The sequence below is a fragment of the Periplaneta americana genome, chromosome 13, assembly GCF_040183065.1.
Source record: "Periplaneta americana isolate PAMFEO1 chromosome 13, P.americana_PAMFEO1_priV1, whole genome shotgun sequence".
Taxonomy (NCBI): Eukaryota; Metazoa; Arthropoda; class Insecta; order Blattodea; family Blattidae; genus Periplaneta; species Periplaneta americana.
The window spans coordinates 153,844,176-153,988,354 of NC_091129.1; positions in this window are offsets into that span (position 1 = coordinate 153,844,176).

Sequence of the window (144,179 nt, forward strand, 5' to 3'; positions counted from 1 at the left end):
AATAATTGAATAAACAAATAAATATACAAATAACAAACAAATATACTCAGCATATGTATAAATAAATAAACAGAGAAACAAACGACTAAGCAAATAAACAAAAAACAAACGAACAAGTAAACAAATACATACATAAAGTTTCAAGGAAGAAAAAAAACAATAAAGTAACCGAACAAAAGGAAGTCCTGAAGGGAAATGGAATGAAGAACAGAAAATTGGAGGAGTTAAAGACAAAAAGAAAGACAGAAAGAAGGATAAAAGAGCAAGGGGAGATGAACAAAGATTTATTTATTTATTTATTTATTTATTTATTTATTTTAGTAGGTTATTTTACGACGCTTTACCAACAGCTTAGGTTATTTAGCGTCTGAATGAGATGAAGGTGATAATGCCGGTGAAATGAGTCCGGGGTCCAGCACCGAAAGTTACCCAGCATTTGCTCACCTTGGGTTGAGGGAAACCCCCGGAAAAACGTCAACCAGGTAATTTGCCCCGACCGGGAATTGAACCCGGGCCAACTGGTTTCGCGGCCAGACGCGCTGACCGTTACTCCACAGGTGTGGACATGAACAAAGGAAGGAGGATAAAGAAATAAAGATGGAATTCAAGTAATAAGGAGAATACAAAGATGAGAAACCTCTGCACGAAACACACTCCAACCTTTAGACTGCTGCGAAGCTGAAATGCAGAAGCGATCCCTGAAGGAGCTGTGATTGAGAGTACAGCACCTGGGGGAACCTCATCTCGTAAGAATCCCTCACCAATCAAACCGAACAGTTCGATGTTTGATGGGTTTGGCAGCTGAAGCAAAAGGGGTTTGGGTGCCTTATTAATGGGCCGATGTTTACTTTGTGCTCGCAGGAGGGCATTAAACGCTCAAACCATAATGGTGAGGAGCTAATACCCCAAATTCTTTTCTTTAAAGAAAAAAATCTCTATAGTTTCGGTAGGTTACCTAAGATCGTGACGCCTCCAGGAAGTGGAAATTGATCCAGAAGTGAAGTGGAAGGGCACACGTGTAATTATTAGCGATCCTTATTACTACGCACAAAAAACGTGGCCTCTCTTCACATACAGTCCTTCTTGTTCGATGTGCAACAGTGCAGCAGTGCACTTGACTGTGAGGAACGGTGTTCGATGCTCAGCAACCACAGCAAAGAGAAGTTGACGAATGTCAAATATTTATAATCCATGTTGAATCTTTCGTACACTACTTTTAACACTTGAATATAAATAATTGATTAAATGGCGATCTTACTCGTGTTAATTATGTAAGCATGTGCGCCTTACAGCTGTTTCGGTGCTACTTGACACCATCCTCAGAGCCTTCTGTGTCTCGGCCCCATCTCTACTTCGCTGCCTGTTGTGTGGGTGCGTTCGTGTGATGAAGAATTGTGTCAAATAGTGTGTGTGTTTTGAAATTGATCTGTGTGTTGAGAATTTGATCAGGGTGTGTTTTAGTATATGTCTGTATATTTCATATTGTTCTAGTGTGTCGAGTTTTTGGTTTTTGGGTTGTATGTGTAGGATTTCCATGTCTGTATTTATGTTATTGTATGTGTGGTTAGTATTAGTTATATTCCAAACTCGATACAAAGAACACATTAAAGCAATAACTAGAGGACACAATACATCTACCCAAAAAAAATTTTAATATCAGGAATTTAAAAAATAGCGTTAGGAATTTAATTTTTAAAGAATATATATTGATTTAATATGTATATGAACTTGTATGACTTAAATTGTTGAAATTGAAATTGTATTTTTAAATTTAATTTATTCCTGTAGTTTTTTTTTCTTGACCCAGTTTGTGTCAAAAAATTATCTTTGTGTTTATCTTTGTGTTTAGACATCTCCTTGAGCACGAGTTTTTTACTCCTTCAGGGAAGAACTAAGATTGTATTTCTGTCAATGTTATTTTATTAACAATAAACAACAACAACAATAAACTAGAACAATACGAAACATACAGGCACACTAAAACACACCCTAATCAAATTCTCAACAGACAGATCAATTTCAGAACACACACACTATTTGACACAACTCTTCATCACACGAATGCACCCACACAACAGGCAGCGAAGTTGAGATGGCGCCGAGATACAGAAGGCTCTGAGGATGGTGTCAACTAGCACCGAAACAGCTGTAAACGCACATGCTTACATAATTAGCACGAGTAAGATCGCCATTTAATCAATTATTTAAATATTTATACATTGTCATAGGGCTCATTTTCATTCCAGCAACGTTCCTAATAGACGGACAAATAGTTTGACACATAAACTGCACACATGGTGTCTAGAACTACTTTCTCAGTATCAGGATTATCAAGAGTTTTACATTTCCTTCAATAGTACCGAAATCTATCCTTATCAACATTATATTTCTCAGTTGCATAGTGATCAATACTCCGGATGCAGTGGTAGGTGATCCCTGAGACAACCTACCTCCGAAAAATTGTTTTTAATACTTGAAGTCTAAAAAATACATCAAATTTAGCCTATATCAATGTATTATTAATTTAATAGACTACATAAAAATGAGACATATTGCAGGTCCTATAAACACAAAGCCAAACCAATACGTTTGTTTGAACCCAAGTGTTTAACGAGCACTGCTTTCAATCATAATAACAATATCGGCCCTAGAATTTACAAATGGCAACCCTATATCTTTATACTTAAATATGAGAAAGCATTTAATTGTTTATACATTTCATTAATTTGTTTTCGCATCTTTTGTTTTCTATCGTGGCCTGGAAACCTGTATTTTTATTATTATAGTTGATTGTAGGATGAAAACACGGCTTATTTTGTGTAATTTCCTAAATTTAATCAATAAGAATGATTTATTTTCTCTCTTGAAGGGTATACACGTTTTGTAGGCTTTATTCCCTTCAGCTGTAATCAACGATAACAATCCAGGTTGCCAGGCGACGATAGAAAACAAAAGATAAGAAAACAAATGAATGAGGTGTATAAACAATTTAATGCTCTTTCATATCTATACTAATAATAAATCTGTAGCCGAAATTTTTCTGGTAATTTTCGATTTTCCAAAAATAATTTGTCCTAACATATATAATTAATCACCCTGAAACCGAAAATCGCTTTTTTGACATTTTTGTTTGTATGTCTGTCTGTCTGTCTGTATGTTTGTTACCTTTTCACGCGATAATGGCTGAACGGATTTCGATGAAAATTGGAATATAAATTAAGTTCGTTGTAACTTAGATTTTAGGCTATATGGCATTCAAAATACATTATTTAAAAGCGGGGTTATAAGGGGGCCTGAATTAAATAAATCGAAATATCTCGCTTATTATTGATTTTTGTGAAAAATGTTACATAACGAAAGTTTCTTTAACAATAATTTGCGATAAGTTTTATTCCTTGAAAAATGTTGATAGGACTGATATTTAATGAGATAAATTATTTTAAAATTAAAATAACTGCCGTCTAAGGCCGTGTAATGAATTAAAAAACAAATGGCTTCGTCTATAAGGGGCCTTGGACAGCAACAATCGAAAGCTATGAAAGATAGCCTACAGATAATGTTTCTGTGTTTGTAAGAAGTAATATCGGAAGCTAAATTAACCGATTTGTATAATTAATTATTAATTCACCATTGGAAAGTGTAGTTTCTCTAGATGGACATAATTCTGTAATCTTATTACAGTAACTTCTGAGTGAATCGAGGACAGGTAAAATTAAAATAGCTTCTTATGCACAGAAAACTTGATAGGCTATTCCTAAAATAATTTTTATGACCAAATGAGTGGTCTCTGGATCAAAATTATCGCATTTTAATTATGCAAATACAATTTAAATGAAGTAACATAATAAACGATTTATCCTTATATCAAACACGAATGTTCCCTGGATCAAATGTCCTATTTTAATTATGTAATTACTTTATATTTATTTCTAACGGGTGCAGCGGAGCGCACGGGTACGGCTAGTTTAAGTATAAAAATATAGGAGTGCCATTTGAAATTTCAAAGTGGGGAGGTTGGAGGGTGGAAGGTGAAATCAAATTTGCAATTAAACCTGGTTTCAGACTTCCCCCTCAATGTCTAAATTGACGTGTTTTTGTTTAAATTGAATTCAATTTAAATAATTGGTTATTTAGACTGAGAAGTTTTGAAATGAAAACCCTGTATATGCAAATACGTAAGCTTATTTGTATCGAAGCTGCATATTTTCATAAAAATTTAGTAATTAAATGTTATGTATAGACTATTTAAGATGATTGGCGCCTAGTTGATCTTGCACATACAGAATAAACCATAAGTGATGTTATTAGTTTCGAGAGGTTATTCTTTGAGATATTTCAAACAAAAACGTTTAATATAATTTTGTTCATTTTTACTTCCTTTTGAGTTAAAAATTACTTTATATGAAACATTTCATAACCTGTTTTGGGAAAGCCATTGATTTAATTCCCAATATGCTCAGTCAATTTAAGACAGCAGCGTATTATGACAGTAAATGACTGAAAGAATTTTAGTTTTGTCTTTAAATGTCAATAAATTTGATCCGAACTTTTCGTTCTACAAAAGCAATTGTACAATGTTACATTTGTTCGGATCAAATTTCTGCACATTTAAAGGACAAAACTAAAATTCTTTCAATCACTTATTATCATAACACACTGCAATTATGTGACCTCCAAATTTCTCAGACCTGACACCACTTGATTTCTTTCTCTGGGGTTTCGTGAAGAATGATGTGTATAATCTCAGAGCAAAGATGTTCTCAACGTTTCATAAAGTTCCCCTGAGATGTTAGACCACACGTGGGAGAAATTATAGTCGCGACGCTGTTATTTCCGGCGTAACTCCGCCTCTTTGCTTACGTCTTAGTAAGTGAAGACTCTATAAATTCTAGGTAGGTAGTATCGTTCGCCATTTTTGTTCTTTCGTTGCCGAGCTACCATACGAGGAATCTATTTGCCACACCGTTAAACATTATCATGTCGTAGCTCCTATGATAATAAATCAAACGCACTGTAATTCAGCAAATAATTGAGTGGCAAATAACGTCCTCGTGTGCTTTCTGCGAACGCCAACGAAAGAGCCAAAATGGCGGGCGATTATATTAAGTATTTATCGAGCCTTAAGATATGAATAACATCTTCATAAACGAATCACAAGACGCACACGTTTAAATGTAGCCGACCTGCAACGCGATTGGCTGCCGGAAATTAGAGCAACGGGACTATAGCCTCAAGATATGAACTGTATCGTGCTCGTAATGGTGGGAACGTTGAGGTCTAATTTGGATAAAACTCCCATTCTTCTAGACTGCATGTTCAAATTACTTAACAATAAATAGCAACAAATCTCATTTTATTGCGTTTTTATTTTATGTCTTTCGAAACGGATCACTCTGTATTTTTAAAGTTCATTATTTTTCTCCATTTCTTAAGTATGTTTTTTTTTTTATAATTATAGGTCACAATTACGGCTGACATCATTATTTAAATCTTTCTTTTTTGTTATTAAGTTTACCCTAGTTTACAGTACATAAATAAACAGCCTACTTTACTAACAAATAAGTTCATCTTAAGTAGTAAACAACTTTGTTCATCTTATTTATGTAGAGGTTGGCACCCTTATGGTGAGATATGAAGATCGAGGGCTAGGACATACAGTAATCCTTGAACACTAAGAAGTCTATTACTCCCAGAGTAATAAGAAAACTGAATTGCAATGAAACGCGTAAATTGTGTAATAAGAAAGCATGTGTCACCTTCGTGTCGAGATATTTTAGTACGAAATTCAACGTTGATTGAATGCAGATAAAGTGACTCCGTTGCCATGACAATAAAATTATAATAAATTCACAAGGAAGAGACAGTAGCGCCAGCATGGAAGATCATAAACTGTTCAATCAAAATATATAAGGTAGGTGTCCCTGATATGGCCATGGTAAGGTTTGAGAATTTTTCTAGCCGCCATTTTGAAAAAATTGGAAACCACTTTTTTCTTACTCGTTCTCAGTCTAATGGACTTTCTTAAAACAATTTACTTTCCCCATAAAATAGCTTTAATTGTCCAAAAAGTCCCAAATTCCAAAAGTCTACCTAGTGGCCATATCAGGAACATGTGCGCATGATATGGCCACTCTTGTTCCATGTTGTACAAATCGTGATTGTTTTCAGTTTGATAGCGCAGTTGTGCTAAAATTAAATAATTTTGGTGTAAAATGAATAAACATGACAATTTTTTTTCATAATTCAAAAGTATGGTCAAAACAGGTTTTTCCATTAAAAAAGTACGTTGTTTTTCTTGAAATACAAATTTTTTGCGTAATCCTAGCTATAAGGTATGTAAATTTGTCAGGTGGAAAAATAAAAGTGAAATGAACTTGATATGGCCATGGTACATTTGATATGGCCATATCAGGAGCAGGCAAGCTTTCACGAAAATCGTTTGATTATGAACAACTCGTAAAAGATACGCCATCAACTACAACACCAATCAACAGAACATTAAAAACTGAATGGAGTACGATGGTTTTCATGAAACAAGTCTTTGAAAAACATGCATAAAATAAAGGAGACTTACCAGAGAAAAATAAGAAGAGGCCACATGAAAACCGCAAAACAGGCAACTGACGCCATATTGCTCAACCTGACTGGATGGAAAACGATCAAGTGACGTACCAGGATGCCCTTTCATTGGATGCTGATGCAATTTAGGATTGTTTGGTTAAATAACTCACAATACGGGGGTGGCCATATCAGGAACATGGCCATAACAGAAGCACCCACCTTACGAGAAATCATTTGGCTGGTATGTTTTTATTGAAACTTAATTGATTCGTGAAATTTATTACTCATGATCATCTTTACTGTAAGTCGCTGGAGATATTTATCACCCATTTCACAGGTGAGCAAACCATAAGTACCCAAGAATTAAAACCTACAGCAAAGCAAGAGGAATACGTGAGATTCTATAAAACCTGGACTTGTATGTAACAATTGAAATCTATAGTAATAATAAATCTGTAGCCGAAATTTTTCTGGTAATTTTCGATTTTCCAAAAATAATTGGTCCTAACATATAATTAACCACCCTGAAACCGAAAATCGCTTTTTTGGAATTTTTGGTTATATGTCTGTCTGTCTGTCTGTATGTTTGTTATCTGTTCACGCGATAATGGCTGAACCGATTTCGATGAAAATTGGAATATAAATTAAGTTCGTTCTAACTTAGATTTTAGGCTATATGGCATTCAAAATACTTTATTTAAAAGGGGGGTTATAAGGGGGACTGAATTAAATAAATCGAAATATCTCGCTTATTATTGATTTTTATGAAATATGTTACATAACAAACGTTTCTTTAAAAATGATTTCTGATAAGTTTTATTCTTTGAAAAATTTTGATAGGACTGATATTTAATGAGATAAATGAGTTTTAAAATTAAAATAACTGTCATCTAAGGCGGTGTATTAAAATAAAAAACAAATGACTTCGTCTATAAGGGGCCTTGGACGCAAAAATCGAAAGCTATGAAACATAGCCTACAGACAATGTTTCTGTGTTTGTATGAAGTAATATCAGAAGCTAAATTAACCGATTTGTATAATTAATTATTATTTCATCATTGGAAAGTGTAGTTTCTCTGGATGGACATAATGCTATAATGTTATTACAGTAACTTGTGAGTGAATTGAGGACAGGTAAGATTAAAATAGCTTCTTATGCACAGAAAACTTGATAGGTTATTCTGTATATTCATTTCCTGTATTTCTTATAATAATGTTTATGAACATATTCATTTTTATCTCAGAGAATTAACGAACAACGAGAGTGTATTGATTTAGTATTCAGTAATAGTACGTTAGCTTAGCAATCCATTATTTTATAATTCAAATTTTAACTATGCTCAATTGAATCGTGTTAAAATACATAAAATACATATGCAATAAATGCAATGCAAAAAAATTGGGTAATGAGCCAAGCAGATTATGTTGCCCTGTTGTAAAAGTTGTTCCTCCTGAGATTCAAGAGCTCCCACAACAAATTAAAAACTTTCTAATTCGAGTACATCCGTTATCAACACACTTTTTCATAATATAATATAATATAAACATAATAATAAATCTGTAGCCAAAATTTTTCTGTTAATTTTCGCTTTTCCAAAAATAATTGGTAATAACAATTAAGAAACATGTTAAAGGAATTGTCATTGCACCAAATGAGTGTCTCTGGATCAAAATGATCGCATTTTAATATTTTAAATACAATTTAAATTAAGTAACATATTAAACGATTTATCCTTCTATCAAACACGAATGTTCCCTGGATCAAATGTCCTATTTTAATTATGTAATTACTTTATATTTACTTCTAACGGGTGCAGCGGAGCGCACGGGTACGGCTAATTCAAAATAAAAGAATAGCCCAAGTTTAGAAAACCAAATTTTTCAGGAGAAGATTTTATTTGAAGTATTCATTTATGGGTTTCAATTTATTAATAAGTTTTAGGTTATAACAATACCACCGCTTGCTTGAACACATCTAGTGACTGCTTATACAGCCTGCTCATAAGATCATTCTAACAATGTTTTTATGAAATGCTAGGTAGCAGCACCAAATATACTATGTTCACTCGTATGTCTGCTCAAAACTATGAAAAAACGTTGTTCTATCTACAGTGGAACTCCACAAATAGACACTGCAAAAATAGACGCTCACTCTCATATACTTCACGATACAAGGTAAGTCAACGCATCCTGTCCCGTGCTGCACAGGCTAACCAGTTGAACCAGTGCAGTAGTGTGCAGGTACTGGTACACGTTGGCAGCGAGGCAGGGAACAAAAAAAGTATGTACTTATGTTGAAGCAGAAGTTACAACTATTACAACGGTTTAAAATAAGGTGAATCAATCAGAGTCATCCCTCAAGAATTTGACATTTCGATCAGAACAGTGCATGGGATAAAACAAAATTCATCTAAATACGAGACATTCTGTAGTGATTATAAGAAGCTTTGTTATTATCATTTGATTGTAGGATGAAAGCTTATTTTGTGTAATTTCCTAAATTTAATCAATAGGGATTATTTATGTTCTCTTTTGAAGGGTATACACCATTTTAAGGGGAGAGGATGGTATTTTTGATGAAAAATGACTAAACTGAAAAAAAAAAATTCTTTAAAATACTCTGTGATATGTGTGGATCGCCATTTTTAAACTTCCTGCATTTTGGATTTTTAAATCACTCACCCACTTTTATTGTTGTTTCCGGTAAATTAAATTGAAACAAAAATTTTTCTTTAAAATGCCCTTTGATATGTGTGGAATGCATTGCATAAAATTTTGTGGGTATTTGTGCCCTTATCGGATGTTGAGACGTCATTTTTAAACTTCCCGCGCTATGAATTTTTAAATCACACGCCCGCTTTTATCGGTTTCCAGTAACTTCATTTTTTTTTTTTGCTACATTGCCAGACAAAATTAATATAATTTCTGAACTATTAAAGATACATGCAAGAAATTTAGGACACGCATTCTTTAGACTATTAGGAAACTTTTCTCTGTAACAGAATTTTGTTAATTGATTTCATTTTAAAAATAGGTCCGTTTGTTTGCAAGAAAGGAAATCAGAAAATTATTACTAAATTTTAATTGTTTATTTTACAAACGTAGGGACTAATATCAAAATTCTGTTACAGACAGTTTGTAGAACATACTTTTGCAAATGCATTGCAAAAACTGTTTGAATCTATCTTTAAAAACGGTTTAGATATATCGGTTTTAGTACAATCCTGCATTGGGTATATTTTTTTTCAAATTTGGGCCCCCAAATAATTTTTTTTTTCAAAATATTTTTATTTGGTTGACTTGCCACAGTTATGAGCTCTCTACATACAAAAAAATTAATAATTTACACCAAATAGGAAAAAAGTTTTAAAAAATACCATCCTCTCCCCTTAAAGTAATTTAATACACAAACACAACTATTACAAGAAATGCTCAATACGTTTTTGTAGCTTTATTCTCTTCAGCTCTAATCAACGATAACAAAAATCCATTGTCAGGCGACGATAGAAAAGAAAAGATGCGAAAACAAATGAATGTGGTGTAGGAAACAATTGAATGCTCTTTCATATTTAAGTATAAAGATATAGGGGTACCATTTGAAATTTCAAAGTGGGAGTGGCTGGGGGTGGGAGGTGAAATCTAAAATGCAAGTAAGTCTTGTTTAAGACTTCCCCCTCAATATCTAAATATACGTGTTTTTTTTTTTTGTTTAAATTGAATTCAATTTAAATAACTAGTTATTTAGAGTGAGAAATTTTAAAATGAAAGCCCTGTATGTAGATATGTTTAAAGAGTTTTTCCTCCAGAAGATTGTTTTATGTTTCAGATGTATCACGTATATATTATACGTAATCACGGATTTGTTTTGTTATATATTTTGCATATACTACGATATATTAATTAAAATTATATACGTTAATTATTTATGTTTCGTTCCGCACGCCACAAAAACATTGTACAGCCCTTATGTTTACCAATGTCCGCAGTACTCCGTAGAAAGACAGTGTACGTACCTCGTCTCGCACACAGACCATTGCTGTGTCTATGTGTGGAGTTCCACTGTATTTTGTACCAGTGTGACATATTTAATTGTGTTAGAAATAATAATCATCAGAAACTTGCGTCAGAAGCTCTTGTGGATAAATTCGTGAAACCTCTACTTAGTAATGTAGGGAAGTTCCATACAGAAAAAGTTTTTCTGTTTTCTTCTTCTCCTTAGAGCAAAGAATACAATGGATTAACGAAGAGGAAGGTTAGAGGAAGAAGAAGAAGAAGCAGAAGAAGGAAAAGCTATTAGAGTCGCGAACGAAGTAATATTTTAATCACATTTTACAAACATAAACCATAGGACCTATATCCACAATCGACTTCTCTGGTCGTTAGGAGCTGCCATCTAGCGACAATTTTTTCTATTCATGTTACATATTCCATCATTGAGTGAGCAGTCAGTATAAGCAGTCATCGAATGCATGGATGTGTTAGAGCAGGCGTTGAATAATACATAGTCAAACTGTATATAGCGTCAAAAAAAGACTCTGCTGCAAATACTGAATCGACGTTTACATTTTAAGATGGAAGGAGACGTGAAAGAAGAACAATTTGACTTCAGGAAAAGAAAAAGTACGAGGGATGCAATTGGACTGCTGCGAACAATCGAGCTCGCAGACTATTTCCTTATCCAACTGCTCTGAAGATGACCACAACACAGCGGTCGAAACGTCAGCCACCAACACCAAGACAACGCGGTAGAAGCCCCGAAGCTTACCCACAGAACATAGGCTAAGATTTGCTTATGATATGGCGTTCTTAGCAGAAGAGACAATGATACCAAGGGATATGCTGCTGGAGCTAAATGACAGCTGTGAGCAGTATGGGATGAAGATAAATGCAAACAAGACGAAGACCATAGTTATCGGAAGAAAAATAAAGAAGGCTAACGTGCGAATGCTAAATGAGGTAGTAGAATAAGTGCATAGTTTCAAATACAGGGAGTGTACTGTAAGCAGTAACATGAACTGCTGCTAGGAAGTCAAAAGAAGAAGCAATGACAAAGGAAGGTTTTAACATAAAAAGGAAAATCTTCTGCGGAGCTCTCGAAAAGAACTAAGGAAGAGACTAGCGAAGTGCTTTGTGTGAAGTGTGGTATTTTATGCCTCAGAAACATGGAGATTACGACGAAATGAAGAGAAGCGACTAGAAGCACTTGGAATGTGGATATGCAGAAGACTGGAACGTGTGAAGTGTACAGGCAGAATAAGAAATGAAGCTGTGCTAGAAGGAGTGGGTAAAGAAAGAATTATATTGAAACTGATCAGGAAGAGAAAAAAAATTGGCTGGGTCACTGGCTAAGAAGAGACTTCCTACTCAAGGATGTTCTGAAAGGAATGGTGAACGGAAGAAAAGTTCGGAGCAGAAGAACATATCCGGTTGAAAGACTACATTAAGATATAGGAGTCCTATGCGGAGATTGAAAGGAAGGCGGAAAAGAGGGGCAATTGGAACGAACGAACGAACGAACGAACGAACGAACGAAAGAACGAACGAACGAAAGAACGAACGAATGAACGAAAGAACGAACGAACGAATGAATGAACGAATGAATGAACGAACGAAAGAACGAACGAACGAACGAACGAATGAATGAACGAACGAAAGAACGAACGAACGGAAGAACGAACGAACGAAAGAACGAACGAAAGAACGAATGAACGAACGAATGAATGAACGAACGAACGAAAGAACGAACGAACGAACGAATGAATGAACGAACGAACGAACGAATGAATGAATGAACGAACGAAAGAACGAACGGAAGAACGAACGAACGAAAGAACGAACGAATGAACGAACGAAAGAACGAACGAACGAACGAACGAACGAACGAGCGAGCGAGCGAGCGAGCGAGCGAACGAACGAACGAACGAACGAACGAACGAACGAACGAACGAACGAACGAACGAATGAATGAATGAATGAATGAATGAATGAATGAATGAATGAATGAATGAATGAATGAATGAATGAATGAATGAATGAACGAACGAAAGAACGAACGAACGAACGAACGAAAGAACGAATGAACGAACGAACGAATGAATGAACGAACGAAAGAACGAACGAACGGAAGAACGAACGAAAGAACGAAAGAACGAACGAAAGAACGAAAGAACGAACGAACGAACGAAAGAACGAACGAACGAATGAATGAATGAACGAACGAAAGAACGAACGAACGAATGAAAGAATGAAGTACAAACAAAAATGATGATAAAATAACTTTCTTTCTTGAAGTCAGCAAAAGTAATGTTTTAACATTTTATGACCCGAACTGTACTTTCCAAAACCTTATGGCACAGTGGTATATGGTAAGATAATGAATCCCAGTGTATAATATAAACTATACCGGTTTATAACCTTTCCGTTGATTCCTGTCGGGATCAGATAACACATAAAACACACATACGTCGATAAAGGAGTACGATTGATGCCTTTCCATCACAGCTCGGCTGATGAAGTTGCTAATCGTTTCGGTGGCCATAAGATCTGCATCACTTCTTCGTACACAAGAAAACATGCGTCCATAGGGGACCGGGAAGATTGGTTTCAAGGTGATTTTGCATTTACGCATCTGTTGGCCCAGCCGTACAGATTCTACCAGAAGTTTAAAGACAACCCTTCAGCACACCTGTTCTTATATTTATGTGAAATCCCTTGATGTTTATAAAGGGACTAAATGCCTGTGAACAATGGAGTTTTTTTTTTTTTTTGCTGCAAACTCAATCTCTCTATCTTTCATATTGTGGATTGTATAACAGTTTTTCTGTTATGAAAACTTACTGAAAAATTATTTTACATCTTTTGTATGAAAGAAATTAATTACTCCAGAATGAATATATTTAATTGATTAACTAGCGGACTTACTCGTGTTAATTATGTAAGTCTGTGCGGCTTACAGCTGTTTCGGTGCTTCATCACACCATCTTCAGAGCCTACTAGATCTCGGCGTCATCTCGAACATCTCTGCCTGTTATGTGGGTGCGTTTGATTCTTGAACGGTGTTGAATAGTGGAGTCAAATAGTGTGTGTGTGTGTGTACTGAAATTGATCTGTATGTTGAGAATTTGATCAGGGTGTGTTTTAGTGTGTTTATATATTTCGTATTGTTAAGTGTGTTGAGTTTTTGGTTCTTGGGTTGTATGTGTAGGATTTCCATGTCCGCATATCGCCGAGATCTGAAGATGGTGTGATGATGCACCGAAACAGCTGTAAGCCACACAAACTCACATAAATAACACGAGTAAATCCACTAGTTAATCAATTACTTATATTCAAGTGTTAAAAGTAGTGTACGCAAGATTCAAAATGGAATATATTTAGATTAATAAATTTTGAGATAAAGTTAGATATCTCAAGTCATACTTCCACATCCCAATAATCTACCACTTTCACGTCAACACTCCTGAATTTCGACCCATTTTCACTTTTTTTTTTTCAAGGAAGAAATCTAATCTTTCCACACTTGTACCAATCTCCACAGTTGTTTACTAAAACGGAGGGAATAAACTGTTTGACTAGTATTAATAACTCTCAATGTTATTATGTAAGTGGCAGTAGTGGTCCCAAGTTAATTTGTTACGAATTTCAAACTCAAGAGAATTTTATATAATAACAATTTTTCTTAAAGAAAATAAAGAAAAAATCTGGATTTTTAATGCAGGAACTATAGTCGCGACGCTGTTATTCCCGGCGTGACTCCTCCTCTTTGCTTACGTCTTAGGAAGTGAAGGCTTATAAAGTTTAGGTAAGTAGTATCGTTCGCCATTTTTGTTCTTTCGTTGCCGAGCTACCATACCAGGAATCTATTTGGCACATCGTTAAACATTATCATGTCGTAGCTCCTATGATAATAAATCAAACGCGCTGTAATTCAGCAAATGATTGAGCGGCAAATAACGTCTTCATGTGCTTTCTGCGAACGCCAACAAAAGAGCCAAAATGGCGGGCGATTATATTAAGTATTTATCGAGCCTTAAGAAATGAATAACGTCTTCCTCAGCGAATCACAAGACGCACACGTTTAAATGTAGCCGATCTTCAACGTGATTGGCTGCCGGAAATTAGAGCGACGGGACTATACCCATAGGTGTTACAATTTGTTTAAAGAAAAAGAAATATTTGCACAAGAAGCCTTTCAGATATTCCTAACTCTATCCAAAAATTCATTGCCCTAAGTACATGCGTTCTGGAGTAATTAATTTTTCTCCTACAAAAAATGTAATTTTTCAATACGTTTTCATAGCAGAAAAATTGCTATATAATCCACTGTTTGAAAGATAGAGAAGTTCAGTTTAAAGTAAAAAAAACTTCATTTTTTTCACAATATAAGTAGTCTATAAGGACAGGAGTGAAACATCACTTTTGAAGGGATGTCCTTAAACTTTTGGTACAAACTGTAGATCTATTAGCGGATGACTTCGCATAAAATTAACCGGATTTCGTTTCAACAAAGATTCTTTAACATTTATATGTCACCGCAGTAATAAACATTACTTTTAAAGCTCTTCGGTATCATTTCTCATTAAAAATACACGTAATTTCTTGTTCTTGTCACCAGATGCAGCTCTAAAATTTTGTCAGAATTAAAAGGAAACGGTTAATGATCTCAAATCGATGTCTCCGCTGTATAAATATAAACACTAACGTAAATATAAATGTTAATGCGAATACTTATGATTATTATTATTATGCGAGTATTCAACAATGGAGTGCAAAATCTGTTGAATTTGAAATGCTTAATCACGATCACAATATCTTATCACTGCAACATTATCATCGGCAATATCACAAGAGTTATCTTCTTGTTCATAATTCGCGGGTGTGTAGCACGAGTGAAGTATTGTCCAAAGAGATGAGATCTCGCGTGACATTTGAATAATACTATTTCGTGAATAAATAAATAAATAAATAAATAAATAAATAAATAAATAAATAAAATATTAAAAGGAATAGATAAATAAATAAATAAATTAATTAATAAGTAAGTAAATAAATAAAAATAAATAAATAAATAAGTAAATAAATAAATTAGAACGAACAAGCAAACAAAGAAATAAATAAACAAACGAATAAATAAATATTAAAAGGAATAAATAAATAAATAAAATAAATATTAAAAGGAATAAACAAATAAATAATTAAATAAATAAATAAACAAATATTAAAAGGAATAAATAAGTAAATATAAATATATAAGTAAATAAATAAAATAAATAAAAATGAATGAATAAATAAATAAATAAATAAATAATTAATTAAATAACAACAAACAATCAAACAAATAAATATATAAACAAACAAATAAATAAATATTGAAAGGAATAAATAAATAAATAAATAAATAAATAAATAAATATTGAAAGGAATAAATAATAAATAAATATAAATAAAGAAGTAAATAAAATAAATAAATAAGTAAATAAAAAGGAATAAATAAATAAATACATATATAAATAAATAAAAAATTAATAATTTTATTTAATTTTTTTTTGTAAACACTGAAACTGAAAGTAATGAAATTTCTAAATAAACACGAATATTAGTGTAATACTCGTATTACAAAAGTTGTTTCTGTTGTTGTTAATTAATTAACTAAAATAAAATAAATAAAAAGGAATAAATAAATAAATACATATATAAATAAATAAAAGATTAATAATTTTATTTTATTTTTATTTTTTGTAAACACTGAAACGGAAAGTCATGAAATTTCTAAATAAACACGAATATTAGTGTAATACTCGTATTACAGAAGTTGTTTCTGTTGTTGTTAATTAATTAACTAAAATAAAATAAATAAAAAGGAATAAATAAATACTAAATACATAAACAAATAAATAAATAAACAAATAAATAAATAACATCTGAACACAACGTCTGACAAGGTATTGATCAAATGCGCATCAGGTGAGGAAAGATTCTTTCAAAAAGATTGCAATCGATAGTTGGTTTTGATTGGTTGAAACTCAATAAATTCTTATACTCGATTGGTACATTGGTACATTACCAAAATTGTCACTTTAAATTGAGACGTTTAGTTGTAAAATCAGATACATCACTAAAACATAATTTTTCAGTATGAAGGAGAAACGTTTGCAAGGAACCAAGGATTTGCAACCAATACTATTTTTCATCATACAAATCCATGTGATGTATCTGGCTTTGGAGCATAACAGTGCTATAGCAGTTGTAGAATCATATGAAGATATGAAATATAACATTAACTCGTTTTCGAAAAAAAAAAAAAAAGTAATCAATTATTATAGACTACATTTTGTCGTTACTACTTGGTTACTGGTTTCTCCTATGTAGGAAATTCAGAAGACCATGGCTGTATACGAATAACCAACAAAACAAAAAATAATAATGAGTAAATGAAATAAAGTGATGATTTACAATCAACTTTCAGACTTATACGTTGAAATAAATTATGAAATTCAAGAAACATGAGGCAGTCAAGAAATTGTTTTTATTTTCCGGAAGACTAATAATAAAGGGACTATTATAATGAGCGTCACACAGATCTCGTATTTAGGCCTAGTTCGTGATGGTTGATGATGATGATGATGATGATGATGATGATGGTGATGGTGAGTTTGTGCTTGAAATTAAGCGAGACAGTCTTTATGTTGACTGATTTTCCTGAAATATTAAGGCTGCTGTCTATTTTCTGAATAACAGATCTTACGAGCGGAACAAGCGGCATCTCTCTTTTGTTTTTCTCCTAAGCGCAACCGTCGGTAAATGACGTAGCGGTGATGCCCATTTGTTTCACGGCTGTATACACAAGTGTATAGATCGAGAAGATAAGGATCGTATTAGTCTTTGCATTGACCGTTAGCAGGGAAAGGTGAAAGAAAGAATGGAGGCAATTTGTGATGGATAGCAGTTAGAGCAGGTACCTGCGATCCTATTTTGTTACCATAAATACATATTGCATAAGCAACGTCATGAAAAACTCTTCGGAAGCATCATAATCCGCTGCGTGTAAAGAAAAAAAAAAAAAAGCAAGATTCATATGATCTCTGTAATTATTGTAACATTTAGATTTTTAAGGAATTGGTTCTTATTTTTAAGAATTGTGAATGTGATTAAGATAAAATAAATTTAATGCAATTTATGTGTTTTATTAATAATCATTATTTTTCCTCTATTTCCGTTTTTAAATTGAGGCAAAACTATCTTGTTAATCTCACGCAAAAGATTCTCAGCCATTGAACCAGTTATTTACGCAAGAATGACCAAAGAGAATCGAATTACACTGATAGCCCAGCGAATAGGGATTATAAAGAATGGACACTTCGCGTCGGTACCTTTGATGTAGCCGGACTGATTTCAATGACTTTCAAGCCAGTTAAAGCGTGAGATTCTGCTTTCTCCCTAGAGTTGGCGCTGACATCACACCAGCTAGCAGTCGACACAGCGGAAATATAACACATATAATTAATACATCTAGGTACATTATGTACCCAAATAAAATAAATTGGATCCATAAAATAATAAATCCGTCATTAACTGTAATGTCTAGACTCTAGAGTTCCTTTATAATGAGAGTTGAGACGTTGACCCCAACAACAAATAAAATATGTAATGATTTGATAGCGCTGAAAATGGAAAAACAAAACTCTTACGAGAAGTAAAACCATATACCTGTATTAAATATATACAAATATTAAACGAATTCGATACTTAATTTTATAATATATTATATTATTTTATAATATAATTTATTATATCTGAAATATACTGTAAAATATTATTATTACAACTAGTTTGTCATTGAGAAATAAGGAAAAGCTGTTAACTTGAATTTATTTGAAGCAAAGCGTTACTGGGTTATGCAATAAGGTAGGCGATGTTTGGATCCTGTGTCTTAACTCTGTTCTCAATTATTATCTTAGCGTATGCTCGATTACACTACCTCTAGCGCTTGAAAGTGGAACTATATGCTGGCGCACAGAGAAACAAAACACAGGAAAATTCGCTCAGTGTCCATTCTTTATAATCCCTATTAGCTGGATAGCCCAGTTAAAAGCATGCGGTTTAAAATAATAAGTGACAGTTTTTCCCTTCTACGTTCATTTGTTTTATTTGCATCGTCTCTGCTTCAGTGTATCAGCAATTCCTATCTCAGACTCCTCGCAATCTCAAGATACAAGAATAATTAATTGCAATAATTACACTACCTATTAATTATCATTAGTAAAAATTGTTTACAATAAAATTAAACATGTTCAAAATTCAAGACAAGTAATGATAAAAGAGTTCAAAAGAAAATGTTGCCATAGCCGCAAATGTTCAGTTGTTTTTATTCCAAGGAGCCTTTTATTCCTATAATCTCTGCTTCAACTGTTTTTCTGGATCTTATTATTATAATCTCAAATGTTTAGTTGTTCAGAATTATAGTTGTTCGCATTGGAATATCTTGCCGAATATAATATTATTGGTGTTAATAGTTATTTCTCAGGTAATTTAATTTCGCTTTTTAAACTCATGTTTGTTTTCATTTGATAATTATTTTGAGACCTCCGGTTAAGTTCAATTAAATTACCCAAAAACTATCAGCACTCGTTGTATTCGGCTATCTACACTACAGTCCATGAGGATTTACTTGTCTAGTCCCTTTTAGAAAGAGAAAGAATACTCACCATCTCTCTCTACCCTCATTTATGGTGACGGCGGTATGGTCGACACTCCTTCCAGCGACCAGGAGTTAGCAGCGGCGGCACTCTCTTCCTCTTCAAATTCTGACTCCTCTCCGCCAGAAAGTTCCTCGTCCGTGTCCGTGTCGTCCAAATTTATTACGAATCGATCGCTAATTTCGTCTACTAGTCCGTCCTTCTCCCAATAAAATTGTTCGACTTTTTCCACGTGTTCACAGGCCTTTCTCCAATTATCTTCCGTCACTTTTGCAAGAGCGCTCTCAAACAACAATTTCACATCTTTACTTTTGAACGAAATATTACGCTTCGCAACGTCATTTTTAACCTGCCCCCATATTAATTCGATCGCGTTTAAATCACAATGGTATGGTGGCTGTCTCACTACAGTATGGGAGTGCATTGTCGCAATTTGGTCGATTTCGTATGTTTTGAAATTATCTTTTTTAGTTTTTACAAGTTCATATAATACAGGTTTCGTGGATCGTAAATCAAATTCAATGTTATTGTTATGAAGCCAGGACTGCATTTCAGATTTCGGTGTTGATGAAATTGGTGCCTTATTGAGTTCTGTTGAATGATAGGGGGCATTGTCCATTACAATGATGCTATTGAGAGGAATGTTTGGTAATAATTGATTAATGAACCAGTTCTTAAATACAGTGCTGTCCATCTCCTCGTGGTAGTCTTTAGTTGATTTAGATTTGAAAGTTAGAAGCGCGTTTGGAATGAAACCTGTCGAACATCCGGCGTGTAAAATAATAAACCGTTGACCTTTTCCTATTGGGGTTTGAAGTGGGAAGTCAATTTCGTGATCATCGCTTTTCCAAACTTTGCTTTTCGTATGGTTCACATTAACCCAAGTTTCGTCTAGATAAACAACGGCGCGTCCAGTGGCGCGTAATTCTTTCATTTTTCTTAAGAATTTAAATCTCTTTAAAATAACATCTGACCTTTCCATTAAAAATTTTCTGCCTTGAGTATTTTTAACATACCTAAATTTCATTTTTTTAAGAATTTCTCTCAAACTCCATATGCTTCCAGTGAATAAGCTTTCCTTAATTAATGCGTCATTTATATCCTTCAAACTAGGCAAAAAATCAGTCCGATACAAAGAATAAATTACTCGTCTTATAGCGGCGGCAGAAAATGAGTCAATTGCAGTTTTCTGAGGGGTCCTGTTTGGGCGTTTCTTTCCTGGAGTTCGCAGAACACTTCCACTTTCTAGTGCCTCCCTTTGTTTTTTTAAAATCCTGCTAACACTACGAGACGATATACCTGTCGCTGCAGCAGTTCTTTCGATAACACTCGACACAGATATTGTTTGCTTTCCGCGTTTCAGTGCCTCATATTCTTCAGTAAAGAATTTGTGTACATTAATAACCATGTTCATACTGTCCGACTTCAAGGCTTTCCCGCGTTTTCCCATATTGCCTACCATGATTATTAAAAACAAGAGCACAACACACATTACAATGTTTAAGATAACAGGGAAACCATGCAATTCCGAAAACATTTTGTTTAAATTGTGAATTATTGTATATTATATTATATTATATTATATTATATTATATTATATTATATTATATTATATTAAATTGACACAACGAGACACACACTTACTTCACTATTCACTAAACACTACTGAATAAATGAACTCGAACAACGCCAAGACGCCACTGAGAGACCCACTAATTGGATTTGCAAAAGTGTGTTCTAGAAGGGCCAAGGGAGAAGGAGGGAAGGGAATTCCAAGAATTCTACAAAAGAAAACCTTTCCCCCCTTACATCTGTTGACAGTCGATAGACAAGGACCGCAGACAAGGATAGTAGAAATCACGCCAACTTAACCCTCATGCACTTTAATACCTAATAAAACTATAACCTAAATTTTTCTGGTAATTACCACTTTTACAAAAACAATAATTGGTTTATGTATAATGAACTGTCCTGAGATCTAAAACAGCAATTTTTAAATTTTTGTTTGTGTGTTCGTTTGAGATGGGCAGGGCATGTAGCACGTATGGGAGAATCCAGAAATGCAGAAGAGTTAGTTGGGAGACCGGAGGGAAAAAGACCTTAGGGTAGGCCGAAACATAGATGTGAGGATAATATATATATATATATATATATATATATATATATATATATAATTTGAACTGGTAATGGAAATTACGGGAAAACGGCTGAACGGATTTTAATAAATGACCCCTCATTTTGAAGCTTGGAACCCAAAAGTTTTCAGAAAAATAGTAGTTTTCAGTGAAATGTCAATTTTTCAACATAATTTTCCTATTTTCCAAAATCCATCTGTCATCAGTTTTTAGAACTAGCTAAACTAGCTAATTGCATTTCAGAATAAAACAAAACACACACTACAGTAAACAATATTACATGAAGGTCATGATCTGCAAGAATGCTGACATATTTAGAGCTCAAATTAAATTGGTTATTAAAAACTTAACTTAATAAAAATAATTTACAGGTTCGATTCTGTGGTGTATAATTTTCTGGGTACAGCTGTGTATTGGATATTAAAAACTACAAAACTTGAGGTGGTTTGATGGCATTACCATTAGAAATGAAATATTATTGTAGTTAATGCCATGATGCGACTATTTTTCATTAATTGTGCATATTAATGCTGTATTGATGATATGAAAGTGAAACATTTTGGGGTTATATAAGTAGATGTAGAGAATAACTTAAATTAGATTTTGATTTCTATATTTTACTGAGTGGCGGCTATAGAGTGTTAGTTGGGAGGCCGGAGGGAAAAAGACCTTTAGGGAGGCCGAGACGTAGATGGGAAGATAATATTTAAATGGATTTGAAGGAGGTGGGATACGATGATAGAGAATGGATTAATCTTGCTCAGGATAGAGACCGATGGCGAGCTTATGTGAGGGCGGCAATGAACCTCCGGGTTCCTTAAAAGCCAGTAAGTAAGTAAGTAAGTAAGTAAGTATGTAAGTGAGGCGGCTATATAGCATAGGGTATATAGTATATGTTATTGAAAGCTATAAAACGTAATGGCGGTGTGGTGTAGATATTTATATGCGTGGTTCTCTTCAGTATTGGCTCGAGACAGAGTAGCTATCTTTCATTATTATGGAAGCAAATAACTTTCAGAATGTCTGGTATTCTTCATTGAAAATAAATCTGAAAAATGTTTATTTGAACGTCTAATGAACTTCGTTTGCAGCATTTGCTGCACAAGCCACTAGTTAAAATAGATTTGAGGGAGGTGGGATGTGATGACAGAGGGTAGATTAATCTTTCACAGGATAGGGACCGACAATGTGAGGGCGGCAATGAACCTGCGGGTTCCTTAAAAGCCATTTGTAAGTAAGTAAGTAAATGAGTAAGTATTATTATTGTTGTTATTATTATTATTATTATCACCATCATCATCATTATTATTACCATCATCATCATCATCACCAACGTTTTCACCATCATCAATGGTACAGTAATTGTTTTAGAACAAACTCAAACGAAACGGGAGTTGCAGACGAATCACAGGGGTTGCAGTTCGTGCTAGTACAACTGTACAGTATCGGCTGATCGAGCAGGTTTTAGTGTTTGCTTTCAAAATTATTAAATTGGCGGTCCCTCTCTCGAAAAATAAACTAATTTACTCCAAAGTATAGGCAGCGAGAACACTATGGCTTGGTAGGGAAGGGTGGTCCGTACTCCCGCAGCTCCGATTCTTTTTTTTTTTTTTTTTTTAGCTCGCTACTCGATGTAATAAAGTTATTATCGGCGATCGGGAAGCGTTCAGCGAGGCGCCTGCGCGGTGAGGATTCCACCACTTTCAGTTGTTTACCTGTCGTAATTTATGACGTACACTCACGTCCACACATTCATAGTTCCTCTTATTTGCCCAGGGATTCATGTACAGCTGCCTTCAATCAACACTGCAGATGTTATTCCACGAAGAATTTTAGTTTATATAATAATAATAATAATAATAATAATAATAATAATAATAATAATAATAATAATAATAATAGTAATGATTTATTTTAGCTGGCAGAATTAAGGCCGTAAGGCCTTCTCTTCCACTCAACCAGCAAAAGAGTATATACATATGCATGAACATACAAAGAATTCAACAATTTGATTTAGATGAGAGTTACATGTATACAAGAGTTATTTACGAATTAAACAACAAAATACTATGAACTATTAATTAAACACTGAAATACAAACTATATAGCAGAATTAAGCTAAAATACATAGAATGTTAATATATTTCAAATAATGTTAGTTAATAGAAAAAGATTATTATGAGACAATTTTGAAAATACAGCACAATCAGGATGATGTCTAAAGAAAGAAGTAACAATGTAGTCAGTGATAGTTTAAATCAGTATGATTGGGGTGAAATGCTAATAAGGTTATCTTTTAAGCTGTTCTTAAAGGTGTTTATTGTCTTGCAGCCCCTAATACTTTGTGACAAGGAATTCCATTGACGCGAGGTGGATACTGTAAAAGATGATGAATAGCAAGATGTTCTGTGAAGAGGTATACTTAGCGTGCCACAGATAAGTGATCTGGTATTTACATCGTGGTTAGAGTATAGATAAGAGAAACGAGACGAAAGGTAATTTGGTGTTAAGGTGTGCAGAATTCGAAAGAGTAAAGACAAAGAGTGTAAAGTTCTGCGTTCTTTAAGTCGGAGCCACGAAAGACTTGCGAAGGACGATGATATGTGATCATATCGTCGGATGTTGCACACGTATCTGACGCACATATTCTGAGCTCGCTGTAACTTGACTGACAGTTCAGAACTTAGGTCACTTAACAAAACGTCACAATAATCGAAGTGCGGCATTACTAGGGTTTGTACTAGGGTAAGTTTTAGTTGCTGGGGCAAGAAGTTTCTCAAGCGACTCAAACAGTGAATGGAGGAACAGATTTTTTTTATCGTTTCTTTAACTTGAAAATTTCAACTTGGATTATTATAAAAAAAGAAGCCAAGATTTTTTACGACAGATGAATAAGGGATTAGCGTGTTGTTAAGGGTAGCAACTGAAAGACTGCTGTTATTAAGGGAGTTAACTAAACGCTTATGTCCAATAATTATAGCTTGAGTCTTACTTGGATTAAGTGCGAGTCCGAAATTGGCCGCCCAAGTGGAGACAGTGGCTAGGTCACAATTTAACTTGTCAATCGATTCATTGATCGTATTGGGTCTGGAATGTATGTAAAGTTGTAGGTCGTCGGCATAGAGGTGATATCGGCAATACTGTAAGTTCTTTGATACGTCATTAATGTAGATAGAGAAAAGTAGTGGGCCTAATACGGAACCCTGCGGCACTTGGGTTATTTTACGACGCTGAATCAACATCTCAGGTTATTTAGCGTCTGAATGAAATGGAGGTGTTAATGCCGGAGTCCAGCATCGAAAATTACCCAGCATTTGTTCGTATTGGGTTGAGGGAAAACCCCGGAGAAATACTCAACCAGGTAACTTGCCCCGGGCCACCTGATTTCGCGGTCAGACGCACTAACTGTTACTCCAAATGAAGTTACATGATGATGACGATAATGAGGGAGGAGGGAAATATGGGGAGGAGAGGAAGGAAGAGGAGGTAAGAAATATAATGACTTCTTTTTTTCTCTTTCATAGCTTAAAATTTTGTATTAATTCCTTCAAATTCCAAATTTTTGTGACAGTCTCTTCTTTGACCTTTCTTTCTTTTGGTTGCTGGCATGTATTGGTGGTGGGGGTGGTGTTATAGTAGTATAGTAGAACCTCTATTATCCGTGGAAATAAAGGGAGTGGCCCGAATACTACTGCTATATGGTGTTACAATCCAATTTAGGATCTTAGCCTCTCTTACGATTCCGTTCCACTCTCGTCTATCCTTAGCTTACAGTCTCCATCTTATGACATTCATTCTTCGTAACTCGTCCCCTACATCGTCCACCCATCTCTTCCTATCCTTCTTCTACCATCAGATTTGTCATCAAACAATTTTTATGACCTCTATCATCTTAGACTAATATAATAATTTTATCGTCTGAAAACACAACATTTATTGTTATTGAAAGTGGGATAATGGCCTAAGTTACTCCTTCAATTAATTATGATATCAGCATATTTTATTTCTGTTTAAAACTTCCACTGATTATATTTTCTAAAAGAAAATGAAATGAAATGTGTTGCTGTCTCATTTAAAGATTTCGTCTCTATGGAGACAAGTAATTGGAAGGTACTTCCTTGTTTAAACAAAAGACTCTAGGTACCGAGAATTGTAATAGGGTAAACTAGGGTCTGTTGGACAGTCGGGCATGTTGGACACTCCGTATTTTAACGTTTTACCACGCCACTTGTGGGCACCACATTCTGCTAGAAGTCAATGACGAAAGTAGCCCCACTCCTGGCTACTTCCGTCATTGATTTCTAGCTGAATGTGGTGCCCACAAGTGGCGTGGTAACACGTTAAAGTACAGAGTGTCCAACATGCCCGACTGTCCAACAGACCCTAGTTTACCCTATGCTATGGAATTAACCATGAATCTAGGACATTAATTACTTCGAGAGAAAAAACAAATTCCTGGACAAGTTTACTGTCTCTTTGATTGTCGTTTGTTTTTACAGTATATTCTTCGCTGTAATGAAATTTGCCATAAATTACACATCAAATAATAATGCGCTATTAAATATCACACCATGTCAACATTAGCATTTTATAAGAACAGGGAAATTATTTTTATCCATGACCATAACGAAAAACATGCCTTTACCAAATACTTTTGCGTTTGTAAAGTAGGCTTTTATTCAACATTACTTTATTTCACTAGTGAGATAAAGACTTTACCTCACAGTTTGAATTTTATCTCATAGTTCATTAGTATTTTCCTAGTACCCGGGTACACACGTATACTTTTCCTTTCAACTATTACTCAAGAAGTTAATATCTTAGTTACTAGATGTCACTACCTCTACTTCTTTATTACCATTTCTTAAATATACATACACTCAATCTCCTTCTCTATTCTCTATCTACTACGTCGTAATTTATGCGTTGTATCCATATCTAATACAAAATATATACTGTATGTACAGTTTTGTGTTCTAAAAATCAAACATTTTTGTTAAATGAAGTGATAATTCAGTGAAATTTACGAGTCTATGTAAAAAAGTATAAAATTAGTTTTTATACAAAATAACTACCAAATTTATTATTCTAGTGAAACTGTATTCACATTGATATGTATACTATAATAAAGTACAAAAAATTGAATAATTAAAGGAAGAAAATCTCATCTAAATAAGAGGACTCGGGGAAGGATGCAAGAAAACTTGTAGCATTATCGCGCTGAATGGCGATATCAATGCGGTGACGTAGATATTGACTGCTTCGAGGGTCCCCAGAAAGCTGCACTAAACTTCTGCCTATGGTGGAGATGAGAGCTTTGGCTTCACTACACCATGATCCAAACGTTTCAACCGCAAAAGGGACAAAAATATAATTATCTGCAAGATGTTTATATTTATGGTGTTTACTGACAGCGGCAGATCCTGGTGTCTTAGAGGTAGAAGACAGATGAGAAGGGGCCAGTGTATCCACACATGTGGAATCCCAAATTAAGGATTTGCCTACACGCCACGGGACTAGAGTCAGACTATCGGGTCTCTTGCCGTCTGAACGGCTGATCCCGGAAGGTTCTAAGATGGATGGAACCCCTGAGGATGTTAATGCTCTTTTAATGATGTCATTGAGCGATGAATAACGAGAGAGACGCCCCTTACTCATGACACAACTTAAGGCATGGTGGCCATAAGAATCTACAATATTGCCACAGATACATTTATGAATGTGACAGATTTTGCAACCGAGGAGTAAAGCCACGGAAACTTTAAAGGATCTGGGATCCATAAGAATACCGATGTTAGGGGAAGGAATTGCATGAAGCCAAGATCCTGAAACATTTTGTTTGAGAGCCAAAATACGAGCACGATCTGTATCTGAAGAAAAAGATGACTGAAGGGACTCCTTAACAAGAGAGATTAGTATTTCATCCCAATTCTTTTGAACCGCTGGAAAAGACGGAGGATCAGAGTTATTGGAAACCTCACCCCATCGAACTAAAGCCTCCTGCACAAAAGAGATCTGAACCGAATCACTGTAAGAGGGAAAAATAGATTTGATTCGATCCAAAACCCCGTGCGCAGAAGCTAAAAATGCCGGCGTACAAATATCACTCAATTTTCTAATACCTAACCCACCAAATATAACAGGTAGAGAACCTTGAATCCAACTGCAATCACTAAGAGAAATATTAAGTAAAATTTCTAAGTAATGACGTATCATATTGTCAGCTTGACAGAGGAAAGATGGAAACAAACATATAGAGGTACTCCGCAAAAAGTAATTAAATTTTGGAATCAATAAATAGTTATTAAGGAGAAAGTAAGATATGTAAGGATTAAGGGGGACTAACCTGTCAAGCAAAGTTTTCAAACGAAGTAATTTCTGCTCTGCAATATGTATTTTTTTTTTAATTTGTAATAATTTACCTTTTTGGGAGTTTTTGGGAGACGAGGGGACTTGAACCTGCGAAGTTGGGTTTATAGGATTTTAGGATTTTATAACTTTTATAACAATTTATAACAACACGCGTTAGTCAACTGAGCTAAACAGACACGGTGGTTATTTACGTTTTAATATTCCTTTTAAATTTATAGAAGTAAAATGTGAAATTATTTTAACCACATTAGTCCCGTGAACACTTCTAAATAATCCTTGAAACTTCAAAAAGATGAAAATACACGTTTAAAACAAAAAAAAATATATATTAAAATTATATAATTAATTATAATTTGTTATTTATCCAACGCCTTAGATACCATTCTTCACTAATCATGGCCTCCTAAATCATGACCTACCTAGTACACGTATCGATTCTAAAATCCATGCCATGATAAATGTGATTATATGAGGACTTATTTTCAACATATTTTCTTTTATAAAACAGAATTTTTCGTTATGGTCATGGATAAAATTACGTATGGTACTTGTGAGCGAGTGGACAGATTTAAGCACGAGGCGTCAGCCGAGTGGTTAAATTACACGAGCGCAATAAAGATGGCCTCATCTACGAGGAGACAAGAGGTGTTCTCAAGGTCTTTCTGGAGAATGTAATCCGTGACGCTGTAACATACATTTTTTGTCATCCTGCCTAAGGTTTTTCCGTGGTTTTCCTAAGGCGCTAAGACAAATGTCGGGATGAGCCCTAAAAGAAATGGGCCACGGACCTGCACTCATATCCCCATTAATCTCCCTAATTACTTTAAATTAATTGACAATTACATCTCTCCCCCTCTTCGTAATTGAGCCATCATATAGCCAAATGGCTGGTCTCTAAATTGAGACGATTCAACAAGGCTCATGACAACAATCACCTCCTACATAATAGCCAAATTGGCTAGTCTCTTATATATGAGACAACTCACCCTGCCTAAGGTATTCCGTGGTTTTCCTAAGGCGTAAGACAAATGTCGGGATGAGCCCTATAAGAAATGGGCCACGGACCTATATGCCCTTCCCCATATATATTCTCCTTTATTATAAACGTCGTATGCCCTAGTTAAGAACCTATAAATTGTCTATTAAATATACGAGGTCACTCAATTAGTCGCAATTTGAAAGGACAGGGACCTCTCAAATTGCAGATTTAGATTTCACGGCGCTTCTTCCGACGGCCTTCACATGCTTTGTCATCGAACAACAGATGACAGCGTCTCGCCATCCTAACGGCAAACACCAGCCATCTCCTCCTCGCCCCGTTCCGTGATCAATTGATCAAATCTCAGTCCCCCTCGCGTATGTGGTACCTAAGAGGTCACGTCCAATTTCGGCTTCCCCTTCAAAATTTTCTAGAGCTCCTTCAGGGGAGCAGCGTAACCCGGAGTGAGACTAGTGGCCAACTGGCTTGGAACTCACATAATTATTTTTGTACAGCCCCCAACCCCTTGCAGGGACTCGTTTTGCGTACCTTTTAAATTTGTCCTCCCAATTCTCTTTCGATTTTTCGAAAGATGCACTTACCTTACAAGTACCATAAATAACTATTAATGGCACATTTATTGTACTTATGAAAAAAAATTATGCTCAAAAATAATTTCTAATATGATTTCAATAGAATCATTTATTTCAGAATTGCAACTATTTATCTGCAAGAAATGAACATGCTTTTAGAAACACTCGTCCATGTATAGTGTTCTGTCAAGAGCAGTCTTTCACTGCAAATTAAATATTATGAAGAACGAGGACTTCACTATTTTGAGGCCAGATTTCGTCCTGTGATTTTTGCTTGTAAGCTGCTGTACCCCGGACGTAGCCGCTGGTTCCATATGATCCAATATATATAAAACAAGTTGTTTGCCCTAACGATTATAATCCAAGTGCGGAACTTTTCAAACAATAAAAGCTCCCTCTCTCCATTATGCATAATGGTAAACATACCCGTCATCAGTGCTCCACCCTCCAGAGACCGCCAGACATTGATACCCGGGGCAGGACCGCCCCATTGTGCGCTGCTGAATCCTATGCAATTAAGGCATTGTCCGCGACGCGATCACAACTAGTTTTCAATTATTCTGCACGCAGCAGGCCCTCAATAATGCAGTGAGTGATCAAGTGTAAACACAGCCTGCGAGGTTCAGAAGAGGAAGGGTGACCTCACGGAGCGCACCTTGGGGTTTGTTTCCGCTCCTTTCCAGAAGAGCCACAGTCCAAAAATGTTAAATTTGAGAAAAGTTAAAAGAACTGTTTTGTGTTGCTCATATTCATTAACCACCATCACACAGATGGTTAAATAACAAAACCAATATTTACAGGATACCGTCTAGCCGGCCCGGGTTCGATTCCCGGAGAGATCAGAAATTTTCATGCGAAATTTCTACAGGGACATCAGTTTATTTTTACTAACATTTTTAATATTAACCTGGTTATACCTTTGGATCAACGCCGTTTGCTACCCCCTTCCACAACTAGAGTTCGATGATACTGGCGTAATATACAAACAAATCACTTTACTAGGTATAGGAGGGAAGAAAAGTAGTTCATCCATTTACGTAAACTAGGAAATATTGCGCTTTTGAGTTTGATCATTTTCATTAGGTTTTTGTTTAGGGGAGAGTCGGGTAGTATCGGACATCGGGTAATATCGGACAGTGCGTTTCTTTCATCTACCACCATATGGTAATACCTTAATGATATGGTTACGTTTCTCTATGCGACATCACAGAAACGTAACCATGTCATTCAGGTACTATCATCGTGTGGTAGATGAAAGAAACTCACTGTCCGATATTACCCGATGTCCGATACTACCCGACTCTCCCCTAATCAAAATACAGTGCAGTATTAACAATGAGTGTTTTTACTCACGAAAGGAGCTGTCCATATGGACGTATTCATTATGCAGTGTATATTATACTGTTTCAGCACATTAGCGTACAATGTAGAGAATGAAGTTAAATTGAAAAATAATCATATTATGGATATTTAAACACATTTTTGAAAATGGTGGCCGTTCATTTCGATACAGGCTTCAGTTATTTTGTGCATATTATCGCACTATAGACTATTGCATCTAATTCCAATTACCAGTTTCGTCCTTCTTACTAGTAACTCAAGCTGAAATAATTTTGTACCTACTCTATATAAGAGTACCTTACGTATCGTAAATTCAATCTTCACTTCTGCCCGATCCGAAAAGATAAAATTACTCAGACATATTATCTATTGTCCGTCCAAGTGATTATGTCGTAGGGTCGTAGAAAGGGAAGAAATGACATGACAGTTAATTACTTAACGAGGCCTTTTATTCTAAGTTATTTTAAACAGTTGTATAATATTACGTAGACGTCCAATTCCTAACAGAAATTAATGTTCTCAGAAAAGAGCTAAGATGACAGCCCAGCCACTAGCTGGCGAATAAAAGCTGAGGCAAATGGACAACAGTACCTGTGCGAAAATGATTCAATATTGAAAGCTCTTTCGTCACTGGAAAACGCGAACATATTTTTGGAACGTACTGTTTACTATGACCGTAAGGCTACTATGACTGTATATGCGGTCTTGGATCTGTGTGGAGGACGGTTGAACTTCATTAGTAGAAGGGGTGGAAGTGAAGTACATTAAAATACTCAGGTAGAATAAAAATTGAAGTAAAAATAAAATGATGTCCCTGTACCTCGGGACTAGAAGAGGTGGCGGTGCACAACTTCTAATCACTAGATTGTGCACCAATATGCCTGGGTAGAGATGGAAACGATATATCGGTTTTTACGAAATACCAATATTTTCGTTTCGATATAGCGATATATCGATATCGAAATTTTGATTCAATATATCGTATAATATGTCGGTTTTCTCATAAATTTATCGATTTTTTGTGGAATTATTATCATTATCAATAACAACAAAATCCACACTAGACAACTCCGATAGTTCCCGAGAGATGGCGCTATCCCTATAATCATCACATTGTTGTTTGCAAAGTTGGAGTGTAACAATAACTTGCAATGGGAACTTACTATAGAAGGATTGTATCAAATCAACTGTGAAGTTTGTCAGAACTTGTAATATTCTAAGTACGACTTACTTACATTTAAAAGTAATTTCAAGTTCTGTTTACTTACATTTAAATACGATTATGTTAGATAGAAAAGAGCATTATATCTGTGTCCTGGATTGAATCCTATATAACATTAGAATAATTTAATCGTTTTCCAATATCATATACTCAACCATGTAGAGTTCACTTAACTCCTTCCCACTACATCATTTAAGCTCCCTTGCCTCCACCATAACTTTAATTTAGGTTAGGACCTACATAATATGGTATTGAAAATGTATTGCTTATTGTTACGATTTTACATATTTATGCTTTTAATTGTTATGATGTTAATTTCAATGGTAATAAGGAATATTGAAATGTAAGTAATTTTATTGTAACACAATACAATTTTGTTATTCTAAATTTAATTTGTAATTCAGTAAATATAAAATATTCTTTGTTTCTCTATGATAAATTATCTAGCTTTAATTATTCAGGTAATCTTTTCGTACATTGATTTTATTGTAATTGTAAATTTAATACTAATTGTAATATTATTTGTAATTGTAATTGTAAATTTAATACTAATTGTAATTTTATTGTTGATATTGTAGTTGGAATCTCCTGGTAGAGGGGCAGAGAAGGCCTGACGGCCTTATCTCTACCAGGTTAAATAAATAAATACTAAATACTAAATACTAAATGTATGCCTGAAAATGCAATTTGTTTACAGAAAGCGATATATTGATAATCGTTCGATATATCGATATATTTTCTGCGATATATATCGTTTATCGAAATTAGATTTGCAATATATTGCAATATCAATATATAGGTATTTAATTTATTTCCTCCATCACTATGCCTGGGTTAAATCCCAAATCTCTCCGCAGTGCATATGAAGATAAAGGATTTGCCACTGCTGATAGTGATTCGTCCATCGCGTCGGATGGGGACGTTAAATCTTGGTGCTATTCGACAGGAGTAGGCTACGTGCCGGCACCGGGTTTCCCCTTCTACCGTCCTCACCTTCCTCTCCTAGTAAGAGACATAACTCTTCATAAAGACACATCATGTGCAGGGTGGCCCGCCGAAGTGGTGCACAAATTGAAATGGGCCACAGTTCTGCCATCTATCGGGAATATGAGGAACCCTAATTACGCAAGTGAAGTGGATAAGCATTAGATACATCCATTTAGCCTACGGGCTATTCTCTAGGGTTAATTGATAATTAAAGACAGTTCTTTACTAATTGTCCTCTCAATAGTAGGTTTTGTTTTAATGGGTTATTATCATTATTATTATTATTATTATTATTATTATTATTATTGTTATTATTACTATTGTTATTATTATTATTATTATTATTATTATTATTGTTATTATTACTTACTTACTTACTGGCTTTTAAGAAACCCGGAGGTTCATTACCGCCCTCACATAAGCCCGCCATTGGTCCCTATCCTGAGCAAGATTAATCCATTCTCTATCATATCCCACCTCCCTCAAAACCATTTTAATATTATCTTCCCACCTACGTCTCGGCCTCCCAAAAGGTCTTTTTCCTTCCGGCCTCCCAACTAACACTCTATATGCATTTCTGGATTCGCCCATACGTGCTACATGTCCTGTCCGTCTCAAACGTCTGGATTTAATGTTCCTAATTATGTCAGGTGAAGAATACAATGCGTGCAGCTCTGCGTTGTGTAACTTTCTCCATTCTCCTGTAATTTCATCCCTCTTAGCTCCAAATATTTTCCTAAGCACATTATTCTCAAACACCCATAACCTACGTTCCTCTCTCAAAGTGAGAGTCCAAGTTTCACAACCATAAAGAACAACCGGTAATATAACTTTTTTTATAAATTCTAACTTCCAAATTTTTTGACAGCAGACTGGATGATAAAAGTTTCTCAACCGAATAATAACACGCATTTTCCATATATATTCTGTGTTTAATTTCCTCCCGAGTATCATTTATATTTGTTACTGTTGCTCCCAGACATTTGAACTTCTCCACCTCTTCAAAAGATAAATTTCCAATTTTTGTATTTCCATTTCGTACAATATTCTCGTCACGAGACATAATCATATACTTTGTCTTTTCGGGATTTACTTCCAAATCTATCTCTTTACTTGCTTCCAGTAAAATTCCCGTATTTTCCCTAATAGTTTGTGGATTTTCTCCTAACATAATCACGTCATCCGCATAGACAAGCAGCTGATATGTTCTCCTACTTCTCCTAATTCCATTACCTTATTTTTCTGTATAGACGTCATTAGTAATCACAAAGACTTTCTCAAATCCCCTATCACTTCTCTTTATTTGTAGAAATGTAGAGAAAATAATTTCTAAAGATGGTGGTATCGTGAAATATTATACATGTTTCTCGTACCACAAATGTGTTGTTGTGAACCTCTCTTTTGAGCATGATGTTAATAACCACGTGACTTCAGGTATATCGTGAGACAGTAAAAACTGAGGTCGTCGAATGTCGCCTGCAGGTGCCGGACTGAGTCGTCTGTCGAGACAGCCACTTGCTCGGTTAAAGATTGGGCCACTTAAATATTCCGTTAAGAGCTGACCCATATATAGGCGCAGTGTCTAGATCGAGAGCGACACAATGACCGTCTGAGTCAGCGACACGGCCCGAGGGGAGGAAACAAAGGAGCAGCGAGGTAGGTTCACACTGTCCCGTAGCTCAACCCGCCACCTCTTTCTTCTCTTTTTATAGTAAATGAAGTCCGCCATTTTCTTCACATACATGAAACCATATCGGTTCCCAGAAGTTCCGTCCACATGTGTTCCGTCCGTTACCTTTCCTTCGTCACTCTCATTTTTTACTTACCCGAAGAAACTGCCTACTGAAGAATGAATGAATGGAAGGAATGGTAAATGGGAAGAAAGTTCGAGGAAGAAGATATTACACGACAGACAATATTATTTTAAAAATATTTGTCTTAAACTTTTGTGGAATGCCCTCTGAGCATGAGTACATATTCATATAATAATTTATCTTTATTCTTACTTACTTATGGCGTTTAGAGAACCCGGAGATTCATTGCCGCCCTCACATAAGCCCGCCATCGGTTCCTATCCTGAGCAAGATTAATCCAGTCCCTACCATCATATCCCACCTCCCTCAAATCCATTTTAATATATCCTCTCATCTAAGTTTCTGCCTCCCCAAAGATCTTTTTCCTCTGGCCTCCCAACTAACACTCTATATACATTTCTGGTTTCGCCCATACATGAGGCGTCTAGAATCAAAACCCTCCAAGTCCATAAAACAAAATTTGTGGGAAAATGGAAAAAACTGTTTCCATATAAATAAACATTCTTGGGATATAAACAATGCTTTTATCAAGTATTTTATTATCATTAGATACGTCCAAACAAATTACAGGATTGCCCCTTCATTGAAACTAACAAATTCGTGAGGTTAAATTAGCACCTAACTGATTTTGAAACTGAAAAGTGTATTTGGAGGCTTTTGAAAGTAAGAGAATTAGTTCTAAGCATAAAAATGAGTCAAAAAGGAAAACGTTTTAACTTACACCTTACAAATTATGTAGGCAATGAAACCCAGACATGAAGTATGATTATGTACATGCTTTAAACATAACAGCAGTATAAATTTGAATAAGTTATATGTTACACTTTTTAAGTTCATACAAATTTTACACAATATTGTCACATTCCTCTTCCTCCAGATTAACAGTTTCTTCTTCGTCTTCTTATTCTTCACGTTCAATTCTATTGTTTTTTCTTGTTACTACCTTTGCAACAACGGTGTCAGTTCTATAGTTAAACTAATCTTGCACTGTTATCTGTTCTTTCAATGCAGATCGTCTTAAAATAAATCTTTTACAGGGACTGAACTTAAAATAGCAGGAGATCTTAAAATTTTGTCTGCCTCTTTCTTCCAGTCTTGAAGAGATAAGCCTACATCTTCATTTTTCAAGATTAAAGACTGTTCCATGTTTGCCAATAATATCTTTATATTCTTGGGGGTCTACAATCACTTCCTTATTTCTTTTTCGATTACTCCAAATATTCGATCGGGAGGAAGAAATGAATGCCCAACCACAGGAAATGTGATTTACACTTTTTTAATAGTTAGAGGTGCTTCAGTGAGTAGCCATTTAGAGCACATTCCAATCATTGTTGTATTTTTATTTTGTGCAATAATAAATTTGTCTTATTGCTGATTATCTGATGAATAGTAGAAAACGGAATGGAACTTCTTTATGTCCAACAAACTTAAACTGTTGGATTTCCATTTACTGCCAACAGCATGATTACAAGCTGGTATAGCAGGAGGGCACAAGAGGAGTACCGACAAAATTATGTAATTAATTATTAGCTGGTAAGAATAGGCCTACAGTATGTTATAATAATTTAATACTGTACATAATATTTATTTTCATCATATTATGTTTTCTATGGGATGAAAATATAATTTCAGCCACACATACCTTTCTTTCCTTTTCATTTCTCTTTTCCATTTCTCCCTATTTAGTGTTTTTACAGGAGCTTTTCTTTGTGAACATTTTTGTAACTCACTGCTCATTCTATCCACCATTTCACTGAATATTATTAGAGTAGAAATTAAACTTAATAAGGTTTAACAAGAGCTTAACCACACAAATAATAAATCAACATCACACAGCTGAGGAACGCTGGGTAAAGCAGTCCCACAACCTGATTGGCAGAAAGGGACTTGGAGGTTTTTGAAACTAACAATGGCCGAAATTCAGTTGGATCTAGCGGATATTGAAACTAACCCTAACTTTTGTCCAGCACTTTCAGAGGAATCCAGCGGATATTGCAGAAAAATAATGCCAGCATCGGATTGGCCATGCGAAGATACACAGAAAAATAACTTTATCTCATTTTTTTTTTTTGGACTTGGCGGGTTTTGATTCTAGACGCCTCAGTTTATTAATTTTTATTTGTTGTACATATTTGTGGCCTTTATTTTCATGTAATAATTTAGTTTACTGTTGTTGAAAGAAGGAATAATTTATGTTAAACATAAAATTGAAGAAACTGTTTCTAGCTTTAGGAACAAAATGTGTTGTTAAACTCAGTATATTATTTGGCTGATTTCAGCATATTTAATGTGCTCCGTTTGTTTACTAATTTGCCAGAAGAAATTAATGATTGCATGTTTCAAATTCTTTAAGTTATAGGAGAAATTTTATTACGTAGCCTATATTTAAAATAGAAACACATAACCAATAGGCTACAAGAGTATAAGGGATACCGGACAACGCTTGAATGACTGTACTGGTAGACCGCCACTGAGCCGGTTTCAACTATCATTCCCTCCTCTCTCCTGCACAGCGACTGATTCACGTGTAGACTTGTGCACCGTGCAGCTCCAGCCAGCACGACTGTGTGATCGGTTGACGACGCCTGCAGTAATCCAATGGAGTAAGATCGGGTGACCTCGATGGCCAAGAAATGACTCCACCGCGACCGATCCAACGTCCAGGACACGTTTGATTGATCCTACTACAACAAAATGTCGTTTTGGTTGTGTCCGCATATGAGTGCTGATGAAGGACATGAGACTAACGCCTGTGATTTTCAAAAAGCTCTATGTCAGATACTGTTAAGGACAGGGCATATGTTCATAGAAACGTTTTTGTTCAGAATCACCAATATTATCACCACTCACACCAAGTACCTTTTCTTCTGACTCACCCTGTATACTGGCACTTCTTGACAAATCTTCGCTCAACTTAAGATCAGCACAGTATTTGTAATCCAGGGCCACAATCACGTTAACTTCTGAACTATAGCATGGATGACTGTCCTTTGTCAGTAACATGATTTAGTCTAAGTCAGTGATGTCAAAGCAAGCGCATTTTTCTAACCTTGACGTCGTGCCCGGGCAGCAAGCGCTAAGTATGGAAAGAGGAAGGTTGTGTATATGAATAAGCAACCTGTTGGATTAAGAAAACAGTGGTGCACAAACTTCAAACGGAACGTGAAATTTTATGTCGTTAATTTTATATGGCTTCTTTCTGTTTAATATTATCTATACTTACTTACAAATGGCTTTTAAGGAACCCGAAGCATCATTGCTGCCCTCACATAAGCCCGCCATCTGTCCCTATCCTGAACAAGATTAATCCAGTCTCTATCATCATATCCCACCTCCCTCAAATCCATTTTAATATTATCCTCCCATCTACGTCTCGGCCTCCCTAAAGGTCTTTTTCCCTCCGGTCTCCCAACTAACACTCTACGTGCATTTCTGGATTAACCCATACGTGCTACATGCCCTGCCCATCTCAAACGTCTGGATTTAATGTTCCTAATTATGTCAGGTGAAGAATACAATGCGTGCAGTTCTGCGTTGTGTAACTTTCTCCATTCTCCTGTAACTTCATCCCGCTTAGCCCCAAATATTTTCCTAAGCACCTTATTCTCAAACACCCTTAACCTATGTTCCTCTCTCAGAATGAGAGTCCAAGTTTCACAACCATAAAGAACAACCGGTAATTTAACTGTTTTATAAATTCTAACTTTCAGATTTTTTGACATCAGACTGGATGATAAGAGCTTCTCAACCGAATAATAACACGCATTTCCCATATTTATTCTGCGTTTAATTTCCTCCCGAGTGTCATTTATATTTGATCCTGTTGCTCCAAGATATTTGAATTTTTCCACCTCTTCGAAGGATAAATCTCCAATTTTTATATTTCCATTTCGTACAATATTCTGGTCACGAGACATAATCATATACTTTGTCTTTTCGGGATTTACTTCCAAACCGATCGCTTTACTTGCTTGAAGTAAAATTTCCGTGTTTTCCCTAATCGTCTGTGTATTTTCTCCTAACATATTCACGTCATCCGCATAGACAAGAAGCTGATGTAACCCGTTCAATTCCAAATCCTGCCTGTTATCCTGAACTTTCCTAATGGCATATTCTAAAGCGAAGTTAAAAACTAAAGGTGATAGTGCATCTCCCTGCTTTATCCCGCAGTGAATTGGAAAAACATCAGATAGAAACTGACCTATACGGACTCTGCTGTATGTTTCACTGAGACACATTTTAATTAATCGAACTAGTTTCTTGGGAATAATAAATTCAATAATAATATCATATAATATTTCCCTCTTAACCGAGTCATATGCCTTTTTGAAATCTATGAATAACTGATGTACTGTAACCTTATACTCCCATTTTTTCTCCATTATCTGTCGAATACAAAAAATCTGATCAATAGTCGATCTGTTACGCCTAAAACCGCACTGATGATCCCCAATAATTTCATCTACGTACGGAGTTAAACTTCTCAAAAGAATATTGGACAAAATTTTGTACGACGTCAACAAAAGTGATATTCCTCGAAAGTTACCACAGTTGGTTTTGTCCCCCTTTTTAAAAATAGGTACAATTATGGACTCCTTCCATTGTTCTGGTACAATTTCCTTTTCCCAAATAGCAAGTACAAGTTTATAAATTTCGCTATATAATGCACTTCCACCCTCTTGTATTAATTCTGCTGGAATTTTATCGATACCTGGAGACTTGTACTTTTTCAGATTTTCTATCGCAATTTCGACTTCTGAAAGCGTGGGTTCGGGTATAAATGGCTCAGCAGTTTGTATTTCAATTTCGTCCCGATCATTTCTATTTGGCCTATATACATTTGGTAGTGGCGCAAAATAGTTTTTCTATCTGTTTAGGATTGATGGAGAGTCTGCAAGCAAGTCACCATTCTCAACCTTGATCACGTTTACCCTTGGCTGATATCCGTTCTTAAATTCCTTTATACACTTATATAAATCTCGAATGTTTTTATTCTTACTATTTGTTTCTACCTCATTCAGTTTTTCCTTCAAGTAACCTCTCTTTTTATTCCTAAGTGTACGACTTGCTTCCCGTCTTTCATTGAAATAATTATCTCTCTTCTCCTCAACTGGATCCTGTAAGAATTTCAATTTTGCCTGTTTCCTTCTTTCTACTACCATGCAACAATCTTCATCAAACCACGGTTTCTTTTTCTTAGTTTCATGATAACCTATGCTCTGCTCAGCTGCAATTTTGACACTACCTCTGATATTTTCCCACACGCTATTAAAATCTAATTTTTTCTCAACTTCGTCGGAACTTTCTAAAGTGGCAAACCTATTCGAAATTTCAACCTAATAATTTTGCTTAGCTTCCTCGTCCTTTAATTTCAAAATATTGAATTTAGTAATATTAACTTGTTGCTCTACTCGCTTGGCTACTGATAATCTTTCTCTTAATTCTCCAATCACCAAATAATGGTCAGAATTACAGTCTGAACCCCTGAAAGTTCGAATATCTACTATACTAGTATGTCTCCGTTTATCTATCAAGATGTGATCTATTTGGTTGTGTGTCAATCCATCTGGAGACGTCCAAGTATATTTATGTACCTATATCCTTATGAGGGAATGTTGTACTTTTGACAATTAAATTTTTCGATGTGGCAAAGTTGACAATCTAACTCCATTGTCACTACTAATTGCGTGTAGGCTTTCTTTTCCAATAATCTATATTGTCTGTAAAACAACAGTACTAATACTAATTTCTTAATATTGCAATTGTGTTTTAAATCTTAATAACATAATAGAGACTTAAGAAGGAATATTCACTTAAATTCCATAGTAGTATAATATTATACTGTATTAAGTGGATGAAACACATCATTCATAAAGAAAGTGATATTCCAAAGAAAGATATTGAGTATGACATGATAAGTTGGAATTTATATTGATGGTGTCTTTAGCCTTACAAAAGTAATCAATAAACTAATCAAAACAATATTACAGTACAAAGCAAAGTTACCTAGTTACTGCATCTGTTTTAAGTGTAACTAATATTACATAACAAAACTCTTATCGCATTATGCTTTTGAGGTGATATTTGTGAGCAACTTCCTATCATCAGAATATTAAATTATTTTCTCGAAATCTGCTGAAGCTATAGAGCTGACATTTTTACAACACATGGGCACGTATCTTTTGCATATGATGTAACAGTAGTTGCTTTGTTAATTCATTTCCTTACAAACAATTTGCATGCGAATATTCTCAACATTTTCAATACACTATCTTCAGTAGTACGTAGGGGAGAGTCGGGTTGTATCGGACATCGGGTAATATCGGACAGTGAGTTTCTTTCATCCAACACACGATGATAGTACCTGATTGACATGGTTACGTTTCTGTGATGTCGCATAGAGAAACGAAACCATGTCATTCAGATACTACCATATGGTGGTAGGTGAAAGAAACGCACTGTCCGATACTACCCGACTCTCCCCTATATACGGTGTATTAGATTCACGAAAACATTCTGTAGGGTTACTAAGGATCGTATTCATAGACGAGACTTTGGACCATAGTTGACTTTGGAAAGTACAAAGTCACCATTTTCCTATTCACAGTCGACACTTCGAGGAAAGTAAACTTCAATCGTGACTTTACTTCGAAGTCGCCAAAAATCTATACTTTGACTTTGACTTTCGTTCGTGACAAAAGGAAAGTGACTGATATTTAGGAAATTGTTGAATTTGCCGAGGATTTTGAAGACATCAATGGGATTATTAAAGCTGCCTATGTTCCCTACCGTATTATTATAAATTATAAATTCAAATAAAGGTACAGATTTGATAAACAGACAGTATTAAATATCCTCGTCATGTTTCAACTTTCATTGGTGAATAATCAAAGATGATTATCTATTTCACCATAAATAATACAACTTATTTCATCGCGATTTTAAGCTATAGGTAAGGATCAATAGCTTAATATTGATTCTTATTATTTAATTCTATAGAGGATAGGTTATACAGTTGGAAATGCAGTTGATTTATAATCCTTGCGGTCGTCATAATAATGTTTTCTGCATATTGATTTCAGATAATTTTTAAGTAGTTTCTGTAAACATTCAGGGAATAACTCTGCCAACTGTCAGCAGGATAATACGGTATGTCTCTTTCATAATCTGTCATTGGTTGAATCTCATCTTCCATATCTTCAAAATTATTTTACAATGAAATAACTTCAGGGCTTAATGTGAAACTATCGTAACTACAATAAATGTTTTATTCACAACAAAATTCTTAACAGGCAATAATATTTCAGATAAACTATACCATCATGTTTTGTAGTTAGGAATTGCGTTATATACAAGACTGTTCGAACTGAGTTACGATTTTTGTGGCCAGCTAGAAGAACAAATTATTATCGATTGATATAAAGAACTAAAAATGTCAGTTTTTATACGGTACTTACATTAGTTTCACAATAAACCCTCGAATAATATTATTCTTATATAAAGCTGCAAGAACGGCTAACAACTGCTTAACATGTACCGATGTTCAATTGTTTCATTGATTTGTGACTCAAAAGATGGCCTTGATTTCGGCAATGCCTACTCTATTTCAACTATCTATTAATTTAATTCGTTTAGAAGGCAGTGATTTTGATTGCCAACATTAAAACAAGATCGTCAAATCTCGACTTGCTAAAGTCAAAGTCTCAGAAGTATTGTCTATGAAAAGGACTTTTAATAAAGTTAAACTTTACTATGAAAGTCGACTTTGGGAAGTCTTCCTCCAAAGTCTCGTTTATGAATGCGGCCTAAATAAATAGACCTATACCTGAAAATTTCACTTTTCTATACGAAAAGTTGAAAAAATATTTCTTTTGAATAAAAAAAAATCAAACTTGTGAAAAATAAGCATTAAAATTAAAACTTACATTCTCATAATGCACTTATACTTATCAGGCAAATCTAAAAATTAACACGGATACAGTTTTAATAAGTTCTCTTCCCTTTATTTATTGAATCAGTGCTGGCCATCCCTGTATATAGCTCGACCAAGCGGCATATACCACCTCTTTCGTCTGTCTCTTTCCTTTCCGCTGTAAAGCGCTCAGGCTCTCCTGGGCTCTAAAGCGCGCGCTTGCTCCTGTGGGCATCAATTGACATGCCTGGTCTAAGTCAATAATCGAACCCCAACCTTTGCATCTCACGGCCAGGTAGGAGTAGAATGAACATGCGACGGCCACTAGCATGAATGGACAAGACACGTCACTTTCATTAGGAGCGACACGTGTCCCCATGGAGACGCATTGTTCAGACAGTCGGCACGGATATGCGGCAGACAGGTCGGTGGCACGAGTAACACACTGAGCGACGCCCTCAGCTGCAGAAGGCGTTCAAATGAATGACGACAGTTTCATTGTGGCCTTTTCAATACAACACTAGACAACAGAGATCTCACAACGATCAACTTTCAATATCAGAATCATGCCTTGACAGATATTATCAGTAGAGACCGGATTTTTATGTAATTACATATTATATTCCTTTCAACCTAACCGTATATAAATAACAAATCTTTGCGAATCTTGTAATTACCATTAGTATATTAAAATTTGATACTACATATTTTTACATAGGCCTATTTACACCACATTACATTTTATGGCTTGGTATTAGGCCTACATAAATCTACATATTTAGGGGTTTTATTCATTTTTACTTCTCTAAAAGGGGAAAAAAAACTTCTTCTTGGGAAGTTTACAATTTGAAATACACTTACTTACTTATTTACTTACTTACTTACTGGCTTTTAAGGAACCCGGAGGTTCATTACCGCCCTCACATAAGCCCGCCATTGGTCCCTATCCTGAGCATAATTAATCCACTCTATTACCATATCCCACCTCCCTCATATCATTTTAATATTATCTTCAGTAGCAGTATTAGTATTGCTCGTAGTAGTAGTATTAGCATTGCTCGTAGTAGCAGTATTAGTCGTTGTAGTAACAGTAGTAGTAGTGCTCGTAGTAGCAGTATTAGTATTGCTCGTAGTAGCAGTATTAGTATTGCTCGTAGTAGCAGTATTAGTATTGCTCGTAGTAGCAGTAGTAGTAGTTGTAGTGCTCGTAGTAGCACTAGTAGTAGTGCTCATTGTAGCAGTAGTAGTAGTGCTCGTAGTAGCAGTAGTAGTAGTGCTCGTAGTAGCAGTAGTAGTGGTGCTCGTAGTAGTAGTGCTCATAGTAGCAGTATTAGTAGTGTGTTCGTAGTAGCAGTAGTAGTATTGCTCGTAGTAGCAGTAGTAGTGGTGCTCGTAGTAGTAGTTGTAGTGCTCGTAGTAGCAGTAGTAGTAGTGCTCATAGTAGCAGTATTAGTAGTGTGTTCGTAGTAGCAGTAGTAGTATTGCTCGTAGTAGCAGTAGTAGTGGTGCTCGTAGTAGTAGTTGTAGTGCTCGTAGTAGCAGTAGTAGTAGTGCTCGTAGTAGCAGTAGTAGTAGTGCTCGTAGTAGCAGTAGTAGTGGTGCTCGTAGTAGTAGTTGTAGTGCTCGTAGTAGCAGTAGTAGTAGTGCTCGTAGTAGCAGTAGTAGTAGTGCTCGTAGTAGCAGTATTAGTAGTGCTCATAATAGCAGTATTAGTAGTGTGTTCGTAGTAGTAGTAGTAGTAGTATTGCTCGTAGTAGCAGTAGTAGTGGTGCTCGTAGTAGTAGTTGTAGTGCTCGTAGTAGCAGTAGTAGTAGTGCTCGTAGTAGCAGTAGTAGTAGTGCTCATAGTAGCAGTATTAGTAGTGTGTTCGTAGTAGCAGTAGTACTATTGCTCGTAGTAGCAGTAGTAGTGGTGCTCGTAGTAGTAGTTGTAGTGCTCGTAGTAGCAGTAGTAGTAGTGCTCGTAGTAGCAGTAGTAGTGGTGCTGGTAGTAGTAGTGCTCATAGTAGCAGTATTAGTAGTGTGTTCGTAGTAGCAGTAGTAGTATTGCTCGTAGTAGCAGTAGTAGTGGTGCTCGTAGTAGTAGTTGTAGTGCTCGTAGTAGCAGTAGTAGTAGTGCTCATAGTAGCAGTATTAGTAGTGTGTTCGTAGTAGCAGTAGTAGTAGTGTGCTCGTAGTAGTAGTTGTAGTAGTGTGTTCGTAGTAGCAGTTGTAGTAGTGCTCATTGTAGCAGTAGTAGTAGTGCTCGTAGTAGCAGTAGTAGTAGTGCTCATAGTAGCAGTATTAGTAGTGTGTTCGTAGTAGCAGTAGTAGTAGTGTGCTCGTAGTAGTAGTTGTAGTAGTGTGTTCGTAGTAGCAGTTGTAGTAGTGCTCATTGTAGCAGTAGTAGTAGTGCTCGTAGTAGCAGTAGTAGTAGTGCTCATAGTAGCAGTATTAGTAGTGTGTTCGTAGTAGCAGTAGTAGTATTGCTCGTAGTAGCAGTAGTAGTAGTACTCGTAGTGGTAGTTGTAGTGCTCGTAGTAGTAGTAGTGCTCGTAGTAGTAGCTGTTGTGCTCGTAGTCCTAGTAGTAGTAGTGCTCGTAGTAGTAGTAGTAGTAGTAGTAGTAGTGCTCGTAGTAGTAGTAGCAGTAGTACTAGTAGTAGTAGTATTAGTAGTAGTAGTTGTACTCGCATTAGTAGTACTCGTAGTGGTAGTAGTAGTAGTAGTAGTAGTAGTAGTAGTAGTAGTACTCGTAGTAGTAGTAGTAGTATTACTGCTGTATGAAATAAATATTTTTATGATTTAAAAAAATTGTTTATATTTTTTTTAATTCAAAATGGTGGCAGTTACTGGTAGTGATGAAGTGTTTCCCTCATAACTCATAAACTTGTTAACTTTTTCATGTTGTCTCTCTTTTATTTTATTGCTGAAACTCATGTTTACAATATCATGCTCTTTCAACTACATTCCTCAATAAATAATACTATTTTTTTTAATTTTCTGTTAGAAGGAAATATATCCTTTTTGAGATTTGACCATCTTTTAAAAAGAATTTATTTTTTATCAGACAATCTATCAATGGTAGAAAAGTGACCTTGCATCATATTGTAGATATGACATGCATAAATACACGAACATATTTTATCACAGAATGTTGGGTAGTTTTAGATTTATGTGGGAAATGCTTCATCACTGCATAGTGAACATAATTTTGAAAAAAAAAAATTGTAAATAATTTTTTAAATTGTAAAAATATTTTTTTTATAAAGCAGAAATACAGTGTTTTACGCATACTAATTTTCATTACTGTACAAGATACAATAATGGAGGAAAAAATGTTGAATATTTTCAAAATTTTACTGCTGTAAGCTGTATTCAACCGCTTAAAGTGGAAAAACTCCGATTTCTTTGATGTACTGGAAAATCTTAAACGATTTTTGTAAGGAGAAAATTCACTTTGCAACCAAGTTGTGGACAAAGTGCAGTTCGATTCTACAGTAAACAAAGTGGATGAAATGCAAGTTTGTTTTCAATATAAAATTTTATTATTATTTTTAGGTGGTACGTGTCAGGAGGCTGTACCTCTACATTAAATAAGAGAAAAAGACGTAACAATGTATTATAAAAATCATATTTTCTCTCAAAATCAATTCTTTGGCAATTTTGTGTCAAAAACATTATCAAAATGGATTGCACTTTAACACAAATTTCTTCATTCCTTCAATTACATTTTTCCTACATTTACACTTTCATCTGTATTTTTATTTATTCTATTCCCTATTTAGGATTTGTTACCCTCATTTCGTCTTCTTTTTTCACACACTTAGCTTCTATCTTCATATGTTCTATTGTTTCTTTGTGCCAGATTCTTTCTCCATTTTGTTTCTGCTTCGTTCATTTCGTCATCTGTTCATTCTTTCTTTTATTTCTCATTGTCTTCAATTTCGTTCCTTCTTTCTTTCTGCCCGCCTTTCTTAACGCTTTTATTAATATTTCTATCCATTCTGTTCCCTTTTCTTCTCTCCTGCACACTATATATCTCAATCCTTCCCCTTTCTATGGATATTACCTTTTCTTTTTTGCATTAAATTTGAGAAGTTGTAAATATAATTATGTGATATCTATTAGGTTACGTCCATTTCCGCCTTCCCCTTCAAAATTATCTTCACTTCCTTTGGCGAAAATTGCAATGGGACAAGTCGCCAACAGGCTTAGAGCTCAAAGAGACATTTCTTTTCAGCCCCAAGTTCCCTTGCAAGGACGTGTTTTCGCGTAGGTCTACATTTAAATATTTCCTTCCTATTTCTCTTTAATTAATTAATTAATTAATTAATTAATTAAATTCATCCACCCATCCATCCATCATCCATCCATCCATCATCCATCATCCATCCAACCATCACCTATCCATCCATTATCCATCCATCCATCCATCATCCAACCATCCAACTATCACCTACCCAACCATCCAACTATCACCTACCCAACCATCATCCATCCATCCATCCATCCAACCACCACCTACCCATCCATCACCCATCATCCATCATCCACCATCCATCCATCCAACCACCACCTCTCCATCCATCATCCATCCATCCATCCATCATCCAACCATCCAACCATCACCTACCCATCCATCATCCATCCATCCATCCAACCACCACCTACCCATCCATCACCCATCATCCATCATCCACCATCCATCCATCCAACACCACCTATCCATCCATCATCCATCCATCCAACCACCACCTACCCATCCATCACCCATCATCCATCATCCACCATCCATCCATCCAACACCACCTATCCATCCATTATCCATCCATCCATCCATCATCCAACCATCCAACTATCACCTACCCAACCATCCAACTATCACCTACCCAACCATCATCCATCCATCCATCCATCCAACCACCACCTACCCATCCATCACCCATCATCCATCATCCACCATCCATCCATCCAACCACCACCTCTCCATCCATCATCCATCCATCCATCCATCATCCAACCATCCAACCATCACCTACCCATCCATCATCCATCCATCCATCCAACCACCACCTACCCATCCATCACCCATCATCCATCATCCACCATCCATCCATCCAACACCACCTATCCATCCATCATCCATCCATCCAACCACCACCTACCCATCCATCACCCATCATCCATCATCCACCATCCATCCATCCAACACCACCTATCCATCCATCATCCAACCATCCAACCATCACCTACCCATCCACCATCCATCCATCCATCCATCCATCCAACCATCACCTATCCATCCATCATCCATCCATCCTCGCATCCATCCATCATTCAACCATTCAACCATCCATCCATTATCCATCCATTCACACATCCATCCACCCATACATCCATCCATCACCCATCTATCCATCCATTATCCACACATCACCCATCCATCCATCATCCATCCATTATCCACCCATCATCCATCCATCACCCATTCATCTATCCATCCACCCATCACCCATCCATTCATCCATTATCCATCCATCACCCATCCATCCATCATCCATCCATCTATCACCCATCCATCCATCCATTATCCATCCATCACACATCCATCCGTCCATTCATCTATTATCCATCCATCACCCATTCATCCATTCACTACCCATCCATCCATCCACCATCCATCCATCACCCATCCATCCATCATCCATCCATCCAACCACCCATCCATCTATCACCCATCCATCCATTCATCCATCCATCCGTCCATACATCCGTCCGTCCGTCCGTCCGTCCATCCATCCATCCATCCATCCATCCATCCATCCATCCATCCATCCATCCATCCATCCATCCATCCATCACTTTGATCTAAGAAATGACAAGCCAACAAATCAGCCAATCGTTTTGAATTGTACTCAATATAATTTTCTTTTAATTTCCTGAATTTCTTTTCCATCTAATAGTACCTTCACGTGTCTAACATCCTCACTTATCCCGGGTGTCCCCTGCCCCTGGAGTGACGCACTCCGCTCAGCGGCAGCGAGACAGTTGTGCCTCCCGTCTGGCCCCCAGCTGTCGTCCCGCAGAACAACCTGCACCCGATTCACCTGATGAATGACGGCTTTCCCTTATTATTCTTCTTCCTTTTTTATTTATTAATATTCTTCTCCCTCATTATCGCTGCCTTCATTTATTTTTATTATAGCATACGTAAGGGAGAGCTACGTTGAGTCCAAAAATCGAGGAGCCCAGGATAGGGGGGACAGCACCTCAACTCTGACCTTGTGCAGTACCGAACACAGTCCCCCTGCATAAAATAAAAATCCAGTAGTAGAAGGGAAACAAACCTGAAATTTTGGGGAGGATGAAACCCCACCCCCTACACTTACTTTTATTGGAAGGTATTATTTTTATAATTTTATTAGTTATTTATATTAAGCTCACCTTTCATTCAGACAGCCGTTCCTTTATTAGTTTGCTTTACAGCGCCATATCATCTGCCGCGATCTGAATCCTGCCGTATGTTATATAACGAAGGAAAACTAACGAAACTTCAAGTCTAAAATTACATCCGTTCTTTCCCAGTTTTATTCGGGGGAAGATTAAATAAAATTTAACACAGACTAAATTATCCCCATCTAAATTCAAACAGACAAAATCAGTTGAGTTAATTCAAAGAAATGGACCGATATTGAGCACAAAATTTAAAAGGTCCACCTTCAATGGTGATCCTTAGGGGGTAGATTCATATTAACTAAAAACAAAGGGAAAATATGCAAGCACGTATGTAGTTAAAAACCACGATATATGCACTAAAAATAACAAAATATGCACCCTTAAAATTGAAATAACACTATATTGCTATATATATAAATATATATATATATATATATATATATATATATATATATATATATATATATATATATATGAAGCTTTCCGGACACATGTAATGAACTATTTTGATTGTCTACATGTGGGAAATACATACCTGAAATAATTTCGGAAATGCTTCATTTCCGAGTTATGGCCTTCACAACATTCAAATTCACCGGAACGTTTTTCTTTCCGCAGATCGTTTTCATTACAGAAGATGTTCAAAATGTCCACCTCCTGCTTGAATACAGACCTCACATCGATGTCTCATTGACCTGCGAACACGATCCCAAACTCCAGGAGTATTGCGTATGTCCTCAGAACATGCCACAATTCGATTCCGAAGAGATTCCAAATCAGGCACCGGAGACGAATAAACCAATGATTTTAAATGGCCCCACAAGTAGAAATCGAGAGGGTTCAGATCAGGTGAGCGTGGAGGCCAAGCAATTGGGCCACCTCTACCTATCCATCGATGAGGAAACTTTCGATCCAAGTACCGGCGAGCCGTACGACTGAAGTGTGCAGGAGCGCCATCATGCAAGAAGTGAATGTGTTGACGATTGATCAGTGGAGTGTCTTCTAAAACATGAGGTATGGTGTTTTCCAGGAAGTTTGTGTACGCCTGCCCCGTAAGTCTGTTTACAAGTGCATGGGGTCCAACTAATCGATAACCAATGATACCGGCCCATATGTTGAGAGAGAACCGCACCTGGTGATGAGATGGAACGTGGGTTTTCATACGCCCATACATGCTGATTGTGGAAATTTGTTATGCCATCTCGTGTGAACTGTGCTTCATCTGTAAATAATACTAAGGCAGGAAAGTTCGGATTTACACCACACTGCTGCAAGAACCACTGACAGAACCTAACACGTTCAGGGTAATCTGCTGGTGACAGGGCCTGTACACGTTGCAAATGATAAGGATACAATTGATACTCTTTCAACAGTCTCCAGACAGTCGTATGAGGAACATTGACTTGTAACGCTACCCTTCGTGTGCTGATAGAAGGAGTCATGTTCACAGCCTCCTGAATCTCCTCCTGTACTTCTGGAGTTGTAGATCTTGGTCGTCCCCTTCCCAAACCAGGAGAGTTACATTTTCCATACTCGCACAGATGATAATGGAGACGTACAAATGTCTTCCGATCTGGACATTGTCTCTGTGGGTACCTCTCCTGGTACAAACGACGAGCCAGCGCAGCATTGCCGTCCGCCTTACCTACCGTACATGAAGTGTATCTCTGCCAGCTCTTGATTTGCATACATGTCGCACAGTCTAACGTCTACACAACACTGAATGTAACCTTCGCCTCGGAATGAACTGTCAGAGTGCCCTCTTAATGTCTGCTTTGACGGCAACGACCTGCGGAAAGAAAAACGTTCCGGTGAATTTCAATGTTGTCAAGGCCGTAACTCGGAAATAAAGCATTTCCGGACACATGTTGTAATGGACTATTTTGATTGTCTACATGTGGGAAATACATACCTGAAATTATGCCCCGTATTTTTTAACACCCTGTATAAGATACAAGATTGTTATGATTGTATAAATATTGTGCTAATGATTTTTAGAAGTTTTATCGTCAATGTCCGCATTATAATTATATATTGATAATGCCATACATGTATCATGTCCGGGCAATAAATAATTTTTGTATTTGTATTTCTACTTGTAATCCACTACCACCCTCACATAAGCCCGCCATCGGTTCCCATCTAGAGCAAGATTAATCCAGTCCCTACCATCATATCCCACTTCCCTCAAATCCATTTTAATACCAATTATCCTTTCATCTACGTCTCGGCCTCCCCAGAGGTTCTTTTTCAGCATTTTTCGATTCATCCATAGGGTAAACTCATATAATTCCGTGATAATAAGATTTTATTACTATTATTTCCATATGAAGGCACAATATAATATTGTTTATTACTGTAAACATTTGTTCAAACGTCGTAATATGACAATCCGTGAAGTAATAACTGATAACTGTGTTTACGCAGAGAGCAAAAAAAAAAAAAAATAAAAGTATCACTCACATTTCATTTAATTCCGTGATATTTACTTAATTCCGTGACACTGTAACCTTAATTCCGTGACACAATAGTGTACATAAAATAAAGACAGAAAAAATCTTACACTGTGACCTTGAACATTAACATGAACGTAATTATCCTAATTAAGGTTATTCATTATTCATATAATCAACTTGAATCATCACGATCAACATCAGAAGTGGCACAACTATCACACATAAAACATCAACATCAGATTCTGCAATTTGACACTTCTCATGATATGTTTTCCCACAGAATGAGCAAGCAATCCAATTTTCATTATTTAGTTTTTAGACGTCAGCATTATAGGATCCGTTACAAACTCCACAAACCCAAATTTCATCGTTAGAACTGGCTTGTGATGTGGATGGCTTTCGTTGAGAAGATTTTGTAGACTTCTGAGGTGAAGCATCAGCTGGAGGTTTGGTTGGTAGCGTAAGGCACTTGGCTCTGACATCTATTTTGCGGTTAACCGTTCTCTTTTTCTTTGATGGATCATATGTGGGTGTTTTCAACAAATCTGTTACAGTCTGAAGTCGTTTCTCTTGTGTTCAAACAGGCAACTGAACAGAATCATTTTGTTGTGATGAAACAGACAGCTGAGCAAACTCTTTCTTCTGGAAGGTCACCCTGCGTTTGTTGACTTCCAAGAGTTGGCATGTCTTTTAATTTGCTAGCTATAAGGGCTTCATCTGTCAAAGAAGATGGATCGAATGGATAAACTCTAGTTTTAGAAAACTCTGAACGGATATTTGTTGATGTCATTGCATTCTCATATGCCAACCTGAACAACTTTTGGAAGTCAAATCGTGTTGGTGCAACATTGGAGTTTGTCATATGAAAGTTGTCCAACTCATTTCTAAAGCTTGCTTCAGGGGAAGATAAACACTGACACCTAATGGTTGCAGAATATGGCTGTTATGAGAGGGCATGGTGAAGAGGACGATCTTGTTTTCTCTGGCCAAAGCCAACACATTAGGACCTACGTAACTTCCATGTGAGTCCAGCAACAAAAAAAAGGTCTGCTTAGAGGGATGTTCTTCACAAAGTGACGCATCCAATCAAGAAAGAGATCACAATTGATCCACCCATTTGCTGAGAGTCGGATACTCAGGTATCTTTAAGAATCTGGGTAGATAAAGCTTGAGACCAGTTCCTGACTAAAAATGTCTGAGAGTTCCGAGAATCGAACCCACGTGCGGATCAGAGAACAGAGTGCTGATCCCTATGCGAAGATGGTCATTTATATATCATATGCAAAATTTTCTTCATTTTAATTGGCGGTAATATTCGATTACTTAATAAAAATTATCTAGTTATTATAAATATTATATAATTAATTAATATAGATGACAACTACTCGTACAGGCTATATGACGTTCATTTAACGAGTTTTCATTTTCTGTTCACTTAATTCCGTGATACAGTAAGGCAGCCAAATGTTAAAAATCCTTAAGAAATTGTGCAGACAACTTAAGGTTTGTAGACTAAATTATATAAGTTAACTGACAATTGTGTACATATTCTAAATCTTCAAAGCAATCTCTATAGAAATATATATTCATACGCACGTATAATTATGCACATACCTGTTTTTTTTTTTACTTATTTTAGGATACGACACCAGGACAACTCAAACCAAGCTTCTTAGCAATGGCGTACTAAGATATTACTTCCTGTTAGCAGTGCACTTGTTCCCAGTAGCCCAAACTTCTTGACATGGTAGCTTATTAGTGCTGCTATCCATTGAACAAACTACCAACAATTTGTCATGTACACATAATTCAGTAATATTCATTATATTCAGTATAACGGAATTACATGAGTCACGGAATTAGATGAGTTTACCCTACCCTACATGTCCTTCCCATCTGAAACGTCTGGATCTAATCTTCTTAATTATGTTAGGTGAAGAATAAAAAGGGTGCAATTCTGCGGTGTGTAACATTTTCCATTCTCTACTAACTTCATCTCTCATAGCCCCCAATATTTTCCTAAGCAACTTGTCTTGAACATCCTTTGCCTCTGTTCTCCCTCTAAGTGAGAATCCTAATTTCACATCCATACAGAACAACCGGTAATATAACTGTTTTATAAATTCGAATCAGTATTTTTGTAAGCAGACTGGATGACAAAAGCTTCTCATCCGAATAATGACAGATATTTCTCACACTTATTCTGCGTTTAATTTCCTCCCGAGTGTCATTTATATTTGTTACTGTTGCTCCCAAGTAGGCATAATAGAATTTTTCACCTTATCAAAATATAAATGTCCATTTTTTTGTATTTCCATTTCGTACTATGTTCTGGTAACGAGACATAATCATATACTGTACTTTGTTTTTTTTTTTCAGGATTTACTTCCAAACCTATCTCCTTAGTTGCTTCAAGTAAAATTCCCGTGTTTTTCCTAATAGTTTGTGGGTTTTCTCCTAACATGTTCACGTCATCAGCATAGACAAGCAGCTGATGTACCCCGTTTAATTCCAAGCCCTCTCTCTATTTTCTTGGGCTTGACTAATGGCATATTGTAAAGCAAAGTTAAAAAGTGAGTACGATAGTGCATTTTCTTGCTTTAGTCCGCAGTGAATTGAAGAAGAATCAGACAGAAATTGGCCTACACTGACTCTGCTGTAAATTTCACTGAAACACATTTTAGCAGAAACTTATTAACAGGGAAAGGATTTATATGTAAATACATATTTACTTATAAAGCTAATATAATTTATATTTTGCATTATCTTTATGTTTCACAATGTGTAGGGTTGAAAAATCCTACTTTTATTTTCCATATTTTTCCATATTTTAGAGTTTAGTACATATTTTCGTTAATTTCCATATATTTTCCATATTTCATATAAAACAGTCCATATTATATTAGGTTTAACAATAAAACAAAACAAAATTCCATTAACTTTTAAAAATACATTTCAACAATAGAGATTTAAACACATGTTCAGTAATCCCTTTAACATCAGAGTTATTTGAAAATTAGCAGTCCTATCAACAATGGGAAAGTAAGTTACAAAACTGTATTAATTTAATTTAAAATTTTTAACAGACTTCAGTTGTGCAGCTCAACAGTTAAATGCCAGTCAGAGTACACATAGGTTCAGTTTTGTAAATCATACTATAAAGACGGTAAATATGCCAAAAGTACGTCATTCAGTCAATTTAAAATCAAAACTAACAAGTTACATTTCAGAATTTAAAGAAGATGGTTTATCAACTGACAATAAAATATTATTTTGTAATTTGTGTCAGTGTGCAGTATCATCTACACAAAAGTTCCTGGTGCAACAACACATTACAACTAGTAAACATCAGGCCAACAAACAACTAAATTCCAAGCAGAGACAATTGTTTTTAACACAACCAACAACATCGAATGTAAGATCTGAGTTTAACATCGACCTGTGCCGTTCTCTCATCTCTGCTGATATTCCTCTCTACAAACTAAAGAATAAGGTCTTCAGGGAATTCCTTGAAAAATATACTCAACATACAATCCCGGATGAGTCAACACTTAGGAAGACGTATGCTCCATCCATCTACGATGAGACAATACAGAAGATAAGAGATGAAATTAAAGATAGTTCAATTTGGGTTTCCATTGATGAGACTCCCGACAAAGAAGGTAGACTTGTTGGTAATGTAGTTATCGGTTTGTTAAGTGAACAATATTCTGAACGAATTCTTTTACATTGTGATGTTCTAGAAAAGTGCAATAACAAAACTATAGTTAAACTGTTCAACGAAGCTATGGGTATCCTGTGGCCAAAGGGTATTATGTACGATAATGTGTTATTCTTTATTAGCGATGCTGCCCCTTATATGGTCAAAGCTGGACAAGCATTATCTGTTGTATATCCTAAATTGACTCATTTTACTTGTGTGGCGCATGCATTTCATCGTGTGGCAGAAGTGGTCAGAGACAATTTCCCTAAAGTAGATTTGTTGATTTCATCAGTGAAAAAAGTATTTCTCAAAGCTCCCAGTAGAGTTAACGTGTTGAAAGAAATGTACCCTGAAATTCCATTGCCACCAAAGCCAATTTTAACTAGATGGGGTACATGGCTAGAAGCAGTTGAATATTATGCCGAACATATAGACTCTATTAACAATGTTCTCCTTGCATTGGACTCTGAAGATGCAGTCTCAATTGATACTGCGAAAACAGTTACCTGTGACATAAGTGTGAAGAATGACTTAGCTCACATTCAGCATACATTTTCATGCATCATAAAAACGCTCAAAAGTCTCCAAAATAGGCACCTTTCACTATCTGAAAGTTTTGAAATTATAAATAGTACTGTGGAACAACTGAATCGTGGTAGAGGTAAAGTTGCAGATGCAGTAAGAGCTAAGGTGGACACTGTACTTTCAAAAAACCCTGGATATGAAGAACTACAAAAGGTTGTTGCTGTGATGAGTGGTGAATCAACAGTGAAGATTAACTTGGACTTATCCCCAGCAGACATTGTGAAATTGAATTATGTACCAGTTACTTCTTGTGACGTCGAACGCTCTTTTAGTCAGTATAAATCTATCCTCAGAGACAATAGAAGAAGATTCACTTTTCAGCACTTGAAAGAAATGTTTGTAACCTATTGTTATGGTAACAGACAATAAAAATTGTGTTTTGTTGAAACTACATTGGAAGATAAGGTACGTCCATTATATTTTTTGTTTAGTTTGATTAAAATGTACCAATATTTAACGTACATAGTCATTTTTTTATAATTTTAAGTCCATATTTAATTCCATATTTTGGTAAAAATCCATATTTAATTCCATATTTTGGTAAAAATAACTACATATATATTTACATATTTCATATATTTTTAGTCCATATAAATCCGTTCCCTGCTTATTAACAACTAAATTTATAATGAATTATTGGTATTAATTATGTACACAATAACTGCATCCATTACGAAGTCAGGAATTACCACAATATTTGCCAGGACGAAATTAGAAGTCAAAAAGTATTAATATTAAATACAGAATTACATTAAAAGTCAGGAATCAATATGTGTTACAAAAGGTAATAATTAATTTTACAGTGGATACTAGTCAAAATCAAGAATCAATGTTAATTCCATTATTACTCGCATATATTAAAACGTAAAAATCTCATTTCTTTGCTGTGAAATAGTATTTTAAACAGAATATATCTACCATAATGATTAATGGCACATCCTGTTCCAAACGCAATACATTGTTGTCTTTAATATGATTTATTATTTTTTTAACAATGTTATCTAAAAAACATGTCGAACTGGTCTTATCTATACTAATAATAAATCTGTAGCCAAAGTTTTTCTGGTAATTTTCGATTTTATAAACCATCCTGAAACCGAAAATCGCTCTTTTTTAATTTTTGTTTGTATGTCTGTCTGTCTGTATGTTTGTTACCTTTTCACGCAATAATGGCTGAACGGATTTCGATGAAAATTGGAATATAAATTAAGTTTGTTGCAACTTAGATTTTAGGCTATATGGCATTCAAAATACATTATTTAAAAGGGGGGTTATAAGGGGGCCTGAATTAAATAAATCGAAATATCTCGCTTATTATTGGTTTTTTTGAAAAATGTTACATAACAAAAGTTTCTTTAAAAATAATTTGCGATAAGTTTTATTCCTTGAAACATTTTGATAGGACTGATATTTAATGAGATAAATGAGTTTTAAAATTAAAATAACTGCCATCTAAGGCCGTGTAATGAATTAAAAACAAATGACTTCGTCTATAAGGCGCCTTGGACAACAACAATCGTAACAGGGGCCTTGGACGTGAACAATCGAAAGCTATTAAACATAGCCTACAGATAATGTTTCTGTGTTTGTATGAAGTAATATCAGAAGCTAAATTAACCGATTTGTATAATTAATTATTATTTCACCATTGGAAAGTGTAGTTGCTCTAGATGGACATACTGCTATAATGTTATTACAGTAACGTCTGAGTAAATCGAGGACAGGTAAGATTAAAATAGCTTCTTATGCACAGAAATTTTGATAGGCTATTTTGTACATTCGTTTTCTGTATTTCTTAAAATAATATTTATGTACACTCATTTTAATCTCAGAGAATTAAGGAACAACGAGAGTGTATTGATTTAGTATGCAGTAATAGTACGTTAGCTTAGCAATCCATTATTTTACAATTCAAATTTTAACTATGTCCAATTGAATCGTGTTAAAATACATAAAATATATATGCAATAAATGCAATGCAAAAAAAAAATTGGGTGATGAGCGAAGCAGATTATCTTGCGCTGTTGTAAAAGTTGTTCCCTGGATCAAACGTCCCATTTTAATTATGTAATTACTTTATATTTATTTCTAACAGGTGCAGCGGAGCGCACGGGTACGGCTAGTACAAAATAAAATTTAATACTTTTTGAAAATTAAATTAAACAATTGAGTAAGGGACAAATTAGAAATTAGCAACAAACTAAAATATGCGAAAAACTGCCTACTGCTCTACACGAAATAAAATATTTCTTCCAATGATTTAGATTCTAGAAAAGTCCCCATAACACTTACAGCGTTCCCTTGTTGAATAGCAATACTAATTCTTTGGCGGAGGAAAGCCTTATAGCGAGAGTCACCGTTAAGTGCTGATAAATACTTGCCGATATCAGAAGTTAACAACTTCGCCTCGGAACACCATGGGCCCATAGATTCTACGGCGAAAACGACAAAATTATATCTATCCAGAAGATCGAGATACTTATTGCGTTTAATTGTCACAGCAGATGCAGCGGCTGACCAAGCGAGTTTGGAAGTTTTGGGCAAATAAGAAGAAGAGAAGGCGTTATAACAAGTGGCATCCCATAAACGTGATTTGCCTTTGGACCATGGTATTAAAGTTAAGCCATTTTGACGTTTGCCATCGGAACGATTTATGCCATTGGGTTCTAGGATGGTAGGGAAACCAGCGGAAATTAGGGTCCTTTTAATGATTTCGTTAATAATAATAATAATAATAATAATAATAATAATAATAATAATAATAATAATTCTTTATTTATACTGGCAGAGTTAAGGCCATAGGGCCTTCTCTTACACTCTACCAGGTCACGAAGTATACAAGCAGTTAAAATTTAACAAAAAGTTAAAGAACAGAATATTAACATATTACAAAATAATAATAATAATAATAATAATAGCGTAATAAAATAGACACTAAACAACATGAAAATAATACCATAAAAAAAGAAAGTAAAATACATTGGAATATAGTGAAAGCAATTCATTTAGTACAAATGGTTAATATTGAAAAACGTAAGGAAGAATATATCAAAATGGAATGTAATAATAATACATTATGCAACGAGCCTATAATGAAGGTAATTAAGAAGTGAGTATGGATATTTATGAAACGAGCGCAAGCGAGTTTCATCATTTTCATACGAGCTTCTTAATTACCATTATAGGCGAGTTTCATACGACTTTTTATGCTCGACCATATTTCTAACTTGATATTATTAATTTTATTGTATCTGACCTGGAGCAATGTCCCGTATGTTGTGAGATGTGCGCAGACGCGAAAGTATTGATTTTTACCGAGGAACAGATGTCCACATTGACCTTGCTAGGCCATAAGAACCTACAGAGATAACATTGAAATTAAATTAAACATTGAAAAACGAGATGACAAATTGAATTTATTTGAATATTATTTACAATTAACGCTAATTATTATAGTAACAGAACATAACCTTCTGCGACAGTATTGGATTTCCAGCCTCCGTGACTTTTCGCTAATTCTCTTTCGATTGCATATCCGAGAATAATCGATACTTGCGGTTTTATAACGGTAGAAAGCTGACCTGTCATTGGCTGAACAGTTGTAACCTGAGTCGTCATTGGCTGAAAGACCTGACCTTTAATGAGTAGGTGTACTTCAATGACATGCATTAAAGGTCTGCTACCAGGTGTATAATTACTACATTTCGGCATGGTCGAGCATAAAATAATAATAAAAAAAGAAAATAAATACGAAAATTAAATAAAATTCACGATAAAAAGGCTATGATAATAAATTCATCGGCTGATAATCATGACGTGTCTAGAAAATCGTCCAGAATTTTTGAGGCAACTTAACCCATGGAGGCCAGAAGAATCGTCACCTGCAACACGAATACATTTGTGTGGAAAACAAATTTTAACACCAAGTCTTAAGGCAATAGCAATCTTAAAGGACGTATTATCCATTAAGGTCCCTATGTTGGAAGAAGGTAAGGCTTGAAGCCAGCATCCTGATTCTTTTTCTCGTAAAGCAATAAAACGGACTCTGTCAAAATCTGAGGAGGAAGACGTAAAAAGGCAGTCAAAAGTTTTGAAAGCAAGAACAAGATCCCAGAATTTTTGAGACTCTGGGCTTTTTGGAAGATCCGCAGTATGAGTAACGGAGGACCATTGTTCAAAGGCCTCAGACATATGAAGGACTCTGATTTTGTCGCTCTGACTAGAGAGAGTAGATTTGACGAAATTCAGAGCTCCATGACCCGAAGCTAAAAACGCAGGCACACAAATATCGCTAACATTGCGAATGCCAAGACCGCCAAATGAAATAGGCAAAGTAGCGAAGGACCAAAAAAGATTAACTTATCAAGTTGGATATTAAGAATAGATTCCAAACAATCTCGTAAAATACAATCAGCCTCTAAAAGCAGAGAAGGAAATAACCAGAGAGGGGTAGGTACAATGCGTGCAGTTCTGTGTTGGGTAACTTTCTCCATTCTCCTGTAACTTCATCCCTCTTAGCCCCAAATATTTTCCGAAGCAACTTATTCTCAAACACCCTTAACCAATGTTCCTCTCTCTAAGTGAGAGTCCAAGTTTCACAACCATAAAGAACAATCGGTAATATAACTGTTTTATAAATTCTAATTTTCAGATATTTTGACAGCTGACTGGATGATAAAAGCTTCTCAACTGAATAAAACAGGCATTTCCCATATTTATTCTGTGTTTAATTTCCTCCCGCGTATCATTTATATTTGTTACTGTTGCTCCTAAGTATCTGAATTTTTCCACCTCTTCAAAAGATAAATTTCCAACTTTCATATTTCCATTTCGTACAATATTCTGATCACGAGACATAATGATATACTTTGTCTTTTCGGGATTTACTTCCAAACCTATCTCTTTACTTGCTTCAAGTAAAATTCCCGGTTTTCCCTAGTCGTTTGTGTATTTTCTCCTAACATATTCACGTCATCCGCATAGACAAGAAGCTGATGTAACCCGTTCAATTCCAAACCCTCTCTGTTATCCTGGACTGTCCTAATGGCATAATCTAGAGCAAAGTTAAAAAATAAAGGTAATAGTGCATCTCCTTGTTTTAGCCCACAGTGAATAGCAAACGCATCTGACAGAAACTGACCAAACACCGAAACCTTAGTATGACGAAATTATCTAAGTCTGCCCTATATAAAAACCCGGATATCTCTACAACTCAGCACGTTGTTTCGTGTACAGAATGAAGGCAAAGCCATTAATATCGAAATCCACGCTGTCTAACAGCAAATAAGTTCTGTCGAAGCTGATATCATGGCGTGGGAGAGAAGGACAAAGCTCTGCTGAATTATTAGTGTGTGTATTGTTTGTCGAACCTGTTCTTGGGGTCACAGTCAGTAATGACTTTTGTGTGGAATGTGCGCATAATGACTTGTATCGGATCATTAAGCTCGGCTTCCGGCCCGTGGCCTGTTGGCGGAGAAAACCAGAAGCGTGCCTCGTGGAACTGAATGAATGATTTTAGCATTTGATACCGGAAACTCTGTTTGAAAAATCTCGCACTGGCATTTAAAATTCAGCCGTGACTTCAGTCATAAAAACACCCCTGCTGTGGTTGAGTGGTCTGGCCTTCAGCCTGTCACGCAGGCGGTCCGAGTTCGAGTCCCGATCACTCATGTGATTTTTAATTGTAAAATCCATAACGATACTTGCGGCGGACAAAGTCACACTTAGAATTTTTTCCCGCTTTCTCCCGTTTTCCCATATCGTGCATCTAAATAATTAAGTCACCATTTCTTAATTTCGTCGTCATTCCATAGTATTCTCCGATCGCCGCTTGCGACGCACGGAGGGGGCTGGCCTAGGGACGAAGACGGTTGTCTGCTCTGAACCTGGATGCACAGCAAACCTTAGTGTAGATAGATAGGTAGGTAGGTGGGTAGGTGGGTGGGTGGATGGATGGATGGATGGATGGGTGGAAGGGTGGGTGGGTGGGTGGGTGGGTGGGTGGGTGGGTGGGTGGGTGGGTGGGTGGGTGGGTGGGTGGGTAGGTAGGTAGGTAGGTAGGTAGGTAGGTAGGTAGGTAGGTAGGTAGGTAGGTAGGTAGGTAGGTAGATAGATAGATAGATAGATAGATAGATAGATAGATAGATAGATAGATAGATAGATAGATAGATAGATAGATAGATAGATAGATAGATAGATAGATAGATAGATAGATAGATAGATAGATAGATAGATAGATAGATAGATAGATAGATAGATAGATAGATAGATAGATAGATAGATAGATAGATAGATGAATTTAATGTCATCCAGCGATTTACAGCCATAGAAAACGTCAGAGTAGATACATATAATACATGGCTACTACAATATGAATAAATGTAAGAATAAAAAAATAAATATACAATCACCAGACATTCACAAAAACAGGTTAAAGTTTTAAAAGAAAATGGTATAAAATCAGGTTAAAATGTACAGATTTGTACAGATTTGTCATTTACATAAGGTTAAAACAAATAGTATCTAAAACGTAATATTGCTAAAATCATTGACACTGTAGATTGGATTTGCCATCAAAGTCCTTCTCACCATCCTTCTGAAAGTAAAATATGACGTGTTTCTTATATGCAATGGTAAAGAATTATAAAGTTTATAAGATATGGAAATAAAACTAGTGCTTGTAGTACTATATTTGTACTTGGTGAAATATATATCAAGTCTGGAACGGGTAGAATAATTATGAATGGAAGAACAAGTAGGAAGATTATGCACATTACGCTTAACATACAGAAGGCAATCGAGAATAAACATTGACGGAAACGTAAGTATTCCTAGTTGTACAAAAAGTGGTTTACAATGAGTTCTAGAAGAGACACCACAAATAATTCTCGCTGCTCTCTTTTGAAGGATAAACAACTTAGAAACCGAAGTATGGTTGCCCCACAAAAGCGTCCCGTAACTTAAGTGACTGTAAATATGGGCATAATAAACTGTAAGTAAAGAATTATAACATAATGTTTGTCTGAGGATTCGTAACATGAAAATTCCTTTATTAATTTTATTAACAAGATATTCTATGTGCGTACTCCAGCCCAGACCGGCTTCGAGGTGAATGCCTAGGAATTTAACTGAGGAAGACAAGTCAGTAATATTTCTGTTAAAAGAAAATTGAATATCTACAGTCTTATTAGAGTTGATGCTAAGTTTATTGGCATCACACCAGTCTTTTATCCTGAGCGATGTGTTGTCAAGCTGTCTTTTCATCGAAACATCATTATCCTGAGAAATTCCAAGTGCCAAACCATCAGCAAACATGAAAGTGTGAAAGCAGTCATCCTCAATGCTGGCTGGGAGGTCGTTAATATATATAATGAACAGCACAGGACCAAGAACGGGACCCTGTGGGACACCAAACTTGACAGGTTTAAATTGAGACATTGCACCATTAGCCTACAGTAAACAGATTGGTGTCTGTCTGTTAAATAGGAATTTAAAAACATAGTACTAGAATTATTAAAACCATAAAATTTCAGTTTTCCTATGAGTATATCGTGAGAAATGGTATCAAAAGCTTTGGTAAAATCGTAAAAACGGCCTAACATTAACCTGGAGTTTTCTAAAACACTAAAACACTTCTCCACAAATTTAACTATGGCTTCAATTGTATTGTGGGAGGATCTAAAACTATACTGATTAATAAATAGACGATTGTATTCAAAGTAATCTGTAATTTGATTGTGTAATAAGATTTCAAATACCTTTCAAAGTAGTCGGCTGGTGTGAGTCCGGAATGCGTCTTGCCTGAGAGTTCGCGCAATAGATCGTAAAAGGTCGCAGTGCTGGGTCATAGTGCCCCCTCCCTAAAATTCCATCCCATTCCGTCATGGTACTATTAAAAATGGTCCCATAGGCTTGACTTACTTCTCTTTGGGTTTACCGCAACTCTATGTTTGACATTTTTTAAACCTGAAACTAAACGCGCACATAGTGGAATAATTTTCTAAACACGAATATGACATAATATAATAGTACATTAAGCAACGAGCCTATAATGGTAGTAATTAAGACGCGAGTGTGTTTATTTATGAAACGAGCGCAAGCGAGTTTCATAATTTTCATACGAGCGTCTTAATTACCATTATAGGGAAGTTTCATACGACTTTTTATGCTCGATCATATTTCTAACTTGAAATTAATCATAATTATTCATGTTATGGTTATCTAAGTGAGGAGCGGTACTGACCTTCTAAATTGTGAGACATGCGCAGACGTGAAAGTATTGATTTTTTCCGAGGAACGAATGTCATTGACCTTGATATAATCTAGAGAATAACATGAACATTAATCTTGATATAATCTGGAAATTGATTTAGAATTGAAAAACGAGATGACAAATTGAATTTATTTGAATATTATTTACAATTAACGCTAATTACTATAGTAACAGAACATAACCTTCTGCGACAGTATTGGATTTCCAGCCTCCGTGACTTTTTGCTTGTTGTCTTTCGATTGCATATCCGAGAATAATCGATACTTGCGCTTTTATAATGCTACAATGATGATTTCTGATTGGCTGAACAATTGAATTATAATGAATAGGTGTACTTTAATGAGGTGCATTAAAGGGCTACTACCAGGTGTATAATTACTACATTTCGGCATGGTCGAGCATAAATGATTTTATTTATATACCGCATAGAATGAATTAAAAAAAATTGTAAGCATTTTCTTACTGATTAAAGTGTAATACAATAAACTGAATATTCTAAATTTATTGCAAATGTTTCGAAATTGTTACCGTTTTGTTTCTCTTGAAATTTGTACAATCAGTTACTTATTTCCAGACATTTAGTCATTTTAATCATTACTGTATGTATTGAATTAGTACTTTCTTTATCCTTTGACTGAGGCTCTGGCTGATATTAGATTAGATTAGATTTATTTATTTAACCTGGTAGAGATAAGGCCGCCAGGCCTTCTCTGCCCCTCTACCAGGGGATTACAACTATAACATGAACAATAAGATTACAATTAATATTAAATTTACAATTACAATTACAATAAAAATTAAAGTACGACAAGAATACCTGATTAATGAAAGCTAGACATTTTATCATAGAAGTTAAGAACAAAGAAAATTTTTGTATTTACTAAATTACAAATTAAACCTACAATAACAAAATTCTATAGTGATGAAATTACCGGATATTGAGATATTTTGTGGTAGATTAAAAGAACTATTTACAAGAAACCATGTCTAAACGAGTCTCAATTACTGACCAAGTGCCTAGTAAGTTTGCGTTTGAATTCAATTTTATTTCGACAGTCCCTGATGCTAGCAGGTAGCGAATTCCAGAGTCTTGGCAGGGCTATTGTGAAAGAGGATCAATATGAGGAGGTGCGATGGGATGGTATTGTTAGTATTGTTTCATGGCGAGAGCGTGTGTTCAGATTGTGGTGGGAAGAAAGGTAAGTGAAGCGAGACGACAGGTACGAAGGAATAGAAGAGTTCAAGATTTCGAAGAGAAAGAGAAGTGAATGTAAATTTCTTTTCTTATCTAGTTTAAGCCAACCTATTGCTTCCAGGGATGGGGTAATATGATCATATTTACGAACACAAGGGACTTTTTTAAGCAAGAGGAAAGATGAACATTTATCCTTTTTAGCACATGAATAATAGAATATACTTTTCTGCAGGTTTCTGTGATTTGCATGTCCCAGTTGAGATTATTATCCATGTGAATGCCAAGATTTTTTACCGAAGAACTGAAAGGGATATGCACTGTACTTACTTTAACGGGGGAAATGTCGAGGTGCTTTACAGCGTCGGTTTGCCGTTTGTGTCCTAATATGATTGCTTGTGTCTTTCCAGGATTGATATTAAGATGGAATTTCTTTGTCCATGTCACAATCGAGTCAATGTCTTTGTTCAATTTATCTATAGCGTCATTTATTCGATCTAAGCGGGAAGAGATATAGCATTGAAGGTCGTCAGCATACAAGTGATAGTTACAATGCCTTACATGAGATGTAATATCACTGACATATATTGTGAACAATGTCTATTATCTGGCAATAGGGCTATACCTCACTTGACCATGTGTCAGAGAAATAATAATTTTATTATTTGTGTACATCTGAAGTCTGACAAGTGTAATATGTAGCTAGGCGGTGATATATGCAATGGAGAGGAAAAGGAACTGGCAACCCTACCCCCATATCCCCTGCCTTGTGCCTTGTTGGTATCACTTGTGAGGTTGATCTGTCTTGGGACAGTTGATTAAACAACAACAACAACAATACTTTCTTTTGCCTGTTGTGTTCTTATGTTTTTACTTATATTTTTCTTACTTCTGTTTGCATTTTTGCTTTTGTATTATTTGTATTTGGATTTATAATTTTATTTCTATTTTTTATTGACTTCTTTTCTCTACATTTGCTTTTGTGTAGTCCTATATACCTATTTGCATACTGATGGTGTGTGTCGAGAATTTTCTTGTTCTTATGAAAAACAGTTAATATTTTATATTTATATATTTGCTCCAATTCGAAAACGTTAAAATTCGAATAAAGAAGTTTATTGGATAATCAATAGACTTTTTCGATATGCTGATATCTTATTTACGAAGGCGTTGTTCCATCTCTAATTAAAAGGTAATTGTATTGTTGTTTAATTGCGCTGTTACGGCACGCCGATACGACGGTAAACCAAACCCGATAACAACTCTGTATAAGTCAACCTCATAAAATTATAACGGTATAATATTTTATTTAATGATGTTTCCAATTGTAAAGGTTATTCAGCGTAAAAATTCACTATTGGCGAGAAATTGTCACAAATTTTGCTTAGAGCCCTGTTATATCAATTACATCTACAATACGAGGCCCATAAAATTACAGTGGACTCTCCTAAGTTCGACAGAACAGAATTGAAAGTTGTGTCCAATAAGGGTAGCGGGTGTGGCAGGTGAAATGAATACAAATTCTTATTAGTTATCCATCAACGAATACAGTACTGTACTTGCATTTCCTGCCCGCCCCGAGACTTGGGTATGCGCTTCTAGTGCCACAGTGGGTTTCGATAGTTCCGTCTCACAAACGGCACAATTCTCAAATAGAAAAAGAAGAGGTCATTAATTAAAAATCAGTGATCAATATGGATGTCCTAATCAATAAAATATTCTGTTTTCCTTTAACAAAAGTTTCACTACAAGACACAGAACCAATTCCTATTCAAATGACAAACTCATTTCTTAGTGCCCGTATAGGGGCGTGTCTAATTCTCCTGCGTAAGCAGTCGAAATATAGGATGTCGAACTTAAGAGCTTCCACTGCACTTCCTTCTTAAAAGATGCCATATTAATGATTTTGTCATCCTTTAAATCTTTGTCCTCGGCAGACACTGAACCTGCGTACTTTGGATCTAGCGGCAATATACAGGGTGTCACTAAATTAGACCGACAAAATTAGAGAGCAGATAGATAACCTTCGTGGTAGCATATTTTGTTAAGGAACCCATGAGCTGCGACGCTTCGTTTCAGTGCAAGAAGGAATTACAGGTCGGAGTAAAGTAAGTAGGTATGTGCAAATAACAAGCGATTCTGTGTCACATGATTATGTGTGTTAATCCAAACAAAGAAAAATAGCCTAGGCCTACGTACAGAAAAACGAAACCAACGACGCATTAAACTGTACTCAACATTACAACAGAATGAGTGCAGTACAAGTACTAAGCTACTTAGGCCCGGTTTCTTCAACCTTTGTTAAATTATAACATTGTGTTATTTCATTTTAACTGTAAATTTAACAGTTGAAGAATTTCTTCAACTACTGTTAGTACTAACAGGCTGTTAAAACTTATGTTAATTTAACTGCCCAATTTCATGCAGTAAAAATCATTTAACTCTCTGTTAGCATAGAAGTATCCAATGTGGCTGGTGCGTTAGATGCTGAACTTATATATCTGGATTATTTAGAAAATGATATCCATGAATACATAAACAGAGGGGTTGATTTCTGTTATTTGACAGACCAGAAGTTCATACAAAGGTATATGCTATTTTCTGCCAAGCCTCACTTTTCGCTTTCAACTTATATCCATTTGTTTGTTTATTCTCATTAATTGGTTTATACTGCGAAATAATTTCCAGCAGAAGGTTTCTTTCGAACGAAGAGAAATCAGTCCCACGATTTGTTTTTGTTCCAGTGTTTTCCATTTCATAACAGCAATACCAATACGCCGCTCCACGCTATCGTGATACAGACGAGGAAAGAAGCAGAAATCAAACCTGAGAGAATAGAAAGACTTCTATTCTCTCTGAATCAAACAACGGAAACAAGCGAGAATCGCAATTGTCAGAGTTCAGAAAACAGAAGTGAGCCTATACTTGGTTATAGGTTATGGTTAAACTCTAGAATCTCTGGTCCTAACAGAGAGTTAACAAACAGAATGTTAAAATGTGAAATGTAAAGTTGAAGAAACGGAATATTTTTTAACAGCAATTCATACTTTTAGCTTACAGTTAATTAACGCTATGTTAGGTGCATTAAATAATAATAATAATAATAATAATAATAATAATAATAATAATAATAATCTTTTATTTTTGCTGGCAGAGTTAAGGCCATAAGGCCTTCTCTTCCACTCAACTAGCCTTAAGCAGTACAATACATATTTAAATTACAAATATTTACACTACACTTAAAAGGTTCTCCAGATATATTCTTCAGTTAAGTTTTAAAGTTTTAAAGGCTAGTAGACTACATATTTATTTAAATTTAGATAAACCTATAAGGCAAAGTAGTAACTTAATTTATGAGCTAATTTAATTAAATCAATTATAATTAATTTAAGATTTGAGTTAGCTAGTAAAATGATGAAAATTAATTTAATATAAGCTTACTAGGACTATGTTACAGGGAGAAAAAAAAAAATATATATATAAATCTAAAATATATTTCTATAATGAGAATATTAATGTAATTGCCATCAGAGGTTTTGTAAATCTATTTAGAGAAATTAATGATAATAATAGGAATGGACAGATGTTAGTTTCATTATAGGTAACAAATATTAATCAGCAATTAATATGTTAAGTAAGAATTTATGTAATTTTGACCTAAATGGAGTTATTGTCCAACAACCACTTACATCACTCGGAAGCGAGTTCCAATTTCTAGCAACTGAAACTGTATAAGATGAAGAATATAAAGATATCTTGTGGTAGGGTATAATGAGTAAATTGTTATGATGAGATCTTGTACTTAGCTGATGATATGCAGATAAATTTTGAAAACGAGAACAAAGGTTGAAGAAACCGGGCCGTAGACGAATGACACGGATAACAAGAGGTCGTACCAATGGAAGTAAACAAACGTGCTGTAATCGATATCAAATGATACTGGGGCTCCGGACGTAAAAAAACCGAGTGATAGTAGTAATGACACAGCCCTCTTGGACTGAAAAAAGTGATTATCCGTTCCCGTCTTCTTTCAATGAAACGAAGCGTTGTAGCCCATTGGTTCCTTAACAAAATATGCTTCCACGAAGGTTACCTATCTGCTCCCTAATTTTGTCGGTCTAATTTACAGACACCCTGTATAATCTCGATGATGCACAACTGTCTTCGCATCGCGCTTTGTTTCATCAGACATCACAGTAATAAGACCAGAAGCGACTTGGAGGCGCACATCGAATAGGAAGCTTATTATCTCAATGCCATTTCTTGTAAACAAATGAAACGCGGATGAATTAGCGCATGCGTGATCAGAGGACTCTATTTCAGTGACCACCTGACAGACCAGCAATAATAATGACTGCAGACACCTGTCAGAGGCGGTGCGCTGATTAGAGCTGAAACAGTTTTGACTGCTCAGAGATTTCAGTGCTGATCTAAACAACGCTCCAATTTAAAACCTTGAGACGCAACGCTTGCGCAATAAACAACAAATCTGATTGTCTAGTTGGCTTTCAGCCTGTCTGTATATTTGTGTATATAATACGAGACTCGGATAATTTTGGCGTATTATACGTTTACGAGATTTCAATAATAATAATAATAATAATAATAATAATAATAATAATAATAATAATAATGATTTATTTAACCTGGCAGAGTTAAGGCCATACGGCCTTCTCTAACACTCAACCAGGAGTAAAAACTGCGTTACAAAAACACTACAAATTTACAAAGTACACTGCAATTTTACACACAAAACTGAATAAGATAACAATAATAAAATGTAAACAACAAGTAAGAAGAAATCAGACATAATATATAACATAGAGAAAGAAAGAAAAAAGCATAATAAAATGTGAACAGCAGGTCAAAATAAATGAGGCATACAAAGTATAAAAAAATTAAGACAATTATTGATAATAATAATAATAATAATAATAATAATAATAATAATAATAATAATGATAAAAATAAGAACAGTAATAATAATAATAATGATGATGATAATAATAATAATAATAATAATAGGCCTAATAGTAATAATACTAATAGTAGTAGGCCTAATAAAATAGTGCAGTACAAAGCATACAATGAATACAATATTTTTAAGTACACACAGTAAGGAAAATTATGATTATAATATATAGCTCAATTTATCACATTAGAGATATACCATTATCGGAAAATATGAAATCAAAAATATAAAATAAGTTAAATATCACTAGAACATTAAAAAAATGTGAATATGTGGAAACATGCAATACAACACTTGTCATAATAGTAAGTTAGTTTGCTAACTCGTCATAAGATAATTTTCTAAATTGGATTTGAAAGATTTCAATGTTCGGCAGCCCTTGACTTCAGGCGGCAGAGAGTTCCAGTGACGAGAGGTAGCAACAGTGAAAGATGAGGAATACAGAGATGATGTGTGAAGTGGAATTTCTAGCGTGTTATCGCGTTGTGATCGAGTATTAATATTATGATAGCGAGAGAGAGTATGAAAACGAGCGAATAAATAATAGGGGGATGAAGTGTGCATAATTCGGTATAAGAGAGAAAGTGAGTGCAGATTTCTCCTCTCATGTAACCTAAGCCATGATAACTTATCGAAAGAAGGTGAGATGTGATCATAGTATCGAACATTACAAATGAAGCGGACGCACTCGTTATGAACACGCTGTAGTTTCTGAGCGGAATCAATCCTGAGATCACTGAACAAAACGTCGCAATAATCGAAGTGAGGTAGAATGAGTGTCTGTACCAGCGTCTGTTTTAATTTAGATGGATAATGTTACAATCTTTTTAGTTAATAAGTTTTAAATCTAATCAATACAGTATTTCTAAGTGGATTACAATAATGCATGTCATCACAGAGTTTAGAAGATACAAAGCGTCAAACATCTACACTTAACATCACTGAGAAGAATATTTAATAATTAGTATTCTATAATTGCGGAAATTTTCCCACAGAAACATTAATAACACGATGAAAACTTACACTTTCTCATTTACATTATATGCGAACTTCATTTATTCATTAAGGTTATGCTTCTTCTGCAATACTGATCAAATGGAATGCTCAATATTAAAATAATTAACGCACTACCTAAATAACTTTTGAAGCATACGGTTCACTGATATGAAACTTGGTATGTGAGGATAACCATATGCTACAAACTCAATAATGGTATTACCGAGATTCTTCTACTCCAACTCTCTTATTTTAAATGGAACACCCAATATATTTCTTTATTTTTGAATAAAGCTCCTTAAGAGCTTTTCAAAAAGTATCCACACTTGATACTTCTGTACAAATTCAGTGTTGCTAAATAAAAATGGATGTGGTGCAAGATATTCCTAAAGCCTGGTTAAATCATTCCTTAAATGATTTCTATGATCGAGTGACACATTGTAAATCAGCTGAGGGCTACCAATTTCAACACATAATTTTTAAAAGGTGCACTAGCTTTGTTTTGTTTTTGTTAAGGAAGGAGTATTTTATTATTTTAATATTCGATACACTTTCCTTTTTCTTGACTTAGCAACACTGAATTTGTACAGAAGTATTGAGTGTTGGTATTTTTTGAAAATCTCTTAACGAGCACTATTCAAAAATAAAAAAAAATATATTGGGTGTTCCATTTGAAATAAGAGAGTTTGTGTTACTTTCGGTTAAACCGGAAGTATAAAAAACTCGGTAATACCATTATTGAGTTTTTAGTATATGGTTATTCTCACATATCAAGTTTCATGTCACTGAACCACATGCTTCAAAAGTTATTTAGGTGGTGCTGGACCTTTAACTAACCCTGTATAATATTGTACATTTCAGAGCTACTGATTGCGGATATTTACGCTAAACGGTCATACACACAGGAAAATTTTCACTCTTTCCTATCATTTAGTGTATAAAATCATTTGTGTACGAGTTTTCCAATTATTTTGGAAAATTTTGAGAGCTCAGAAGTGCGATATTGAACGTTTGTGCGAGATCGTGCGTATTTGCTTGCTTTCCGCACAAAACCAATACGCGGTAAGTGTGAAATACCACATTCAGTATTCCCAACGTAACACACATAACAATTTCCCTCTTCTTACCGCTTAAGCGCGACATTCATTTTACTGCTTTAGGCTTTTAACATATTATTTTTAGAGACGTTTAACATAGTAATAATTATAAATTGGAAACTTACCACTACAATTTCACCTAAATTGCAATGTTAATTATTGTTTTTAAATATTTGCAAAAATTAAGTAAACTCTACAACACCACAAAAGTTACTGCATTTGTAATGCAAGTAACATTAAGAAAGCCGTGAAAAAATCAAGAAGATTCCAGATGCCGATGTTATTACTGCAATATGTTATATAAATAATATTATTAAAATATTAAAATGAAAAATAAATCATTACATAACCTTACCGTTTGTTTTAAGTTGACATTTATAGACTGGGGGAAAAAAAGACAGACGTATATCACGGCCTGCTGGAATATAGTAAACACAGCAAACATTTTATAGCAATAATTTCAAGATAGATATTTTTGTTTTTAAAAGTTGCCGTCATTGAACAGAAACCAAGATGGAGATTTCATTGCAACTAATTAGAAATTCGTCTTTCAGGTATGTAATAAACGATCTTCGCACAAAATAATGTACGATACACGAGAGGTATGTTTGTTTTCATGTTCTCGGAAATTAAAAAAGCTCAACTACGTTTCGCTTTTTCAATCTTTTCCTCAAACATGAAAACATCAACATAACTTACTGCTCTTGTAACGCATATTACTATTGTGCGTTTGATAAACCTGTCTGAACTGTAGATCGTATCGAGTGATATAGCAACATATTAATTTAGCCCTGTGTCTTTCTCTATAGTCATTTCGTTTATGTTTTAAGAACATATTAAATCGAAATCGTAATTCGAACCGTCTCGTCGGTGCATTCCTTATAGCTTACTAACCCCCGGGTCAGAAAGCGTGCTTCACAATGTTTATTACCAAGATCATATGGTGAGGTAGGTATAAAATGCTTCCTAATCCATACATACAGCCCTGCAGTATGTGGATTGCTCATGCCCATCTAGAACATCTTAATTATTTTCTCGTTTTCAGTAAGCTGGTATTAGTAAACGGTGAACAAGGAGGGCGAAGGCATCACAGGCATTATTGCGTTGGTCGCCCAGAAATTACACTTATGAAAGTATAACGGGAAAATTAATGTGAAAGTAAGAAGTGAACTCTGCCCGGAACCCGCTACGACCGGAAAATTCTCTATAATTAAACCGTTTCGAACTCTAAAATTGTAATCTGCATTTATCCTCCTGATAGTACTAACACACATTCTGTTGGGGATCCTTGAACTAACCGGTATAATCTATATACACGTAGCATTATTAAGATGGCTGCAATAACAGCTGTTTATTCCTGTACCGAGTTGATGGAGTCTTACCACCGAAATTTTGAAATTATTCGTGACGAGCATTGTGAGAGTGTAAGAAGAAATGTCTATATATTTTAAAGAAATTATTTGTGAGAATAAATAATTACATTGAAAGTCTATTAAGAATTAAAATATGGAACCAACTGCTTACCAAATTATCATACTGGGACATTAGTACAGCAATGAAACTTCAACGCGTTTTAGACGCAGTGAATCGGATTATGCATAATATTTTATACATTTAATTAACTGCGTTAGATGAAATAATAACAGAATAGATTGAAATATTATAGGGTAAAGCTTGGTAAATTGTGATAATAATAATACTTACTTGCTGGCTTTTAAGGAACCCGGAGGTTCATTGCCGCCATCATATAAGCCCACCATTGGTCCCTATCATGAGCAAGATTAATCCAGTCTCTACCATCATATCCCACCTCCCTCAAATCCATTTTAATATTATCCTCCCATCTGCATTTCGGCCTCCCCAAAGGTCTTTTTCCCTCGGTCTCCCAACTAACACTCTATATGCATTTCTGAATTCGCCCATACGTGCTACATGCCCTGCCCATCTCAAACGTCTGGATTTAATGTTCCTAATTATGTTAGGTGAAGAATACAATGCGTGCAGTTCTGTGTTGTGTAACTTTCTCCATTCTCCTGTAACTTCATAATAATAATAATAATAATAATAATAATAATAATAATAATAATAATAATAATAATACTTACTTACTGGCTTTTAAGGAACCCGGAGGTTTATTGCCGCCCTCACATAAGCCCGTCATTGGTCCCTATCCTGAGCAAGATCAATCCAGTTCCTACCATCATATCCCACCTCCCTCAAATCCATTTTAATATTATCTTCCCATCTACGTCTCGGCCTCCCCAAAGCTATCTTCCCCTCTGGCCTCCCAACTAACACTCTATATGCATTTCTGGATTCGCCCATACGTGCTACATGTCCTGCCCATCTCAAACGTCTGGATTTAATGTTCCTAATTATGTCAGGTGAAGGATACAATGCGTGCAGCTCTGCGTTGTGTAACTTTCTCCATTCCCATATAACTTTATCCCTCTTAGCCCCAAATATTTTCCTAAGAACCTTATTCTCAAAAACCCTCAATCTCTGTTCCTCTTTCAAAGTGAGAGTCCAAGTTTCACAGCCATACAGAACAACCGGTAATATAACTGTTTTATAAATTCTAACTTTCAGATTTTTTGACAGCAGACTAGATGACAAAAGCTTCTCAACCGAATAATAACAGGCATTTCCCAACACTTATTCTGCGTTTAATTTCCTCCCGAGTGTGATTTACATTTGTTACTGTTGCTCCAAGATATTTGAATTTTTCCACCTGTTTGTAAGGATAAATCTCCAACTTTTATAGTTCCATTTCGTACAATATTCTGACCACGAGACATAATCATATACCTAGTCTTTTCGGGATTTACTTCCAACCCTATCTCTTTACTTGCTTCAAGTAAATTTCCGTGGCTTCCCTAATCGTTTGTGGATTTTCTCCTAACATATTCACGTCATCCGCATAGACAAGAAGCTGATGTAATCCGTTCAATTAATAATAATAATAATAATAATAATAATAATAATAATAATATGATGTCCCGCGCCGTGGCGTAGTGGTCTAAGGCATCCTGCTTAGGACTCGCGTTACGGAATGCGCGCTGGTTCGAGTCCTCATGGGGGAAGAAATTTTCTCATGAAATTTCGGCCAGTGTATGGGACCGGTGCCCATCCAGCATCGTGGTGCACTTGAGGAGCTACGATAAGTAGCGAAATTCGGTTGCGAATGCCAGCTATAACGGCTGGGGGGATCATCGTAATCAGTTGCTTAAACTGCCAACTGTTTAAAACGATCTCAGAGAAGCAGCAACGAATGATTAAGTTGACCATGGAAGAAGCTGGATTGGCGAACTTAAGAACAGTTTCAGTATTTAATAATAATGTCATAAAGTAGGACATCACTATAGTAAACATCATTCTAAAACTAGAAAATATGCTTTAAAATGATATATCACACTCTGTAAATGCATTACTTAATCCAGAGGTGGCAAAAATGTAATCGTGCGCCGAGCCACTGTGTAATCTGCAACGTGCATAGCACCTATGGAGGGAGGCGGACACCCGAAGAGGAAGTGAAGCAACTGTCTGACTTATTAGCGGATTTTCATTTTCCTTACGTCAAGCACTTAAATATAATTTTATACAGTACAAGGCTACAAACTAATGTTTAGTACGTGTAACGAAGAAAGAAATGAACAATATCACAACCTAAAATTAACTGTCTTCAGAATGTCTCTGCGACAAAGTTTCAAAATCAGGAATTATGTCACTTACTGCCAGTCGTAGTTGATCAGGAAGGTATTTGTCTGTCAGTCGTGATCTAAATTTGGTTTTTACTATTTTCATTGTTGAAAATAATTTTTCACAAACGTAAGTTGTAGAGAACATGGCTTCAACAGAGCAAGCGAAAGAACGAGACTTTGGATATTTATTTTTTGGCAAAGATTTGAAAGCTCAACATTTGTCAAGTCCTTACATCTAGCTTTCATTTGACATCACATAGTAAATCAGTGAGTTTAAATTGAATAGCTAACGGCATTATTTGTACATCTGCTGAAAAAGGGTCGATGTACAGAGATGATGATGATGATCTTGATGATAATGATGATGACAACAATAACACTTAACCTTTGAATGTTTCATCAGTAACATGTAGTATAATGCCGTTTTATGTTATACAAACGTTTTCCTCGTAATACTTGTGAACAAATCATACATTTAATATCCTCATCATATTGACAGCAAAAAAATGCTTCCTCCCATCCTACTTGGAACTTTCGTACATGGTTTCGAGAGAGACATATGCCACTCGCAGGTCAGAGACAAATACAAATGGAACGGAGTTTGAGTCCAGTGAGTGAGAGGGTGGGGGTTGGCGGAGGTTAGAAGCAAGCGAAATGCACAGCTATCACTGCAAGCCACAATGTCTCGCGAGTCACGTGATCGCCACGGCTGACTTAAATCGTTGGATGAAACGGATACTTACGGAGCAAATCTTATACCGGCAACCACAGTTAACACAATATGGCGACTACCTCATAGCAAGAGATAAACTTACTGGTAAGTAAGTAGTGCGTAGTGAACGAAGTTTTAATGCATCATGCATCAAGTACTGATGCCAACTGTTGGCTAAATATCGTATCTTAACGAAAATGATGAGTGGCAAACTTTGGAGGCCTGACAAACTTAGAGATACCTACCTTAACTTATACAGGGACATCATTTTATTTTTACTTACTCAGGGTCAGTACTCAGTTAGTGAGTATAGTACGTTCAAAAAATATGTTCGCGTTTTTCAGTGACGAAAGAGCTTTCAATATTGAATCATATTTTCGCACAGGTACTGTCGTCCGTTTGCCTACGTCGCCTCTCGGTTTCCCCCACCTGCTTCTGCTCGCCTCTCTATAAAGGCTAGTGGCTGGGCTGTCTTAGCTCTTTTCTGAGAACATTAATTTCTGTTAGGAATTGGACGTCTACGTAATATTATACAACCGTTTAAAATAACTTAAATAAAAGGGTCTCGTTAAGTAATTAACTGTCACGTGATTTCTCCCCTTTCTACGACATAACCACTTGGACGGACTGTAGATAGCATGTCTGAGTAATTTTATATTTTCGGATAGAGTAAAATTGAAGATTGAAATTACAGTACTTAAGGTACTCTTTTATAGAGTAAGTACAGAATTATTTCAACATGAATTACTAGTACGAAGAACGAAACTGGTAATTGAAATTAGGTGCAATAGTCTATAGTGCGATAATATGCACAAAAGAACTGAAGCCTGTATCGAAATGAACGGCCACCTTTATCAAAAATGTGTTTGAATATCCATATTATGATTATTTTTCAATTTAACTTCATTCTCTATATTGTACGCTAATGTGCTGTAGACAGTATAATATGCACTGCATAATTAATAGCTACAGAGGTGTGAAAATTATTAGAATAATCTTAATTTTAAAGGTTTTTTAATAGTTCCTTCACAAATATTAATTGAATTGATGAATATTGGTGTATAATATTACTATACTGATATAGGATATATTTACTACTAACAATGCCGGAAAGCATTGTTGTACATTGGTATTTTTCTTATTTTACAATTGTTATGGGAATTCAGAAATTATTATATTACGTTGCCGGAATTGGAAACATAAAAAATTAATTAAGAAATGCTTTAAACAAATTGTTGTTTGCGTTTACATTGTTGTGAAGGTTCAAATGAACGTATACATCTGTTTTGTGCATATAATTTTTGATGTTTCCAATTCCGCCAACATAATATAATAATTTCTGAATTCCCATAATAACAATTGTAAAATAAGAAAAATACCAATGTACAACAATGCTTTCCGGCATTGTTAGTAGTAAATATATCCTACATCAGTATAGTAATATATACCAATATTCATCAATTCAGTTAATATTTGTGAAGGAACTATGAAAAAACCTTTAAAATTTATATTATTCTAATAACTTTCACACCTCTGTACGTCTGAATGGATAACTCAGTTCCTGAGTAAAAACACTTATTGTTAATACAGTACTGTATTTTGATTAAACAAAAACCTAATGAATATTATGAAACTCAAAATCGCGATATTTCCTGTTTTACGTAAATGGATGAACTACTTTTCTTCCTTCCTACACCTAACAAAGTGATTTGTTTGTACTTTACGCCAGTATCATCGAACTCCAGTCGTGGTAGCAAACGGTGTTTCCGGTTCTCAATCGTTAATTGAAAGGTATAGCCAGGTTAATATTAGAAATGCTAGCAAAAATAAAATGATGTCCCTTTATACACAGCGTTTCTTTGAAACGGCTACAATCATTTGGAGACACCCCTAACGGGCGTGTTGTGATCAGTAATTTAGTCTTATCGACAATGATTTCCTTTACTCGCAGACAATCTGCGATCTTCTAACTTTGTGTGACATGGCCAGAGGGAGTACTGCATGTGAACTTGTTTTTTATAGCAGTGCTTTAAGGTTTTATTGAATGAGGGGTTTAAATACGTATTCCACCCCGTGTTACATAAACTCTGCTTGAAAATTTTGCTGTTAAATTAAGTCGATTGTAATGGGGACTATCATTATACGTAAGGAAACGTCACAAGCTAGACATGTTCTGGAGGAAGCGAGCCTTATGTTCAACTAAATATAGATAGACGCAGAGTTTAATTATCAGTGCGTGCACTGCTGCTCCGCTCACAAGGGCCGTTACTTAATTATAGACTGCATTAGATTAAGCCAAAGTCTTACGTGTAAGATATTCCTTCCTTTTTTTCACAGAGCAGATTAGATGCTGAACACAAAGTGTGCAAATACAAGAAAGAGTAAAGTCTAACCTTCGTAGCCGTAACAAAGACTGGGGAGGGGGTGCCGTTTTGGGACAGCACGTGCCCTCCCCTGTCCGCCCCTGCCCCCTCGGTGGTTGTGGTAGCCATCTGGCGTGCCCCATCGAGCAGTATTGTGTGATACTGGCAGCCTTGCTCCTTGATTGCTGTAAGAAATAATTCCTTAGGCCAAATTGGATGCCTTTAGGCTCGGCCCTCTATAATATTTTAAAACCTCGTTGGACTTTAATCCGTGCACATGCGTTACTTTCGTCCTTCCTCTTTCTTGCCTCTTTGCGTCAACATTGGGTTTTAAATTTCGGAGCCAATTCATCGTGACTTTGGAAAAAGGAAGTGATCATTTTGTATATTACTATTGCTACATATGTTACCACTAGTAGGCTACTGTCACAATTGCTACAAGAACAATACGAACTACTGTTACAACTGTTGTCAATTTTACAGCGGATACTTCTGTTAAAGTCACTGCTACTGCTACTGCTACTGCTACTGCTACTGCTACTACTACTACTGCTACTGCTGCTACTGCTGCTGCTACTGCTACTGCTACTGCTGCTGTTATTGCTACTGCTGCTGCTACTGCTACTGCTGCTGCTGTTATTGCTACTGCTGCTGCTACTGCTGCTGCTACTGCTGCTGTTATTGCTACTGCTGCTGCTACTGCTACTGCTGCTGCTGTTATTGCTACTGCTGCTGCTACTGCTACTGCTACTGCTGCTGCTACTGCGACTGCTGTTATTGCTACTGCTGCTGCTACTGCTGCTGTTATTGCTACTGCTGCTGCTACTACTACTGCTACTGCTACTGCTACTGTTATTGCTACTGCTGTTGCTACTGCTGCTACTACTACTGCTACTGCTACTGTTGCTGCTACTGCTACTGCTACTGTTATTGCTACTGCTGCTGCTACTGCTGCTACTACTACTGCTACTGCTGCTGCTACTGCTACTGCTGCTGTTATTGCTACTGCTACTGCTGCTGCTACTACTACTGCTACTGTTGCTGCTACTGCTACTGCTACTGTTATTGCTACTGTTGCTGCTACTGCTGCTACTACTACTGCTACTGCTACTGCTGCTGTTATTGCTACTGCTGCTGCTACTACTACTGCTACTGCTACTGTTATTGCTACTGCCGCTACTACTACTGCTACTGCTGCTACTACTACTACTGCTACTGTTATTGCTACTGCTGCTGCTACTGCTGCTGTTATTGCTACTGCTGCTACTACTACTGCTACTGCTACTGTTGCTGCTACTGCTACTGCTATTGCTACTGCTGCTGCTACTGCTGCTACTACTACTGCTACTGCTGCTGCTACTGCTACTGCTGCTGTTATTGCTACTGCTACTGCTGCTGCTACTACTACTGCTACTGTTGCTGCTACTGCTACTGCTGCTGTTATTGCTACTGCTGCTGCTACTACTACTGCTACTGCTACTGTTATTGCTACTGCCGCTACTACTACTGCTACTGCTGCTGCTACTACTACTGCTACTGTTATTGCTACTGCTGCTGCTACTGCTGCTACTACTGCTACTGTTTCTGCTACTGCTACTGCTGCTGTTATTGCTACTGCTACTGCTGCTGCTACTACTACTGCTACTGCTACTGTTGCTGCTACTGCTACTGCTACTGTTATTGCTAATGCTGCTGCTACTGCTGCTACTACTACTGCTACTGCTACTGTTGCTGCTACTGCTACTGCTGCTGTTATTGCTACTGCTACTGCTGCTGCTACTACTACTGCTACTGTTATTGCTACTGCCGCTACTACTACTGCTACTGCTACTGCTGCTGCTACTACTACTGCTACTGCTACTGTTATTGCTACTACTACTGCTACTGTTATTGCTACTGCTACTGCTGCTGCTACTACTACTGCTACTGTTATTGCTACTGCTGCTGCTACTGCTGCTACTACTGCTACTGTTTCTGCTACTGCTACTGCTGCTGTTATTGCTACTGCTACTGCTGCTGCTACTACTACTGCTACTGCTACTGTTGCTGCTACTGCTACTGCTACTGTTATTGCTAATGCTGCTGCTACTGCTGCTACTACTACTGCTACTGCTACTGTTGCTGCTACTGCTACTGCTGCTGTTATTGCTACTGCTACTGCTGCTGCTACTACTACTGCTACTGTTATTGCTACTGCCGCTACTACTACTGCTACTGCTACTGCTGCTGCTACTACTACTGCTACTGCTACTGCTGCTGCTACTACTACTGCTACTGTTATTGCTACTGCCGCTACTACTACTGCTACTGCTACTGCTGCTGCTACTACTACTGCTACTGCTACTGTTGCTGCTACTGCTACTGCTGCTGTTATTGCTACTGCTACTGCTGCTGCTACTACTACTGCTACTGTTATTGCTACTGCCGCTACTACTACTGCTACTGCTACTGCTGCTGCTACTACTACTGCTACTGCTACTGTTATTGCTACTGCTGCTGCTACTACTACTGCTACTGCTACTGTTATTGCTACTGCTGCTACTACTACTGCTACTGCTACTGTTGGTGCTACTGCTACTGCTACTGCTGCTGTTATTGCTACTGCTGCTGCTGCTGCTGCTACTGCTTCTTTTTTATTTTGTTTTAGAAGAAAACACTGATATTTGAACATTTTAAAAATGAATTTATTTTTTATAAAATATTCTATCAAAGGTAGAGAAGTGATCTTGCATCATATTGTAGATATGACATGCAAAAATACACACAAACAATTCCATCACAAAATGTTGGATAGGTTTCAGTTATCTTTATTTTTTTTTATTTGGTTATTTTACGACGCTGTATCAACATCTAGGTTATTTAGCGTCTGAATGATATGAAGGTGATAATGCCGGTGAAATGAGTCCGGGGTCCAGCACCGAAAGTTACCCAGCATTTGCTCGTATTGGGTTGAGGGAAAACCCCGGAAAAAACCTCAACCAGGTAACTTGCCCCGACCGGGATTCGAACCCGGGCCACCTGGTTTCGCGGCCAGACGCGCTGACCGTTACTCCACAGGTGTGGACGGTTTTAGTTATCATTGGCGTAGCATGAAATCTTGAACAGGGGAAGCTAATTCAAGTTGTCTTTCATGCAATATGAGAAAACGTATTACAAAAATACAGTTTTAAAATAAATAGTAGTCAATTTGAAGTCAGCAGTCGAAGATTGGTTGGAACCTCGTAACACCAATAAGGCATGACCTCAAATGATACGTAGTAAAATATGATTTCACGGTTTACACATATCTCTAACAAATAGACACGTATACGTATAACATTAGCTCACTCCCTGTCATACTTAGAGAAATCACAATATTAGTATCATTACGTAAGTATGCGTCTGTCTTTTGGTTGTGTCCTCATTGACAGCAAGCGAGTCGGTCATTTGTTTTTTAGATCACACTTTTGTTCGTAAGTCAGTCTTGATAATAGAACTGTCCTAAAAAAATTCAAGTAAATTGGTGTCAGGAACTGTTATTTCACTCATTATTTATTATATCAGCCACAATGCCCACTAACACTTCAACTGAACACAACTGATGAAAAGGGATAACTCGGAAACTACAGTACTTACTTTCATTGTCAAAGCTAGCTTCTTGCTACCCTTGCGACCAGAATAGTTAAGTCAGAAAGGGATGGAAAATCTGCGGGGTGGGTTGTGAAAGAAACCAGTCTGTTTGGAAGCTGGTGTGTGCAGGCTTCTTGTTTACTGCTGCATCACAAATCATCCTGAGCTGCCGCATCACAATATTTAACGCGTAAATATAAATTCTATTAAAATTAATAAATAATTTTGTCCATAGACTGCAGGTTTACTTGAAATTATTATTAATTGGGGAAGCTGAGCTTACATTGACGCTACGCCACTGATAGTTATGTGAGAAAAGCTTCATCATTGCACAGTGATCAGAATTTTGAAAAAAAAAATTAAGTAACTTTTAAAATCATATATATATATATATATATGTATATATATATATTTTCATATAGCAAAAGGACAGTGTTTTACACATACTAATTTTCATTATTGTACAAGATACAATAATAGAGGAAAAAAAATGTTGGATGTATCCAAAATTTTACTGCTGTAAGCTGTACCTAATCCCGTAAATGAATGGCTTTCCGAAAACACGCCATAAAATGTTCTATATAAAACAATTTTTTTCGAAAAGCAAGCAAAAACCAGCAAGATTGTATTAAACTTTTTGTTTGAAATATCTCAAAGAATAACTCTCTGAAATGAATGCCACTACTTACGGTCCAGTCTATATAACTGCCTTAGGAAAAGAAGTGAGGAAGCTTGGAGATCATTGTCACAGACTCCATTACACAAAAGTAGTCCACCGCGTAATGATTCAGCGCTAGCAAAATTCACCTTTCATTTGAAACCCCACTTAAAAATTTGGGTTAGCACATTGTGCCTGTATCAGCGGGCCAGTTATTTATTTATTTACTTATTTACGTATTTATTTATTTATTTACTTATTTACTATTTACTTATTTATTTATTTACTTATTTATTTACTTGTTTACTTATTTATTTATTTACTTATTTACTTATTTATTTATTTACTTATTTATTTATTCATTTATTTAATTATTTATTTATTTACTTATTTACTTATTTATTTACTTATTTACTTATTTATTTATTTATTTATTTACTTATTTACTATTTACTTATTTATTTATTTACTTATTTATTTATTTACTTATTTATTTATTTATTTAATTATTTATTAATTTATTTACTTATTTATTTATTTACTTATTTACTTATTTATTTATTTACTTATTTACTATTTATTTATTTACTTATTTTCTTATTTATTTATTTACTTATTTACTATTTATTTATTTACTTATTTATTTACTTATTTACTTATTTATTTATCTATTTATTTACTTATTTATTTATTTATCTATCTATTTATTTATTTATTTATTTACTTATTTTCTTATTTATTTATTTATTTATTTACTTATTTTCTTATTTATTTATTTACTTATTTACTATTTATTTATTTACTTATTTATTTACTTATTTACTTATTTATTTATCTATTTATTTACTTATTTATTTATTTATCTATCTATTTATTTATTTATTTATTTATTTACTTATTTTCTTATTTATTTATTTATTTATTTATTTACTTATTTACTATTTACTTATTTATTTATTTACTTATTTATTTATTTACTTATTTATTTACTTATTTACTTATTTATTTATTTATTTACTTATTTACTTATTTATTTATTTACTTATTTGCTTATTTATTTATTCATTTATTTAATTATTTATTTATTTATTTACTTATTTTCTTATTTATTTACTTATTTTCTTATTTATTTATTTATTTATTTATTTATTTACTTATTTACTATTTACTTATTTATTTATTTACTTATTTATTTACTTATTTACTTATTTATTTATCTATTTATTTACTTATTTATTTATTTATCTATCTATTTATTTATTTATTTATTTTTTATTTATTTATTTATATCTATAACAGGGCTAAGCCGCAATTACAATAGACAGTACAGATATGCGTGGGTCTGACCATCTCACACTGCAATCTGAACCGTACTGTACCACAGCCAAGGATATCCGCAGAAAAAGGTGGGGGATTGAAAACAATCACATTAAATGAATCTGTAACGCTGTGATTACGGGCATTCTTTCGTGTGGTCCAATTCCAATCCGGTAGAAAGTGAGAGCGGAGAGTTAATTTCTTCATCTCCGGCATCTCTGGCTGTAAGTGTGAATTTTTTGTTGGCCGGGCTGTGTAATCATTTGTAGTGACTGAACTCTGGTTCACCATAGCACGTGAAGTAAAGTGTTTCGTAACTGAAGCACGAAACCTTGCTGTAAATTTCAACCTGGATTTCAGGTCATCTTCATTGACAAATTAGACTATTATGTTTCTTCTTCTTCTTCTTCTTCTTCTTCTTCTTCTTCTTCTTCTTCTTCTTCTTCTTCTTCAAGAATTACACACTTGAGCTCGTTGCATATTCCCTTAGTTTATATTTTTTAAGTCATCTTATCAAAAGCCCCTTTCTTATGTCCGTAGAAATAGTAATATGCGTTACAAGAGCGGTATGTTGAAGTTTTCATGTTCGAGGAAAAGTTTGAAAAAGCGAAACGTAGTTGAGCTTTTTTAATTTCCGAGAATTGAAAGAAAACATACCGCTCGTGTATCCTACATTACTTTGTGAGAAGATCGTTTATTACATACCTGAAAGAGGAATTTCTAATTAGTTGCAATGAAATCTCCATCTTGGTTTCTGTTCAATGACGGCAAATTTGTAAAACAAAAATATGTATCTTCAACATTGTTGCTTTAAAATGTTTTCTGTGTTTACTATACTCCAGCAAGCCGTGATATACGTCTGTCTTTTTTTCCCCCCAGTCTATAAATGCGAACTTAAAACAAGCGGTAAGGTTATGTAATGATTTATTTTTCATTTTAATATTTTAACAATATTATTTATATAACATATTGCAGTAATAACATCAGCATCTGGAATCTTGTTGATTTTTTCACGGCTTCCTTAATGTTACTTGCATCACGAATCCAGTAACTTTAGTGGAGTTGTAGATTTTACTTAATTTTTGCAAATATTTAAAAACAATAATTAACAGTGCAATTTAGGCGAAATTGCAGTGGTAAGTTTCCAATTTATAATTATTACTATATTGAACGTCTCTAAAAATAATATGTCAGAAGCCTAAAGCAGTAAAATCAATATGTCACTTAAGCGGTAAGAAGATCTAAATTGTTGTGTGTGTGCGTTAGGTTGGGAATACTGAATGTGGAATTTTAGACTTACCGCGTATTGGTTTTGTGCGGAAACCAAGCTAATACGCACGATCTCGCACAAAACTTATTTAAATATTATGTATTCTTTTGTTTTATCATTTATATTGTGACATTCTCGGTTTAAAATTAGGGGAAGATTAACTACCCTATACCGCCAATGTTAAATTTGGTTGCTTAGTGACCCATTACCTAAGGAACTATTGTAGAAATTATGAATTTTTTCAGGATAAACTACAAGATTTTCTAAGCAAATTGACGCAAGAAATACAAGTTGCAAGAAATATTTGATTTAAAAAAAAAATAATGTTCATTGTAGCCTATTTTATCAACAGTAATCTCACTAGACGTTTTGATTTATCTAGAGAAAATCAAAACTCGAGTGGGACTTAATTGACTATTACACGATTAGAAGAAAGTATATAAAGATTAGAAGTAACGAAGTACTCCAATACAATAAAATATTAATTGACTTACGAAAAAACAACTGTCGTCAAATGTATTATTGTACCATCTCAACATTACAAATATTACGCAGATGCATGCTAGATGGCAGTAGTGTCTTTATATAGACACTGTAATGATTACTATTCAATAAATCTTAATATTAAACAATCTCTGATACGTGACTATCCATAATATCATATAGCAAAAGTTCTTTTTATCCTCTCAGAGCAGAAGCTATAACATAACCTAACTAATATACACAAGTGTTAGAAAAGTTCTAATTAACGACGATGACATAAAAAATAAACATGAATAATTTTAAAAGGAATAATTATTGAATGTACAATTTTCAAATTTGAATGTGGTTGGTGGTTCAATTGATGTTATATTGGATGTGTGCATAATAGAAGTGGAACTCGTTGATTTAGGCCTACATTGTGTATTCAACTTATTCAGGATTTCCGAATGGTGCTCTTCATTTATTTGTAAATCGGATTTCAGAAGATGCATAAGTATGATCAGTGATTTTTGTTAATTCTTGTTCTTGAATGCCAATGCGAGTCATATTTGAAGCTGCTGTGCATCGACTGGAGTGGTTTGTAATTTTATATATATTTTTGACGTCCAGACCAGCGCAGTTTCAAATGTTGGCAAACAAAGAAACAAATGCTAGGGACGTGATAAAATTAAACAAATGCTAGGGACGCGATAAAATTAAACAAATGCTAGGGACGCGATAAAATTGTGCGATAAGCAGCCATGATTGGTTGAAATACGTCCTTTCGTACCGTTTTATTGGTCAAAAGTAGTATGACGTAGTAAGAGTGTAATTGTCATTTTAAGTATTTTTTTTTTGATCAAACTAATAGACATACATCACATTATGTACGTTAATTTCATTACCGTATTGTTGCCAACAACTGTTTAAAATTTTGTCGTCATCATCATCATCATCATCACTCCAAGGATTAGGCAATTGCCCGTTCCGACTTCATAATTCATCAGCCCAACGTTTTCTAGGTCTCCCGACGTTACGTCTTCCTCTTGCTTGATAATTTCTTGCTAACAATGGATATCTCTCCTTACTCATTCCATTAATGTGTTCCATCCACTTTTGTCTATAATCCGTCTTTTTATAATTAATAATTCCTGAGAAAAGAGGACATTTCCATAAAAATAAAAAAAATAAAAATAAATAAATTTAACATAGGGTAAACTAGGGTCTGTTGGACAGTCGGGCATGTTGAACACTCCGTACTTTAACGTGTTACCACGCCACTTGTGGGCACCACATTCTGCTAGAAGCCAATGACGGAGGTAGTCCCACTCGTGGCTACTTCTGTCATTGACTTCTAGCAGAATGTGGTGCCCACAAGTGGCGAGGTAACACGTTAAAGTACGAAGTGTCCAACATGCCCGACTGTCCAACAGACCCTAATTTACCCTATTTAAAAATTCAAATCCTTTTACAACTTTTTTTTTCTTGAATATTACACTTTTACTACGTCATACTAATTTTGACCAATCAGACGGTACGGAACGACGTATTTCAAATTTCAATTGATTGTCATGGAGTTGTGGTCTCTGAATTTTAAGTTTTCGAAATACCCAACAGATGCCAGGACATGTCTTCTTTTCAATTCTATTGACTACCCGCCTTTTGAATAGAAGCAGTCAACTGCAAAAGCTTTTGTTCAGTGAAAGGTGGTTGACCAGTAAGTTTTTCTTTCTCTTGTGACCGCTCCAGAAGAAACATTTTATATTTGAGGTAAGAATTCATATAGCATTATAAAAATGATATATTACTGTAGATTATAGTCAGCTGAATCAATGTGTATGATTATTTAAACATTATGAGACAATAGCAATACTACAGGAGCTTTCCCATTTTCGGATTTATTTTCATATCCTGGCTCACTCGAGCAGTGATGCCAACATTAAATTGTGAAAATTAATGTCTATGAAAGAAAATAGTTCGTGGAAATAATAATAGAAATGTTATAGAAAACATCAATTATAATTATAATAAAATAATAGGGCGTATATGTAATTTAATTACTGCTGTTGTTAGGAATATAAATAATGAGAAATAATTGTGTTATATAACTCAATCTATTCAAATTAAATTTTGTATTGAATTTAACTTACAGTTTATTTTGTTTATAATATATTAATATATAATATGTATTCCTGTAGTTACACAAGAATTTTGTATGAAATTTGTCACTTAGGCCCTTTTTCTATGTTGTAATTTCTTGCTTAATCCATATTAAAACAATATACCATGACTTTAAAGTGTTTTTCCAAATGCACGTTTGCTTTTCTGAGCAGTTAATGAGGGTTATTTTAGTATCACGGAATTAGGATATCACTCACGGAATTAGGAAATCACTATCACGGAATTTGGATCCCTGTCACGGATTTAGGAGCCGCTGCATAACAATGAAGAATCATATATTGTATACCAAACTTGTGAAACTGTTGACACTGAATGTTGTAAAAACTGTAGCTAAAGGTCCAAATAACGTCATTTGAAAATTTTTATTACAATTTTGGCATATATATAGACTTTATTAAATATGTCACGGAATTAGCAAACTTACCCTATCCAGTATACATTTTTCAAGTATTATGAGACATTTTGAATCCCTGTAATTTTATCAGTAGCAGTGAAAAATAAAAAAATATAAGTAATTTATTAACTAGCGGACTTACTCGTGTTAATTATGTAAGTCTGTGCGGCTTATAGCTGTTTCGGTGCTTCATCACACCATCCTTAGCGCCTACTAGATCTCGGCGTCATCTCGAACTTCTCTGCCTGTTGTGTGGGTACGTTTGATTGTTGGAAGGTGTTGAAGTGTGGAGTCAAATAGTGTGTGTGTGTACTGAAATTGATCTGTGTGTTGAGAATTTGATCAGGGTGTGTTTTAGTGTGTTTGTATATTTCGTATTGTTCTAGTGTGTTGAGTTTCTGGTTCTTGGGTTGTATGTGTAGGATTTCCATATCCGCATTTATGTTATTGTATGTATGGTTAGCATTGGTTATGTGATCGGCGTATGTAGATGTATTGTGTCCTCTGGTTATTGCTTTAATGTGCTCTTTGTAGCGTGTTTGGAATGATCTGCCTGTCTGTCCAATGTACACGCTACAAAGAACACATTAAAGCAATAACCAGAGGACACAATATATCTAGTACATACGCCGATCACATAACCAATGCTAACCATACATACAATAACATAAATGCGGACATGGAAATCCTACACATACAACCCAAGAACCAAAAACTCAACACACTAGAACAATAGGAAATGTACAAACACACTAAAACACACCCTGATCAAATTCTCATCACACAGATCAATTTCAGTACACACACAATATTTGACTCCACTTTTCAACACTTTTCAACAATCAAACGCACCCACATAACAGGCAGAGAAGTTCGAGATGACGCCGAGATCTAGTAGGCTCTGAGGATGGTGTGATGAAGCACCGAAACAGCTATAAGCCGCACAGACTTACATAATTAACACGAGTAAGTCCGCTAGTTAATCAGTTACTTATATTCAAGTGTTAAAAGTAGTGTACGCAAGATTCAAAATGGAAAAAAATATAAGTTTTTTCATTAAAAATTCAATTCACCTTCACCGGAAAATGGTACGTGATAGGCCAATTTTTATTTTAAATTCAGATTTAAGGCACACATTTTAGTAATATTCACCTGTTTTTATTTCGGATCAAGATAAAAAGTAAAAAAAGTGTAATCACTACCCAGTACCCTAAAACATATAGCTAGTAGTCTTACTTACTTACTTACTGGCTTTTAAGGAACCCGGAGGTTCATTGCCGCCCTCACATAAGCCCGCCATTGGACCCTATCCTGAGCAAAATTAATCCAGTCTCTATCATCATATCCTACCTCCCTCAAATCAATTTTAATATTATTTTCCCATCTACGTCTCGGCCTCCCCAAAGATCTTTTGCCCTCCGGCCTCCTAACTAACACTCTATATGCATTTCTGGATTCGCCCATACGTGCTACGTGTGCTGCCCATCTCAAACGTCTGGATTTTATGTTCCTAATTATGTCAGGTGAAGAATACAATGCGTGCAGTTCTGTGTTGTGTAACTTTCTCCATTCTCCTGTAACTTCGTCCCTCTTAGTCCCAAATATTTTCCTAAGAATCTTATTCTCAAAAACCCTTAATCTCTGTTCGTCTCTCAGATTGAGAGTCCAAGTTTCACAACCATACAGAACAACCGGTAATATAACTGTTTTATAAATTCTAACTTTCAGATTTTGTGACAGAAGACTAGATGACAAAAGCTTCTCAACCGAATAATAAGAGGCATTTCCCATATTTATTCTGCGTTTAATTTCCTCCCGAGTGTCATTTATATTTGTTACTGTTGCTCCAAGATATTTGAATTTTTCCACCTCTTCGAAGGATAAATCTCCAATTTTTATATTTCCATTTCGTACAATATTCTGATCACGAGACATAATCATATATTTAGTCTTTTCGGGATTTACTTCCAAACCTATCTCTTTACTTGCTTCAAGTAGAATTTCCGTGTTTTCCCTAATCGTTTGTGGATTTTCTCCTAACATATTCACGTCATCTGCATAGACAAGAAGCTGATGTAGCCCGTTCAATTCCAAACCCTGCCTGTTATCCTGAACTTTCCTAATGGCATATTCTAGAGCGAAGTTAAAAAGTAAAGGTGATAGTGCATCTCCCTGCTTTAGCTCGCAGTGAATTGGAAAAGCATCAGATAGAAACTGGCCTATACGGACTCTGCTAGTAGTCTATGTCTAAAAAGTTGTTACGTCTCATAACTGCATGTCTACGTTCAGTGAACTGTGGACCAGCTCGCTGAAGATGATACAGATATATCGCCGCCGCGGAGGAGTCAGTAGTTTACGCTGATTGTCCTGCACAAATAATTGCTGGGTCTGCCCAGGCCGGGCTGTTAGTGTAAATGACATCGAGGCCTACCGCAACCCTTGGGGTACGCACATAAAACACGGAGGGCAGAATAGTACAGACTTCTTGGTGGGTCCCAAGCGAAACCTTGAGATAAAATATTGGAATCTCCACCTCAAATGAATGGTATGGCACAAGGGGGATCACAAGTGTAAGTAATAACCCTTTAGGGAAATTGATTTTATGATAGAAAAGGAACTCGAAGTCCTGTGGTCTTCAGGACCATTACAGAAGAGGTTAAAACCACGAGGGAAGTTTAAGAATTAGGTTGATCATTCAAGAAGTCTTGAGCGGAATACTTATTTTCCTGACTTACGTCAAATTTCAATTTGAATTCTTCCTTTTCCTTGTAGGTTATATTATTTTACTCATCTTAAATGTTTTATTTCTCCTTTTAACGTTACCTTAAAAACAATATACTTTGCATACTTCCACTCGGTATGAGTTTTGGAATAATATTCTGGGGAAATTTCACAGATAGTAACAATATATTTCTAGTACAAAAGAGAGTAATTAGAATAATAGTAGGTGCCAAACCTAGGGAATCGTGTAGGACTATTTTAAAAAAGTACAAATAATGCCCATGGCTTGTCAGTATATCTTTTCATTAATAACCTTCCTCGTATGTAATCGTGAAAACTTTGTAACTAATTCAATAGTTCATAGCATAAATACACGTCAAAAAATGACTTTCATACTCCATCGGCAAGTATATCGTGCTATCAAAAAGGAGTGCGTTATATGGCAGTAAAAATGTTTAATAGCCTCCCTATCGATATAAAAAATGAAACTCAAAACATACAATTATTTAGGGCCAAATTAAAGAAGTACCTAATTTCTCACGCCTTCTATTCTGTAGGTGAATTCATGACATTCAATAACACTTCATGAAATTGATACTAAAACTATGTGTTGTACTAGTAGACTATATTGTAAATCTCGTCTGTATATTATTTCATCTAGACGTGACTATAAATTAAGATTTTATAATAGTATTAGGTTTTTTGACTTGTTCCATATTCTAGCTGTAAAGCAATGTATGAATACCATGGAATGTTAATAAATACAATACAATACAATACTATCTTATTTCGTTCATTCCTTCCTGCTTCCATCTATTTTCATCTTATTTCTTTTCATATTTCCTTTCTTATCTCCCTAGAAGATCGTAGGAAAATCCACTGTCTTTCCCTCCTCTTTCACACATTGCATTTCTCTACTCCTGTCAATCTAGCGTCTCATTTTCAAAATTTATCCACCCATCATAACCTAGACACACGATCACAACACTCCTCAATATTATCCATTCCCTCCCACCGAACATCCTCATATTCATCTTCTTTCACTGTGGCTGTTCCTCGGCTTTGGATTCCCTATCGAGTAATGTCAGGGACTGTCAGACATCAAACCAATTTAAGAATAGACTAAGGAAATATTTTTCTAACAATTATTGTTAACAATATTAGCTCTTTCAGGTTTCTCAATGTTTAATGATTATATATATGTATCACAGAATAAATATTTAAATTATCTCATTATTATTATTATTATTATTATTATTATTATTTCTTCTTATCAATATTTATTATTGTCACACTAACATTACTTATCCAACTTTCATTATTCACTTTCATGTTATTTTATGGTCTAGATATTAATGTAATAACTATGTAACCAACTGTATTCAATTAGAATTAGAGTCTGGCTGGGCGGAAGAGAAAGCCTACTGGTCTTAGTTCTGCCAGATTAAATAAATAAATTGTTATTATAAATTATTCATTTAATCTTTCCTCTCATCCTCCTATTTTTATTCATTCTTCCACCCTTCTTGCTTTTCTTCTTATTTCGTCTTCCTTTTATTTTTATCTGCCTTATTTCTTTACCTTTATTCTTCTCCTTTCTTCCTGCCTTCTTTAAAGTTCTGTCCTTGTTTTTATCTAATCCTTTCATACAAAATTTCTTTATTTCTTTTCTCTTTCTTTTTCTATTTTCTTTCATTCTTACCATTCCACCTACGTTCCCTTTTTCCTTTTTTCATTCTCTTTCCTTCGTTTTTTATTTTCGTTCTTTCTTTCTTGTTCATGGCATATTTTGTAATTTTATAGGAATTCTGTATTTTTATAGAACCTACAGCATTGTCTTAATGTGCGTACTGTATATAAACATAAATTTATTATAAACATTAATATTAATATATTAGTAGTTATTTATGCAATCCTAGCATTAAAACACACTTGTTATTACACTAAAAATCGTGCACAATTGGCACTGGTGTCAGAAAACGTTACCTAGTAACTAGTATTCCATGACGTCATCACATATAACAACAAATTTATCAAATCTTTGATGATAAAAGTGTGTACTCAAGATATGCTAGTGGCTTGTGCAGAAAATGCTGCAAACTAAGTTCATTAGAAGTTCAAATTAAAATTTTTCAAATTTATTTATAATGAAGAATAGTAGACATTTTGAAAGTTATTTGCTTTCATAATAGTGAAACATACTCCTTCTGAATGCTTTTTATGGCAAATACATTTCCTTGAACCTATCCATCTTGAGTTCTTGAGTTTCAATGCGAAAACGCAAGTAACAATGTTAGGACGATCAGGGAATTTTTCATGTGGGAGTAATGCAGTAGCTATTTCAGGTCATTGCGGATTATAGGTGAGAGTTAAGAAAATTTCAGGTTCGATTAAACCAAAGAAATATGAAATTAATTTTGATTTAGTTTTAAGACGCAGCTAAAATAGGAAGCATGACTCATTACTGCCTAGGAAAATTAGAGCATCACACATATAAATTTCTTCATCCCACTGCCATTAAATATATAAAAAAACCCACATCACTTCACTAACAACAATAAAAATATTTCATTTTTAATAACAATATTGTTACCTTAAGTAAGTTTTATAGTTTTCAGTAACAATATATATAGCTGTTACTCAGTAAATTATAGAAATAAGATCTAATTTAAAGTATTCTTTCTCTACGTCTACTTATATAAAACCTCAAAAGGTTTCACTTTCATAACATCGATATAGCATTAATGTGTGTAATTAGTGGCATTAACTATAATAATATTTCATTTTTAATGGTAATAATCTCATCGAACATTCTTAAGTTTCGTAGTTCTTAATATCCAATACACAGCTGTACTCAGAAAACTACAGACCAGAGAATCAGACCTGTAAATTAGTTTTATACGCCATCTGAACTCTAAATGTGTCAGCAATCCTGCAGATCATGGCCTTCGTGTAATATTGTTTATTGTAGTGTGTGTTTTGTTTTATTCTGAAAAGCCACATTTCTGAAAACTGACGACAGATGGATTTTGAAAAATAGGAAAATGATGTAGAAAAATTGACATTTCACTGAAAACTACTATTTTTCTGAAAAACTTTGGGTTCCAAGCTTCAAAATGAGGAGTCATTTATTAAAATCCGTTCAGCAATTTTTCCGTAATTTCCATTACCAGTTCAAATTATATATATATATATAGATGTTGTGGAGTAACGGTCAGCGCGTCTGGTTGCGAAACCAGGTGGCCCGGGTTCGATTCCCGGTCGGGGCAAGTTACCTGGTTGAGGTTTTTTCCCGGGGTTTTCCCTCAACCCAATACGAGCAAATGCTGGGTAACTTTCGGTGCTGGACCCCGGACTCATTTCACCGGCATTTCACCTTTATCACATTCAGACGCTAAATAACCTTAGATGTTGATACAGCGTAGTAAAATAACCTACTAAAATAAAAAAATATATATGTTTTAATGACATTAAGTAAATACATTACAAAAGAAAAAACAATTCGAAACACAAGACAAATGAATTATTACAAAGCGCGTGACGCGTATAATAGGAATGTATGTATTTTTTATTTTATTTTCGAACATGACGTAATATAGTAATTATACACCTGGTAGTAGCCCTTTAATGCACCTCATTAAAGTACACTTATTCATTATAGTTCAGTTGTTCAGCCATTGAGAAATCACCATTGTAGCATTATAAAAGCCCAAGTATCGATTATTCTTGGATATGCACTCGAAAGACAACTAGTGAAACGTCACGGAGGCTGGAAATCCAATACTGTCGCAGAAGGTTATATTCTGTTACTATAATAATTATAATTAGCGTTAATTGTGAATAATATTCAAATAAATTCAATTTGTCATCTCGTTTTTCAGTTCTAAATCAATTTTTTTTTTATTTTTATTTTAAATCCACCACCAACAGAAGCATGCTTCCAATTACAGGTGGCTTACACAGATGTATACACAAAATACATAATAAGAGAGAGAAAAAAACAACAACAAACAAACAACACAAACAAAAGAAAGAAAATACATGATGGTAATAGATGCTAGAATATTATAATATTACAGTTAATATAGTGCCAAATGTCAATATAATGATGCAAAATTATTTAAAAAACTTGAGTAAAAACATTATAAAACACTTCTTCATAATTTAAATATCTAAGGAAATACAATGCTTTTTAATATTGTATGAAATTTTTCAATTGTTAAACTGAAATCCAATTGAGAATCACAGTTTAAAGACAGAGAGTTGTAAGTATTACACATAACAAACAATGGAGAGTTCTGGAAGAAAACAGTTCTAGGAATAGGAATAATAAAAGGTTGCCTATGACGTAATTCTGTTCTTTTTACATTGAACTGAAGCAATTTAAGAAAATCACAGTTATTCAATATACCATTAACAGTCTTATAGAGTAAAATTTGGCTATTTATTAATCGTCGAGATTTTAAAGTTTTATAATTAAATTCAAAAAGTAACTGATTATATGAAATTTGCTTGTCATAAGGCGATACGTGATATTTTTTAAAATATAAATAAGGTAAAAATCTTTTCTGTATCCTTTCTATTTGCATCTGATGGGACTGGAACTGAGGTGACCATATTACAGACGCATACTCTAGCTTACTTCTAACCATAGTTTTATAGAGAATATCAATAGTATTTATATTTTTTAATTCTTTTGTACTTCTGATTATAAATCCTAATTTTCTATATGCATCAATTACCACATGATTTAAGTGCATTTTAAAACATAAGTTGTGTGTAAAATAAATACCCAAATCCTTAAATGATTCTACTCTAGGTAACTTCACACCATTAATTTCATACGAATTTTGAGGAACTGTCTTATTTTTAAAATATGTCATAAAGCAACATTTATTAAGATTTAACAGAAGAAAATTATCGATAATCCATCTATATAGTCTGTCCAAATCATGCTGTAAATCAAAAACTTCTTGTTGTTTGTCAATGACTTTATACAATTTAACATCATCAGCATATAGTAAACATTTAGTGTGCAAAATCTGTTTAGGTAAGTCATTGATATAAAGTAAAAAGAACAAGGGACCAAGATTAGATCCCTGGGGTACACCTGAAGTTACTGTGAATGGTTTTGATTTTACTTGATTGAATGAAACATACTGCTGCCTGTTTGTAAGATATGACGTTATTAACTGTAAATATGAATGAGATAATCCAAAACTTGAAAGTTTATTAATTAAAATTTTATGGTCAATTTTATCAAACGCTTTGGAAAAATCAAGGTATATCACGTCTAAATTTCTGCGATTATGTAATGTATTAAATGCCTTTTGTGTAAAATTAATTAGATTAATTTCCAGGTTATATCAAGATTAATGTTTATGTTATTCTCTAGATTATATCAAGGTCAATGACATTCGTTCCTCGGAAAAAATCAATACTTTCGCTTCTGCGCACATCTCACAATTTAGAAGGTCAGTTCCGCTCCTCACTTAGATAACCATAACATGAATACTTATGAATAATTTCAAGTTAGAAATATGGTCGAGCATAAAAAGTCGTATGAAACTTGCCTACAATGGTAAATAAGACGCTCGTATGAAAATTATGAAACTCGCTTGCGCTCGTTTCATAAACAAACATACTCGCGTCTTAATTACTACCATTATAGGCTCGTTTCATAATGTACTATTATTGGGTTATTTTACGACGCTGTATCAACATCTAAGTTATTTGGCATCTGAATGAAATGAAGGTGATAATGCCGGTGAAATGAATCCGGGGTCCAGCACCGAAAGTTACATAGCATTTGCTCCTATTGGGTTGAGGGAAAACCCCGGAAAAAACCTCAACCAGGTAACTTGCCCCGACCGGGAATCGAACCCGGGCAACCTGGTTTCGCGGCCAGACGCTCTGACCGTCACTCCACAGATGTGGACGGAATGTATGTATGTGTCAACTTTGTGATACAGTTCTTTCTGAAGATCGTAGTGCTCGCAGGTCGCGACCACCGGGTTGCGTCCCACTCATTAGGGTCCAGATCCAGCCTCGAAGCCACAGGCGTGAGGTTGAGGGATTTACGCCGCCCGTTACTAACGTGCATAATAAATGCATGGAAATAGCATGTACAAGCGACGGGCAGCGCTCTAACTTGCCAAAATGGCCGTAATTTATGTGGCCGAAACGACCATTTACTTGTTCAAATAAGTGGACCTACATCAGCGCCGTCTGGGGAGAAAACGCAGACATAGCTTAAACAAAATGACTATCTGGCTCTTAGAAACGGGCTGTTCTCTTATTTGTGGGGCCCGGCCGTCTAATAAAAGTCTGTAATAATTCTCCCAATATAAAATAATAACTGACTTTAAACAAATAAGTTATTAAAACCTTGAATCAATGAGCATAATGGCTCCTTACATAATGTGCGTCCCATTTCCCAGCCTTCACACCCCAAGGCTACCATTTTGTGAGCTATTTCCATGAATAAAAGCAGTCTGCATATATTCACTTAACTTCACTACACAGAGAACCATTCCTTTTAAATGCAAATTAAACTGAATATAAAGCAGAACAATACGCTTATATTACCTAAAGGCATTATGTGACAGTCCAAAGCTAAGACTATTTCGAATTGGAGAAAAGCACACTGACATTATCTCATTCTTCTCTTCTCCCGTCAATAATATTCAACAGACTTTTTCTATCTATACTAATAATAAATCTGTAGCCAAAATTTTTCTGGTAATTTTCGATTTTCCAAAAATAATTGGTGTTAACATGTATAATTAACCATCCTGAAACCGAAAATCGCTTTTTTGAAATTTTTGTTTGTATGTCTGTCTGTATGTTTGTTACCTTTTCACGCGATAATGGCTGAACGGATTTCGATGAAAATTGGAATATAAATTAAGTCCGTTGTAACTTAGATTTTAGGGTATATTGCATTAAAAATACGTTATTTAAAAGGGGGGTTATAAGGGGGCCTGAATTAAATAAATCGAAATATCTCGCTTATCATTTATTTTTGTTAAAAATGTTACATAACAAAAGTTTCTTTAAAAATAATTTGTGATAAGTTTTATTCCTTGAAAAATTTTTTGATAGGACTGATATTTAATGAGATAAATGAGTTTTAAAATTAAAGTAACTGCCATCTAAGGCGGTGTATTGAAATAAAAAACAAATGACTTCGTCTATAAGGGGCCTTGGACAGCAACAATCGAAAGCTATGAAAGACAGCCTACAGACAATGTTTCTGTGTTTGTATGAAGTAATATCGGAAGCTAAATTAACCGATTTGTATAATTAATTATTATTTCATCATTGGAAAGTGTAGTTTCTCTGGATGGACATAATGCTATAATGTTATTACAGTAACTTATGAGTGAATTGAGGACAGGTAAGATTAAAATAGCTTCTTATGCACAGAAAATTCGATAGGTTATTCTGTATATTCATTTCCTGTATTTCTTAAAATAATATTTATGAACATATTCATTTTTATCTCAGAGTATTAACGAACAACGAGAGTATATTCATTTAGTATGCAGTAATATTACGTTAGCTTAGCAATCCATTATTTTATAATTCAAATTTTAACTATGCTCAATTGAATCGTGTTAAAATACATAACATATATATGCAATAAATGCAATGCAAAAAAATTGGGTAATGAGCCAAGCAGATTATGTTGCGCTGTTGTAAAAGCTGTTCCTCCTGAGATTCAAGAGCCCCCACAACAAATTAACAACTTTCTAATTCGAGTACATCCGTTATCAACACACTATTTACATAATATAATATAATATAATATAATATAATATAATATAATATAATATAATATAATATAATATAATATAATATAATATAATATAATATAATATAATACAATAATAAATCTGTAGCCAAAATTTTTCTGTTAATTTCGATCTTCCAAAAATAATTGGTAATAACAATTAATAATATGTTAAAGGAATTGTCATTACACAAAATGAGTGGTCTCTGGATCAAAATGATCGCATTTTAATATTTTAAATACAATTTAAATTAAGTAACATATTAAACGATTTATCCTTCTATCAAACACGAATGTTCCCTGGATCAAACGTCCTATTTTAATTATGTAATTACTTTATATTTATTTCTGACGGGTGCAGCGGAGCGCACGGGTACGGCTAGTCCCCAATAAAAATTGGCAAATATTTTTTTTCTAACTAACCTAATGACTTCCTTTCCTATCTTTCTGTTAGCCACGGTCTTTACATAGTGATGTGAGGGATTGCCGGGCATTGTAACAATCTATACTAATAATAAATCTGTAGCCGACATTTTTCTGGTAATTTTCGATTTTCCAAAAATAATTCGTCCTAACATATACAATTAACCGCCCTGAAACCGAAAATCGCTTTTTTGAAATTTTTGTTTGTATGTCTGTCTGTCTATCTGTCTGTATGTTTGTTACCTTTTCACGCGATAATGGCTGAACCGATTTCGATGAAAATTGGAATATAAATTAAGTTCGTTGTAACTTAAATTTTAGGCTATATGGCATTCAAAATACATTATTTAAAAGGGGGGTTATAAGGGGGCCTGAATTAAATAAATCGAAATATCTCGCTTATCATTGATTTTTTGTGAAAAATGTTACATAACAAAAGTTTCTTTAAAATAATTTGCGATAAGTTTTATTCCTTGAAAAAGTTTGATACGACTGATATTTAATGAGATAAATGAGTTTTAAAATTAAAATAACTGCCATCTAAGGCCGTGTAATGAATTAAAAAACAAATGACTTCGTCTATAAGGGGCCTTGGACAGCAACAATCGAAAGCTATGAAAGATAGCCTACAGAGAATGTTTCTGTGTTTGTATGTAGTAATATCGGTAGCTAAATTAACCGATTTGTATAATTAATTATTATTTCACCATTGGAAAGTGTAGTTTCTCTAGATGGACATAATGCTATAATGTTATTACAGTAACTTCTGATATAATATAATATAATATAATATAATATAATATAATATAATATAATATAATATAATATAATATAATATAATATAATATAATATAATATAATATAATATAATATAATATAATATAATACAATATAATATAATATAATATAATATAATATAATATAATATAATATAATATAATATAATATAATATGTAATATTATATAATATAATTTAAGTTATTTGAAGGGTTCACAACCATAGTGGGCCAAGCGCCATTTACTGAATACGTAGAAAACAAGGGTTAAAATTAAGTTATTACCATAATTCAATGGAAACCTATAACAAGTAAAATAAAATATACACATTAAATCTAAATGATGTCAATCTTCATTAAACTATGGTTACATGTAATAAAAATTAAGAAACAGGTTAAAAGAATTGTCATTGCACCAAATGAATGTCTCTGGACCAAAATGATCGCATTTTAATCATTTGGATGCAATTTAAATTAAGTAACATATTAAACGATTTATCCTTCTATCAAACACGAATGTTCCCTGGATCAAACGTCCTATTTTAATTATGTAATTACTTTATATTTATTTCTAACGGGTGCAGCGGAGCGCACGGGTACGGCTAGTTCAAAAATAAATTAGGAAGAACTGTTTTATTGCATGAACTCTAATTTCAATAAGTTTCTAGATATGATGCTTTGTACCTCAATGTAATAAATTTATCTACAGTAATCTCACTAGAGATTTTGATTTATTTAGAGAAAATCAAAACTCGAGTGGTGGGATTTAATTGACTGTTACACGATTAGAAGAAAGTATATAAAGAGTAGAAGAAATAAAATACTCTAATACAATAAAATATTAATTGACTTACTAAAATACTAAACGTCTTGAAAATATATTATTGTACCACCTCATCATTAAAAATAGTATATTCCTCTAGATGGCAGTAGTGTGTTATGATCGGCTGTTCTCTTATTATCAGTTGTGCCAACTACATAATCTTCATTAAACTCTATGGACGATTACTAGTCAAAAAGGCTTTGTTGATTCAGTTTCATTTTTTTAAACAGTTGCATTCCACTTTAATTATCAATATATATATGAAACAATCTCTGATACATAACTATCCATAATCTCTTACAGCAGAAGCTATAACATAACCTAAATAATATAAACAAGATAAATAATAGAAAAGTTTTAATTAAGGATGATTAAATAAGTATGAAGCATGTTAAAAGTTACAATTATTGAAAGTACATTGTTGGCAAACAAAGAAACAAATGCTAGGATAGAAATTGTAGGGTAAACAGTAATGATTGGTTGAAATACGTCGTTCCGTACCGTTTTATTCGTCAAAAGTAGTATGACGCAGTAAAGGTGTAATAGTCATATTAATTAAATTGTGTTGCATATTATTAACTCTTCTGTTATCTATTTGCAAGTATACAATTACAAGTTTAACAGTTCCGAATAAGCTACCATTAGCCTACTCCTTTTGTAGATTGTGTCACTTAAATTTTGCAATTTTTTATTGTAGATCAATTGTTAAAATTTGTTTTTAGTCATTTGTCTGTTTTTACTTATATTGCATTGTTTTTACTTATATTGCAATGTAATACACCAAATGGTTAAAAAATGATTGATGTTTCATTGATTGTATTGTATTTGTAATTCTGACTGTGTAGAAGACAGGACACTATATTTGCCGCTATTTTTTATCACATTTTAAATGTTCATTCAATACTTACTTACTTATTGGCTTTTAAGGAACCCGGAGGTTCATTGCCGCCCTCACATAAGCCCGCCATTGGTCCCTATCGTGAGCAAGATCAATCCATTCTCTATCATCATCTCCCACCTCCCTCAAATCCATTTTAATATTATCTTCCCATCTACGTCTCGGCCTCCCTAAAGGTCTTTTTCCCTCCGGCCTCCGAACTAACACTCTATATGCATTTCTGGATTCGCCCATACGTGCTACATGCCCTGCTCATCTAAAACGTCTGGATTTAATGTTCCTAATTATGTCGGGTGAAGAATACAATGTAAGCAGTTCTGTGTTGTGTAACTTCCTCCATTCTCCTGTAACTTCATCCCTCTTAACCCCCTAATATTTTCCTAAGCACCTTATTCTCAAACACCCTTAACCTATGTTCCTCTCTCAGAGTGAGAGTCCAAGTTTCACAACCATAAAGAACAACCGGTAATGTAACTGTTTTATAAATTATAACTTTCAGATTTTTCGACAGCAGACTGGATGATAAAAGCTTCTCAACCGAATAATAACAGGCATTTCCCATATTTATTCTGTGTTTAATTTCCTCTCGAGTATCATTTATATTTGTTACTGTTGCTCCAAGATATTTGAACTTCTCCACCTCTTCAAAAGATAAATTTCCAATTTTTATATTTCATTTCTATATTCATTAAATAGAAAATAAGATTTCCCATAATGACAAAAGAATTAATTAATTTTTTTTATAATTCTTCATAACTTTTTTTTTGCTGTGAAATCCATAATAATATTGATAACTAAGTGAAAATGGCCATGCGTCTTCACTACCACATTAAATAGAAGTATACAAAGTTTAAGCCTTCTAGCGCCAGTAGTTTCTGAGAAAAATGTTTTCACAATATCCATGTTTTTAATTTAAATTTAATTAATTTTTTTAGGCTTAAATTTTTTTTTTATAAAATCAGGTAGCCTGTATGAGGCAGAAAGATAATCAAAACACCAAAATATACCTGCCAATATTGTGTGTATGTTGTAAAAATTGTAAATTGATAGATTCAAAAGCTGAAGAGTAATATCAAAATTTATTGACTTGTTTCACTTATTCCCAACAGCCATAAGCTGCGACTACCCAATCCCCTTAATTTATTATATTTTTAAGTTTCTTATTTTCCAAGAGGGAGACTCAATGTTACACGAGACTAATAAGATGGACGGACAAGAATCAAAAGTGTTTTCGCATACATATGAACGCACCCAAAATTGAAGCAGGGTTGTGATCAAGGCCGCCAGTTGCACTGTGTGAATATTCAGTGGGTTGTCATATTAACTGAAAGGATATCTGGCTAGCATTTCCTGTCCATACGCTTCAGACAAATTGATAGCCACGAGCGATTGGAATTAGGTGGAGACTATTCTATGGAATTCTTCTTTGTTGCTCTACCAAATTGGATGAAGGATCGGCGTCTATGCCCTCAAGTCTTGGTAAAGGCAAATTGCTCGCAGTACCAACCCTGTAAACAGGGTGGATTTTAATGACGCTTTGATATATTATTTTTAAAATACAGGGATGTAAAATTCTTCCCTACACTTTCCCAGTTCGTGCGAATATGAATTTTAGACAGGAAATGGCTTAAACAGAAGATTTGCGCGAATATTTTGATGCTTTAATCTATGGTGAATGGTGGACAAAATCATATCTGTAGAAATACATAAGTAGCATCATTCATCCACAGTTTTCTGCCCAAGGACAGGTCTTTCACTGGAAACTCAGCATTTTAAAATATGTCCTATGTTCTACCTTTCTCTTAGTCTCCGCATATGTCTTAATGTCGTCTATCATCTGATATCTTCTTCTACCTCGAACTTTCCTCTCGTTCACAATTCTTTCCAATGTATCCTTCACTAGGCTGTTTCTTCTCAACCAGTGACTCAACCAATTCCTTTTTCTCTTCCTGACCAGTTTCAGCATTATTCTTTCTTCACTCACTCTTTCTAATACAGCTTCATTTCTTATACAGGGTGTATCTAAATTGGTGTCAAATATTTCGGGGACGTGTTCCTAATGCCAAAACATTACAAAAAGTTCATATGAACATTAGTCTCAAAATAATTTATTTCATAGTTACAAGACAAAATTTAATGTTACAAAAATTGCTCGAAGTGGCTTCCTTCTGCTTCGATGTGTCCCCTAAACCTGCGTTACATGCTCTGGCGTGCTCTGTTGAAAATTCCTGGAGTGTTTCGTATTTCGTGAAATCCAGTTTGGATACGCTCTCAAAATATCAACATTAAGTACAGGAATCGCATAAACCAGGGACTTTAAATGTCCCCAGACGAAGAAATCCATTGGATTCTAATCAGGCGATCGAGCAGGCCATGCAATGAATCCCCTTCGACCAATACATCTTTGGAGAAATCGATCGATTACGAACTATCAGACTGAAATGAGCTGCAGCAGCATCGTGTTAAAACACATTCGTTGGATGACATCCAGAAGCACATCTTCAATTAAATGATGCAAATCATTTCGTTCTGTTCACTTACAGAATACATTTTCTTCTGATTTCTTTGCTCTACAAAATACAAACAAACAAAAAACCACCAAACAATCAGCGGTCAATGAAGGGATAAATCCTTTAATAACTCCCTAACGAATGGTTTTCAAACCCATGTTCTTATTAACTTTTTTAATTGTTTTGATGTTAGGAACACGTCCCCGAAATATTTGACACCAATTTAGATACACTCTGTATATGTCTTGTACTTTATTCATTTTGAAACACTTCAGAGTTTTATGCAAATCTGGCTTTCAGGTAATAGCTCCCTGTAAAGCAGGTTTGAATAATTTCAAGGAAAAATTGTTCCAGGGACGGATATCGATCCCAGGACTTTTCGCTTAGCGCACGAATGTTCTACCGACTGAATTTGTCCACAGAATTTGTGTGCACTCAAAGTTGGGTTCTGGCGTCTTATCAGCCCATTTGAGTTGTGTGGATATAAAGGGCAAAATTTTGACGGTTTCGTGTATAGTTCCTGGGGTAGCTCATTCGGTAGAGCATTCGTGCGCTAAGCGAAGGGTCCCGGGATCGATACCCGGCCCCGGAACAATTTTTCCTTGAAATTATTAACTTCATTGTTTTTCTCAAAAGCTTCTGTACTTAATGTCATATTTTTCCTTATTTATACTAAAAATAAAAGTCTTAAATACATCCGGATTTTCAGTAGTTTCTGTATCCTCAACGATAGTACAAATATAACCAAATTTTGATGAATTAGCTATTATGAAAATTACATCCGTTCTTTTCTGCTTATTGTATATGATTAATTATTTATTGTGAGTCTTTCCTTAATATATTTTTGGAATTGATGATCTCCTCGGAATGCTAATGTAACAAACAAAACTATAACTCATGTTCCAGGAGAAAGGAAAATAATTTTAGGAACATATTCCATTAGACACAACCATTTCACTAATGAAGGATAGAAGCTTACTCAACTATTGAATGTAATTGAAATATATCACAATGAAGGTAATGAAATGAGAGTCTTCGGTTAAAAGGACGTACGTACCAGTATCTTGATTATTTCTAAGAATAGTTTGCGCCCAGAGTCCCTATTCAACAGTTCCCAGTGCAATTAAACATCCCCACATTCTCATTCTACTAATCTGATAAATCACTCCATTTTACAATGCTTCCTAACTCCACATTTCAATTCCTAGATACATTACACTCATCTCTATAATAGTAAGATATTTATTATTCTTACTAGCCGTACCCGTGCGCTCCGCTGCACCTGTTAGAAATAAATATAAAGTAATTACAAAATTAAAATAGGACATTTGATCCAAGGAACATTCGTGTTTGTCAGAAGAATAAATCGTTTAATATGTTACTTAATTTAAATTGTATTAAAAAAATTAAAATCCGATCATTTTGGTCCAGAGACCACTCATTTGTTGCAATGACAATTCCTTTAACATGTTTCTTAATTGTTATTACATGTAACCATAGTTTATTGAAGATTGACATCATTTAGATTTAATGTGTATACTTTATATTACTTGCTATATGTTTCCATTGAATTATGGTAATAACTTAATTTTAACCATTGTTTTCTACGTCTTCAGTAAATGGCGCTTGGCCCACTATAGTTCTGAACCCTTCAAATAACTTAAATAGTGATACGTGATATGTAATTATATTTCTTTCTTTCGAAAATGTAAAAATTCACGATCTCCTATGTACAATTGCCATGGAATGAATAAATGTGTTCTTTCTTCCTACTCAAAAATTTTATATTTTGCACATAGGAGTTATTGCAGGAACAACAACGCTGTAATCTGAGGCGGCGGTGAAAATGTATTGTATTGTTATTTTAAACGTCTTGTATATCCTTAAATATCAGTCCTATAAATATTTTGCATAGAATAAAACTTATCGGAAATAATTAAAAAAAAAAAACTTTTGTTATGTAATATTTTTCACAAAAATAAATAATAACAAAGATATTTCGATTTATTTAATTCAGGCCCACTTATAATCCCCCTTTTAAATAAACCATTTTTAATGCCATATAGCCTAAAATCTAAGTTACAACGTACTTAATTTATATTCAAATTTTCATCGAAATCCGTTCAGCCATTATCGTGTTAAAAGGTAACAAACATCCAGACAGACAGACATACATACAAGCAAAAATGTCAAAAAAGCGATTTTCGGTTTCAGGATGGTTAATTATACATGTTAACAATCGAAAATTACCAGAAACATTTTGGCTACAGATTTATTATTAGTACTAGCCGTACCCGTGCGCTCCGCTGCACCTGTTAGAAATAAATATAAAGTAATTACAAAATTAAAATAGGACATTTGATCCAGGGAACATTCGTGTTTGATATAAGGATAAATCGGTTTATTATGTTACTTAATTTAAATTGTATTTGCATAATTAAAATGCGATCATTTTGATCCAGAGACCACTCATTTGGTCATAAAAATTATTTTAGGAAATACAGGAAACGAATGTACAGAATAGCCTATCAAATTTTCTGTGCATAAGAAGCTATTTTAATCTTACCTGTCCTCGATTCACTCATAAGTTACTGTAATAACATTATAGCATTATGTCCATCTAGAGAAACTACACTTTCCAATGGTGAATTAATAATTAATTATACAAATCGGTTAAATTTAGCTTCCGATATTACTTCATACAAACACAGAAACATTATCTGTAGGCTATCTTTCATAGCTTTCGATTGTTGCTGTCCAGGGCCCCTTATAGACGAAGTCATTTGTTTTTTAATTATTACACGGCCAGTTATTTTAATTTTAAAACTCATTTATCTCATTAAATATCAGTCCTATCAAAATTTTTCAAGGAATAAAACTTATCTGAAATTATTTTTAAAGAAACTTTTGTTATGTAACATTTTTCACAAAAATCAATAATAAGCGAGATATTTCGATTTATTTAATTCAGATCCCCTTATAACCCCCCTTTTAAATAATGTATTTTGAAAACCATTTAGCCTAGAATCTAAGTTACAACGAACGTAATTTATATTCCAATTTTCATCGAAATCCGTTCAGCCATTATCGCGTGAAAAGGTAACAAACATACAGACCGACAGACAGACAGACAGACATACGAACAAAAATTTCAAAAAAGCGATTTTCGGTTTCAGGGTGATTAATTATATATGTTAGGACCAATTATTTTTGGAAAATCGAAAATTACCAGAAAAAATGTCGGTACAGATTTATTATTAGTATAGATAGTTTTCTTGTTGAAATTGTGTATATCTTGACAGCATTTACAATTAAAATCGAGATTAAATGACTCGCATATTTTCCTAAATAGAAGGTAATGGTTTCAAATCTCTTATAACACGTAATATCCTGCAGGTTTCCGAACTGTCCAATCTGTGGATGAGGTAATCCTTCTGCAGCTGATCAGGTTGCCTCGCTCCATTGGGCCGTTATTCTGTCACTGACGTTCTTCTAGGGTACTGTTATTGCCATGACAACCCGAGAGGATATCGGGTCCACTCTAATAACCGGATGTAAACGCATACTGCAAGTGGCCCGGTCTCCTATCACACCATCCTCAACGCTGGGCACAGGATGTATCGACAAAATATGACAGCAAAAACAGGATTTCCGCATCATTTCTTACAATCGACCTCACAACTTCCTGTCCCCTGGACTTGTAACCTGTAATGTTACAGTATAATGTCTATATGAACCTGCAATTAGGTACAATAGCTTGCAAAACTAGACATTTCTTTAAACGAAACACGAATTTATAGTTTTAAAAAGTTATTTTTAGTTCATTTATCCATAAAACGATAATATAATATTTAACACATTAAAATGCAATAAAATATTATGTAACACATAAAATGTTAACAATATAATAAAATCATTGTTAGTCTATACAATACATTGCAATGACTATGATATGATACGATACGATATGATATGATACAAACAAAATCAAATTACTTTAGTAGGTTATTTTACGACGCTTTATCAACATTTTAGATTATTTAGCGTCTGAATAAGATGAAGGTGATAATGCCGGTGAAATGAGTCCGGGGTTCAGCACCGATAGTTACCCAGCATTTGCTCATATTGGGTTGAGGAAAACCCCGGAAAAAACCTCAACCAGGTAACTTGCCTCGACCGGGAATCGAACTCGGGCCACTTAGTTTCGCGGCCAGACGCGCTAACCGTTATTCCATAGATATGGACAGAATAAAAATTCCTACTTTGTGTTTAATAAAAAATCCTAGGTTAGTCATATTTGGATGCATATTAAATGATTTCATTTATAATAATAATAATAATAATAATAATAATAATAATAATAATAATAACATAACATAACATAACATAACATAACATAATATAATATAATATAATATAATATAATATAATATAATATAATATAATATAATATAATATAATATAATATAATATAATATAATATAATATCCTTCGAAAAGTTGGAAAAATTCAAATATCTTGGAGCAACAGTAACAAATATAAATGACACTCGGGAGGAAATTAAACGCAGAATAAATATGGGAAATGCCTTTTATTATTCGGTTGAGAAGCTTTTGTCATCTAGTCTACTGTCAAAAAAATCTGAAAGTTAGAATTTATAAAACAGTTATATTACCGGTTGTTCTGTATGGCTGTGAAACTTGGACTCTCACGTTGAGAGAGGAACAGAGATTGAGGGTTTTTGAAAATAAGGTTCTTAGGAAAATATTTGGGGCTAAGTGGGATGAAGTTACAGGAGAATGGAGAAAGTTACACAACGCAGAGCTGCACGCATTGTATCCTTCACCTGACATAATTAGGAACATTAAATCCAGACGTTTGAGATGGGCAGGGCATGTAGCACGTATGGGCGAATCCAGAAATGCATATAGAGTGTTAGTTGGGAGGACAGAGAGGAAAAGACCTTTGGGGAGGCCGAGACGTAGATGGGAGGATTATATTAAAATGGATTTGAGGGAGGTGGGATATGATTGTAGAGACTAGATTAATCTTGCTCAAGATAGGGACCGATGGCGGGCTTATGTGAGGGCGGCAATAAACCTCCGGGTTTCTTAAAAGCCAGTAAATAAGTAAGTAAGTAAGTAAAATATAATATAATATAATATAATATAATATAATATAATATAATATAATATAATATAATATAATATAATCATTTTTCTTTATTATAGTATTTATAGCGTTCTATGTACTGATAAAATAATTTTAAGGTGGTTAGTTATTGCATAGATACACATTTTTACATCTCTCTGAAAACTTTCAGTACCGAAAGAAAACCAAGAGACAAGAACGCCTAAACACGTAGCAATAGATTGGGGTGAAAGAAATTTAAACCAACCTGTAGCGTATAACTAACTGCCTTTTAGAGTCTCACAGAAAAGATAGCGTGTACAATTTTCAACTTTAAGACAGAACAAGCTGAAATATCTAATCCTTGATGTCGATGACTACAACGAGAATGATGATGATGATGATGATGATGATGATGATGATATCATCAATAAGAAAAGTAGGTAAGGAGAAGCAGGAGGGAAAGAAGACGTTGATATTTTCGACTCGTTGAATAGGTTAAAAACTTGAATAATACAATGGATGGCTCTAGATCTTACATAATCCACTTTTATCTTAAGGACATTGGGCAAAAATCTCCACATGTGTGGTGCCAGCGGTCCACTACAATACGAAATTTGATTTTAAGTGGCCGCTTCTCCAGCATAACGGTCAATAACAAAATAGCTGTAGCATTCTCTTTGCATTTCCTAGATGTTTAACTGAATTCGAATTTATTGTTTGGACTCAGTAATGCTTGTAATGGTTTGGACTTTGTCATGTTTGTAATAAATAATTTTTTGTTATTCGAAAGACCATCCTTTTATAATTACGGGCCATGAATCCTCTTACAATACACACAGATTACATGGCCCTAGTCAGATGGACCTTGAAGATGGCTGCAGATCAGGGGAAGAATCAAGAACACGTGATTCGTGTTTAGCCTTATTATGGTCTATTTGTGAAAGATCTCAAGTCACTGAACCCAGTTCGAATGCAATTTAATATTTTAAAGGTCACGATCGCATGCAGAGACAAAAACGAAGTTTAAACGAAGGAAGGTTGTAGAATACTGTGTTCGCAGTGAAGATTTTTGTTGCAAAGAACATCAAAACTGAATGTTCGCGTAGGCTTCCGCGGCTGGTGTACATGGTGTGTGGATAAGCTTCAGGGCTTCTACCGCGTTGTCTTGGTGTTGGTGGCTGACGTTTCGACCGCTATGTTGTGGTAGACAACGCGGTAGAAGCCCTGAAGCTTATCCACACGCCATCAAAACTGAATGTTAAGAAGTTACGTCTTTCTTGTTATTATACATTTTATGCGATTCATTTCAATTTACTTTCCATTTTCATATTGTGAATTACATTGCTGATTATATCCTTTCTGGAACTATGATTCGGAAAATAGGGTCTATACTACATAACCAGGGCCGGGTAGGGGAGAAGTGGGTACAGTAAGACAGGAAGAACAGTGAGACATTTTTTATTAGATGGTAAATTTTGATGTTGAGATGTTGGTAACAGTGGAGTTGTATGTTGCATGAGTAAAGTAACAGTATTTTCATACTCGATTTGATTCTAGTTATAAAGGTGAGTGATGAAAAAATAATTCGTAATTTTTCACTCTAGAAGTAAAATTTTGGCTTGTGTTTAATGAAGGTTATATTAGATATACAAATGGGATATAAATATGAATGTTTTGTTACCTAATACTATGGTATTAGAGATTGTGTTTGGCAAAGTTTCGTCTTTCTTGTTTTAATTTTGAAGTGTTGGCGTCATTTTTAAATGAACTATGCGTAAAGGGAACAGTGAGACATGCCATTGAAGGGTACACTGAGACGTCTCACTGTTCCCATGTACCAATGATTTGCAAAAACAAACTGTAATTATATTACATTTACCGGTAACTAACATTAAAAATGAACATACTAGTAACCAATTTAGGGACTGTAACTTAAAATAATGGATACATTACGTTTTAATGGTTTCATAAATAAAAAAATTATTCACAAAACTTAAGAAAATGTTAAAAAATAATACAGAATTACATTAAATTCTTATAATTATAAGCTTTGTTGTCGCCAAAAATTCATTTCATTTTTTTCGCAAAAGTTTGAAATGTCATGGAAAATTCACTTTTCCAAAATGTTCCAGATGTTTCAATGGTTTCGAAGTCAGACATCAAAATGATTCTAAATAAGCCTACAGAACATGTCAAGATAAAGAGACAACAAGTTTTTGTTTTCTTTTGAAATAAATGTAAATCATTTCAATGTCCGTTAATAGATACTGTAATGTCTTACTGTACCCTCCTGAATGGGAACAGTGAGACATTTGCATTTTTTTGACAAACACGTATTGTATATTATGTCCTTTATCTATTAACATTTTTGTTTGTGTATTATTATTCTCCATGTTTTAATGTCTATTTCTATTGCACTTGATTTAAAAAATACTTGAATTGTCACTTGCATACATATGTCTTAATATTTTGTGTCTCACTGTACCCACTACTCCCCTATTTATGGAGATCGCGAAAATCACGACATAATAGATACACAATAGAATGGTGAACAGAAGAAAAGTTTCAGGCAGAAGAAGATATCAGATGATAGACAGACAACCTTAAGATACAGTCTAAGAGGAAGGCGGATAATAGGAAGAATTGGAGAAAATGTTGGGTTTGCAGTGAAGGACCTGGATTATTTCGTTAGGAATCTGTACTGTAATCATGAACAAACAAAACGTGCAGAATACAATTGAAACATTCTTTAATGAGAACAGCATCACAGAAATTAAAAATTATCCCATAGCACACCATCACACCGTAATAAAACGAAAGACGCACATAATACAGAGGTGTGAAAATTATTAGAATAATCTTAATTTTAAAGGTTTTTTTAATAGTTCATTCACAAATATTAATTGAATTGATGAATATTGGTATATATTACTATACTGATGTAGGATATATTTACTACTAACAATGCCGGAAAGCATTGTTGTACATTGGTATTTTTCTTATTTTACAATTGTTATGGGAATTCAGAAATTATTATATTATGTTGGCGGAATTGGAAACATAAAAAATTATATGCACAAAACAGATGTATACGTTCATTTGAACCTTCACAACAATGTAAACGCAAAGAACAATTCGTTTAAAGAATTTCTTAATTAATTTTTGATGTTTCCAATTCCGCCAACATAATATAATAATTTCTGAATTCCAATAACAATTGTGAAATAAGAAAAATACCAATGTACAACAATGCTTTCCGGCATTGTTAGTAGTAAATATATCCTACATCAGTATAGGAATATTATATACGTACCAATATTCATCAATTCAATGAATATTTGTGAAGGAACTATTAAAAAACCTTTAAAATTAAGATTATTCTAATAATTTTCACACCTCTGTACCTAGCAAGAAAAAAACAAGTAAAACAAATCAAACCTGATGCACCTAGACTAAACACACTAACCAAAATACACGAAGAAAACACTCCAATAGGGTCCTTGTCTTAATCCATCTCTCAGGGAAATGTTGAATGAGATATTGACAAAATCCATGAGTGAAAAATTCCGGGGGACTCTTATGCTGCAGCCACATGTTTTTCACACCTCCTCTAGTAACTAGGGGAGCATCTGCCTCAGAAATAGCTTATAAGCAAATTAATTATTACTGGATTTGAGTTCCTTTTCAGAAATAACACCTTTCAGGTCTACCAATCCTAGAAGTGTGACACAAAGTAATAGAAACGTCCTGTATATAGCATACATTAAAGCTTCATTCCATTCCACCGATAGTCTACATATCCATTGAGCCAACAGAAGTCGATAAACTTAGTAACCTCTCTAGACATTTATCTGATGAATATTTCATCAATTCAATGTTTATACAGTCGGTTCAGGACGACCATGTGTAACCGTAAATCCTTCTCTATATGTATTGATCTTCATTTTTCCTCTTCTTTTAGATATTTGCTAGTTCTCTTTCCCCAACCGGTTATCCGAGACTTGAAAGGCAGTGTGTACGGCGAACATTTGAATAATTACAACTCTGCAGCAATTGAATAACTTTCTTACTTGTAGCTGGATCAGTTAGGCCTGTACTTCAGGTTACTTATACTCGTAGTAGGCCTATAGGCAGACTACAGTAATTTTCCACGACATACGAGGATCACTCCAAAAGTAATGCTCAACATTTATTTCAAAACTAGCCGTATCCGTGCGCTCCCCTGCACCCGTTAGAAATAAATATAAAGTAATTACATAATTAAAATAAGACATTTGATCCAGGGAACATTCGTGTTTGATATAAGGATAAATCGTTTAATATGTTACTTAATTTAAATTATATTCAAATAATTAAAATGCGATCATTTTGGTCCAGAGACACTCATTTGGTGCAATGACAATTCCTTTAACATGTTTCTTAATTTTTATTACATGCAACCATAGTTTAATGAACATTGACATCATTTATATTTAATGTGTATACTTTATTTTACTTGCTATATGTTTCCATTGAATTATGGTAATAACTTAATTTTAACCCTTGTTTTCTACGTATTCAGTAAGTGGCGCTTGGCCCACTATGGTTCTGAACCCTTCAAATAACTTAAATAACATTATATTATATTATATTATATTATATTATATTATATTATATTATATTATATTATATTATATTATATTATATTATATTATAGGGTAAACATTGGTAATTTCGTGATAATTTCATGAAAATTAATTTAAAATGCAAATGTGTAAATATATCCTTATTCCGATTTTTTCATCTAAAAGACGATAACTTGCTGTACAAATCTGGAGACATAAAAGATTGGATACGTTCTTGAATATGTGCCAAAAACCACTTTTACAACTTAAGCTGAAAGGTTGGTTATTTTGTGATAACCTTGGTAATTTTGTGATATTGCATTGATAATTTCGTGAGAGGTAGAAGAATTGTGGAAAAATTCATTAAAGTCAAATGAAATTCTCATTTATTGTTACAAGACTTCGAACATAGTAATTCCGTCTAATATTCATAGCAAGAAAACATAGAAATGCATATCAACACATAATAAGAATGAAATCAAAGTAAAAATTGAAATTGAAAAGGGATCTTCTTTGCCCTGAAAGGGTGAACACTTTTATTACGGACTTTACTATAGCCTATATTACTAGGGTAACTCCAAAAGTAATGCATAACGTTTGTTTAAAAATTATATTTTTATCCTACAGCTTTGCTATTTTCACAGAATGTAGATACATCCTTAAGGAACAAAATGTCACTTTTTCATATAATCCCCAACCCTTTCAACTGCCTTACGCCACCTTGGAACGAGGGCTTGTATACCTGCACGGTAAAAGTCTGGACCAACACATCTGAGCCACTCTTCAGCAGCGTGCACGAGGGAGTCGTCATCCTCAAACCCCGTTTCGCGAAGGGATTGCTTCAGTTTACCAAAGAGATGGTAATCGCATGGTGCCAGATCAGGACTGTAAGGGGAGTGTTTTAGTGTTGTCAATCCAAGTTTTCTGATTTTGTTTGTGATCTTGTGACTGACATATCGCTGTGCGTTGTCGTGCAATAGCAGAACATCCTGCTTCTCCCGAAGTCGTCGAACACGACTCAGTCGAGCTTGAAGTTTCTTGAGAGTTACCACATACACGTCAGAATTAATGGTGATTCTGTGTGGCATGATGTGCACAAGCAAGAGACCTTCTGAATCTAAAAACACAGTAGCCATAACTCTTCCTGCCGAAGGCGTAGATTTGAATTTATTTTTCTTTAGTGTAAGGACTGTAAGGAGGGTATTTCAGTGTTGTCAATCTAAGTTTTCTGATTTGGTTTGTGGTATTGTGACTTGACATGTGGCTGTGCGTTGTCGTGTAATAGCAGAACATCCTGCTTCTCCCGAAGTCGTCGAACACGACTCAGTCGAGCTTGAAGTTTCTTGAGAGTTACCACATACACGTCAGAATTAATCGTGGTTCCGTGTGGCATGATGTCCACACGCAAGAGTCCTTCTCAATCGAAAAAACAGTAGCCACAACTTTTTCTTCCGAAGGCGCAGATTTGAATTTCTTTTTCTTTGGTGTAAGGACTGTAAGGCGGGTGTTTCAGTGTTGTCTATCCAAGTTTTCTGATTTAGTTTGTGGTCTTGTGATTGACATGTGGCTGTGCGTTGTCGTGCAATAGCAGAACATCCTGCTTCTCCCGATATGGTCGAACACAACTCAGTCGAGCTTGAAGTTTCTTGAGAGTTGCAACATACGCGTCAGAATTAATGGTGGTTCCGTGTGGCATGATGTCCACAAGCAAGAGTCATTCTGAATCGAAAAACAGAGTAGCCATAACTTTTCCTGCAGAAGGCACAGTTTTGAATTTCTATTTCTTTGGTGAATGTGCAAGATGCTACTCCATTGTCTGCATCTTTGTCTCCGGTTCAAAATGTTGGAGCCATGTTTCATCTCCTGTCACAATTCTTACAAGAAAGTCATCTCCACCATTCTCATACTGGTCCAAATTTCGCTGCACACTGTTTTTCGTGTTTCTTTGTGGGCTTCTGTCAATATCCTCAGAACCCACCTGGCACAAACCTTTTTTAACCCCAACTGGTTCAATATCTGCACACACTTGCTTCTCCTATTCCAACTTGGAATGACAATTTTTTCACTGTAATCCATTTTTCAGTCACAACCATGTTGTTATCGCGCTGCACATTGCCAGGACTTTATACAGTGCAGGGTTTGCCGCTGCAAGGAGTATCCCGAATATTGGCATGGCCTTTTTCACCAGATAATCTGCTTGCCCACCGACTAATCGTACTGCAATCGAGAGCTAATTTCTTAGAACTTATTTCTTTCTCAACCGAATAATAACAGGCATTCCCCATATTTATTCTGCGTTTAATTTTATCCCGAGTGTCATTTATATTTGTTACTATTGCTCCAAGATATTTGAATTTTTATATATCTTCAAAGGAAAAAATTCCAATTGTTATATTGCCATGTCGCACTATGTTCTGGTCACGAGACATAATCATATACTTTGTCTTTTCAAGATTTACTTCCAAACCTATCTCTTTACTTGCTTCAAGTAAAATTCCCGTGTTTTCCCTAATAGTTTGTGCATTTTCTCCAAAGCCAGACATTTATCAAAAATAGTTTTCTTGCGAATTATTTTCCTACACATGAAGAAGCTTACTTACTTACAAATGGCTTTTAAGGAACCCGGAGGTTATTTCCACCCTCACATAAGCCCGCCATCGTTCCGTATCCTGAGCAAGATAAATCCAGTCTCTACCATCATATCCCACCTCCCTCAAATCCATTTTAATATTATCCTCCCATCTACGTCTCGCCCTCCCTAAAGATCTTCTCCCATCCGGCCTCCCAACTAACACTCTATATGCATTTCTGGATTCACCCATTCGTGCTACATGTCCTGCCCATCTCAAACGTCTGGATTTAATGTTCCTAATTATGACAGGTGAAGAATACAATGCGTGCAGTTCTGTGTTGTGTAAGCTGCTATTTGTAATGATATGCCATTCCCATCTAACCTCCTGTACTTCCACAAAGTCTCTTCTAATCTAGCTAGTTCTTGTGCTACTAATGTTACCTCTCCTGTTCTATATAGACTTGTTACATTCCAAGTACCAAATCTCATAAACACACCAGAGAATCAGTCCCATTCCGAGCGACATGAAATTACTAGTAAAATATTATAAATAGAGACCGCATTGTAAAGGGAATCCCTTTTTTCATTTCAACACGAAACATGAAATAATTAATTACGATGTTCATAACTATCTTCCACCGACCAAATTATGTGGTTTTGACTTCCCCCTTTTTTTGTTTTTCCTTTTTTAGTCCATATTCCCTTTTTTTCTCCCGGTTTTTTTTAATATCTTATTTTGGTCTTTTATTGACAGAACATCGCAAACATTTAGATAATTTTCCGATAGACGTATAATTTCCTGAGCAAGCGAAAATAAACATCGTTCTTCTTCTGATTCCAGACATTGAAAAACTCATAAAATGTGCTGATTTACAGTTCAGGATAAAAAGAAAATTTTCACCTCTGGTTTCAGTTGAAGTTGAGCGGTACTTTCTGTTTACAAAGACATTCTGAATTCAAAGAGGGAGAATCATATTGAAACATATTGAAATGTTGAATATGATCAAATACAACACTTTCCTTATGTTGTGAAGCGATAAATTATAAGCTTGTGTATGCTATGTGAATCCATGAATGTGCTGAAGAGTGTTTTCAATTAAAATATCACCCTTTTGAGGGAGTAATCAAAATTGTCTCATAATAATCTCTTTCTATTATCTAATATCATTTGAAATATATTAACATTCTATGTATTTTAGTTTAATTCTGCTACACAGTTTATTTCAGTGTTTAATTAATAGTTCATAGTATTTTGTTGTTTAATTCGTAAATAACTCTTGTATACGTACATGTAACTCTCATCTAAATCAAATTGTTGAATTATTTGTAAGTTCATGCATATGTATATACACTTTTTGTTGGTTGAGTGGAAGAGAAGGCCTTACGGCCTTAACTCTGCCAGCTAAAATAAATCATTATTATTTATTTATTATTTATAATAGAGTTATTTTTGAAGTCCTTTTTTGACTGTATCAAATACAACACTTTTCTTATGTTGTGAAGAGATAAATGTAAGATTGTGTATGCTATGTGTATCCATGAATGTGCTGAAGTGTATTTTGGGGAGTAACAGGCTATAGTCTTTCTGCAAGTCCTTTTTTGGCTATAACTTTCCCTTTTTTGTTCTTTTTTGATGAAAAATTTTGTCTTTAAAATCTAGCCTCTAATTATAAAATTTACTCAACAAATGACGTAGATATACTCTGAATAAATTTTGGTGTCATACCTAATAGCACTGGACTCTGAACTTTTAATACGCTCATCTGTGAAATTTTCTCTATGTGGCTTACAACTATATTATTCTCATAAATTCATATAGCTACACTGTTCTTATAGAATACGGTAACATATTGCAGTAAAAAATTAACTTAGAAATATCAAGTGACAAATCCAAAATGATCGTCGTTATGGGTAAACTGCCAATAAACTCTAAATTAGTAATATTCTTAAATAGAAAAATTATAGAGTAACTTAGTCACTTTAAATATTTGGTGCTTAATAAGGAGTGTCTCAAATAGGCTAATCATGGTGATGATCTAAAAAAATGAATCCATTTTGAATCTTGCGTACACTACTTTTAACACTTGAATATAAGTAACTGATTAACTAGCGAACTTAATGGTGTTAATGATGTAAGTCTATGCGGCAGATTACTGAACATACCCATGAGCCAAAAACACTACAATGAAGAAGTGAACACAATCAAACACATAGCACAAGAAAACGGTTACAATCCAAACATAATAGACAATATCATAAGAAAGACAAAACAAAAACTTGACAAACACAAAAACACTCAAAACACAACACAAACACAAGAACACAAGAAATACTTCACACTAGCATATGAAAACAAAAGCACACATAGATCGCATCTTCACTCAGAAAGCATAAATACAACGTAGCATGCAGAACAGAAAACACACTACAAAGACATCTCAACACACAAACAACACAAACAAATAAATAGACCACACAGGCGTATACAAACTCACATGCAATAGTTGCGACAAGTTCTACATTGGACAGACAGGCAGATCATTCCAAACACGCTACAAAGAACACATTAAAGCAATAACACACAATACATCTACATACGCCGATCACATAACCAATGCTAACCATACATATAATAACATAAATGCGGACATGGAAATCCTACACATACAACCCAAAAACCAAAAACTCGACACACTAGAACAATATGAAATATACAGACACACTAAAACACACCCCGATCAAATTCTCAACATACAGATCAATTTCAGTACACACACTATTTGACTCCACCTTTCAACACCTTTCAACAATCAAACGCACCCACATAACAGGCAGAGAAGTTCGAGATGACGCCGAGATCTAGTAGGCTCCGAGGATGGTGTGATGAAGCACTGAAACAGCTGTAAGCCGCACAGACTTACATAATTAACACGAGTAAGTCAGCTAGTTAATCAATTACTTATAAAAATGAAGTTAGGCCTATATACATTTTAGTGCGTTTCTGGAAATATCAAACGTACTTTAAATACAATTTATATAGAAAAGACACTCAATTAATAGTTATGTATGTATTAAGGAAGATAAGAAATTTTTACCAGTCGATCCAGAGTTGCGCTCGGGCGTGAGTTCGGTTCCCGCTTAGAATGATTACCTGGTTGATTTTTCCGAGGTTTTCTCCAACCGTAAGGTGAATGTCATGTGTAAATAAGTAAGATATCCAACACACAGACGATTTCTGAAGACGGGACAAGCTATGAAGCGTAGCATTGTCTACAAGAATAATAATTTAACTGTGGCTCAGTGTATCAAAATTAATGGAACAAAAGCACGCAGGGAGACATGTTTGGTCTCTCCCTGCCTTGACAAGGTTAATCACACATAAAATAAAAAACAAATGACAGAACTACATTTAATTATCAGCTTTCATGTCACGTAATGAATCCAGCCTTTTCGAATCTACTTCTAGATTTACAAGACAGATATGGATATTTTAGAGACATAATATGAAGTGCTGCAAAAACAGGAAAATTCTGACATCCGTTTTCAAGTGAAAAAATAAATCCGTAACAACTAAATTTAATTGTCATGGCAACCGTGATGTGAAAGCGGTGCACTCATATTAAAATTAATTCACAACTGTCTGTACATGTTTAGTCCCCAGGGGATGTTCCTTGTGTCACTCATTCCTGGTTCGTCTCGTTTTTGTGACAAAATGACGACAATCCCTGCTCCCCTCTCCACAAACTAATGCGACTTTAATTCACTTTGAGTACGGCCCGGCCCGTAGCCCACCCATTGTGTTTTCAATAACGCAGAACTATATTCCTCCTGTAATAACACACACTACTTGTTAATAATGGACCATGAGACAGTCCTGATTGTTAATAAAAAGCAGTAACTGCGGTCAACTCCGGGACATGTGATTTCATGGTCTTCAACTGTTCATTCGGCTTGATTACTCGGTCCCCAAAGAATGGGTATCACTGTCCCCACCCTACAACCGGCCCCAGACGTAATTTGAACAGGTCTTAACTTACATTATGATTTATTGAGGGAGAAGGAGTTTTCTAGGTCAACGGTTCCCAAACATCGTTTCTCTAAACCGCATCGTAAGATTCCGCGAAATACTCGCGAAGGCTCCAAGGTTTCACTATCCTAATGATCAATTTCTGTTGAATGGAACTATGGCGGAAAATGTTACCAAATACCGCAAGCAGAACCTAAGAATTCTGCTATTCTAGCTCAAATTATTATCACCTTGGACAGTGATTTAAATGCACGTGTAGTGAAAGTTATAAGCCGACTATACAAATACGAACATAATAATAATAATAATAATAATAATAATAATAATAATAATAATAATACTTACTTGCTTACTTACAAATGGCTTTTAAGGAACCCGAAGGTTCATTGCCGCCCTCACATAAGCCCGCCGTCCCTATCCTATGCAAGATTAATCCACTCTCTATCATCATATCCCACCTCCCTCAAATCCATTTTAATATTATCCTCCCATCTACGTCTAGGCCTCCCCAAAGGTATTTTTCCCTCCAGCTTCCCAACTAACACCCTATATGCATTTCTGGATTCGCCCATATGTTCTACATGTCCTGCCCATCTCAAACGTCTGGATTTAATGTGCCTAATTATGTCAGGTGAAAAATACAATGTATGCAGTTCTGTGTTGTGTAACTTTCTCCATTCTCCTGTAACTTCTTCCCTCTGAGCTCCAAATATTTTTCTAAGAACCTTATTCTCAAACACCCTTAATCTCTGTTTCTCTCTCAAAGTGAGAGTCCAAGTTTCACAACCATACAGAACAACCGGTAATATAACTGTTTTATAAACTCTAACTTTATGATTTTTTTGGCGGGCAAACTAGACGACAAAAGCTTCTCAACCGAATAATAAAGGCATTTACCAAATTTATTCTGCGTTTGATTTCCTCTCGAGTGTCATTTATATTTGTTACTGTTGCTCCAAGATATTTGAATTTTTCCACCTCTTCGAAGGATAAATCTGCAATTGTTGTGTTTCCATTTCGTACAATATTCTGGTGACGAGACATAAACATATACTTTGACTTTTCGGGATTTACTTCCAAATCTAATTTGCTTCAAGTAAAATTTCCGTGTTTTGCCTAATCGTTTGTGGATTTTCTCCTAATATATTCAATAATAACAACAGTAATAATAATAGCAATAATAATAATAATAAGAATAATAATACTACTACTACTACTACTACTACTACTACTAATAATAATAATAATAATAATAATAATAATAATAATAATAATAGAGTTATAATGCAGCATTTGAAAAGATAGGTAAATAAATAAATAAATAAATAAATAAATAACTAAAATTTGTATTACGACATGGAAACAGCAAGAAGGATGAACGTAATCTGTTCGATGTAGGCCGGATGATTCAGTTTGGAATTCGATCAGGAGGAGGCTCGATTGTGAACGGAAATTACGAAAGTGGAGACACTCTTAGCCAGCGCAGGGCTTCCAAGGTACTTCCTGTGAAACGCGACCTCTTGGAGGGGTCAGAGGATCGGCACGCGACCCGTAAGGTGGCAACAATTCTGTTCCGTTTCACAACACCGCCGTCGAGGCTAAAGAGCATTTAGAAGGCACACAAGGCGGGCTGCTAGTTGTCCAATAGAGTGAAACTACCTTCATTATCAAACGCGAAATAAGAGCACTGCTTAGACTGCAGAGATGCAAACAACCACATCATGATTTCAGTGTGTGAAGCGTAAATAAAGAGTGGCTATACCGGCGTAGCTAAGAGGTAGGATTTGAACTTGAGGTCCAAGATTGTGCTGGAATGTGGGTTTGATTCCAAACTAAGCTCATTACCTGGTTCGAATTTTTCTCGGGATTTTTTAATTGGAAAGATAATGTCAGACAACCTTGTAGCGAATCCTCGAACACTTCTCATCAATCATCATGATTTATTATCCACAAATCCGTGGCGCGATAGCCCATATAGGGCAAAAGCCGCTGACCTCACGTTCACATAGTCTATCTCAGCAGAGACGAACGATCATCCAACAAGTACGGGGTAATTATGATTATTATGAAAATCCTCCAGATGTTAGACTTTCGAAGCCGGTGGCCTGCTCGTTCTCCCGACTTCAACCCACTTGACTTTTGTGTAGAGGTCAATTGAAGACCCTGATGTACGAGGCTCCCATTAAATTGAAGAAAGGACTCGTCGCTCGGGTGCTTGCAGCTGCTGACGCTCTACAGCATAAGCCTGGAGTCTTTGAACGTGTACGACGGGCAATGACACGTCGTTGCAGAGTTTGTATTGACGCAAGAGGCCGAAGTTTTGAACAGTTATTGTAGAAGTTTGAGTATTGAATTTAGATACACCCTATATTTAAAATAGACTTAATACTAGATAATAGGAAGAAATTATATTGAGAGTAATTATAATTAACATTTAGGGTTATCAGAATGAATGTCTAAAATACGACGTTACCATGGAGACAGTGGCAGTCAACGTCAGTATAATTAGAATGAATTGCTAAGGAGGTTATCCTTTAAGCTATTGTAAAAAGTGTTTGTCTTGGAGTCCCTAATACTTTGTGACAAGGAATTACATTGTCGCGAGGTGGAGACTGTAAAAGATGAGGAGTAATAGGATGTTCTATGAAGTGGTATACTTAGCGGGCCAGAAAGAAGTGATCTAATATTTACATCGTGATTAGAATTTACAGAAGAGAAGAGAAGAGAAGAGAAGAGAAGAGAAGAGAAGAGAAGAGAAGAGAAGAGAAGAGAAGAGAAGAGAAGAGAAGAGAAGAGAAGAGAAGAGAAGAGAAGAGAAGAGAAGAGAAGAGAAGAGAAGAGAGGAGGGTATGGGAGGGGGAGAGGAGAGGAGAGGAGAGGAGAGAAGAGAAGAGAAGAGAAGAGAAGAGAAGAGAAGAGAAGAGAAGAGAAGAGAAGAGAAGAGAAGAGAAGAGAAGAGAAGAGAAGAGAAGAGAAGAGAAGAGAAGAGAAGAGTTAAAGTCTATGATTCTCCATATTGATCGGATGTTCATTCAGTGAAATTCGTGAACCCGACGCTGACAGGTGGGCCATCCTGTCTCGCCGTCAAAGGCAAAATTCCATCACCAGACGAGACCATAAAGTCCACTGCTCGGAACTCCAAGACCTTATAACCTGTCCTGACCTTTTATTATATCTCTGCCTCCGTGCTACGTCACAGTTTGCGGTGATGTGAAAGAGAGATAGCAGAAGGCTGTAGGCCTACTAATCTGTGAGAAAAAGTATGTCTAACCTCTCACCTTGCACCAGGGAAGCAGTGACCAGAGTATTGGAATGTAGGCTTTATAGTATCCTGACGCCCACGACCAATGTAAATTACTTGAAACTCAACGGTCAATAATAATAAACTAATAATAAAATAAAACATTAAAAATGGTAATAATTGCGCTCCCTAGAAACCTTTTAAAGATGGACGCACTTTAAAACCCCTACAGTTTCTGCTGTTTAACTCTATGATTCCCGGGTTTTAGTTCTTTTGCACTTTTTCCCATGTTCAAAATCTAATTATCTACTTCCATAAATTTTGAACTGTCTGAATAAAGTTTTTTCCACACCTCCCTCAGTCTATATTGTATGAAAGTTCACATGGATATCTCAGTAGAATTTCAGAAGAATTAAAAAAAAAATGATAATTTGTATTATGATGCAATTTTTCTTAATGGTAGTATGCTGAACTAAAAATGTCAGTTAAAAATCATATGAGTAGTTGAAAACGAATTGAAATTAATTTTTTTATGAAGCATGTTAAAATTGTAGAAAATACTTACCAATTGATTTGAAAATTTGTGTGTAGGCTATACTATTCATGTCTAAATATTGTGTGTGCAAAAAATGAAAATTGCTGGTCCAATATTACACCATTTTTGCTAAAACATGTCAACACCACGAGTTGCTGTGGGTGAGGAATTCATTCACGGCCTTTAAAATCACAGCTTTTTATTGAAAATAGACCCCAAGAGAAAACCAGAGCTACCAACAAAACAAGCCTACAGATAGGGTTATGGAAGATGAGCAAAGAAACTGGGATAAATTAGAAAGTGGTGCGTTCAATATGTCCCTGATGATGAATCATCTTCTTTCTGGAGTGAAATACTGGCATGGCCAACAGCTGTTGTGTAATGTGTTAAAAGATATAGGCTAGAATGTATTTTGTTTAATATGAGCTTTATAGTGTTTATGTTCTAAGGTTTTTGAACAGAAAAAAAATGTTTCTGTCAATGTGCAAAATTCATATAATAAATAATGAAATAATATGGAAAATATTAAAACATAAAAAGTGTAGTGTTAATACAGTACAAATGTATACGCCTACCTACCTATTTTCTAAGATGTAATTGTAGTTTATTTATAATTTAAAGAATCTGAATATTTTTTTAAGTACAAATTTTTTAGAACTGGTTTCAAAAACAACCTAAGTCCACGTAAAAAAATTATCTGTCTGTCTGTCTGTCTGTCTGTCTGTCTGTCTGTCTGTCTGTCTGTCTGTCTGTCTGTCTATCTATCTATCTATCTATCTATCTATCTATCTATCTATCTATCTATCTATCTATCTATCTATCTATCTATCTATCTATCTATCTATCTATCTATCTATCTATCTATCTATCTATCTATCTATCTATCCATCCATCCATCCACCCACCCACCCACCCACCCACCCACCCACCCACCCACCCACCCACCCACCCACCCACCCACCCACCCACCCACCCACCCATCCATCCATCCATCCATCCATCCATCCATCCATCCATCCATCTATCTATCTATCCATCCATCGATCTATCCATCCATCGATCCATCCGTCCATCCGTCCGTCCGTCCGTCCGTCCGTCCATCCACCCACCCACCCACCCACCCATCCATCCATCCATCCATCCATCCATCCATCCATCCATCCATCTATCTATCTATCTATCTATCTATCTATCTATCTATCTATCTATCTATCTATCTATCTATCTATCTATCTATCTATCTATCTATCTATCTATCTATCTATCTATCTATCTATCTATCTATCTATCTATCTATCCATCCATCCATCCATCGATCTATCCATCCATCCATCGATCCATCCATCGATCCATCGATCCATCCATCCATCTATCTATCTATCTATCTATCTATCTATCTATCTATCTATCTATCTATCTATCTATCTATCTATCTATCTATCTATCTATCTATCTATCTATCTATCTATCTATCTATCTATCTATCTATCTATCTATCTATCTATCTATCTATCTATCTATCTATCTATCTATCTATCTATCTATCTATTTTACATTTTCAATTCCATTTTTTATTTCAAATTTTGGGATATTATGTGAAACAATGCATTCTATAATCAGTTAATTTTTTTTTAACTTTTTGTATCAATTTATTTAGTCGATATAACGTTTCTTCAAGTTTTCTGGGAATTTGTTTTCTGTGACTTACGGTGTTTTTGCAATCAGCGATTCAATTTGGCAGGCCTGTTGTTACGTGCACTCTGGAAATGTCAAGCATGACGTAAGACATTTAGTTCAATATTCTGCCGATATACAACTGAACGCTTGGCATATCTAGTGATGTCCTCAGTCATAGACGAAACATTACGTAGGCTAAGATGAGGGACTAATGACAACTTTGCCATAGTTCTTCATCAACTGCGAAGGAGAGAATCTCCTTGAGGATATAAGTAAAATTATTTTTCTCTGCAGCCATCCTCCCATGCAGCAGACCGAGTCTATCCTGGGATTAAAGGCAGTTGACAGTGGTGCTAACCACATTGTGTCCCAGTGTCCTGGCCAAGAAGCTCTGTCCCCGGCATCCTGTGCGTATCGACGGTGTACCACAGACATTTTTGTATCATTACTGCTATGTGGCCGGCCGTCTGCCATTTTCTGTGGGCCGGCGCACGGCGCAATGTTCATCCATCGATCGACAGCCGCATAAAACCGCTCACACACGTAAATTAGGAGCGGCTGGTTCTCGACTTCGATTGGGCAGGCGTGATCGTCGCCGTGTCACGCTCCAGTGACCGCGCCCACAGTAATTGGTGCGCGATGCGGCGGCCCAGCCAATAGGAGGCGGGGTCGCAGATCCGTCGCTCTGATAACGCCGCGATACCGTGCTCCTGTCTGGAGTACCTACACGAGTTACTACTTGGGATCTCCACAACCTGGAAGCGAGTTCTGGGACGACTTTTATGGCTTTTATTCTACAAAAGCGCTAAATGACAAGTTTGTGTCGCCTAGCAACGTCCTTTTATTTTTTATTTTATTTTATTTTAGTAGGTTATTTTACAACGCTTTATCATCTCAGGTTATTTAGCGTCGAATGATATTAATGATAATGCCGGTGATGTGAATCCGGGGTCCAGCACCGAAAATTACCCAGCATCCTACCAATAATGCATAACTCAATGTCAATACGGCGGTTGCTGACTCGTCTGCGATACAACGAACTTTTTTGTTGATTTTCGAGTTCGTTATTTCCCCCCCCCCCCGATTATTATATGCTTATATAAGTTGTGTTAATTCTCCCTAAGTGGTTTTGTATTTTATTTTATTAGTCTTAGTTATTATTTTATTATTGTTAATATTTATGTTTTATTATTATTATTATTATTATTATTATTATTATTATTATTATTATTATTATTTATTGGAAAAACTATTTTGGATAACTACTAAATATACAAAGCCCAAATAGAAATGATCGGGACGAAATTGAAATACAAACTGCTGAGCCATTTATACCCGAACCCACACTTTTTGAAGTCGAAATTGCGATAGAAAATCTGAAAAATTATAAGTCTCCAGGTATCGATCAAATTCCAGCAGAATTAATACAAGAGGGTGGAAGCGCATTATCTAGCGAACTTTATAAGCTTGTACTTGCTATTTGGGAAAAGGAAATTGTACCGGAACAATGGAAGTAGTCCATAATCGTACCTATCTTTAAGAAGGGGGACGAGACTAACTGTAGTAACTTTCGAGGAATATCACTTTTGTTGACGTCGTACAAAATTTTGTCCAATATTCTTTTGAGAAGGTTACCTCCATATGTAGATGAAATTATCGGGGATCATCAGTGTGGTTTTAGACGTAATAGATCAACTATTGACCAGATATTTTGTATTCGACAGATAATGGAGAAAAAATGGGAGTATAAGGGTACAGTGCATTAGTTATTCATAGATTTCAAAAAGGCATATAACTCGGTTAAGAGAGAAGTTTTATATAATGTCCTTATTGAATTTGGTATTCCCAAGAAGCTACTTCGATTAATTAAAATGTGTCTCAATGGAACATATAGCTAGCAGAATCCGTATAGGTTAGTTTCCGTCAGATACGTTTCCAATTCACTGTGTGCTAAATCAAGGAGATGTACTATCATCTTTACTTTTTAACTTTGCTCTGAAATATGCCATTAGGAAATTCTAGGATAACAGAGAGGATTTGGAATTGAACGGGTTACATCAGCTACTTGTCTATGCGGATGACGTGAATATGTTAGGAGAAAATCCACAAACGATTAGGGAAAATAAGGGAATTTTACTTGAAGCAAGTAAAGAGATAGGTTTGGAAGTAAATTCCGAAAAGACAAAGTATATGATTATGTCTCGTGACCAGAATATTGAACGAAATGGAAATATAAAAATTGGAAATTTATCTTTTCAAGAGGTGGAGAAGTTGAAATATCTTGGAGCAACAGTAACAAATGTAAATGATATTCGGGAGGAAATTAAACACAGAATAAATATGGGAAATGCCTGTTATTATCCGGTTGGGAAGCTTTTATCATCCATTCTGCTGTCAAAAAATCTGAAAGTTAGAATTTATAAAACAGTTATATTACCGGTTGTTCTTTATGGTTGTGAAACTAGGACTCTCACTTTGACAGAGAAATATAGGTTAAGGGTGTTTGAGAATAAGATGCTTAGGAAAATATTTAAGGCTATGAGGGATGAAGTTACAGGAGAATGGAGAAAGTTACGTAACGCAGAACTGCACGCATTGTATTCTTCACGTGACATAATTAGGAACATTAAATCCAGACGTTTGAGATGGGCAGGGCATGTAGCACGTATGGGCGAATCCAGAAATGCATATAGAGTGTTAGTTGGGAGGTCGGAGGGGAAAAGACGTTTAGGAAGGCCGAGACGTAGATGGGAAGATAATATTAAAATGGATTTGAGGGAGGTGGGATATGATGATAGAGACTGGATTAATCTTGCTCAGGATAGGGACCAATGGCGGGCTTATGTGAGGGCGGCAATGAACCTCCGGGTTCCTTAAAAGCCAGTAAGTAAGTAAGTAAGTAAGTAAGTAAGTAAGTAAGTAAGTAAGTAAGTAAGTATTAATTTAGGAAATACATTCGAATTTCTTCCTGCAACCGATTGTAACATTATATTAGTAGGCCTATTAGTCGTAGTGACATAAAATAAATCGAAGCTTTAAACCATTTTTAACTCAATGAACAATTCAGGCGCCACGTTGAAAATTTTAGTCGTCATACCTACTTCGCGCATGGAATTTGTCTACCCCTAATTTTGCAATAAGTAAAACGCATCTAGATGCTTTAGATCTAATTAAAGTTTAGATTTAACAAATAAAAAATATTTCAGCACAAACTTAAAATAAAGCAAATAATGACTGCGTACTTTACAAGTGTTTACACATTATAATGAATGTTAGTAAACATTTTAAGTGTTTTGAATGAAAATATATATATTCCTTCCTTCTCATAAAATACATTTCCTTTTTCTCTAATGCCGTGCTCGCTACCAAATTCTTCTGTAGGAGCACTCATTTCCAATAGCCTAGTTTTGTTTTGTTTTCGTATGTTCAGTGAACAACAGATCTGAACTAAGTAGCATTGGATGTCGTCTATATATAACTTCATATATACCTGCATTGTTGCACTAATCGTCTATAAATTCGATCCAGTAAGCTACTAGGGTGCATCCCAACACATTTTCAGGCCAGTTTTGTCACACCTGTGATTTTCAAACTACAAAACTTATTCCAATGAAGTAGACAGCGATCGAAGACCAAGGAACAATGTATCCGTCGTGACGTTGTGTTGAAGGGGGTGACGTCATCTAGCGATACGCGGGAGGAGGGCGGATGTTGAGGCATGAATAGGGATATCCTGAACTAGCACCAACAGATAGCGCACGTGTACTTTGAGGGATGCGCTTTGCGTGTGCATTTGTTTTTCGGTATATAAACATTGGGATATATGTAGTGTATTAGTATATTAAATACTCTTAAAAACAACTAAAAATGGCAAATTTTTGTTATGCTCCTATATGTAAAAACCAGGGAAAGCTTTTTGTCTTCAATCAGGTCCCGAAATATACTGAATATATGCTTTAAACTTTAAAAATATAAGTAATTAAATTGCGCCTCGAAAGTGCTAGCTATTAAATAAAAGTCACTACTTCAAGTGAGGAATTCTTGACTAGAGTTTCATTTTTGGAAGCGGAAAAAGAAAAATTAATGAAAACATATTATGCAACTAATAAGATTAATTTAAATGATACTGATTTTGATAGAGTTTCCTGTTTTAAGTATCTGGGTTCCATGGTGAAAGACAATAATGATGTTATGACTGATATAAAAGAGAAGATTGCAGCTGGGAATCGAGGTCTTTGGGCATTGAATAAAACTATGAAGTCCAGGTGTATCTCAAGAAAAGCTAAAATAAGAATATATAAAACTATTATTAAACCAATAGTAGTATATGGAAGTGAAACCTGGACTCTATCTGAAAGGGCAATAAAGATCTTAAATGCCTGGGAACGGAAAGTATTACGGAAAATCTTTGGGCCTACTTATGAGCAAGGGTTTTGGCGAATTAAAACAAATGCTGAGTTATATGAATTATATAAAGATATCAACATTGTTGTTGACATAAAACTCAGAAGGTTAGAGTGGCTGGGACACGTAGCCAGGATGCAGAACAATCGCACACCCAAAGCTCTACTAGATGCATTGCCAGTAGGAAGAAGGAAAGTCGGACGACCTAAATTCAGATGGCTGGATGACGTTCAGGCTGACCTAACAAAAGTTGGAATTAGAAGATGGAGAACACGAGCATTAGACAGGAGTGATTGGTCGGATGTTCTAAGGGAGGCTAAGGCTAAACTATAAGGGCCGTAATGCCAATGATGATGATGATGATGATGATATTATGCAACCTCGACAGCGAGCTATGTTAGCTTAGATTATATGCAGTAGTTGTAGGAGTCTCCGAAGTTTACGCCTGCAGTAAATTCTTGATAAACTGGGATGTTCATTATCAAGGACGATCCGTAGTGAAATCCATTTCGTGACTAATGTTTTTAATGTACTGTACCATAATTATTAAAACCATGTTTTAACTTCAAATTTTCAAAATCATCCCAAAATTGTATGTATTCAAAATTGCATGTCCTTAACCTACAAAACGCACTACTAATCGTGATACTGCGATCATATTATATCATCCTATTAAAAATTGCATTTGATCTTTCTGCAACTACACAAAAAATACAAGGAATTCAATTTCGATAGTCCCTTCCCTATTAAAAAAATACATTGGTGGCTGCATATCCTGTTTTTAGCGTACGGTTCTTAAATACTAATGATTAAAGAGTCAATATTCACCTTTGACATGGTTCCTGTTATTTTTATTCGTGCACCTCGTTCTCAAAGTTCTCGTTTGGGTTCATGAACATTCAATTTACTCGCATCTATATTCTGCATACTGCAGATTTCCCCACCCATCTCGGGGAATCGCTCAATATTATACAGGTTTACAGTGTTATTTATTGTAAATTAAATTAAATTATGAAGTAAGAAAATTAAATTGTACTAGATTATACAAAATAAATATAAATATAATTCCGACACGCACAGAAAACCAACAAGCGGGAAAACGTAATCAACTGTAGCATATGACATAACATAGCCCTACAACATATTGCGCCGCATGGAACGCCCATGCCATCTAGCGGTAAAACTTCGCGTAAGATATCCCTATTAGCGGATCGCGCGGCTGCCGAGACAATGTAGGCCCTAACTCTAGAATGCGAAGCGATAGAACTTTCGCAGTGGTGTCAAATGATTATTAACGAACCAGGCTACAATCTCAATTCAGCAATTAAATTGGAAAAAAATTGCCAGTGAATTTGAGTGAAGCGAGAAAATTCACAATCTTGAGGCATATGCAGAGAAAATGGGAACACGCGTATCATCAACGGATTGCAAACGATAGAGCACGATGACTACTATAGCAAACGAAGTGTTTACTCTCTATGCAAGAGTCTCAGAACAATGAAGATGTGTTGATTATACATAAATAGCACAAGAAAACGGATACAACCCCAACATAATAGACAACATAATACGTAAGACAAAACAAAACCACAAAAAAAACAGAAGAATACAACACAAACACAAGAACACAAAAAATACATCACACTAACATACGAAAACAAAAACAGACATAAAATTGCAACCTCATTCAAGAAATTAAATTGCAACATCGCATACAGAACAAATAACACTCTACAAAAACATCTCAACACAAACAACACAAACAAACAATTACAACCACACAGGCGTATACAAACTCAAATGCAACACCTGCAACAACTTCTACATAGGACAGATAGGCAGATAATTTCAAACACGTTACAAAGAACACATCACAGCCATAACAAAATTACAAAACACCTCTACATATGTAGAACACATCACAAATGCTAACCACACCTACAGAGACATCAACACAGACGTGGAAATACTGCACATCCAATGAAAAGGCCAGAAACTCAACATATTAGAAAAATATAAAATATACAGACACACGAAAACACACCCCAACGATATTCTCAACACACAACTCAATTTCAAAACACATACACTCTTTGACTCTACACTACGAACGCACCCACACAGGAAACAAGAGGCGCCAAGACCAACAACGACCAGTTCTGAAGATGACCCAAAATAGGTCGAAACATGTTAACAAGGTACGTTAAAATTTAACACAAGAAAGTTCTTATCATATATATTCCGAAATGAAGATGTACCGGATTTTCATGGTATCTGGAAAGAAGAGATGTTGGTTGTCATTGCTGACGTTTACCTTAACAGCAATTCTATCAGCCACGTAATAAAGCATAAAACTTACGGCTATGTCTCCGATACAGTCTACCCCAATTTTTTAAAAGAGATTTTGAGATGAGCGTCCTTTTAAGTGCATGTTTCAAACACTTGGATCAATATGTGTGAACCATACACAGCATATTGGACTTCAGTAATTTGGACCTTGTCGTCATGGGCCGTGTCTTAGTTGACGGACATCCAGCCGTTGGAGACGGGGCGACAATTGGACCACGTCATCAACGCGAATCGAAATGCGTCGTGAACATGGCGCTGATGCGCAGTCCGACACAATTAAGGCTACAGGTGGTTTGTAAATAAGGCTTCGAGGGGCGACCTGCTGTTCGCGTCAGTTGGGACTTCCGTCAGGCAGCAGTGGCAGTTGCCAAAAGCCAAGGCGGTGGGTGGTGCTTGATGAAGTCTGGAGGTACAGTCCCCTCTCATGCAAAACAGATTCCGAGGTCCACAGCCCGAAGACACTGCGATCGCATCTCCGTGGATCCACCTCGCGACGTCCGTTACGTCACTGGCAGAAGCCGAGAGGTGTGCCCTCGGCAGCGGGCGTCGCGACACCTCTGCGTTCGTCCGCCGAGGCGCGCGTCGAGCCCCGAGTGTACACTTCTTGCGCCCTCCCACCCATCGCTTATTTAAGGCAGCCCCTCACCTTATTCTTTGGCGGCCGGGTTCCGGTCGAATGGTCTCGCTAACCAACTGTCTCCAGATGGTTGAAGACCGCGAAAAGAAGCGTGTTCGGCGCGTGGTCACTGCCTACACCTCGTTGCCAGCGCCAAGTAGACCCTCACCTATGTCCGTACACATTACTGACGATAGGCAAGCTGAAAAAACCCTTGTTGTAATATATCCATGTTTTCCCTTCTCGTGTGAGCAGCATTACTCTATTAGGGCCTACATCTACAGATGTTTATTATTACATTTATTTGTTTATTTACTTGCACGTTCTTTGCTCATTTACTCGCTTATATACTTGTTTTTTCACTAGTTTATCTATTTTATTATTTATTTACTTACTTATTAAATTACTTATTTATTTATTTACTGACTTATTTGTTTACTCATTTATATACATATTTATGTAGACTATACATACATATTTATTCATTCATTCCTTTATTTAATTTTTATTCATTTCCTTATTTATTTGTTTTTTTTTTGTTTATTTATCTGTTTATTCATTTCGTCATTTATTTGTTTCTCTGTTTATTTATTTGTTTATTCATTTCCTTATTTATTTGTTTCTCTGTGTATTTATTTGTTAACTAATTTCCTTATTTGTTTCTTTCTCTGTTTATCTGTTTATTCATTTCCTTATTTATTTGCTTCTTGTTTATTACTTGTTTATTCATTTCTTTATTTATTTGTTTCTCTATTTATTTATTAATTTATTTATTTCTCTGTTTATTAATTTATTTATTCATTTCCTTATTTATTTGTTTCTCTGTTTATCTGTTTATTCATTTCCTTATTTATTTGCTTCTTGTTTATTATTTGTTTATTCATTTCTTTATTTATTTGTTTCTCTATTTATTTATTTATTTATTTGTTTCTCTGTTTATTAATTTATTTATTCATTTCCTTATTTATTTGTTTCTCTGTTTATCTGTTTATTCATTTCCTTATTTATTTGCTTCTTGTTTATTTATTTGTTTATTCATTTCTTTATTTATTTGTTTCTCTATTTATTTATTTGCTTCTCTGTTTATTAATTTATTTATTCATTTCCTTATTTATTTGTTTCTCTGTTTATCTGTTTATTCATTTCCTTATTTATTTGCTTCTTGTTTATTATTTGTTTATTCATTTCTTTATTTATTTGTTTCTCTATTTATTTATTTGCTTCTCTGTTTATTAATTTATTTATTCATTTCCTTATTTATTTGTTTCTCTGTTTATCTGTTTATTCATTTCCTTATTTATTTGCTTCTTGTTTATTATTTGTTTATTCATTTCTTTATTTATTTGTTTCTCCATTTATTTATTTATTTATTTATTTATTTGTTTCTCTGTTTATTAATTTATTTATTCATTTCCTTATTTATTTGCTTCTTGTTTATTATTTGTTTATTCATTTCTTTATTTATTTGTTTCTCTATTTATTTATTTATTTATTTATTTGTTTCTCTGTTTATTAATTTATTTATTCATTTCCTTATTTATTTGTTTCTCTGTTTATCTGTTTATTCATTTCCTTATTTATTTGCTTCTTGTTTATTATTTGTTTATTCATTTCTTTATTTATTTGTTTCTCTATTTATTTATTTATTTATTTGTTTCTCTGTTTATTAATTTATTTATTCATTTCCTTATTTATTTGTTTCTCTGTTTATCTGTTTATTCATTTCCTTATTTATTTGCTTCTTGTTTATTTATTTGTTTATTCATTTCTTTATTTATTTGTTTCTCTATTTATTTATTTATTTATTTATTTGCTTCTCTGTTTATTAATTTATTTATTCATTTCCTTATTTATTTGTTTCTCTGTTTATCTGTTTATTCATTTTCTTATTTATTTGCTTCTTGTTAATTATTTGTTTATTCATTTCTTTATTTATTTGTTTCTCTATTTATTTATTTATTTGTTTCTCTGTTTATTAATTTATTTATTCATTTCCTTATTTATTTGTTTCTCTGTTTATCTGTTTATTCATTTCCTTATTTATTTGCTTCTTGTTTATTTATTTGTTTATTCATATTCGTATTTATTTGTTTCTCTGTTTATTAATTAATTTATTCATTTCCTTATTTATTTTTTCTGTGTTTATTAATTTATTTATTCATTTCCTTATTTATTTTTTCTCTGTTTATTAATTAATTTATTTATTTCCTTATTTATTTTTTTCTCTGTTTATTTATTTGTTTATTTATTACCTTTCTTATTTGTTTCTCTGTTTACTTATTTATTTATTCATTTCCTTATTTATTTTTTCTCTGTTTATTAATTTGTTTATTCATTTTCTCATTTTTTTGTTTCTCTGTTCATTTATTTGTTTATCCATTTACTTATTTATTTGTTTCTCTGTTTATTAATTTGTTTATTCATTTCCTTATTTTTTATTTCTCTGTTTATTAATTTGTTTATTCATTTCCTTATATTTTTTGTTTCTCTGTTTATTTATTTATTTATTTATTCATTCATTTACTGACTTAATTAATTAATTAATTCATTCATTCATTGATTCAATCATTTATTTATTTATTTATTTCTCTGTTTATTTATTTGTTTATTCCTTATCTTGTTTATTTCTTTCTCTGTGTACTTGTTTGTTAATTAATTTCCTTATTTATTTGTTTCTCTGTTTATCTGTTTATTCATTTCCTTATTTATTTGTTCCTTGTTTATTTATTTTTTATTCATTTCCTTATTTATTTGTTTCTCTATTTATTTATTTATTCATTTATTTATTTATTTGTTTCTCTGTTTAGTAATTTATTTATTCATCTGTTTATTTATTTGTTTCTTTGTTTATTAATTTATTTATTCATTTCATTATTTATTTGTTTCTTTGTTTATTTATTTATGTATTCATTTACTTATTTATTTGTTTCTATGTTTATTAATTTGCTTATTCACTTCCTCATTTATTTGTTTATTAATTTCCTTATTTATTTGTTTCTCTGTTTATTTATTTGTTTATTCGTTTCCTTATTTATTTGTTTCTCTGTTTATTAATTTGTTTATTCATTTCCTTATATTTTTTGTTTCTCTGTTTATTTATTTGTTTATTTATTCATTCATTTACTGACTTAATTAATTAATTAATCCATTCATTGATTCATTCATTCATTGATTCATTCATGTATTCATTGATTCATTTATTTATTCATTTATTTATTTATACTCGCGAAACAAAGACCATAGTCTTCTTTTATACTCTACCAGGTCACAAATAGACCTAAATATGAGATTGAAACAATGAAGTTATGCGAAAATTTAAAAGAACAGTGAGACTAAATAGGATCCTTTTGAGAGATAAAATAGAACAGTGAATTGCACATAAAAATCTAACACCATTGTGATTTATTGTGAACGGGATTTCATTAAAGTAGCATTTTTAGTTGAACTGTAGAATGCGTATTCGAGAAAAACGGGAGACATTGGAGAGATGATATTGTACGGAAAATACCAGCGAATGTATCTTTATTGGTTTGTTGCGTAACATTGACGGTCTGGTAGTTGTAACCTGATACTTAAAACTCACAAACTCAGTTTTTCCGTCTCTCAATGTCTTATAGTCCAGAAAATTATTTCCTGTTTGGTAATCGATTTAAATTTTATGTTCGACCATGCCCAAACGTAGTAATTATACACCTGGTAACAGACCTTTAATGCATGTCATTAAAGTACACCTACTCATTAAAGGTCAGGTCTTTCAGCCAATGACGACTCAGGTTACAACTGTTCAGCCAATGACAGGTCAGCTTTCTACCGTTATAAAACCGCAAGTATCGATTATTCTCGGATATGCAATCGAAAGAGAATTAGCGAAAAGTCACGGAGGCTGGAAATCCAATACTGTCGCAGAAGGTTATGTTCTGTTACTATAATAATTAGCGTTAATTGTAAATAATATTAAAATAAATTCAATTTGTCATCTCGTTTTTCAATGTCTAATTTAATTTCAATGTTATCTCTGTAGGTTCTTATGGCCTAGCAAGTTCAATGTGGACATCTGTTCCTCGGAAGAAATCAATACTTTCGCGTCTGCGCACATCTCACAACATACGGAACATTGCTGAAGGTCAGATACAATTAAAATTAATAATATCAAGTTAGAAATATGGTCGAGCATAAAAAGTCGTATGAAACTCGCCTATAATGGTAATTAAGAAGCTCGTACGAAAATTATGAAACGAGCGCAAGCGAGTTTCATAAATATCCATACTCACTTCTTAATTACCTTCATTATAGGCTCGTTGCATAATGTACTATTAAGATCTAGTGCAAAAAAAATTCTTTATGCTTAAACGTTACGTAGTTAGGCTACACCGCCTAACATCCTCTGGGTCTACTTGAGTTGAAGACACACTGACTCTCGGGATGGTGGTAGCAATGCAGCAATTTGAGGGCAGCAGACCATTATACTTGATGGTACTCTTTTTCTTAACATATATACAATGCTCTTCTTTTGAGAGGCTTGGACAACATGGATTAACTCTTTCACCCCTCTGTCTAATCCCCACTCTGGAGGTTTCTGTGCCAACTGTCTTTCTTGTCTCCTCCGAGCATTTTTCCAGCATTACCTCGCTTTGTCTTAACGTCCTGATACACCTAGTCCTTCAGGTGTACACATCTCACAAAGCTACTATTACGCACACATGTTCCGAAACAGAGAAAGAAATTTGCAGATGTCCGACCTCTCCCACAACATACGTTGTGTTTACTTGTTAACACAGAAGTAGACTACACGTGTGCCTGCATTCCTTTTGTTTGATTCATTGGAAGTCAACGTAAAACACTGAGATCATCTTACAAAGTAAACGCATAGTGGTCTAAAAGAAGTTGAAATCTAACTTGTAGAGACTAAATAAAAAGAAATGATATTATTTATAATTGTGTCGGAATAATTATTTATTTTATTTATTTATTTATTTATTTATTTATTTATTTATTTATTTATTTATTTATTTATTTATTTATTTATTTTACCTGGTAGAGATAGGGCCATCAGGCCTTCTCTTCTCCTCTACCAGGGGATTACAACTACAATATTAAGAATACAATTACAATTATAATTACAATTAATATTGAATTTACAAATACAGGGACATCATTTTACTTTTTTACTTCAATTTTTATTGTACCTGAGATTTTGAATGTACTTCACTCCCACCCCTTCTACTAATGAAGTTCAACCGTCTTCCACACAGATCCAAGACCGCATATACAGTCATACTAGCCTTACCGTCACAGTACGTTCCAAAAATATGTTCGCGTTTTCCAATGACGAAAGAGCTTTCAATATTGCATCATTTTCGCACAGGTACTGTCGTCCATTTGCCTACGTCGCATTCCGGTTTTCTCTCTCTGTAAAGGCTAGTGGCTGGGCTGTCTTAGCTCTTTTCTGAGAACATTAATTTCTGTTAGGAATTGGATATCTACGTAATATTATACCCATACAACTGTTTAAAATAACTTAAATAAAAGGGCCTCGTTAAGTAATCAACTGTCACGTGATTTCCATCCTTTCTACGACCCTGCGACATAACCACTTGGACGGACAGTAGATAGCATGTCTGAGTAATTTTATCTTTTCGGATCGAGCATAAGTGAAGACTGAATTTACAGTACGTAAGGTACTCTTTTACAGAGTAGGTACAGAATTATTTCAACATGAGTTACTAGTACGAAGGACGAAACTGGTAATTGGAATTACATACATTAGAACTGAAGCCTGTATCGAAATGAACCGCCACCATTTTGAAAAATGTGTTTAAATATCCATATTATGATTATTTTTCAATTTAACTTCATTCTCTATGGTGTACGCTAATGTGCTATAGACACTATAATAGGTCTATACACTGCATAATGAATACGTCCGTATGGACAGCTCAGTTCGTGAGTAAAAACACTCATTGTTAATACTGTACTGTATTCTAATTAAACAAAAACCTAATGAAAATTATCAAACTCAAAATCGCGATATTTCCTAGTTTACGTAAATGGATGAATTACTTTTGTTCCCTCCTATACCTAGTAAAGTGATTTGTTTGTATATTACGCCATCGAACTCCAGTCGTGGAAGGGGATAGCAACCGTTGGTTCAAAGGTATAGCCAGGTTAATATCAGAAATGTTAGTAAAAATAAAATGATGTCCCTGTACAATAAAAATCAAAGCACTAAAAGATTAACAGACTAATAAAAGCTAGACAGTTCATTGTAAAAATTAAGAAGAGAAAAAAAAATTTTTTTTATTAACTAAGTAAAAATTAAACCTACTCTACGCAGTAAGAAAATGCTTAATAAGTTTGCTTTTGAACGCTGCTACATTCCAACAGTCTCTGATGTCACTGGGTAGGGTATTCCACAAGCGCGAAAGCGAGATTGTGTATGATGATGAATACGATGATGTCTTATGTGTTGGTATGTCTAGTATGAGGCTATTTTTCGTGCGTGTGAAGAGATTATGATATGATGACAGGTAACTGAAACGGGAGGCAAGGTAGGTAGGTGTAGAGGTGTGAAGGACTTGGAAAAGGATTTAAGAGAATGAAAATTTCTACGTTAAGCAGTAGCCAGTTTAGAGTTTGGAAGGATGGGGTAATGTGGTCAGCGCGACGGACATCGCAGATGAAGCTAACAGAAGAATTATGAACACGTTGTAATCTTTGCGACTGGTTGACATTGAGGTCGGTCATTAAAAAAAATCACAATAATCGAAGTGGGGCATTACTAGTGTTTCCACTAGTATTTTCTTCAGTGATAGCGGGAGGAATTTTCGTATGTTGTTTAAGGAATGTAGTATGGAAAGCTATTTTTTTTGGTAATATGGGTTACTTGGTTATTCCAGTTTAAATGCGTGTCAAAGTAAACTTCACGGTTTTTAACACAGGAAGAAAAAGGGATTATTGTGTCGTTTAACTTGACTGGAAGAGCAGGAGTAATTTTGCATAATAGACGTTGATGTCCCACTAGGATTGCTTGTGATTTTCTTGCATTGAGAGTCAAACCAAACTTTCTGGCCCATTCAGATATAGATTCAAGGTCTCATTATTATTATTATTATTATTATTATTATTATTATTATTATTATAGTAGTCCAGTATTAATTATGATTGCTTGATCGAGCAACTCAAATATTGGGTCATGCAAAAGTTCATAGTATTTTCTTGTGACAAAAGTTTTTGAGATGAATAGAGGACTGAAATTATTCGGCAATATATTCTTCTAGTCTGTATTATCTATTCACTGGTCAACAGTCATTTTGTGCCAGACATAAAACTAACAAATTCTTACTAATTTCGTCCTCCTGAATTAAAAAATAACAAAGAAAATGTTCCATCACTTCGGGTTTTAGAGATGCACAACATTATTAATTTTCTATGCATTTTATTTTTAAAAATCTCCGTATTTCGAGTGTAACTATTTTGTTTTACAAATATGACGACATATTATGTGAAAACAATATTAGTATAAATAGGCTATCATGTCAGAAGCACTTGTAGAATCGGAAATTATTTTATTGCCCTTTTATGAGCCCAGAAATTATACAAACTTTCTTCAAAAATTCATGGTGTATTTACAACCACAACATTCCAAATACCAAATGACAGTCGATGAACAATCACTTAACAACGCGCCGTTGTGGTGACGGACAAAAAAACTGCGAACTTATGGGTTTTATTAACATGCTCAACACTCTAAATAAGAAATGACAATCGATAAACAGTCTCCTAGCAACGCAGTGTTGTGATGAAAAAAAAATCTACGAAATTGAGCATTAATCAAGGTAATAAAATGACTAATAGCTTATAGGCCTACAGCTTTTTTGCACTCCTGTAAAATTACTCATTAATTAATTAATTAATTCATTCATTCATTCATTCATTCGTTCGTTCGTTCGTTCGTTCGTTCGTTCATTCATTCATTCATTCATTCATTCATTCATTCATTCATTCATTCATTCATTTTTACTTGTACTCTTATTCCCGCCCATCATAGAAATTCTCTCTTGTTTTAAGTGTTCAATTACATGTTTATAGCCTTTACATTCACTTTGTATGTACAGACGTGGACAAATTATTAACAAAATTGAAGATTTTTATGATAATTCTATTTACAAAATTTGACTTTTCAATTTAGGCTACAGTTGACAATTTTGCATATTTCTATCATTACAGTAGATAGAAATATGCAAAAATGTCAAATGTAGGCTTTTCTAAATAGAAGAGTGAAATTTTGTAAATAATATATAATAAAATCTTCAGTTTTGCTAATAATTTGTAAATACTGTATGTAAAAATGTCAACTGCAGCCTAAAGTGAAGAGTCAAATTTTGTAAAATTATATAATAAAAATCTTCAGTTTTGCTAATAATTTGGAAATATCCAAAATGTCAACTGTAGTTCAAATTGAAGAGTCGAATTTTGTAAAAATATACAAAAAATCTTCACTTGCTAATAATTTGTAAATATACAAAAATATCAATTGTAGTCTAAATTGAAGAGTCAAATTTTGTAAAAATATACAATACAAATCTTCAATTATTCTAATAATTCGGAAATACGCAAAGATGTCAACTGTAGTCTAAATTGAAGAATCATATTTTGTAAAAATATATAAAAATCTCCAACTTTGCTAATAATTTGTCCACGTCTGTATAAGTTTATCCGTTGTCTTGTCGAGTGATGCATTTATGTCTATTGGTTGTTGTATCATTTGATACAATTATGACAACTGATCAAATCGGTTGCTCTTACGAAGCAATGTGTCCAGTTACGTGCACTCACGAGCAAAAGAGAGCAACGTTGGCGTTGCAAGCATTGGGACTATCTGCTCTTGCATACCGTTCGTCTGTTGCGAAGATTTGTGCTGTTGCACAAAGAGTACTAGGAGATCACCACAATATAGGAGATTGATAGATTTGTTTCTTGCTTAATCGATTAATGAACTTCTCGATTGTTTCGTCGATTGATGGTGTTATTGGTTGTTTGGGCAGAGTATCTTTCGTTCGCTTGTTAGATGTTTGCTGGGTTTAGGAAATTGTTGGATTTTTCTGTAATACGATCGACCAATAGCTGTCTCTCCTTTTAATCGAGTGATCGATTTCTCGATTGTTTGGTCGATTGATGGTTTGTTGTTTGTGTTGGGCGAAATACCTTTCGTTGACTTGTCGGTTGGTTGTTGGATTTAGGAGGTTGATGGATTTGTCTGTACTTTTGTCGACTAATATCTTTGTCTCCTATTTAATCGAGTGATGGTTTTCTCGATTGTTTCGTCGATTGATGTTTTTGTTGGTTACTTTGGCGAAATATTTTTCGTTGGCTTGTCGGTTGGTTGCTGAGTTTAGGGGATTGATGGATTTGTCTGTACTTTTATCGACTGATAGCTTTGTCTACTGCTTAATCGAGTGATCGATTTCTCGATTGTTTGGTCGATTGATGGTTTTGTTGTTTGTTTTGGGCGAAATACCTTTCGTTGACTTGTCGGTTGGTTGTTGGATTTAGGAGGTTGATGGATTTGTCTGTACTTTTGTCGACTAATATCTTTGTCTCCTATTTAATCGAGTGATGGATTTCTCGATTGCTTCGTCGATTGATGTTTTGTTGGTTATTTGGGCCGAGTATCTTTCGTTGGCTTATCGGTTGGTTGCTGGGTTTAGGAGATTGATGGATTTGTCTGTACTTTTATCGACTGATAGCATTGTCTCCTGTTTAATCGAGTGATGGATTTCTCGATTGCTTCATCGATTGATGTTTTGTTGGTTATTTGGGCCGAGTATCTTTCGTTGGCTTATCGGTTGGTTGCTGGGTTTAGGAGATTGATGGATTTGTCTGTACTTTTATCGACTGATAGCATTGTCTCCTGTTTAATCGAGTGATGGATTTCTCGATTGCTTCGTCGATTGATGTTTTGTTGGTTATTTGGGCCGAGTATCTTTCGTTGGCTTATCGGTTGGTTGCTGGGTTTAGGAGATTGATGGATTTGTCTGTACTTTTATCGACTGATAGCATTGTCTCCTGTTTAATCGAGTGATGGATTTC